The 144,179-nt window shown below is 40.3% G+C and overlaps 3 protein-coding genes and 1 long non-coding RNA gene across 4 annotated transcripts; 2 read left to right on the forward strand and 2 right to left on the reverse strand.

Annotated features, from left to right (window-relative positions):
* Window positions 1-4,182: 4,182 nt before the first annotated feature.
* Window positions 4,183-6,503, reverse strand: LOC108431092. Its single transcript, XR_001858123.2, has 3 exons — window positions 6,182-6,503; window positions 4,505-4,542; window positions 4,183-4,329 (listed from the first exon to the last, which is right to left on the reverse strand). It is a non-coding gene; the product is annotated as an uncharacterized LOC108431092 (long non-coding RNA).
* Window positions 6,504-27,020: 20,517 nt separating this feature from the next.
* On the forward strand, window positions 27,021-50,144 carry pcolce2b (procollagen C-endopeptidase enhancer 2b). The gene is made up of 9 exons (XM_017705291.2): window positions 27,021-27,221; window positions 27,499-27,607; window positions 30,015-30,270; window positions 31,711-31,835; window positions 33,845-33,981; window positions 36,148-36,311; window positions 39,896-39,979; window positions 45,874-46,041; window positions 47,889-50,144. Exons 1-9 carry the CDS (start codon window positions 27,148-27,150, stop codon window positions 48,017-48,019), a joined length of 1,248 nt encoding a protein of 415 aa, XP_017560780.1. The 5' UTR covers window positions 27,021-27,147; the 3' UTR covers window positions 48,020-50,144.
* A 1,353-nt stretch (window positions 50,145-51,497) lies between these two features.
* trpc1 (transient receptor potential cation channel, subfamily C, member 1) lies at window positions 51,498-102,391 on the reverse strand. Its single transcript, XM_017705267.2, has 13 exons — window positions 101,958-102,391; window positions 97,766-97,920; window positions 95,571-95,672; window positions 90,860-91,062; window positions 88,586-88,717; window positions 86,880-87,075; window positions 80,207-80,540; window positions 66,673-66,812; window positions 62,526-62,675; window positions 55,002-55,192; window positions 54,553-54,754; window positions 52,381-52,575; window positions 51,498-52,042 (listed from the first exon to the last, which is right to left on the reverse strand). The coding sequence occupies exons 1-13, from the start codon at window positions 102,121-102,123 to the stop codon at window positions 51,815-51,817; spliced, it is 2,394 nt and encodes a 797-aa protein (XP_017560756.1). The 5' UTR covers window positions 102,124-102,391; the 3' UTR covers window positions 51,498-51,814.
* A 4,897-nt stretch (window positions 102,392-107,288) lies between these two features.
* chst2b (carbohydrate (N-acetylglucosamine-6-O) sulfotransferase 2b) lies at window positions 107,289-109,742 on the forward strand. The gene is made up of 2 exons (XM_017705258.1): window positions 107,289-107,370; window positions 107,743-109,742. The coding sequence occupies exon 2, from the start codon at window positions 107,854-107,856 to the stop codon at window positions 109,246-109,248; it is 1,395 nt and encodes a 464-aa protein (XP_017560747.1). The 5' UTR covers window positions 107,289-107,370; window positions 107,743-107,853; the 3' UTR covers window positions 109,249-109,742.
* The last annotated feature ends 34,437 nt before the right edge of the window (window positions 109,743-144,179 follow it).

A 144,179-nucleotide genomic window follows, 5' to 3' on the forward strand; every position in this document is an offset into this window, starting at 1 on the left:
TTCATTTCATAGGCTACAACTGTAATCCTGCATTAAAGGGGATATTCTGCACCTCAGGGGTTTGAAAAGCTGAATTTTAAATGTGCTGGAGCACAGAGCAAATCTGTGACTGTCTAATTACTTACAGTTTGAACTGTGAAGCCTACATTTTTCTTTTTGCCACTAGCAAATAGTTTGTCCGTAATCATGACTGCAGAGCAAATGTGGGTAGGGATGTGCTGTCTGACCCTTTTTATGCTGTGAGAGCAGTTTGTTACTTCCTGGCAGTCTTTGAGCACAGGCCACTACAGTCTCTCTGTACTTTTATTAATGACATTTATTTCACAACAGCAGTGGGCAGCTCTGAGTTTCAAATCAATGTTATCTAACACTCAAACATCTTTAAAATGCTGTAAAATTATGCTAGGTATTCAGAAACAGAAGCCATCTGTGAGGAGCACTTGATGAAAAATCAGTAATGGATTGGTGTCACCCTGCTATCTAGATACTTGTGTTTATATTCACAGATTGCTCCATGCCAGAGATGAGCTTGTGAAAGTAACTGGATGTTGGAATTATGGAGTTCGGGTTCGTATAAAAATGTGCATCGTGGAATGTTGTGACAGGTTCTGCTTAGGCAAATAAACTAGATAAGAGATAAGAGGTACCATTTATGGGCCCAAAATGACTGTGCATATTGTCTGAATTGAAACACAGGAAGAGGCTCTTTTGAAACTATAGCTGCAATGGGAAGTGTGATTTCACAGAAATGAGAACATTCAAGCAAAAGTACAAAAACTCATAAAAGTGTAATAAACTAATCTTCTTGCCTCTCAATGTGGAGCGATACTGTTTTTAGTTTTCCACCGCTACACTGCGGTGAAAAAGTATTTGCCCCCTCCCAATTCCTTCTATTGTTGCATATTTGTCACACTTTAATGTTTCAGATTATCAAACTTCTGACTTCTTCTAATCTTTCATATTGATCAAGGATAACAAAGTTGTTGCACACTAGAAGGTCTCAAGAAGCAGCACTGCAACAAAAATGTAGCCAAAACTATCGTTCATCAGCTGTGGTAGAAAGCAGTCACATGCCCTTAATGAAGGATTAAGCCTGTGGACTGCTGAGGTAAGGAGTTCACAGGCTTTTTTGTGCTCTTATCATTTGTGGTTGTCCTCGTCAGATGTAACAGCATAAAGAAACAATGATATAAAGATGTATGACACTTAAAGTTTTAATAGTAGGACATGCGATTCATTTTGCACAGTATGTACTGCGTTGACCCTGATGGACATGATTTAGCTATGATTTAGACTCAAATACAACATAACTTGTATGACAATGCTGTTGTGCAAATGGAATAGACAATAGGTAGAAATTATTGGCAATTAGCAAGACACACTCAATAAAGGAGTGGTTCTGGAGGTGGGGACCACAGACCACTTCTCAGTACCGATGCTTTCTGGCTGATGTTTTGCTCACTTTTGAATGTGGGTGGTGCTTTCACACTTGTGGTAGCATGAGACAGAATCTACAACCTACACAAGTGGCTCAGGTAGTATAGCTCATCCAGGATGGCACATCAATGCAAGATGTGGCAAGAAGATTTGCTGTGTCTGTCAGCGTAGTGTCCAGAGGCTGGAGGCGCTACCAAGAGACAGGCCAGTACACCAGGAGACGTGGAGGAGGCCGTAGGGTGGCAACAACCCAGCAGCAGGACCGCTACCTCCGCCTTTGTGCAAGGAGGAACAGGAGGAGCACTCCTAGAGCCCTGCAAAATGACCTCCAGCAGGCCACAAATGTGCATGTGTCTGCACAAACGGTTAGAAACTGACTCCATGAGGATGGTATGAGGGCCCGACGTCCACAGATGGGGGTTGTGCTCACAGCCCAACACCATGCAGGATGCTTGGCATTTGCCAGAGAACTCCAGGATTGGCAAATTCGCCACTGGCGCCCTGTGCTCTTCACAGATGAAAGCAGGTTCCCACTGAGCACATGTGACAGAGTCTAGAGACGCCGTGGAGAGCGATCTGCTGCCTGCAACATCCTTCAGCATGACCGGTTTGGCAGTGGGTCAGTAATAGTGTGGGGTGGCATTTTCTTTTAAGAATTGAAATTCATAAATATACTATATTCAGAAACTACTTCCACATCCACTTAGTTTCCATTTATCAGTACCTTCTCCTATGACCGCTGTGATAGGCCCCAACACCACTTCCCCGCCCGCGACCCTGAGGGAGAAGCAGCTTAGAAAGTGTGTGTGTATATAAATGTTAAAACCTAGCTACTACAATGGTGAATCTATCATTGTTTTGCTCTTTCTATCCACTGCTATTTTCCTTTATGGTCCCATATTTAGAAAAATTCGATATACAAGTACAAATTATTAAATTATATACTATTAGAAAATGTTGTATTTAATGTTTTTCATGTTCACACTGATTTATTTAATGTTCTCAGGTTCACACAGAGCACATTTGACAGACGTGACCGAGTCTTGAGACGCCGTGGAGAGCGATCTGCTGCCTGCAATGTCCTTCAGCATGACCGCTTTGGCAGTGGGTCAGTAATGGTGTGGGGTGGCATTTCTTTGGAGTTATGCTCGCCAGAGGTAGCCTGACTGCCATTAGGTACCGAGATCAAATCCTCAGACCCCTTGTGAGACCATATGCTGGTGCGGTTGGCCCTGGGTTTCTCCTAATGCAGGACAATGCTAGACCTCATGTGGCTAGAGTGTGTCAGCAGTTTTTGCAAGATGAAGGCATTGAAGCTATGGACTGGCCTGCCTGTTCCCCAGACCTGAATCCGATTGAGCACATCTGAGACATCATGTCTCGCTCCATCCACCAACGCCACATTGCACCACAGACTGTCCAGGAGTTGGCGGATGCTTTAGTCCAGGTCTGGGAGGAGATCCCTCAGGAGACCATCCGCCACCTCATCAGGAGCATGCCCAGGCGTTGTAGGGCGTTGTATACAGGCACGTGGAGGCCACACACAATACTGAGCCTCATTTTGACTTGTTTTAAGGACATTACATCAAAGTTGGATCAGCCTGTCGTGTGTTTTTCCACTTTAATTTTGTGTGTGACTCCAAATCCAGGCCTCCATTGGTTAATAAATTTGATTTCCATTGATGATTTTTGTGTGATTTTGTTGTCAGCACATTCAACTTTGTACAGAACAAAGTATTCAATGAGGATATTTCATTCATTCAGATCTAGGATGTGTTATTTGAGTGTTCCCTTTATTTTTTTGAGCAGTGTATATACACACACTGGGCACTTTATTAGGTACACCTAGCTAGTAAAAGTTTGCTTGTTGGTTATTTAAGTTGCTGTTGCCTTTCTGTCATCCGGAACCAGTCTGCCCATTCTCCTCTGACCTCTCACATCAACAAGGCATTTTCGTCCACACAACTGCCGCTCACTGGATATTTTCTGTTTCGGACCGTTCTCTGTAAACCCTAGAGATGGTGATGCATGAAAATCCCAGTAGATCAGCAGTTTCTGATCAGGTGTTTTTTTTTGTTTCAGGCTTGCTGAAGGCTCTACTATTTCAGCTCACTGTATAAACTGTGCTTTTTGAGCACTCAGTATGTTCTAAATGTATCCACAGTGAAAGGGTTAACTCTGCTCTAACTCTGCTCTAAGCAGACTTTGCAGCAAGCATAGCTACTGTCCTTGGCAGTTTGCACAAACAACTTGCTCCTCTTATCGGAAAACATTCCGTCCAGAACCATTTGTTCTCTTTTGTAGGTAAGATTATCGTACACAGAGCAGAAGCCCCCCTCCCTTGGGCAGTTCCGGTGGTCCGTGAGTGTCAGCTTAGCATTTCATGACTGTTAGACAACTTATTTGGGTCCACCCTGTTTGCTTGTACGCAACAGGGCAGGACGTGTTTGTATAAAATAAGGAGTGCCCTTCTTTCTTTGTGCAGAAGACTTAATAAACTCTTTGATTGATTACGAGAGTGGTTCTGTCTTCCTGCACCGAGCGAGCTCGCTGAGACTGAGACTTTCCACAGGACAGGTGATCCACTCTCTGGTTCCTCTTCATAAACGGACCAAAAACGGCCGGTCCTTTCACACAGTAAATTGAACATTACTTTACACTCATTGTGAGCTCAGATTATGGTGACACACAGGCACATTTTGTGCTTGTACAGATCTTAATAAAGGCCAACATAGCAAAGTTCAATTCAATCCAGCCAGTCAGTATCTTGTTACATCTTTGTAATAATTAAATCAGTTGCATAACTTTTGCCAAAAGTGCGTTCACTGATCATCTTCTCTTTTTTCGGCAGCATATCCTGTACAGAGTGTCCTCAGTGAGTGTAGAAGAAGCCTAGAGGAGACATATGAATGCATCTTTGAAGGAATGGCAAGAGAGAGAAAAACTGCTCTGGAAAACATGAGGTTTATATTATTGAGGGTGAGACTAAAGTGATACATGGTAAACATGAGATTTGGCATGCAGAACAATAATTCAGGGCTCAATTCTCACACAACAGTGCCATTACCTTAAATAACATCTTCACCGCCTTGCTTACATGTGAATCTAAAGAAGAAAGGGAAGGGAGAAAAATCAGGACTGTGCTGACTATAGGCATCGCTGGGACTGGAAAAACTGTCACCATTCAAAAGTTCATGCTTGACTGGGCCAAAGGAATTGCAAATATCTGGACATAGACTGTATTTTTTTGTTTCCATTCCAGAAGCCAAACTTAATTAAATATGACATATACAGTCTGAATAAACTGATTTATTTTTATCCTGAACTTGAGAAAGTTACAGAATCATTTATCAAGAGGCTCCGACTTGTGTTTATTCTTGATGGTCTGGACGAAAGCCAACTTGCACTGAATTTTGCCTGCAAAAACGTGTCTGGTACAACACGAGAAACAAGAATCAATGAGCTACTGGTCAACCTGATCAAAAGAAAATTGCTACCGAATGCTAATGTAACTCTTACGTTGTGGCTTACCTGAACAAAGAGTAAAGATAACCAATGGACCAGTTAGGTTCGCCCATGAAACGAGAGACTTGAAAGAGTCGAGACCAGATATGAGGCAAGTGATGAACTCTATTGAAATTTATGTAAAACACAGATCTCTCAACTTTGACAGAATACAATAACTAAAAGTACAAGCACAAAAATAAAAAGAGTTCCCTTCCAGGTATCAAGGTACTGAGAATCAGAGCTAAGTATTTCTTTTTCTTTCTGTGAGTGTTTGTGTTGTTCAATATTATTAATCAATTCTATTAACCAGTAATATTTATTTCAGGTTGAGCTACTCACAGCCCTCAGGCGATTATTTATTATTATAACCTATTAACAGCTAATTTTGCTCTCCTTCTTTTCCTTCTAGGCTCTCATAGATTCTGGTTCCTCCAGTTAAGGTAAGTACTATTACTGGGTTATGGTTTAGTTTTGAGGTTTAGAGTTTAGTCCCTATTTAGAAAATAGTTATTAATATTCATTTCTTCTGTTAAAGTTTCTCTTTAGATTTAAAATCACCTTCTCAGTTATTTAACCCAAAATAACCTAAAAAAAAAAACTATAAAAATTCTACCACCAAGAACAAAACCAACAATTATCACTAACAGCAATAATCAAGATAACCAGCAGAAAATCAACAAAAAAACAAAGACACGTATCAAATTACAGAGAGTCAATAATCAACAGCTTCAAAATGAAACTGAATTCTCCTCCTCAACGCCTCTTTGGTCAAGATCGATTCACTTCAATATCAAGAGACAGCGGGCCGGCAGACGGAGGAAGAGCCCAGCGCGGAGTCCAGCAGGAGACCGAATACCGCAGCTCCAGGTTCGGGTGGCGGGCTCTCTGATCCGGGCTCGGCGCGCCATCTAACGCACTGACCACGCGCAGCCGAGCGACGGAAAAAAACGTTTCCTGGAAGGATTCAACCACACCAAAAAAACCCGATCTGTTTATAAAAACAGTGCTTTGTTATCTCTACAAAGTCGTGTTTCAATGAATAAATTCACATTATATTTTCATTTCTTTATACAAATGCGTGCAGATATTAGCTTAGCTTAAACCCTGCATTGTACTGCGCTCGATAGCATTACATTAGCTTTAGCGTTAGCACGGCCCGTGGTCGGGTGTAGTTGGGCTGCGACCACTATTTTGGCTATTTTCACCCAAAACAGGTATAAGCGTATTCCTCACTCACCAAATCCAACCCCATATATTTATATTTCGTCGTTGCAGGTGTAATTCACCACGAAGTGCTCCTTCGACGGCAACATTACTGGCAATGTCTAAACGGGGGCCGCTCAGATTCAACCACTTACGGTAAGTGACCGAACTGTAAACTTTACTGTATGGACTTTTACCAAGCCTTAAGCTTCATGCATCAACGGCAGTCGACCTGTAAAAGCATATTCTCAAGTTAAAAATGCTTCATCCCAGGGTTTCTCTCAGTTTCCCTTAACAATATAAATCGGAAAATCTCTCTCTGCTTCTCTGTCTGTCTGTCTCCTCCCACAGAACCGAACTCCGGGAAAAGCGGAGTTAACACCCACTTAACGCTGATTGGCTACATTAATAATCACCCGTTGTTCTGAGTAAATTGAATTATTTACTTTATTTTTTCCGAAATAATTACAAATAATTAACTTTCCACTTTAGTGACTGTTTCGTTGAGTTTATTTCTGTTTCATGTCACTTCAGAAATAAATTCAAATTGTTTTATTCTTCATTATTCCACTCGTCTCAGTGTCATTCTGTTAACCATATAAGACCTGGGTTACACCAATGTCTGGATAACCTCACGACCTGCAGCAGCCAGAATCAGTGACCAGGAAAAGGCAAACAATATTTTTTCCCATATCAAACAGTCAAAGACTGTGTACAGCATGTGATACAAACCAGTATTCTGTCAGATCTCAGCCACAGTTCTTCAGCAAATGTTTCACCAAAGCAAAAACGAAATGCTCTGACTGAAATGTATGTATTCCTACTGCTCAGACAGACACAAAAGAGCAAGAGGTATGAGAACAGCGCTGAGAGAGGTTCCACAAAATTGCTTGAAACCAATAGAACTTTCATTCTCAAGCTGGCTCAACTGTCTTTCACACAGCTGATGAGGGGAAATGCGATGTTCTATGAAGAGGATCTATGAGAATGCAGCATTCATGTAACTGAGGCCTCAGTTTCCTCTGGGGTTTGCACTGAGATATTTAAGGTTGAATCTGGATTGTATCAGAGGAAGGTTTACTGCTTTGTGCATTTGAGCTTTCAAGAGTTCCTGGCTGCTTTGTATGTGTTTTACTGCTATGTGAGAAAGAAGACTTGAGGACTGAAGTTTTTCTTACATGATAGTAATGGACATTGGGACAGTGAGTTCTCTGGAGGTCTTTCCGGTCTATTAATACTCTGGAGCAGTTGCTGGTGGGAGTAGTGGATAAAGCTTTAAGGAGTGAAAATGGGCACCTGGATCTTTTCCTCTGTTTCCCTTTGGGCATCTTGCAGGAGTCCAATCAGAGACCCCTACAAGACCTTCTGATCCATAAAGAAAGCAGCTCAGAGAGCATTGAGAAAACCATACAATACATCAAGAAATGGTTCAAAGGGTATAAATATGAAGAATATGCTGAAGAATACCGTAGACATTGTCTCTCAACTATGGACCAATCTATCAATCTTTTCCTCTGTCTTTCTGAACTGAATGACCAGTCTCTTGCTAGGGACATTCATGAATATCGAAAATCTGGGCCACACTCAGAAGAGAAGCTCTCTGCAGCACAATATTCAGCAATAGCCTACATGCTGCAGTTGTCTGATGAGTTGTATCTGGGTGAGTCTGACCTGAAGAAATACAACACATCAATAGAGGGTTATAGGAGGCTCAACCCAGCCTTGAGCAACTGCAGGAAGGCTATGTGAGCGTTATATCTGAATTCATTTAACAACTGTTATTATTTGAATGTTAATGACTGATTAGGACATTTCATTGATATTCATGACGTGACAATAGTACAGCCCTGACATGCAGGACATGAAGTAATATATAGCACACTATAGTAGACATTTCTATTGTTTTATTGTTTTCTTGATCTAAATACTGGGGAGTAGGCTCCAAGACCTTAGAATACTGGACAACAAGAAGGAGGAAATCCTCGCAATCATGTTGGAGTTAGTCCATGCTTAAGATCTGTGTTCTGATGTTCTTTACTGTTGCAGACTAGCTGGCTGCGATCTCACCATAAACCTTTGTGAATTGCTGACATCGGCTCTACAATTATCAAACTCTTGCCTGAAAGAGCTGGACCTTAGTAACAATGACCAGCATGGTTCAGGAGTTGGGCTTCTAATTGCTGGACTAAAGCGCTCACATTGCAACCTGGAGGTGCTCAGGTGAGCTTTTGTAAGTTTAATCTTGATATGGGCTCATGCAGTTTTGCATTGTGCTATAGTCTCATTTAGACATGCATTGTGACTTCCCATAAGACTTTACTGTCTAGTCAAGTGATTTATCCTCTGGAAACAGTCAGTACAATATAAGTGAAGTATTTTGAGACCTTGCAGATTTAAGTATGTACAACTTACAGAATAGTTTTGTGATGTTAGATGTTCTGCACACCACTCCCAGAGTGGACTAGAGCAGTAACAATCCTTTGTGGGCAAATGAGTCAAACACTTGTTTCCTATGCGCAGGGTGATAGTTTTGTCCAGCTTAAGATTGCAGTAAGAATTTGTAAGGCATATGGTGTGGTCAAAAAAACAACAACAACAAAATAAAAATACCACCACATCTGACCCAACACCTCTGACTTTTGAATTAATTCAATTTTAGGCTTTATAGTATTGCAATGTAATTATTTTAGATCTGAACTTTTTTTATCTGTTAGGCAAAACATAATTTCTTAAACTCTAGATATTTATATACATAAACAAGTAAACTTTATATAGACATGCAAATCATTTTAAATATTTTTTATTTGCATAATCTACCATGAAAATGAGTTTAATGTTAATTTTAATTTGATGTTCTCCTGTATATAGCTATTTCTCAGTTGCTTGCTTATTTTCTGTACTATATTTACCTCTTACTATATTTTCTACATACTTTGCAGGTTCCCTAATAGAACCTGCACCTCAGTAACAATGACCTGGAGGATTCAGGGGTGGACCTGCTCACATACACACTAAGGAGTTCACAGTGTAAACTGAAGATACTCAGGTTCATGCCGAAATGAAAAATTCCATGTATTTAAGACAAAGAGGAAGAGCAGCTTACACATTTACACATTACAGGGTCATAATGAGTTGAGATATGTACAGAATAGCCCTTTGAGTAAATTGTATTATCTGTCATATATACTATCCCTTTGTAGATTAGTGTTCTGCAATCTTGGGGAACAATTTTGTGAAAATCTGGGATCAGTTTTACAACAAGAAAACTCCTCCCTGAAAGACCTGGATCTCGGTAATAATGACCTTCAGGATTCAAAAGTGAAGCTGGTGGCTGCTGGACTGAAGAGTTCACATTGCAAACTGGAAATACTCAAGTAAGCATCTGGGAATTAATTCTGGAATAGGAATTCAAAATGGTGACCAGCACATCTCAAACAGGATGAGTTTTATAGTGAATTATACCCACAGTGATAAATTGGCCGAAAGTTTCTGAAAGGGTGAAGATCTCTACTGCCATGCAGACATTTGAATAACATTTTAATAAAAGTACTTAAGTAGAAAGGCAAGGATTCACCACTGCATATTAAAATACCACATAACATGACAAATAATTCCCTAGTCTGGTTTGCACTATATAAATGTATGCACTCTCACTTTCTGCTACTTTTCCCTTGCTTTCTGAGGGATATCTGGTCGTTGTAAGGGGGAGCGAGGAGGCGGACGTACATGCTGAGATAAGCGAGATTTATTAGGTGCAAATCCAGGGTCGTGGTCAAAACATTCCAGGTTCATGTAGCCGATACGGACAGATCAAGGGACAGACATGACAAAAACCAGAAAGAACACATCAAACAAAGACGAATACATTCATACAAAGATACAAAGACTGGCAAACACAAGGGGCAAACACAGGGCTTAAATACACGGAACAACGAGGGACAGGTGAAAACAATCAGGGGCGGAGTTACAAAACCAAAACACAAACACATGGACAGAAAACGCGTATCTGAAGTACATATAACTACATATCGCTGTCCAACAACTTTTTTGTCTTATATATATATATAAAAAAGTAAATAAAGAGACATATTTAAATGTTTTCTGTTTACATCAGTCACATGTCGGCTCTACTGTAGTGAACACGCTGAAGGCAAGGCGCCCTCTGGAGGAGCACTAAGGAACAGCTGAGACAAGCTACATTCAACGGCTAAAAACGACGAGTTAAAATAGTTTCTAATCACTCGCTCAGAACGTTTCTTTAATTGTAGAAAGTAGAAGGACGTACTTCACAAAATAAATAAGTAGATCGTACCCATATATTGTATAATATATTATATTAAATTTCCCCTTTTCTAAAGCAAATGGGTTTCGGGCAGCAGGAGGCGGGCTTTACTGCTGGAGCGTGATGATTGATGGGCGAGCGGAGCAGCTCGTTGGCTGTTCGCGCTCACTGACGTCACAGATATACATAAGGCGCAGATTTAAACTCCTATAGCTCGAGTTTAAAAGCTCTTAAAATATAACAGCAGAGTTAAAATGTTTAATGCTGTTCATTGTTCAGGAAATGTTTGTACTATTTTACATTTAAAATGTTTAAGCGTTTATAAACTATGATTTTGTTCAGATGCTCCATATCAACCCATTCATTTTGGACTCACTAGGGAGCGCCCTCTAGCGGTTGAGAAACCCGGAAAACGCTGCAGAGTGGGAATCCTCCTCTCTGTAAGTTCTTTGCTAGCGCTACATAAAAACTCATCAGTCAGAACTTTGAAACCACCTCCTTGTTTTTTTATCAGCTCCATTTACCATGAAAGCGCACATGTAGTTCTACAGTTAGACTGCAGTGTTACACTGCCGCCCAGCAGCTTTGGCTGTCTTATGTAAAATAAATATATGTTGAAATGTTCTCTTTTCACATCAAGCACATATCGGGTCTACTACAGCGAGCTCGCTGAAGGCAAGGCGCCCTCTGGCGGAGGACGAAAGAACAGCCGATACATTATACTTTCAGTACAGTTACTACCTGCCATTAAAACCACCTCCTTGTTTCTGCGCTCATTGTCCATTTTATCAGCTCCACTTACTGTATAGGAGCACTTTGTAGTTCTACAGTTACAGACTGTAGTCCATCAGTTTCTCTGATACTTTGTTAGCCCTCTTTTGCTCTGGTATTCAGTGGTCAGGACCCCCAGAGGACCACCAAAGAGCAGGTACTATTTGGGTGGTGGGTCATTCTCAGCACTTCAGTGACACTGACGTGGTGGTGGTGTGTTATTGTGTGTTGTACTGATATGAGTGGACCTGTGATTTGGATGGGTGAGTGAATACTTTTGGAACTATAGTGTTTCAGGATTACAACACGGTTTAAATAAAACAGAGTTCAGAGCTAATCCACTTCATTATTAACATGGATTTGTAAATCTTTGATTGCAGCCTTTATGTGTGATTAAAACATGAACAAGCCATTAAATCTAGAAGGTTTAGTGTATAGGTTAAACAGACTCCTCAGGTTTGGATAAACAGCGCCCCCTGCTGACACAGAGCCTCCAGGTCTCCAGGACTGAAGCTTTCTGAATTCGCTGATTGAGCTGTTTCTGATGTAGCCCTGCGCTAATTTTCCCTCAGAATACAAAAAGTAACTCATAGACAATGAAGGTCTCTCTCTCTCTCTCTCTCTGTCTCTCTCTCTCTGTCTCTCTCTCTCTCTCTCTCTCTGTCTCTCTCTCTCTGTCTCTGTCTCTCTCTCTCTCTCTGTCTCTCTCTCTCTCTCACTCGCTCTCTCTCACTCACGGTCTCTCTCTCACTCACTCACTCAGTATATATATATATTGTCATGGATACATGACGTCATAATTAGGGGTGTGACGTCACAAAGGCATCATAACTTCATTCATCGGTGTTCTGAACAGACGCGCTTCCAAACCGGAGCAGATACTTTGGAGAGGACTTTGACCTGAAAACGGTAAGTCTATCAGTGAGTATCTTCTATCAGGACAATGTCTTAAAGTAACACAATGATAATAACAATAACAACAGCAACAATAATAATAATAATGATGATGATGATAGTAATAATAATAATAATAACAATAATAAATAATAATAAAGGTGTGGATGGTGAGCACCCCCTCGGCTAATGTAATGTGATGGGCATGAAGGGGAGGGGTTGTGGGACAGCGATGTGAGCTGATGAGGATCAGGTGTGTAAGTAGAAAGGAGCGGGGGGTTTGAAAAGGGGGGGAGAGCATGATGGCGTTGGCTGGAGCTGGGTGGGGGGCTTTGTTGTGGTGGCGTTTCGTCAGAGTTTGAGGACTCGTGGTAGAATGGGGCAGCTGGAACGCGGTTGAAAGACTTTTGTGAACTTTGTGTGATGAACTAAGCGATTATTTTGGGTGACTATTTAACTAATAAAAAAACCGAGCGAGACGCTGCCCGGAGGAGGGCAAATATTGTCTGGACGACGACGGACTTCGGCATTCCACGGGGGGGTCTCGACGGCCACCCGGCGAGGGAAGTCTGGAATATTTTTATTAAATTTTGTAGGTGTGAATGTGTGTGTGTGTGTGTGTGTGTGTGTAGTGTATTGTCATTTAACTGCTCAGGGCTATCCCGTCAATCACAGTACAGGGTGTATCGAAGTGTTTTATCACAAGCGTGTGTGCGTGCAGTGTTAGTTTGCCGTGAGATATTTACATTTTGAAAAGAGTGGCACGTGTTGCAGTGAAATCTACATCCTGGACTGTTGAGGGACTAAATGTTAGCCCTTGTATGTTTTAACACATTTGATTGTTAATAAAGACTGTTATATGGAGACAATTTATACTTGCTGTGTGTGCAGGTGTGTTATCGGGCTCACCCGGACCAGACCGGGTATTTAAAGGTGGTGGCAGCGTATAATATTGGTCCAGTGGCTGAAAGCCCTCTAGTGGTTCCCAAAGGGAATTATAGGTATTCCTTTAGGGACACCACATAATAAAAGTGGGGGGTCATTACAGTAATATTAATGTACTGTATAGAAAAAGAACGCGGCTAACAACGATAGAAAGAATGTAGCTTCAGCTAGCTAGTTGCTAATTCATATTAGTTATAATTTGGGGAGCGGGAAAAATAGATTCTTAGATGCATCGCGATGCGGACGTAAACATTTTCTACATTTTAATTCATAACGTAATGTTGACTGAACGCAAAGGGTGGAACTTGGAAGTGGGTCCGCGCAGCGCCCGGACAGTCTGTGGCGGCACATAACAAAAACAGAAGTGGATGAGTGAGAAATCCGACCGGCTCCTCTGCATTAAAGCCAGGTTCGCTCAGGAGTCGCAGCACAAATGTTCAGAAGAGCCGTTTTGTCCTTTCAGCAAAAGGCAGACCACCCTGGGAGCCACAGCGCTGAATGCCCAGGATGTCTCAGTGTGTGCTGATGTCCCAGTATAGGCTAAAAATATGAACGAAAACGCGACTCACTCTGCTCTGCTTTAAGCTGTAGTTATAGCCACTTTCCTCCCCTTTCCATCGGGAAACTTTCCCTCACAAGTAGAGCAGCTTATTGTAAAATGTCCCTCATCGTTTTACGAGTTTAACGAGTCTGAAGTCGCTTCTCATTCTCCAGCTTCTTGTTCAAATGTTTCCGTTCCACCTTAAATTCAGACTGAGACGTTGAAAGTAAATGCGGCACCGTTTAAGGTGGAACGGGAAAATTCGATAGAGCAGCGACTTCATCTTCACAGCTGTAGTGTTTAACAGTATAGACAGACAGACATATAGACAGACAGATACATAGAAAAACATAGAGAGACAGATAGATAAGCACAGATACATAGATAGACCAATTGATAAGTAGATGCACAAATAGATAATAACAAATATGCACAGATATATAGACAAACATATAGACAGACAGACAGAGAGATACATAGATAAGCTAACTCTCCACTCTTTCTGCTGTTTCTCTCGTTCAGTCTGAGTGTAAAAGCCCATAATTTACAGTGTTCTTCACAGACTGTGTGTTGTTTGTCTAAAGGCCCTGAGAGGGAGCGCCAGGGATGGAGGAGATAATCAGAGAGCAGGAGATGGAGATCCTGAGATGCAGAGAGAGAATAAACCAGCTGAAAAGAGAGGTGCAGAGGATGAAGGAGAAAATAGCTGAGGAGGAAAGGAATCATCCGGACCCTCAGAGAGAAAGTCTGCTCCTCCTGAAAGAGAGAGAGATTTAGGCAAAGAGAGTGAATGAAAAACAAATGGACTTTGAAAAGCTGGAGAAGGAGAGAGCAGAAAAAGAAAGAATGGAGGAGGAGCGATCCATGAAAATCCAGATAGAGGAGCAGCTAAAGACAGAACGAGAGAAACAGCAGAAAGAGAGCAGCGAGAGAGAGCTGGAGATCAAGAGGATAAAGGAGGCGAGGCGCAGAGGTTTGGAAGGAAAATGGAGGAACCTGAAGGAGTCCTCAAACAACAAGGAGGAGCAGGCCAAGCTTGAAGAACAAGAGGAGCCTCAGAGATCTAGCTGTCTTGTTTCTCCAAACGGAGGACCGCTGGTCATCTCCGTAAAACCCTGCAACCCAGTCCTGGATGAGCCATGTGAACCCTCCCCAACTGACCCCCTCACTGACCCCCACACAGACGACACTGTGGGTGAAGATAGAAGCTCTGTGGTGGAGGAAGCCGTCTTCAAGCCTGAGGGTTTCACTGAGCCACAATCAGAAGAGGCTCTCAGGGAAGTAAATGAACAGGCTTCACCCACCCAGAATGACCACCCGAAAGATGGACCCACATCCTCTGAGACAGTGGACGAGGCTGACCAAGCTGAAATTGGGAAACAGGCCGAGAACAAGAAACGGAGGATGAGCATCTTTGGCTGGATCAACCAGAAGGTCAAAGAGAAACATGAGAAGTCCATCGAGAAGAGCTTCATGAGGGAGAGGAACTACGGATACCGGCTGCTCAGTAAGTTTCAGCAAGTTGTTCTCACCATAGAACCTCTTATGATTGGATGTAGCCATCCTAGAGAGTAGATTTCAACCAAATATCAGTGCTCATATTTAATATCAGTACAAGCCTTCTAAAGTTATTCCTGTCTTTTAGCTGCAACTTTGATTTGGATTTATTATTTGTGTGCATTTAAATAATAACAGTTACACAGGTAGTTTTGTAATTAATTGCAATTAGATTACATTTACACATCTATGACATTGAGTCTGCATTTCTGACATTTATCCGTTTGTTTTGGTGTCACAAAATGTCAGAAAACAGGAAAATGTGTGAAGAAATGTTTAATCTTTCAACAAAATAAGAATGAACATGCGACAGTAACGTTTCCTCAGCGTGAGTCAGATTAACGTATGAAAAAGTGGCCGCGTTTCAGTACTTTTTTAACATGCTCTCATCCGAAAAAGCATTCACTCTCAGCTGGGTTAGCTTCAGTGAGCTTATCGGCTAGCCATGCTAAATATATAGTTTATATAAGTTTATATACACATAATGTATATAAAATTTTCCTAAATTTCCTCACTGAATTTTTAAAGGAAATAATTCTTTGTTCTTCATGTTGCCTCAATCATTTCTTCAATACAAGTATAACCAATGTACTTCTGGTGTATTTACAAATATACACAATATGATGTTAAATGATCAGTAAAAAAGAATCTAAATTAGTTTTAATGTACATTCTGCTTCCAAATAGATTCCCTTATTAAAACGTACTCTGATTGAATGGATGAGGGCTGGTTAAAACTGGTATTGAAAAACGTGGCAAGTCTTTAAAAGAGAGAGTACAGGTTCTGTATTAATATCAGCTCTTTCTCTCCAAACAGAAACTTCTCACGGAATAATGACATTGGCCCAGTACGAGCAGGCCAAAAGAGAGAGCCTGCAAAAGAACGAGAACAGAAGGCTGGCACTGGAGACCAGAATGAGAGACTGGTCAAACAACAGGGTTGAGACCACACCTATAAAAGAGGAGAAGAAACAGGAATTGGAGGCCAAACGACAAGAGGAAAAGAAGAAAGAGGCTGAAAAGAAAGCAGAGAAGAAAGAGGCCGAAAAGAAAGCAGAGAAGAAAGAGGCCAAAAAGAAAGCAGAAAAGAAAGAGGCCAAAAAGAAAGCAGAAAAGAAAGAGGCCAAAAAGAAAGCAGAAAAGAAAGAAGCTGAAAAGAAAGCAGAGGAGAAAGAGGTTGAAAAGAAAGCAGAGGAAAAAAAGGAAAAGAAGAAATGGACGAAACCCATGACGTCACTATTCATGTCAAGAGGACACCGTGTGACGCACTTTGCCCAGTAGACGTTGAGATGACGTTTCTACACTGTCTGTTTCTACATTTCTGACACTGTCAATTCCTCTAGCAGTACCTCTGCTAATTTTTCATTTCCAGTAGTAAAACTACTGTCCTGTGCAGCTCCTGCAGTAGTAAAACTACTGTCCTGTGCAGCTCCTGCAGTAGTAAAACCACTGTCCTGTGCAGCTCCTCTAGTAGTAAAACCACTGTCCTGTGCAGCTCCTCCAGTAGTAAAACTACTGTCCTGTGCAGCTCCTCCAGCAGTAAAACCACTGTCCTGTGCAGCTCCTGCAGTAGTAAAACTACTGTCCTGTGCAGCTCCTGCAGCAGTAAAACCACTGTCCTGTGCAGCTCCTGCAGTAGTAAAACCACTGTCCTGTGCAGCTCCTCCAGCAGTAAAACTACTGTCCTGTGCAGCTCCTGCAGTAGTAAAACCACTGTCCTGTGCAGCTCCTGCAGTAGTAAAACCACTGTCCTGTGCAGCTCCTGCAGTAGTAAAACCACTGTCCTGTGCAGCTCCTCTAGTAGTAAAACCACTGTCCTGTGCAGCTCCTCCAGCAGTAAAACCACTGTCCTGTGCAGCTCCTGCAGTAGTAAAACCACTGTCCTGTGCAGCTCCTGCAGTAGTAAAACCACTGTCCTGTGCAGCTCCTGCAGTAGTAAAACCACTGTCCTGTGCAGCTCCTCCAGCAGTAAAACCACTGACCTCTACACTTCCTCCAGTGGTTACACCATCAACCTCCACAGCTACTCCACCAGTAACACCTCTGACCTCTACGCCTACTCAAGCTGTAACATCACTGACCTCTCGACCTCTTCTAGCAGTGATTCCGCTGATATCTACATCTCTTCATGGAATAACACACCTAAGAGGTATGCAGATATTAACTACACACACCAGTCCATTTTAAATTACATTAAGTTTGCCCACTCCTCTCAGGCATTCTCTTATTATACATACAGTAAACGATACCCTGCAACAGACCCAATTAAATGTACACATTCTCCCATCTCTTTTATAAACTAAGTAATTATTATCAATTTAACAATTCATGCTGGTTCTGAACATATCGCATTTGATGTGATTCCCATTATGCACTTCACTTATTTCTTATCTCACAGACATCTTTCAGATACCAGTCTCAACTGAGAGTCTTCATGACTGTTTATGTTTATTTATTAATTTATGTTTATTTATTTCAGGAAAAGGAGTGGCAGTCACACAGTCTGGAGTCTCGCAAAAGATCCTGAACAGTTCTGACAGAAGACGTCCAGGAAAAACAGCACACCGTATGTCAGAACACGAAGAAAATCAATAAAGTCTTTCTTCTAATAAACAAAACTCTGAAGGAAATTAATCAACATTGAAAAATCTACCAAAAGTAAAATACTGTGGTTTAAAAGTTTGTCTGCATTTTTTTACTGAATATGATGTAATATAATAACCTTAAATAAATTCAACCATTTAAGGAATAGTTCAGTCAACAGTAATGATGCTTCCTTAAGATATTTCACTGAGCTATGCCTGGGAATGAATGCGTTTTATGAAACTTTGAGTTAAGAGTCAGTCTCTAAAGTGTAATAATATTTCTCTTTCTCTCTTCAATATTTCACTTTTCTCAGCTCTAATAACTGTTAAAGGATTTTTTTTGCTAGTTAGAATAATATGAACAGCCATCAGTGAGGATTTTGACATTGTAATGTACGAGTAAATCAGATAGAGAATTAACATCCTTTAAAAGTATTACCTGATGAAGACACTGGAGAGGCTGGTGTTTACCTGATGAAGACACCGGAGAGACTGGACAACTCCACCTTATGGTGAACTCATCTATGGACCCGCTTCAGTTTGCCTACTAGCCTGGCATCGGGGTGGATGATGCCATCATCTACCTGCTACATGGAGCTCTTTCTCATCTGGAGAAGCTTGGGTGCACAGTGAGAATCATGTTTTTTGATTTCTCCAGTGCTTTCAACACCATAAAGCCTGGGTTCCTGGAAGACAAGCTGGAACAGGCAAGGATGGACCATCACCTAACGCACTGGATCCTGGACTACCTCCCCAACCATCCACAGAATGTGAGGACAAGGGACTGTGTGTCCGACATGGTCTGCTGGGGCGGCAGCATCTCCACTTCAGACAGGAAGAAATTGGACAAACTGATCAGGAGGGCCGGCTCGGTCCTGGGAACTCCTCTAGACCCAGTGGAGGCGGTGGGAGAAAGGAGGATGCTAAACAAGCTAGCATCCATGCTGGAGAACGACTCCCACCCCATGCTTGAGACTCTGGCAGCACTGGGCAGTTCCTTCAGTGACCGGCTCCTTCACCCCAAGTATGTGAAGGAGCGCTATCGCAGGTCCTTCCTTCCTGCTGCTGTGAGACTGTTCAACCGGCACTGCTCCCAGTAGACCACACACACACATACAGTACAGTATACACACACACAATTTACACACATACAATATACACACATTCATAAAGCAAATATTCATGAACATATTTATGTTCATAAGTGCAATACAAATCTTATGCAACTCTTTTATTCTGATTCTTATTTTGTTGTAAATAGTCTAGAGATTTAACTTAAATTTTTATTATTTATAATGTTTATACTGTTTCCTGTTTCTATTACTGAGTGCCTTACTTCTATTACTCTGCTGCTGCTGTAATACTGTGAATTCCCCTGCTGTGGGACTAATAAAGGATTATCTTATCTCATTCAGTTTTGTAGTTCCGAGAACAAGGAATTACAGGCTGCTAGCTGACAACAAAATGCATTTTGAGGTTATGGTATCTGCCAATGAGGGCTTTACTAAGTACTGACTTGGAAGGATGTCCACACTTTGGCACATCACAAATAATTTATTTTTTTATCTATTTCATTGAGTTCATCAAATATAAAGCAACTGTGCATTAATGTTAGCAGAAAAAGTTATTTTTAAAGTACATTTTGTGCATTTTCACTTCAAAAATAAAAAAAAAATAAAATGTGTCATTTGGCCCAGTTCATTTCATAGGCTACAACTGTAATCCTGCATTAAAGGGGATATTCTGCACCTCAGGGGTTTGAAAAGCTGAATTTTAAATGTGCTGGAGCACAGAGCAAATATGTGACTGTCTAATTACTTACAGTTTGAACTGTGAAGCCTACATTTTTCTTTTTGCCACTAGCAAATAGTTTGTCCGTAATCATGACTGCAGAGCAAATGTGGGTAGGGATGTGCTGTCTGACCCTTTTTATGCTGTGAGAGCAGTTTGTTACTTCCTGGCAGTCTTTGAGCACAGGCCACTACAGTCTCTCTGTACTTTTATTAATGACATTTATTTCACAACAGCAGTGGGCAGCTCTGAGTTTCAAATCAATGTTATCTAACACTCAAACATCTTTAAAATGCTGTAAATTTATGTTAGGTATTCAGAAACAGAAGCCATCTGTGAGGAGCACTTGATGAAAAATCACCAATGGATTGGTGTCACCCTGCTATCTAGATACTTGTGTTTATATTCACAGATTGCTCCATGCCAGAGAAGAGCTTGTGAAAGTAACTTGATGTTGGAATTATGGAGTTATATCAAACTAGAGTTTGATACAACATAACTTGACAGGTAAGCATGAATAACAGAACATACTGCTGTACATCAGTGGTGTGTGATCCTTTAAATCCCAAAACATAGAAATCTGTTCAGTAGTATTTGTAGCAAAGCAAAATGTGGTGGACGTCCATTGAGAGAAGAGGTGAGTAGAAGCTAGATACATTAAAAGAATCATTAATAGACAAGAAATGAGAACAAAACAAACTTAAATGTCTATGCAAATAAATGTTAAATGTGCTAAGACGTTCCACAGCAGTTTTTCAGTACTTAAAGGGGAATTACCCGTTTTTCAAAAAAATTGCATAATTAAATGGTTAACAAAATTATTAAGAGCAGTTTGATGTGAAACACTCCGTTCTAGAGAAACTTACAAAGTCAGAATTGATCACAGTGGTGGTGATAGGAACCAGACATCTAAAGAATGTATTTTCCTCAAAAGCATTAAAATCATAAATTATTGCATATAAATGGCCATAAAAATCCAATCATGAAGAAGAGATACATGCAGGATGTTCTAAGGCAATTATTTATTTACTTATTTATTTATTGACCTGTCCAGGGTGTATCCTGCCTTCCGTCCAATGACTGCTGGGATAGGCTCCAGCACCACCCGTGACCCTGAGGGAGAAGCAGCTTAGAAAATGTGTGTGTGTGTGTGTGCGTGTTCATTTATTTATTTTTCAGAATTACCAGCATTTCAACTTCAAGAACACGCATGTGTTTAAAGGTCATTTTGGATATAAAATTATATATATATATATATATATATATATATATATATATGCGTTGTAAACATTGCAACTCCTGGTTGCTATCACCACCACGGTAAAAAATCGGATGCAGTAAGTTTCCCACAATGCATCATTTCACACATCAAACCACTCTGAATGACTTTGTTTACATCTCAACGACTTAATTATGAGATTGATTGAAAAATCACTGGAATTTCTCTTCTAGAAGTTATCATGATACTTTTACCTGTGTATGGGTTTAGAATACGTTACCAAACTCCTTTATCGTTCTCTTTATGTATTTTTTGCGAGTTAAAGGAGCACCCCTATCAAAATGAAACATTTAGTGATATCTACATCTGTTGTAAACATGGTTCTTTGCCATGTTTATGCTATATGTATATATAGTATCTCACATTTCTGCAAATATTTTATCATTCCTGAGTAGATAAACATAAATGACATAAATTTCAGAAATTATTTATTTTTTAATCTGGAGTACAGTTACACCCCTGTAGCAGGTTTTAGTGGGGAAAACTTCATATTTTAATGCCTGTATCTTTTTTAATTGAAGAGGTGTTTTTTTTTTTGTTTCAGGCTTGCTGAAGGCTCTACTATTTCAGCTCACTGTATAAACTGTGCTTTTTGAGCACTCAGTTAGTATGTTCTAAATGTATCCACAGTAAATTGAACATTACTTTACACTCATTGTGAGCTCAGATTATGGTCACACACAGGCACATTTTGTGCTTGTACAGATCTTAATAAAGGCCAACATAGCAAAGTTCAATTCAGTCCAGCCAGTCAGTATCTTGTTATATCTTTGTAATAATTAAATAATTTGCGTAACTTTTGCCAAAAGTGCGTTCACTGATCATCTTCTCTTTTTTCGGCAGCAGATCCTGTACAGAGTGTCCTCAGTGAGTGTAGACGAAGCCTAGAGGAGACATATGAATGCATCTTTGAAGGAATGGCAAGAGAGAGAAAAACTGCTCTGGAAAACATGAGGTTTCTATTATTGAGGGTGAGACTAAAGTGATACATGGTAAACATGAGATTTGGCATGCAGAACAATAATTCAGGGCTCAATTCTCACACAACAGTGCCATTACCTTAAATAACATCTTCACCGCCTTGCTTACATGTGAATCTAAAGAAGAAAGGGAAGGGAGAAAAATCAGGACTGTGCTGACTATAGGCATCGCTGGGATTGGAAAAACTGTCACCGTTCAAAAGTTCATGCTTGACTGGGCCAAAGGAATTGCACATATCTGGACAATAGACTGTATTTTTTTTTGTTTCCATTCCAGAAGCCAAACTTAATTAAATATGACATATACAGTCTGAATAAACTGATTTATTTTTATCCTGAACTTGAGAAAGTTACGGAAACATTTATCAAGAGGCTCAGACTTGTGTTTATTCTTGATGGTCTGGACGAAAGCCAACTTGCACTGAATTTTGCCTGCAAAAACGTGTCTGATACAACACGAGAAACAAGAATCAATGAGCTACTGGTCAACCTGACCAGTCTCATTTAGTCTCATTTAGACATGCATTGTGACTTTACACAAAGATGAGTTTACTGTCTAGTCAACTGATATATCCTTTGAAAACAGTCAGTACAATATAAGTTAAGTATTTTGAGACCTTGCAGATTTAAGTATGTACAACTTACAGAATAGTTTAGTAATGTTAGATGTTATGCACACCACTCCCAGAGTGGACTAGAGCAGTAACAATCCTTTGTGGGCAAAGGAGTCAAACACTTGTTTCATATGCACAGGGTGATTTTATCCATTTTGCTATCATTTTGCTGTTATTCATTCCAGTACTGTTAGCTACCTTGCTATCAAGCCCAACAAGAGCTTAAGATTGTAATATAAATTTGTAAGACATATGATGTAGTCAAAAAAACAACAATAAAATAAAAATACCACCATATCTGACCCAACACCTCTGACTTTTGAATTAATTCATAATATTGCAATGTAATTATTTTAAATGTAAACTATATGCATCTTTTAAGCAAAACAGATATTTATATACATAGACAAGTAAATTTTATAAAGACATGTAAATCATTTTACTTATTGTGAACCAGGGGTCCACAAATAGTCATTTTATCCAAAAAAACGCCATTCAACCTACATGTGTCTTCTGAGATGCAATATTGAATGGTACAGTAATGGTATATGTATGTAGATCTGCCCCAGTCTAGTGTAAGTGCTTTTATTCTGAAATGGGAGCATCTAGCAACAACAGCAGCTCAGCCATTAAGTGGTAGACCACGCAAACTCACAGAGTACTGCTGCAGAGCGTAGTATGTAAAAATGGTTTAATCTCTGTTGTATTATTTACTACAACAGTTGCACTTGAAGCAATATTAGCTAAATAAATGTGTGAAATAGCTTTATGAATAGGTTTACACAGCCGAGCAGCTGCACACAAGCTGAAGTTGTCTATGCACAGTGCCAAGCACTGATTGAAGTGCAGTAAAGCTCTGTGCATAACGTGAGCTCCAAGAAGACATGGTTTAATGAGTTTGGTGTGGAGGAGCTCCAGTGGCCTGCATAGAGCCCTGATCTCAACCCCACTGAACACCTTTGGTATGAACCGAAATGTTGAATGTGAACCAGGCCTTCTTGTCCAATATCAGTGCCTGACCTCTCAAATGCTATTTTGATGGAATGGTCACAAATTCCCACAAACACATTCCAAAACTTTGTGAAAAGCCTTCCCAGAATGGTGGAGGCTGATGCAGCCGAAAAGGGTAGGGCAACTCCATATTATTCCCAATGGTTCTGGAATGGAATATCTAACAAGCTCATATAGGTGTCATGGTCAGGTGTCCACATACTTTTGGTATAGTGAAGTTATGGGCACTTAAATCAATGTCAACTGTGAGTGGTATGAAAAAAAGAATTCATTGGCACCAATCACTTCCAGTCAAATAACACTTTTCAACCACTAGATGGGAGTAAAAGCAGCCTTACCCATTCTTTAATCTATTTACATATGTCCAACAGTTTCTAGACCTCAGCCCATCCAGCATTTCATCTGAAATCAAGGGTGTTAATAGGACGTTTGTCCCCCTTTTGCTGCAGTAACAGCCTCTACTTTTCTGGGAAGGCTTTACACTAGATGTTGGAACGTATCTGTGAGGATCTGATTGCATTCAGCCACAAGAGCACTAATGAGGACAAGTACTGATGTTGGATGATCAGTTCTGGATCACAAACGTGACTCCAACTCATCTCATCTATAGTTGTATAATTTATATTATGAAATAGTTTGAATGAAATTAAAATGTACATGGTGTGATGGTACAGGGTAATGACAAGTTGCTTTAGAGATGTGAATGGATTAGTTTGTATGAGCTATTTTTAACAAAAAAGGTACACATTCAAAGGGCAAGTGTTCCTTCCAATGGATGAAAAATATTGTCGTTTGACAGAAAAAGACCATAAGGAAAATTAATGAAGACAATGGACAGTCACACTTCACTTAAGCACCCTCTGCTGGCCACATTTATGTATATATTTAAAGGAGAATTACCCTTAGAACACACTGCTTTTATTTCTTCTTTACAAATGGATTTTTTATTGCAATAAGTTTAAGACTAAAATCTTCTCTCAAACATATTGTAAAACAATGTCTCAGACATCAGGCACCACATTCACAAGCCTTTCATGTAATCTGTGAGTGAGCGTTTAGAGACATCGAACTCTTCTGATGTCTGGTTCCCATCACCACCACTATGCACAGTTCTGACTGTCATTTTCTCTAGAACTGAGCATTTCACTCCAAATCACTCTGAATGACTGTTTACATCTTAACCTCATTTATATAAAAATGTTGAAAGTGGAATGCCTTTAACTATAAATTCAAAAGCTTGAAACGAACGTCTTAAAAACGTTTAGATTTATTTGCATCATATAATCTGTATTCAGTCATGTGTGTCTGTAATGATTGTGGTAAAAGATTTTTGCATTTGGAGCGGATTAAAGGGCCCATATCCTGCAGTTTCTGCCCCTAAGATCCACTTATGACATTTGTGTGGCTCTAGATACTAAGAACCGTCAGTCAAACTGGCAGCAATTAATAAAAAGTAACTCATTTTAACATGTAACTTTCTCTTGATCGGTTAGTATAAACCTTTGAAGTCATTCTATAGTCGGTGCCATGGCTATATTAGGAACCCCAGGTTTACTCACAACAAAACTAAATCTCCCTACCTTTTTCCAAGTAAACGACCACTCACCTGTCAGGCCGGACACTGACGGATGACTGACTGTCAAGCTCTCCTGGTACCTGCTTTAGACCAGCTGCCCATGTCCCAGCTACCGCCACCTACCTTGGACTAGCTGCCCATCCTACAATGAAGTTTTCATGGACTCCTAACTATTACTACTACTAATACTACTGCTATTAATATTAGTAGTATAATCGTTTGTAGGTAGTCTGACCAGAGGAGGATGGGTCCCCTCTTGTGATCCTTGGTTCCTCCCAAGGTTTCTTCCGCAGCTGTGAGGGAGGTTCTCCTTGCCACTGTTGCCCCGGCTTGCTCACCTGAGGGTTTTTACATTCATGTTAAAACTTTGTCTTTACTGGAATTCTGTGAAGCTGCTTTGTGACAACATCTGTTGTAAAAAGCGCCACAAATAAATTTGACTTGACTGACTGATTTTCTCTGAGAAAAATAAATAGCCCCTTTAAAAATCACGTCTGTGATGTCATCGTGCAGTAAACAAGCTTGATATGTTTTGTCCTGTGTACACGTTTCCCGCAAGTATCACTGGATTCTCTGAATTATGAGGTCGTTTAGTAGTCAAAATATAAATAATGCTACATACACAAGCGCACACTTCTGTTTCTCACACTTCTGAGAAATGAAATTCAAGGTCACAGTCGGCTAAACTTGAACGCTTTTATAGAACAACACCAGCTGCTCAAACCATAGCCTACTACTGCCAACGCAACTCAAATATCAAATTTGACCATGGTTCCTGGTCTATGTGGGGTATTCTGAGAGTTCCAGTCTTATGATGTCAGTTCAGTTCACAGCAATGTTAGCCTGCATGTAGCAGGATAAAGAGTTTGACTTCTAAATGACTTTGTAATTCAGAGGATCCAGCAATTCAAAATTCAAAAGTGCAGTCCAGGCAGCAGAGGATGGAGCTAAACTGTTGTCGGTGAATATACGTACATACATTGGTTTGCATGACATCACAAAACCAATGAATTCAAGCAAATTTGTTTTTACAGTTGAGTTACAGCACATTGTTGCTTTCCAAAAACCCATATATCTTTTTTACGTAATCTGAAAACAGCGACAGTATTTTATATTGTGTAAAAAATGTGATGGATCAATAAAAATGCCCAAAAGTTACTTCAAAATATTTTACATTCTCTTGCATTAAATGTTATAGGTGTTTTTGCCCTCTCCTGTAAAGGTATGGTTTTTAGACTGGTGAGTGAACATGACTTTTTGAAGAATTAATGTTGTTTATGCATTACATCAAACTTACATCAAAATTCATCTGTAATTCATCTGTAATCTTTAAAAAAAGTGAGAAAAATGATTTGGTTTTCTGTGTTATGGGCCCTTTAAACAGATTGCTTTTGTAACTGTGGCTTGAAAGCCTTGTATCTCCATTTTTCTTATTTTTAATTTTTTGACATCACTTGAAAATTCCTGTTGTCTTTTACATTGTGTGTCAATTTTATGATGAATGGACTGAAAGAAACGGCCCAGAATGGCTTGGAAAAAACTCTGGTTCCATTGACTTACATGAAAAGTAAAGTATGTTTTTCCTTCTCATGTGAATTTATCGCTTTGGAGATACAAGGTTTTGTTCTGACACCAGCGAGATATATGTATGAGAAAAGAAGCTCTGTTCTGATTGGCTGACCAATGTATTGTATCTCAAGTATTGTATTGTATTGTATCTCAATCAAAGTCAGTCTGAGCTGGACCTCTTCATAACTGAGTTGAACAGGTGGATATGTACGTGTGACAGTTTTTATGGCATCACAAAAAACAGCATTTCTGAAATGCTTGTTCAAGTATGGACAGTATAGGCTGGTGAGAGCATGTTGGTTCCTTTAACTGTAATAATTCCACACCACACTCAGCTTTCCATGATATGTCCCCTTAAAACTCCTAACTTTTCCTGAACCAAAGTTTGCAGTCAGGGGGGAAAGGTGGGGGTTAGAGGGGGCGGAGCGAGGGGGGCGGGGTCTCCTCCTCCTCTCCCCCACTCTTTGATCTCAGGTTTGGGAGGAGAAAAAAGAGAGGGCAGCTCCTCTGCCTCCCTTCAACGCAGCACAAACGTGCCATTCATCCTCCTGAGCTCGTCCCTCCTTCTCCTCGCTTTCACCAACTTCAGGCCAGTTCAGCGCAAACATGCGGAGAATGTGCAGCGTGCTGCTGTGCGCCTGCGCCTTGCTGCTGCTGCTCACTGGCGATGCACAGGCGAGGTGAGTTCACAGTTTTCTGTCTTTCTTTCTAAGAAATGCCTTCGAGCTTCAGCTGCAGTGTCTGGAAACGATGCGGAGACGGACGCTGTCTTCTCACTCCGGCACCACTGCATCGCTTTGGTAGCCTATGCAGCTTTTGTTCGCTGCCCTGAAGGTGCAGTCCTATTGTTATTGTGTGCAATGACAGGGCTTGCACTGGTTTCTGTGCACGTGGCCTGCATTGCCCGAGCATTTAATTTCATTTTGCACCATTTTTACCACGTTTTATCCCCCCCAGACCGACCTTCGCATGTGGGGGGAATGTGACTGGAGATTCTGGAGTTATCGGCAGCCAAGGCTATCCGGGAGTGTACCCCCCAAACACCAAATGTGTGTGGAGGATTACGGTAAGTAGGCTCTTTATCATGTGCAACCACATGTCATATTGCAGTATATTGAGTATGTTGAATGCTTTTCGTGTTGCCATGATGAGAACTGCCATCCCGTGTTGCTGAGAGTCGATGCGCTGTGTTGAATGACACTCGATGCCAAAGATGAGCTTGAGTGGTCTGTGTGGTATTCGGCTGCTGAAGCCCCGAGGGTCGCTTCAGACTCTTCACACTCTGCTCTGCATCTTAGAACATGTTGGCACCGCTGCAGTGGGTGAAGATTAAAGACTGATAAGCAGTTTCCAGCTGTCCAGGCATATTAAAGGGCCCATACCCTGCATTTTTCCTGGATTTTATTTTATTTCTTTTCTCCGAACTTTCCCTGACAGGATTTGTGAAGGATTTATGTACCAAAAACATTCATAGTTCATTTTTGCACAGCTTTTTTCCAGCCATGCGCTTAAACAGGCTGTTTTTTAAAATGTGTCTTCAAGACTGACCTATCTAAAGGATCCCTGTTCTGATTGGCTGACTTGCATTGCACCATGTATTTGGTGGAATAGGCATATTTGTGTGTGTTGTTTTTTGTGACCTCACTTAAGTAATTTATTCAAAATTGCCTCTTTTTCCAGTTTAGTTTCCATGTATGGGTTGGCGAGTGAATGGTACCTCTTGAAATACTGACACTGTTTACATACTACATTAAACTATTTTATATTTTAAACTAGTTTAGGCCAGATCTTAACTTGGGAGTAGGGACATGTGCTCCCTCGTCAGACAACTAGAGCCTTCGTTCATTCACCTAACTGACTAAAAGCCTTTACAGATATACTGTAACTCAGAACATCTCTTAGTGAACATCCTGAACATAGTGATGTACAGTTGTTGATAACTGCTGAGCGATATTCATAAAATTCAATATAACAATATTTTCAAAATATACAATATGTATGCATGTTTGCATATGTTAAGTTAATGAACCAGACTTCCTGAGTGCTGAAAATCTATGCGGCTGAAGCTCCTCATAACTCAGTTGAACCGGTGGATATGTAAATGTGACGGTTTTTTATAACATCACAAAAACAACAGTTCAAAACAGCCTGTTTATTTGTGGACTATATGGGCTGGTGAGAGCAGGGTGGGTTTTGCAGCTTTAATTAAACTATTTGGGTTTTCTGTGATGTGGGCCCTTTAAACAGGCCAATTTTGTTTGCCTTTAAAACTGACAAACATGCAAGTGAGCTCTGTTCTGATTGGCTGACCAGCATTGTATCTCATAGTCAGTCTGAGGCGGACCTCTTCATAACTGAGTTGAACAGGTGGATATGTACGTGTGACAGTTTTCATGGCATCACAAAAACAGCATTTCAGAAATGCTTGTTCATGTATGGATGGTTGTTGATAAGTGCTGAGTGATACTATTAAGTTAATGAACCAGCCTTTCTGAGTGCTGAAAATCTTTGCAGAAAGAGTGACCTGACATGCACTATAATTTCCAAAGGTCACTCATTCAAATCAGTGAATTCAGGTGTTCCAATCACTTCCATGGCCACAGGTGTATAAAACCAAGCCCCTAGGCCTGCAGACTACTTCTACAGTCATTAGTGAAAGAATGGGTCGCTCTCAGGAGCTCGGTGAATTCCAGTGTGGTACCGTGATCGGACACCACCTGTGTAACAAGTCCAGTCGTGAAATTTCCTCACTACTAAATATTCCACAGTCAACTGTCAGTGGGATTATAACAAAGTGGAAGGGATTGGGAATGACAGCAACTCAGCCACGAAGTGGTCGGCCACGTAAAATGCCAGAGCGGGGTCAGCGGATGCTGAGGCACATAGTGAGGCACATAGTCACCAACTGTCTGCAGAGTCAATCGCTACTGACCTCCAAACTTCATGTGGTCTTCAGATGAGCTCAAGAACAGCATAGAGAGCTTCATGGAATGGGTTTCCATGGCCGAGCAGCTGCATCCAAGCCTTACATCACCTAGCGCAATGCAGAGTTCAAAATGCAGAGTTCAAGTTCAAATGTGTGTGAAGGCGGAATACTTTTGGAAATATAGTGTAGCTTAAATTGGACAGTTTTATTCTGTGGTGCTTCCCTTAAAATTTCAACAAAGGAAGGATCATTTCCATACAACAGAGACACTATACCATCACAAAAACACATTCCTTCAATACTTTGATATATAACCGATGCTGTCTGCAGAAAACCTTGTATCTCCATTTCATAGCTTTTTCAGTTTTTGACGTAGTTTGAAAATGCCTTTTGCCCTTTACATTGTGTAAGAATGGACCAAAAGAAATGGGCAAAAATGAAAAATGTCTTTTTAAAAGTAAAGTAGGTTTTTTTTCGAAGTGATCGTTTTGGAGATTATGAGGGTATGTATATGTGTACTGTATATAATGTGCTGTGACTCTTACAGGTCCCAGAGGGTAAAGTGGTGGTCCTCACCTTTCGTTTCCTTGATCTGGAAAGTGACAACCTGTGCCGTTACGACTATGTGGATGTTTACAGTGGCCATGTCAATAGTCAGCGCCTTGGACGTTTCTGTGGGACGTTTAGGCCGGGCGCCCTCGTCTCCACGGGAAACAAGATGCTTGTTCAGATGGTGTCTGATGCCAACACAGCTGGTAGCGGCTTTCTGGCGGTCTTTTCGGCTGCTCATCCTCATGAGCGAGGTGAGTCTGAACAGGCACTTTTGTGTTCAGCTGTATGTTGTAATTGGTATCTGCTGTTGTTATGTTGAGTATTAAGGTTGTAAACTTAAAAACAAACTTTGGATGTCTTTGACAATTGAATGTGTTTTGTATAAATACTTTAATACTGAGTTGAAAGTTGAATTGAATAATATAGTTATATATGTCCTGCACCCTGAGGTCATATGCCTGAATATTCTATACATGTACATTTCAAAATATGTACATCTGTGTGTTTACTCATGAATGGGGTTAGGGGCCAGAGACCATCTAACTTAGAGCTTATTTTAACCTGTAGGTGCCCCAGGAGCTGCAGCCTTAACGAGATAGGGCTGTAATGTTAATAAACCTTCACTGTTCATTAAGTCTATGAAAACAGACTGGGATTCCTGAAGTGCAGAGATGAGTGAAAGTTGGTTTTGCCTGTGCTTGTTAAACGTGACGGGGCTTTTTCTGGGGGCTCTTTCCCTGCTGTGGATTTCTCAGTATGACGTGGAATTTCTCAGAATTTCTCACAGACATTTTTCCCCCAGCATTTCAGAGGCAGGTCAGACCCTCAGAGTTCCCCTGGCTTATTAAAAGTGACAAGACAGCTACTAAGTCAGCTACGAGGCTGCTGGAATTTTAATGGTCAGGTTTTCCTTCTGTCTGCTCTCCCAGCGGACAGCTGGAGTGATGTTAGGCTACAGTCTCCTCTGTGTGGGTGTAGCTGAGTCAAAATAACACGTTATGGTGAAACCAGTTTAACTGTTTTCCAAGTATTCTCAAGTACTTTTAAATATGAATTATGCTGGAATTGTTAAAAAATCAGCAGAATTCCCATTAATATGTAGTCTAAACAAAAACAATTCAAGCCCCTTCAGAAGAGAAATGCATTTAAACTGAAGTAAGAGTTGCTGCCGGCTAACACTGTTTTCTTTGCTTTGTACCTGTCGCTCCTGAATATGGAAAATGTTTATTTTAAATGCTTTAAATGCTCTGAGCTTATCCAGAGAATGTCTCTGTGGTTCTATAAACGGTCATGACAGTATATTAAAGGACAGGCGAGGATCTGTAGATGAAGGCATCCCGCGAGCTTTGGCAGCTTTTGCAATGTGTGTGGGTGCTGGCTTCATCCTGCTCTGATGTTTAATAACATCTCCTGCATGTGGTCTTCTTTCAACAGCATATTGCTGGAGACCACCGCCTGGATGCACATGTCCTGAATTTTCTTCTAAGTCCTTATTTTCTTCTAAGGCACTGGAAGTGCTTATTTAAAGCCTGCAAATGACAGATGCACAATTATAAACATGGGCCCTTTTAAGTAGGGCATAGTGATCTCATGCTTAATCCTGTTGTACTAGTTTAGGTTATATGGTTTGTTCTTATAAAGCTGGTCTGGTCGGGGTTTGAATAAATGTATATTTGTAATTCTTTTTGAAGGGGATCAGTATTGCGGAGGGAGACTGATGAAGCCATCGGGAACTTTTAAAACCCCCAACTGGCCAGAGAAAGACTATCCGGCAGGAGTCACGTGTTCTTGGCACATCATCGCGCCGAAGAACCAGGTGATGCTGTTATTTATTTTACACTATGTTAAAACTTTGTTTATTCCATAGGTCAAGTCCTGGCATAAAACATAAAATGCAAAACATTATATCATCATTAAAACACATAATACTCCTTCATTATTCATTTAGATCATTGAGGCGCAGTGTATATAAATGCTTGTTCAATTTAAAGGAGTGGTTCAGTAAGAAATCATATTCAAACAGTTTTCCACCAACCCCCAGTGTTCACCAGCCAAAATGTGTTTGGCGTTCAAATTTTGCTGCTTTAGTTTAAAACCAGAGCTACGAGGCTAGTGTAGTTAACAAACACAATAATTCAGTTGACAGTGGGTGGAGCTAGGGCTGAAAAGTGAATAATTTTTATATCAAAATTGCAACTTGAAACACTGTTCAAACAACAAGAGCTACAATTTTAATTACAGCCCACATTATCAATCAGAAGAAACAAAACAAATGAGTGAAATGCCCACTATCCCCTGTGATTGCAGCAGCCATGCAATATTCACCCAAAACTTTTTTGTAAAAACATCATCACAAATGCGGCACGGTGGCGTGGTGGGTAGCGATGTCGCCTCACAGCAAGGAGGGCCTGGGTTCGATTCCCCGGCCGGGTGACCGGGGTCCTCTCTGTGTGGAGTTTGCATGTTCTCCCCGTGTCTGCGTGGGTTTCCTCCGGGTTCTCCGGTTTCCTCCCACAGTCCAAAGACATGCAGTCAGGCCAATTGGACATGCTAAAGTGCCCCTGGGTGTGAGTGACTGTCTGTGTCTGTGTGTCTGCCCTGCGATGGACTGGCGACCTGTCCAGGGTGTATCCTGCCTTCCGCTCGAAGACTGCTGGGATAGGCTCCAGCTCCCCCCCGAGACCCTGACGGAGAAGCGGCTTAGAAAATGGATGGAATGGATATCCCAACCAGCTCATACTACATGCAGGTCTTCAATAAGGTCACACAGGCTTGTTGATGTGGTTTAGAATGCAGTGCAACTTACTGTGAACTATAAACAATAAACAAAACTTCACCATGTAGCTGAATGCTGGGATGGCAGCCGTTGTTCTGCTGACAAGTCTGTCCAACCTTAATGAAGACCTGGTTGTGGTTTGACCAGGTTGGAAGAAGCTTTGGGGATGTGTTTATGGACAGGATTTGGATGACAACCAACTTCACCAATGGTGAAATCTTGAACTGTACCAGGAGCCCTTCGAGCTTCGAGTACAGCTCGGCTTGACCCGCCATCCTTCAAGGCATGTGGAAGACAAGCGTCGAGAATGTTCTCTGTACTGGCACCCAGGTGGGGGAATGAACTCCCCCTGGCTGTCCGAGTCTCTTGCTGTCTTCAAATGCAGACTGAAGACACGTCTCTACACAGCACTTAAATGAGCACTGAATTAAGTATTGTTTGTAATATATTGTGCTCCACTTGAATATCATATTTTGTTGTATTGCACTGTGTATTGTAGTTTATTGTATTGTATTGCATGGCGCTGCATGGCACAGAGTTCTGTACTCAACTCTTCCTTTTTTCTGGGTATCTACAGTGACTTTTTGTATCTAGCAGTATCTGAGATCAGGACTGTTTTCTCTCTAACCTACTGGTAACTAGCAAAGATACTATTCTGTACATAGACAAAGCACTTCTTGTAAGTCACTCTGGGTATGAGCCTCTGCTAAATGATGTAAATGTAACTGTAAATGTAAACTTCTAGGGTTTGTTAGCAATGTTAGCCTCGTAGCTCCAGTGCTAAATTAAAAAAAAAAAAAACGAAATTTGAACACTAAACATATCTTGACTGATTAATTACATCTGGGATAAGTGGACACTATTGTAACTTAGAATTTTGCTAACTCATTGCCTTAGCTTGAAACATGCCTGTTGTTGCTGTAAGAAAACTTAACATTTCCAAAATAGTAAATATATTTTGAGGTTTTTATGCCACAGCATCAGTATCCTGTGTAATGATCTCTTCGTTCACTGATGGTCATGGCACTCTTTGTTTTACATTTTTACAGATTATTGAGGTGAAATTTGAGAAGTTTGATGTTGAACGAGACAACTACTGCCGCTATGACTACGTAGCCATCTTTAACGGAGGAGAAATCAATGATGCCAAGAGAATTGGGAAATTTTGTGGAGACACACCACCAGCGTAAGAGAATAGCTCATAAATGCCTCAGCAGATCGAACATATACTTAAACTACATTGTGAAGGATCAGAATGATAGAGTAACATTCCTGACAGAAGATTTCCAGAAGAGAATATAATTGTATGACAATCAAAATGTAAAATTACTCATCATTCATCATTAGTGGATGAATCTCCAATGGTTTCTACACACAAATACAAGCCCTGGAGAAACTTGTGGTATCACCACACCTAGGGGATGTTCACCCAGCTGATATGACTCATTGGATTGTGACTCAAAACATTTTTTGTTTAATAGCTGAACACCCTGGCTTTGTGAAACATACCTCAAACAAATATAATTAAATGAGTTTTGTTAATCGCACATTTTTTCCAGATGGAGTAGGGGAAAGAGTTATGAAATCACTCGGTGTTGAGGGGAATAAAAATATGGAATTGCCTTTTAATTTGCATTTCTAAAACAAACACTGGCACAAGTAAAAATGCAAATCAGGCTACAGTTTAAAAGGAGCTTACAGAGCTTAATGAGCTGTTGGACAAATATATGGCTCCAACAAGAGAGTTGTCAAGTGCCAGTGATTGGATGAAAATGATTTTCAGTGATGAATCACAAATCTGTCAGCCAAGGAGATGGACCAAATCAAATTTCCCCACTCTGTTATGTTATGGGGCTGCATATTGGGTAAAGGACCAAGGGACATGGCAGTCATTACCTCGCCAGTCCATGCACAGGTGTGCACTAAAATTGTGGACACTTTTATCATCCTGGAGATTGAAAAGATGTTTGGCATGGTATATGTGGTAATGATGACAAGGCTCCGTCCTGCAAATCTGATCTGCCAACCACTATTTACAAATGTTGGAAGCAGTTAGATGTAGAATACTGTTTTTCATTAGTGAAGTCTGCACCTCAAAGAATTCAGGCTGTCACAAAAGCCCAAGGAGGAGCAGCAAAGAACTAATTGTATGTTGTATTTATTTATTTTATTTATTTATTATGATTCTATATTTCTTTCCTCAACATTGAGTGATTTATATATATTATTTTATTTTTCTTCTGCCTTATCTGGAAAAGCTGCACGACTTCCAGGCTAATGTTTAGTGCACTATTTGGATGTGGAAGCTATAGTTTAATCACCCATGCAGTGCACTATACTGGGAGTATAGAGCCATTTGAGGTTCAGCCATTGACTAAAGGAACAATTCAGTTTATTTATGCATTTATAGTTTGAAAACATGTAGTGTCATCAATAGTCTATGGTCTACAATTGTAGATCTTGTTAAACAATGTTTTTATGTTTTCTAAGAAATGAATAGAAAGGTATATATTGTGTTTATGGAATTTGACTTAAGTATGTGACTGTGACTTCTTTAAAGTAGGGCTGTCACAATTTCACATATAAAAATGTATTGATTTTAATTGATGTTCTTGTAGTGAATAGACAGTGATTTGAATGATAAACAGGGTATCTGTGGGATGTAATAGAGTGGTGTTCTGCAGACTGAAGATCCTCCACAAGTTGGCACTATTAGCACTTAAGTAGCTTTTGTGTGAATCACTGAAAGAGAGGAAACCCACACCAGCAGGATCTCTCGAATACACAGCTGGGCAGACACATAACCAACTGACAGGCCGCTCCAAAAAAATACAGCTAGTCTTTAATGAAGGATTCATTATAAAGGTGCATACACTGTAAAGAATATTGAATGTCCGTTACAAGCATTAGATTTTTGTGTCTGCATTTTAAGGCCTATTATTAAACCTTGTGTGGGAAGTAAGTGAACAATGCTGGCCTGGCCCTAACATTATGTTGAAATTCCCTTGGGATAGCTGTAATTGGCATTGTCACTTCAGCGTTTTAGTGCTTCTTTATACTGCTTTATAGTACTTATAAAGATTTCTGTAGTAATCTTTGCTAAATAATATGTTTGGCTGCGAAAGGTTCATGAAATGACAAACTTAAATTTTTTGTGTCATCCTGTTTTAAGGACTTCTGAAATCTTTTGTAAGGCTGTGCCTAGTATATTATTATTCATAAAAACATGAACAAAATTGTTGACATTACAAAGATAGACAGCCATACTTTAAACATGAAAATCGTAGTGTTTACATTATTTGAATTTAAATACTGAAATCTTTCTTTTTCTCCGATGTTATAAACTGACCAGGCCGGTGTTCTCCGAGGGCAATCAGCTTCTTATCCAGTTCCTCTCAGACTTGAGCCTAACAGCAGACGGCTTTATCGGGCACTACAAATTTAGGCCCAAGAAGTTTCCCACAACTACCATGCCCCCAGCTACCACCACTCAGCCTACCACCACCAGACCAATCCGTAAGTGGCGCCCTGTAATGCTTTTAAGAGGCAGCAGAGCTGGCTTATCATTAGTGTGTCTGTTCTGTGCAGCTAGAATGAAGAGCTGTTTTGTGGATGTGATGGAGTCGGGCAGAGAATACGTCTACATAGACCTCTGAAGTCGTTTGTTATTCTGCAGTCAGCATCTTACCCATGTTACGTACTCCAGGTTTAAGCAGACGTCTAGGAAAAAATGAATGCTGTTTTCAAGTTCACAAGTCACCAAAATTGCCAATGTGCAAAATACAACTAAAAACGATAGAATTAATTGCCTGGGATGGCCAGCGGTCCTTTATTGTCAAGAACTTTGAATTTTGTGGCACATTCTGTAGCACATATGCTGTAAATGCCCAAATACAATGAAGAAAGGGAAAAAAAAATTAGATTTTTGGTTTTGGTGTGTCTAGATTTAAAAAAATTTTTTTTTTTTTGGTTTCAAGCAGGAATTTTCATTTTGGGGCGTCAGTAGTACTACATAAAGGCTACAACCAAGCCAATGTCTTGCACTTGGAAATTACATCACTTGAAATTAAGTCTATGATTGAACTTTTTTATACCAACACGATCTACTCAAGGGCGGCACGGTGGCGTGGTGGGTAGCGCTGTCGCCTCACAGTGAGGAGGGCCTGGGTTCGATTCCCCGGCCGGGTGACCGGGGTCCTCTCTGTGTGGAGTTTGCATGTTCTCCCCGTGTCTGCGTGGGTTTCCTCCGGGTTCTCCGGTTTCCTCCCACAGTCCATAGACATGCAGTCAGGCCAATTGGACGTGCTAAATTGCCCCTAGGTGTGAGTGTGTGAGTGACTGTCTGTGTCTGTCTGTCTGCCCTGCGATGGACTGGCGACCCATCCAGGGTGTATCCTGCCTTCCGCCCGAAGACTGCTGGGATAGGCTCCAGCACCCCCCCGCGACCCTGACGGAGAAGCGGCTTAGAAAATGGATGGATGGATGGATGGACGATCTACTCAAACCGTGGCCTAAAACTTCCAAAACCTTGCAAGCACATAGCAATAGTTGTGTTTTGGCTTCTTAACAGCCGCGTTACTCAGAGGATCTGGCATTTGCCGGTGACATTGAGAGAAAAAAATGCATGTATGGCAAATGTATCGACTTTTGAATATTTTGTTTAACATGTAGCACAATTTTCCAAAACATCAGTCATTCTTCTCAGAGAAAACCCACTTAGACCCAGAGTTCCTTATGTGGGTATGACAGCTACTACAGAATGGCAAATGTATAGACATATGATCCAACATGAGCTGCGCTGTTTAGGAAGTAACATAGGCTGTCTGTAACCCTCACCTGACATTTCACTCATGGCAGGATGTCACTGTGTGTTTTTGTGTGCTGCAGATGTGCAATGTGTTTTGCTCATTTAATGTGATATAGTGGACTGACCATTTACTGTAGAGTGAGTGGTGAATTCTAGTAACATGCGAGTTCCCTTTAGAGTCAATCTGATGGAGAAACAGTGGGGTGCAGAGAAAGGCCTGGAAATCCACTGAGATGGCATGCTCTGATATGCAAATGTCCAAGAAAGCCTATTTACACTTAATGCGTCTCATATTGATTGGATCAATGCCAAGATCCTGTTTATACCTTGCATTAAGATGTGTTTCATGTCTGGATCATATCTGGAGATGCTTTTCCTGGATTCCTTCTACACTTTTCACTGGAATGTGTCCCCAGTTTGACCAGATGAGATCTTTCCCTGTGTAAAAGATTCATCAACACATAGCCAGTTCCATTTTACTTTTGCTTATGTTTCCCTTGTTGCCATACGGGTTGACAAGCTTGGCCTGGACATTTTCGTCAGCCCAGAGTGCAGGAAAGCTTTCAGTTTGGGAAACTCCAGTCTCACTGCAGCTGCAGTATGCTTTAGCCTAGGACAGTTGACAGTTTGGGTTTTTAGGTTTGCTGCTGTTTTGTTCGTCTTTATGTTCCTCTTAGCTGTCCAGTTTTATTAGATGTCTTCATTGGGATAAATGTCTTGTCATGAGTGCATGCAGGCTTCTTAAGGAAGTGTTGCATCAGTTGTTGGGTTTGTTAACTTGTGTTCTTCTTAATGAGGGCATAATGTGTACTTGTGTTTTTGTTTTTACCACTATAGTACATTGGAATATATAGGATGATGACAGCAATGGGCTATAACCTCATCTTCTGCCGTAGTGGGACAACATAGTGGAAAATGCATTGTTTGGCAACTTGTCTTTTTTTCAGCAAGGGCAGGTTAAACAACAACTAATAAGTCTAATCTTTACATTACATTTTAGCTTTTTTTGTACCCCTGACTATGCAGGTTGGTTGGAACATTCAAACGTTCAAAAAGCGTTAATAAAAATAAAAATTTAAATAATAAAAATTTTAAAAATTTTAATAATAAAAAAAATGGTATATATTAAAAAAATTATATATATATATAATACACAGTATATATAATGTGTTTGCAGCAGTGATATGCCCAACAACATCGTTCATATGCTGCCATTGTAGTGCTCCCCAGCCCTCATATAAACTGCTATGATTTCATAAAAATTCCGTAACCAGCCACGTAGCCAGATAACGGCCCTACTAAGATTGTGCCCAGGGGCTTAACACTTGAAGATCCTGGACTGTATATGGCCCAGAAGAGATGAGTGAATTAATTCCTTCTGAATAAATTAATCTGCATATCTGCATACACAATCAAATGTTTGATGCCAGAAAGTAGTTTGTGTTGCTTTTTACACCATAAGAGTCATAAAACCTATAACTGCCTAGAGCAAAATATCTGTGGTGCCTAGAGATTCCAGGAAAAATTCCTTGGGTTTGTGTGTAAAATGGGAGAAGCAGTGCAGAGATGCTGTCTGAGACACATTTATGTGGCCAGGTCTAGCTTGAATGTGGTTAAATCTTGTCTGGATATGAGGCAAGTGCGAAAGTGAGCTCCCATCTTTAATCTCGGCTTTTGTGGAATCAGGCCGCTCTGCACCTGTCTGAGCTGAGGGACAGTGTTTGGCTGCCTCCATCTATGATGTCATCTCCAATAAAGAGCCACTGATTAGCTTTATCTTCAGTGCTGTGTGTCTGTTTTTCATTCCCTTTTCCAGAGAATGGAATAACATTCAAACTGTGGTTTCATTTATCAGAATAGCAAGTCCAACCAGCCCTCAAGTTAGAAAAAAATTTAAATAAGAAATCATGCTTTTCAGTGTTTCCCTTCTGGCTCACGAGATGTTCAGTATATGCTTTTAACAATAGTTTGGAAAAGTCATTGTTTTAAGCAAAACCTGCTGTTCATACATAGTGAGACACTTTGATAAATATAAAGCTGAGTGCTGCAGCTATATGTACCAGTATTTTTCTTACTTAATAGAAAAGTAAGAACATTTTAAATTTCAGAAGAAGGCAAAGTGCCCCAAAACTTTTTCATGGGCAGCATAATCACTAGAAATGTGAAGTTTAGTATTCGTACGTGGTAGGCTGTGTAATTTATTCTGAATGACTGAGAAATGCAGAGGAGAACATTTCTGAAGGCTTGTTTTATAAAGCGGTGAAACTGATGTTATCTCTGCTTGCCTCTCCAGCTTTGAAGTATTCCGCAGCGCTGTGTCAACAGAAATGCAAGAGAAAAGGAACCCCTGAGAGCCATTACTGTTCCAGCAACTTTGGTAAGAGAACAGCACTGCAACTTTTGCTCTCTCTCTAATGCACGTGTGCAAGGACATGTGCATAAAGGCAGATACACCGCCCATCAAAAGTTTCAGAATGCCTAGCTTTTCAAATTGTTTTCATGAAATGAGCATGTTTGTGTCATTTTGTAAAAACCTAAGGGGATGATTGACCACTATTCTGTCCTATACGGTCCAAATATTGAGGTTCTGCAAACATTAAGCACACAAGAATAGTTCTACTTGTCTGCCACAGTGTGAGAAATTACTGAGGTTTCCATAAGTTTTGTTTATGAAGGCAACAACTTTCATAATGCAATGGGGCAGAATTTCGACTGGAAAGAATCTGAGGCTGTTTTACCCAAAAAGTGTTCTGATTTAATTTAGGCTGTTCTTAAACTGTTATCTTCCCGGTTTTTTCTATGGTGTCAGGTGTGTAATCCAATCTATGGCTATTCGCTCTACTCGCAGTGCAATTGTGGCTGGCCCAAATTTGAATAAAATTCATCCATAAAAGCTCTGAATCCTGTATTGTCAGGTGGAATGCTGATTCTCTCATGCATGAAAGACTTCTAACTAGTGAGAGCCGAGCTGCATGGAGCAGAGCTGAATGGAAGGATCAAACTCAGTTTATCCAAATTGAACTGCTGTTATGAAGCTAATTACCACTGGCACATCCGTTATGCCTTTTTAGCATTACTTTTTAATTCCCATCATTGTAAATACCAACATTTTGTGGCAAAATGCACACATTACCAGAGTAATCGGTGTATCAATACCGTCTGCCACAGTTGTTTTAATCTGAAATCCTGTTTGTTTACAAGAAATTCTGTGAGATCCCAGGTTGGTTGGCACTCTGGTTCGAAATCATAATCTGAAAATGTGTAATAGTGCTGTAGTCAGGATTGAGACCTGGGCCCAAGACTTTGTAATAGTCAAAATTAAAGAATATATAACCTAAAATATTGTTAATTACTAAATTATAGTCTGAGTTCAACTTTGTGTTGTAACTTTTGGAAGCAAGTGATTATGTTCATAAATTCACTGTCCCTTCCTCCCTAAACCTTATTCTAACCACCCATAGCCAACAAAAATGAACCGAACAACATTCCTTCATTTGTATTATTAAATGAAAACAGTAATAACAACATTCCGATCTGCCCTCAGGGAACGTTTGAATTTTGGAACCAATAAATATCAGCAAACAAATAACACCCAGTTAAGCCACCATGAAAAAAAGATCAGTTAGATCTTCGACAGGCAGCGAATCGATTGTATTTAAACATGTAGACAAAGGACTGTTTATTAAGTTTGAAGGTTTTATTGATGTTCAGTCATGATTTCCAGTTACCTGCCAAAATGATGTTAAGGTAAAGACAACACAGATACTGTTCATTTCTGCTCTCTAAACCGGTCTCGAGTACTGTAGCCCTAAAGGTTGTAGTATGGGGGAATTTAACTGAACAAAGGATGTCTAAGGACAAAAAACTTGATAAAATGTGTCATTATGTCTGGTTCCTATCACCACCACTGTGAACAGTTCTATCCAGTATGTTTATCTAGAATGAAGCATTTAACACCAAACCACTGTGAATAACTTTGTTTATGCATTAATGACTGATTTATACAGCTCAGTGAAACTGCCTTTAATCAGCAGCAAGACTAATATCCTTTTAATATATGCTGTTTAGTTATATGGTCATTTATCTGTGTTTTGTGCACTGGACATTATAGCAGTAGTCTGCATTTAATGAATCCGTGATGTTTACTGTAGTGGTGAGTGGTGGATCTTCGATGACCTGCTGAATTTGAGTTTCTAACAGAATAAAATACATTCTGCCTGGGTAAACTCGCTCGCTGCAGCAGACTCTCTCTGTATAAACACGGCTAAACGGCCAGCACCAGTCACTCTTAGCCTGTTGCTCGCTCTCAGCCAGCTGCTGCTGCTACTTTCCCTGCCAGCTCCCCTGTCTCTGCTGAAGCTTTGTAGTCCTGTAAACTGTCTCAAACATGTTTTGTTGTATTTCTGTGCGCCCTGAAAGCTAACGTTTTCCAGACGTCGTCCTTCAGAACTCTTATCTGGGGCAGTAGCCATGCTGGCTGATTTATTCTCAAATACTGCCTCTGAGTGAGGAGTGGCACAGTAACATCTGCTGCCTCGCCTACTATAATTTAAAGTTGAACCATTTTAACTTTTGACTGTTATTAAGAGTCATTTTAAAAAAATTTTTAATATAATTTTAAATCCACTGGATGCATTAACCTCTTAACCCCTAAGGGCCTGTGTATGGGCCCACGCTTCAGCTTCTCACTCTATTAGTTACATAACTTGTGTGTTTTATATTAGTTATTGGATGATTTATAGAAATTACTGAGTAATATTTGTTTATTTTTTATTTATATGTAATCTTTGTCATATTTTAAGAACAGTAACAGTATTCAGTGTTTACAGGGTTAAAATTTCTTTACATGTTAAATTTCTTTACATGTTAAATTGAAAGGTTGTGTAGATTTTTGACATTATTCTTTGGGAAAAACTGGAAAACTGAAGGAACAACTAAAAAGCCCCACTTTGTCAAACCTGGCCTATTTTATCCCTTTGTTATGATGTCAGCAATCAAACATTTCTGATATTTAAACCACCTTTGGGTCAAAAGATCAGTTATTATTCTAAATTGGTTTCACACCATCTAAAATTGTAAGGTAGTTTTCAAATTGTAAGAGTCACAGTTTTTATTAAAGCCTGTATAATAAGTAGGAATAACTAATCTAATAATGTGATCTTGTGAACTGCCTGTAGACGAGACCAGTCAAGGCAACCAAACACTTGCATGCTGTGTACATGACAACACAACATGCATGCCAAATCATCATCAGCAGGGTTTATTCTACGTTTCAAGAAGCCTTTCAAGCTCTCGCATTACCAACCCTTAAAGAGTGAAGAAGCATACTGTGTGGATGGTTTGCTTTCAGTATCCTAAACACCTCTTTGAGAGAATGGAAACCACCTTCCAGAGCCTAGATAATCAGGCTGGAGAACCAGAGACAGTAGTAAACTACAGATTTCAAAAATGAGAACTGATGGGTTTCGATGTTGCCCATTGCTTTTTTTTTTTTTTTAAGATTCTTAAATGACGATTTATAGAGTGGTTTGCATTTTTAAGATGTATACAGTATCTTATTTATTTATTTGTTTATTTATTTAGGTATTTTTATTTATTTATTTATTCCCTGTCTGTTATAAATGTATAGGTGGGCATTGTAAATATTCATGTAATTCAGTTTCACTTTCTGTAAAACTGCAAAATAACTGAAATAAATAAATAAAAATAAATAAAATTTATATAAATAAATCCACACTGATAAGTCTGGCACATTATGTTTAAGATCTGGCCAGAAAGAGTGGATATTCTGATCTATATGGACAAAAAGTCCCAATTAGATGTTTTCCTCAAATCATTCAGCCCTGTTTGCTTTTAACACTGGTTTGGAAAAGAAAATTGGCAGCGCATAATTTCAGTAAAATCTGCTCTTCGTTCCAAACAAGACTCTTTGAACCAAAGGCTGACTGATGAAGTTAAATCTACCCGGATTAGCACAAAGCTGCTTTATGATACTTAGTTATCTGACTATGATTAAATGGGAAGTCAAACATCAAAAATCAGACTCCAATACCTCTGGATGGCCAGTTATCGTTCTTGACTCACATCGCGAACCTGACTCGGTCATGCAGCTATCTCCTGTGCAACATCCGTAGGATCCGACCCTTCCTCACCCAAGAGGCCGCCCATGTGCTAGTGCAGTCTTGCCATCTCAAGACTCATCAAGCCTCTGCAAGCCATGTCACCCCACTGCTGCGCTCCCTTCACTGGCTTCCTATAGCTGCATGCACCAGATTTAAAACCCTAATGCTGGCCTACAAAGCCAAAAATGGACCAGTCCCTACCTACTTGATGGCAATGGTGAAATCTTGAACTGTACCACGAGCCCTTCGAGCTTCGAGTACAGCTCGGCTTGACCCGCCATCCTTCAAGGCGCGAAGAAGACAAGCATCGAGAATGTTCTCCGTACTGGCACTCAGGTTCTGGTATGAACTCCCACTGACTGTCCGTACAGCAGGATCTCTCGCTGTCTTCAGATGCAGACTGAAGTCACATCTCTTTACACAGCACTTAAATGAGCACTGAATTAAGTATTGATTGCAATATATTGTGCTGTACTTATATATTGTACTTTATTGTATTGCACAGAGTTCTGTGTTCAACTGTGCTCCTTTTCTCTGGGTATCTACAGTGACTTTTTGTTTCTAGCAGTATCTGAGCTCAGGACTGTCTTTCTCTCTAACCTGTTGGTAACTAGCAAAGATACTTTCTCTAGATAGACAAAGCACTTCTTGTAAGTCACTCTGGATAAGAGCCTCTGCTAAATGCTGTAAATGTTAATGTATTAAAAAAAGTCAAACTGGTTTTAAACCTGTAAGAATGAGTGCAAGCTTCTCGGGATGATGTGAGGGGTGGTGGGGACTGAGGTTCCCAGAATCCAGCTCACTAAAGCATGCGTTTTCATGCCACTTTCTGTGCTGTGCTATCTTGGGCCTGTCGGTTTGTTTCACAGCATCTGAAAAGAGGCGTTCAGAGTTTTTGCAGCGCTGCACAGTGGATTTGTGTGTGGGACACAGTTCTTTCAGTGCCAGGCCGCTGCAGTGGACCGTAGGCAAACTGTGTGCGTCAGTTAAGGTGTTGATTTAGTGCTGCACCGCGGCCTCAGACGCCACCCCCCCCACCAAAACAGCTCTGTAATGTTTGTGTCCAGGAGATGTTTACAAGGCCAGGCAGATATTTCATTATTTCATTATGATTTCTCCTTGAGTTTACTTGGTTTGCATTTGGAAAAGCGAGCTGGTCAGTAGAGGCCAGCGGTCGGCCTGGACAAACGGGAAGCACACTGGTGGAAAATTACAGTCATATCATGCCAAGTCAGTTACATCACACTGTTTAATAAGTCCACGTTTCACAGTTACACAAGGACAAAAACTCTAGCTCCTTTTTTTTTTGGCTGTTTGGATTTTAGTTGTCAAAAGTACCAATTTTATTACATAAAACAAGCACTATAAACTGCTGTTATTTATTACATTACACTTAAATAAAAAAAATTTCAAAACAGTCGATTGGCCCAGATGTGTTGGGTATCTGAGATTTTCTTTAGTTTTATGCTGGAGCTACGAGGCTAATGTAGCTAGCCAGTTTCCTCGACCCAGATTAAGCTTATGCCTCGACGGAAAAGAATGAGCCTCATCCACCAAAGTCTTCCTAAAGTGTTTTTTAAATTAGCTCTTGAGAAAGGTCATAAGAAAAAGATTCATGACGTGTTCTTAAACTGCAGAACTGTTCACGCCTTTGTGCTCTTGAGTGTGTGTAGATTCTCTACTTACCTAAGAACAAATCCCAAATAAGAAACACTGGTGCGGATCAGAATCATTATGAAAACGGTGTACGTGATTGAGACCCAAAGTTACTTTCGGGTTTCGTTCAACTTTGTGAATATATGGCATTCTGAATTATTATTGTAGTTCATTCTCAGTGCACTATAACATTCTGTTATTATTATCATCTGGTGCTCTGTTTATCATCAAAAACTTCTCAATTTTTCAACTTTCTACAAACATAGATAATAGAATCGTTTTATACATGTACCTTTGACAAAGTGTTACTATTTATTTATTTAATTTATTGTATTATTCAAATAGTTTATGCCAAATGTTGTAACATTAATTACATTTTTAAAATGTGTACCATCTTTCAGTACATTTATTTTAGGCTTGATTCTGAGTTTTTGTATTTTTGTTGTATTGTCAGTATCTCATTACGTTACGCTGATCCTTCTTTGTCTCTTAGTTATCACAGGAACAGTCATCACTGCTGTGATGCGTGGGGGAAGCATGTATGCTACCATTTCCATAATCAACGTCTACAAAGAGGGCAGTCTGGCAATTCAGCAGGCTGGCAAAACCATGAGCACCAAGATTGTAATCCTGTGCAAGAAATGCCCTTCGGTCAGGCGAGGTAAGTGGTGCAGTGCTATGATTGCAGCTTTAGTGCCCTCAGGGACTACGATGCTGTATATTATTATTATTAATTATTATTAAGAGAACATTATTAGTCCAACTGTAGGGAAATTTCACCTCCACAATCTAGCCCATCCATGCAGTGAAACACCACATGCACACTAGTGAACACGCACACTAGGGGGCAGTGAGCACACTTGCCCAGAACGGTGGGCAGCCCTATCTGCAACGCCCAGGGAGCTGGGGTTAGGTGTTTTTCTCAAGGGCACCTCAGTCACGTCCTGCCAACTCGGGATCAAACCGGCGACCTTCCAGTCACAAAGCTAGTTCCCTAAGCTCCAGCCCACGTATAGGGTGATAGTGTAGTTTGCTGGGTACAGTACAGGACAGGCTGAAAATCAGGTTAAAGCTGTTGTCTTACCTTTTTAGGTGCACTGCCCTTGCACAAAATTATAGCAGCACACAGACAGGTACACTATTTCATCAAAAGCATGTTTTATTATTCAAGAACATTTCACGGACATTGGCAGAAAGGATGTTTTAGGTGAGTTAACGAAGTCTGCATCTTCAATGAGTCTTTTCTCCTCAGTGGATGATGTTCCAACATGTTATTTGTCATACATTTCCATCGTTTTTGGACATAGCTCACATCAGCTAGCCTAGTTAGTGCTGAAGGCACACTGTTATGGCTTTCTATTCACGTCCTTAACAATGCTTGCTGGGAACATGCTCACATTCAGGCACACATTTCGGAGTAGCAAAGTATAATGAAACACACTCGCAAATACAAGCAAAACTGATGTGTTTTGCTGAATTGTTGGGACGGTGTGTATATATACAAAAATACAAAGATTCACTTAAAGAGGCCTCAAATATTCTGCTGTAACTCCTGTTAGGATGAAGCAATCCGAGCTAAAAAAAATATGCTACGTACATTGATGTATGTGTAATTGATTGCATTACATGGAATGCTGAAAGTGATCTCCGTTTTCCGCAAGACACATGAAGGGGTACGGGGGTATGTACCTGGGAGTTGTAAATGGAGGTTAAACATTGCGACGGCTGTCCGGCGCCTACCTGAATCGGGGGTATCTGGGCTTGTTCGAAGCTCCATATCCTGAGGAACTCATTGAACATTGTTTTGTTCAGATTGCTTAGTCCTAAAGAGAGTTTTTATAGAATATCCAGGGCCTCTTTCGAGTGAACATGTACCTGAATAGTAATTTCAGTATTCAAAAGAGTACTGTGCATGGGGGTATTGATCAATTGTGTAATAGCTTAATTGATTATAGAAATAATAGTACTTTGCAGCCCTAATTATAACTGATTTAGTCCTGTCTTTTATAACACATTTATAGAACTAATGAGCTCTGTGATTGGAGTTATTAATAATAGTTGTTGTCAGCCTTTTTTGTTGTTGTTGTTGTTGTTTCATTCAATACTTTCCGAGACACTCACTGGGTAATTCTGAAGAAACACTCCATGGATTTTAACACTGAAGTACTTCATTCAGAAAGTTCTGAACTGAAAAATATAGACTGCTACAGTTAGCAGGCTGCTCAACCCACAATAGCATATGGCTTAGAGTTTGCCTTCCAAAAGCATTCTCATGAGTTTGATGATGAGGCAAGGTAAGCCCTACAACTCACGGTCAAAGAATTACTGATGAAAATGGGTTCCAACATTTACATTGCCTTACTATGAAGAGTATTTAACCCCATATGTTTATATCACTGCGTATAACATATGGAATGGCAGTAAGATGAGGAACTGATGAATGACCCATCCTGAATGTCTCTGCCGATCCGCCACTGCATTCAGGCTCTTTCTGTGTGATGTCACTAGGCTTGAACTACATCTTCATGGGCCAGACAGATGAGGAGGGCCGTGGGATGATCGCCCCGCACCATTTTGTCATGGCCTTCAAGGCCAAGAACCAGAGAGCCTTCAATGTACTGAAGACCAAGAGGTGCTGAGCTCCGATTTCTTATGGGCCTCATCCTGAAACTCGCAAGCTTACACTTTGCTTCATGAAGTTGCAATCAAGAATTCTCCACCATTGCGAGTGGTTTCCTCCATAAGTTTTTAATCCGGACCAGTCAGCATCAGGGGGGTTAACGATGATGAGAAGGAATGGATGATGGGAGAAAAAATCAAGAATGTGTATGCTAGAAAAGGAAGAATAACAGTGGTGGGTAATCCAGTCATTTCTGACCACAGTCAATGTCCACATTCCCAAACTTTTGCAAACTACTTGAGGGGCACACTGGGCCAGATCTAAAATCCAGAGCACAAGGACCTCATGTTCTCCCACAAACACCTGTGTTGGCCTGGTGTGCCATATCTATGCATGTCTTTTGGGAGTATCTAGAACATACACCCCATTTACATTGTTCTACAGTGTTCTCCTCCATTCCTATTATTCTAGAACCCCCCCCTTCACAATGTTGGAGAATGTTCTTAACTTTTGACATTGTTCTAGAATGTCCTTCTACTTTCATGTTGTTCTAGAATGTTCATCTCATCACGTTCTAGAACAGTGGTCACCAACCCTGCTCCTGGAGATCTGCCTTCTCGCAGAGTTTAGGAGTTTAGTTCCTACCACACCACCTCTAACTTCTTCAAAAGTTTTGGCTGGATTGGGGGCAGCATGTTGGATGCAGGTCGGAACTAAACTGTGCTGGAAATTTAAACTCCAGAAGAAGGATTGGTGACCGCTGTTGTAAAACATCCCCCTCAATTAGAGATGTCATGGAATTTCCTTCTCAAATTAACACTGTTCTCCTCTATTCAAGGTACAGTCTTGTCCTTCATTGATGATGTTCTAGAACATTTTCCTCCATTCACGTTGCTCCAGAATGCTCTCCACTCATTGACATGGTTCTAGAATCTTCTCCCTCAATCACACTGATACATTTAGCTCTTATTTTGGAACCGTATAACCAACTGCTCTTGCAGCATTGCTGTTTGTAGGGGGAATGTTTGGTCAGTGTGCCACGGCCTTAAGCATAACAAAGTGAAAGTTCTGGAATTTCTGGATGGTGGCAAGAGGCTACACGTCTTCTCTCTCTTTCTCTTTCACCAAGACCACACCCTAAGCCCCCATCCATGGATGTGTGGTTTTAAAAAAACCCACCTTGCATGTTTCAGCTCTACCCATTGGGAAAAAAACTGATAAAGCACAATTGACCAAGATTGGCTCTATGTGGACGTCACGCTCCATCTCTCTCTTTTGAGAATGTTTTAGAAAAATGACCAGCAACAGAATGGTGTCTGGTAAGAGAATTGATGGATTATCCTGCTGGTTTATTCCATTATGAAGATTAGACAATCCAATCTTAAGGCTAAAACATCAGCATCCAACAACTTTGTGGGCCCAGAAACATAATGCAAGTTTCTATGTGACACAGAACAGTGTTTTTGAACTTTTCCTCAATTTTACTGCTTTCCCTCCTTTAACATACCCATGCCACCCATTAAGGGGCTGTTAATGACCTGATAAGTTGGATCAGGCATGTTGGGCACAGGGAAGACCCTAAAATGTCCAGAGCAGTGAGGCTTGAGGCCCAGGTTTGGGACACACTGTTGTAGAACATAGGACTTTTTTTCCTGGGACTGCAAAATCCTTGCATGCAAATGGTGTAGTCAAGATACTAGGTTACAAGAGATTAGGTAGATAATAGGTAATGGGTGGAAATTGCAAAGCATTGATAACATTCAAGATGTTGGTGTTGCTTTTTGAAAATTACACTGTTTACAGAAGAATCTTCATTTCATTTCTTCAAGATGGATGTACAAAATCTGAGGAGCATCTTATGTGGTGATTTTAAGTGCAATAATTCAGTGGCATCATTTTGAATTGGTTTGGTATCATGCTGGACTTTTCATCACTTTTCATTTTTAATGCAAGAAATGCACTCCCAAGGTTTTTTTTTTCTTTTCAAGAGTTAATATGAATGCTTACATTGAGTTGAGATGTTTATGAAATGATATATCCTGAAATTAGCATTTTAAAGTATTTTATATGAAACTGATTCTTGATGGTGAATGTTAATTTATAAATAATTGTTTTGTGAGAGATAAAATAAAATTCATGATCTATTTTGTTTTGATTATTTACTTTAAACTATCATCAATTTTCTATGTACTCATTGTGCATCGTTTATATCAGGAGCATTTCCGAAACAAATGATGAGGGAAATATAGTCAAAACAGAGTGCTAGATGATAATGTTAAATTGCAGAATGGGATGATAACGGCAAATATTCCTCTGTTCTGCCAACTCAGAAAACAGTTATGGCTTTTTTTACTAACATCTTGAACTGCTTGCAGTATTTTCCCTTTGATAGGTCTAGAATAGCAGTATCATTTTTCAAAGTAGTTATCAATTAATTAAGATGTGTTATATACATGATTGTCCAAAAGTCAGAAGCCACCCTTTATTTATTTAATTCATCAAAACAGAATGTTAAGTTATTCAATTTTCAGTGTGAGAACAAAGCAGAAACCCATATTTAACCAAACCCATATTTGACAAAAAATATGTCAGTATTTAATGTGTCCAAACTTTACCTTTATTATAACTTCCATTCTTTTCAGGAGATGTTCTTTCAGTTTTTCTGAGAAATCTGCAGGAATATTTTTCCACACCTCTAAAGTTCAGTCTTAGATGTTGGTTGCATGTCCTGCTTCTCACAATCCAAATAATCCCAATTTTAAAAATTGGACTCAACAGTCTATAAAACCTCGCTCTACATCTCGTTGTCTATTTTTGGTGTTCTAGAGCTAACTTTTTATCCATTTCCTTTCTTGGTAAAGGCTTCTTGACAGCTACACATCCTTTAAGACCCATAGCGTTGACACATCTGGGTAGTTGCTTTTGTAAATGTCGGTGTCTCTTTGAAAGGAAAGCTTTGTGAGCAGCTTTTTTGGAGGGTGGAAGAGGCAGTAGGTGCAGAAAAGTAAAGACTGGACACTTTTTTTTTGTTTTTTATTAATTATTTGTTAAATATGTTTCCTGCTTCACTGACATTAAAAATAAATACCTTTTACTTAATGTCCATTTTTCAAATTCTCAAATTCAGTTTTGATTACTATAAGAAACATTTTTTATGAAATATTTCATTTTTTTGTTTAACATTTCTAGATTTAGATATTTGCTGTTTATTAATCTAGCTAAATATAAAGTGAGTATCCTGAAATATCCAAAAAGGTCTGAAAGATAACTACTGCAACAAGTTCTACTATTCCCACATAAATTCAGATTCAGCCTTGGCAGAGCTTACACACCTTAAAAAAATGACTCTGGAGAAGGATCCAGAGGGTTTGACAGCAATCTGTTAGGTTGAAGTCACACTTCAGTCTGCTATCAACATCAGTGAGACTTCATGTTTCCCCCCATAAGCATAAGCTGGACCAGAACAGGAAAATCATCATGCTGCCTGGACGCCTCTGCATTTTTCCATCCAAAACTTTGGATGCAACAGTTATTTAATTTGAGTTGACATTTCAAGAGAAGGTAAGAATTTTTTTCATAAACCTTTAATACAGTCTTTTAGTCAAAAACAAGCAACGCTTTTAGAAAACAAGTGGGATGGAGGAATATTACATCGCAAGTTCTGAATCTGGCTTTGGTGTGTAGAATAAATATAATAAAATTCCAGTAGAGTCCCAGGACCTCACTGTCTCCCTGTGTCTTCCAAAGCAAGATAAGAAGAAGAAAAAGAAACGTTTCCAAGCATGCTAGGTCAGTTTCAGAGGCAGGGCATAGCTTAGCTTCTGGGGTAGAACATGGCATATTTGGAGGTGCGAAAGCCAAGGAGGTCCCTCATCTCATTGCGAAATTTGGACAGGTCCTGTCGTAGGTCGTTGAGGTTCTCCACCGTAGCCTGGTCCGTGCTTTGCAACTTCTGCCGTGTGGACGTCAGGTAGCGATGCACCAGGCAACACATGATCTTCTGGTAGTTCTCGTCTCTCTTCTGCTTTAGGTTCCGCCACTCCTGCAAAATCAACATCCCCCACGACCAGATGAGCAAAATCATACCATCAAAACTGCCTGGGCTTATCTAATCATGGATGTGATGAAGGTAAGAGAAGCTGGAAGGAAGCGTGGTTCTCTTTTCTTTCTTGAGTAGATTAAACTCTACCCAGCAGAAGCCTTGACCTCCTGAGGATGTTTGCTAGGTATTAGCTTTGAACACCTGACTAATCTTTTTCTTGTTAAACAATAACATCACAACAGACTACACGTCAAAACGCAATAGTAACAGATAATAAATGGGATTATGGTAATACGGCACAGCCAGAATCCTGTCCTGCTAGGCTGACTGTAACGCACCTTGAGGCTGTTCTGACGCTTGACCTTGCCCGTGGAGGTGTGGGAGCAAATCCATTTACTCAGGCTGGTCACCAGGTAGCAGAGCGTCTTTGGAGAGGGAAGAATGTTAAAGGGTGGAGGCAACGTGCACTTGTCATCAAAGTAGCTCAGCCAAAGCTTGGCCCGGGCAAACTTCCACTCCTTATCCTCATGGTTCTGGAAGCAGTCAGAAAACAGTATTAAAACCAGAATGCAAAGTTTCTCAACAAAACATAATCCAGCACGCCAAGACCATGAAAACTAAGTCCAAAAACCTTTTATCCAAAAGTGTAAACCTACACTGTAAATCAAGGGTTCCCAATCCTGGTCCTGAAGATCTGCCACCCTGTAGGGTTTAGTTTTACCCTAATCTAACACACGATTCAGGTGATGAAGGCTTTTGAATATATCTGAATACTATAGCCAGGTTAGGGTGGTAGATGTCCAGAGCCAGGATTGAGCATCCCTGCTGTAAATGATAACAGTATATTTGACTACAAAGTATAAAGATTATTTTACTGATATTTTACTCACTAATTCCATTTTTAGCTCATTTCAAGCATGTACATTATACAGTAGCATTGACAGACGAACAAACGCAGGGGTAGCCATGCTTCTGCTACAAGTGGCCTTTATTAAATGCACTGGCAGAAAGGGGCACATGTGGAGCACTGAACTAGGGCAGAGGTTACCTCTAGCAACACACTTCGACCCCCCCCCAGCTCCCTACACTAAATAACCTAGATAACATTTACACATAAACTAAGACAACAACATAACACCTAATAGTCCTCTTTTCTACAGTAGCAGAACTCTATAATACTTTACTTTGGAATTAGTAGTTTATGTAAGTTAAAATCAATTTTCAATTTGTATAATTTAAAATGAATTTCAGATAGAAAGCTGTTAACCTTACAGTACTTTAAAGAAGTCTATGAATGGTGGAATAAAAAAGAAGGATGTGAATAATTGCTCTTCCTGAAAATTGCAAGGCTTGTGGAAAGCTTTGATAGATTCAAAACCGTGAAATGAGAAAGATTTAAAAATTTAAAAAAAGAGGAAACAGCAAATTGAACAGCAAGTCGTCTTGGGCATGTCTGCTTAATAAAGTATACTTGCCAACTTTGAAACTTCCAAAACAGAGATTTTCCAAATCATGCATGTCAAAAGCTCGGTGTAAAGTGATTTTCCTCTGTTGAGCAAATGCTATTTTCTGGTTAGCTTAATTAAGTTATGTTAAGTGACCCTTTGTAGTCCCACAACGGGGAAATTTCACCTCCGCATCCATGTAGAGACACACCACATACACACAAGTAAGCACACACACACTAGGGGGCAGTGAGCATATTTGCCTATAGCAGTGGGCAGCCCTATCCGCAGCACCTGGGGAGCAGTGGGGGGTTAGGTGTCTTGATCAAGGACACCTCAGTCACGTACTGTCATCTATGGGGATTGAACCAGCAACCTTCCAGTCACAGGGCTGGTTCCCTAAGCTCCAGCCCACGACTGCCCCATTAAAAGCTAACGTAGCTGGGTTTACATGACTTCATTTGCACAGGACAGGTATTTGAGATTTGCTCCTTGTCCCTAAAATGCTCTCCCTCTGCAAGCTCCAAAAGTCTAATTCTCTCCTTACATTCAAATCTAATCTTAAAACTTCTATGTAGAACTATGAACACTCAAAGAACCTGTTGCATGATTAAAGACTTCTTTGCATCATGAAAAGATTCTTCAGATTGATGGAAAATGTGTCGTATGTGATTCTATATAGAACCTTTTTGAAAATGGTTCTATATAGCACCAAAAAAGGGTTCTTCTACTGTTACAATGTCAAGTTAAAACAGACGAAAAAGATTCTACATAGAACTACATACCTTTCATTCATCATCAATCAGAAGAACCCTTTCACAATGCAAAATCATGCAAAGGGTGTCTTTAGTAAAGAGCCCCTGAAGATCTTTTATGTCCTCACTAAATATTGTCTGTCTCAGTACTGCTGTGTTTGTTCTTGATGTTCTGTGTATTATTATTATTATTATTATCTTCATTATTATTATTATTATTATTATTATTATTATTATTATTATTATTATTAATAGCATATACTGTGAAGTGAATTACTCATTTTACTCATTTAAACCTCAGTTCACTCACCGCAATCTGTCTGAAGCTCTTATGCAGCATGGCCACCAGAAGCTTGGTGAGAACGATCACCACAACAATGTTATATGTACCAACGATGAGGGCTCCCACGAATGAACGCAGCTCCTCCGTGTAGCTGATTCTGGTCACAAAGAGTGCCACATGGGCCAGGGAGAAGATATACCAGAACAGGGCGTAACACGTCCCCATAAACCTAGACAAGAGAGAGAAAAAGGTCAAAGCTTCCAAAAAGATACGGTTTACATGTATTCAATGCAAGATATTTTGATGTATCCTTAGCTTATGTAATTATACTTCTAAATTCACTGGATTCCTAAGTAATTAACTATCCTTCAGTTTGAGAGAACCCAGCACTGCTATCTGAGTAAAAAGGGCATAAAAAGTTTTTAATGGAAAATGTGCCGAAAAGTTCAGAAAAGTGCGGAAATGCGATGAAGTACGTGTGGAAGGCGTCGTTGCTCTGCTGCTCGCAGAATATGCCTTCGCAGTCTTTACTGTCATCCTTGCTCTGGAACGTATCCTTCTTGTCTTTTCCGTAGAGTTGCGTCAGGCCAATGGTAAAGGAGAAGAGCACCAGCAGGAACAGGCCCAGAAACTTCCCAAACTCCTGCAGCATCTGACCCATAGAGATCTACAGCCACACAAATATAGAAGACATTACAAATGCTTTATTTGGTGCTAACTTTTAAATCAGCAGCAACTATATGTCATTTAAAAGCAATGCTTTCAATGATATAAAACCTGTTGCAAATAAGTATACGGTGTTACGATTATGTCTGTCCTATGCAACTTCATAGCTTTCAAATAAGTTGTAGGACACTAGAAAGCATCAAGCACAATTAATATCCAGAATTCATCATACTTAAAAAGTGGAAATTAAATCTCAAGGAAGATAACTTGACAAAAAATAACTGTAAATAGATAATTAGAATTATAGATAAATATATTTTCTATCATTGCATAACTTGTCTGTTCAAAGGATTCTTAAAATATTAAAACATCTAAAATATTTTGATATTTAAATCCACACTGTACAAGTTATTGTTGTTTAATTCAACGGGGAAAGCTTGTGAATGAACTTTAATTTGGCTTGACAAAGCCAACTAATAAAGCTTCAAAAGTTAAAGCAGTTACAGAAAACTGTTGACTATTTTTGATAATTGTGTTTATATAGTAATTACACATAGTTACTGTACTATTGCTATGTTGTTGCCATGCTATTCCAGTTCGTTGTTAGGGTGTTGCTTGGTGGTTGCAACAGTGTTGCTAGGCTGTTGCAATGGTATCTCCGGTAGCTGCATAAGTATTGCTAGGCATTACTATGCTATCTCAAATGGTTGCTTATTTGTTGCTAGGGCACTGCTAGATGCTGATGTGCTTCTAGGCCAGTGCAGTGATATAGGAAGTGGTTGCTAATGTGCTGCTAGGCCTTTGCTATGGTATCCCAGGTGGGTGCTAGTGTTGTTAGCATACTTTAATGAAAAAACATTTGTCTACAGATTCTATACTGACTATGGAGGTAGCAGTTATAAGCACTATATAATATATAATCAGTTTCAGGATGTTGAGCATTCCCCCATTGATTGCTACCATAAGCCAAATTGGTTAAAAAAGCTCAAACAACCTATTTGGGTGTACATCCTATGACCGTGCAAAATTTTGGGTTCTAGCTCCAAAGCTGTAGGAAGAATAATGTTGCAAATTTTTATTAAATAATAATAAAATAATACTCCTAATCATAGGAAGAAGAAAACTCAGAAATTATTCCAAACTTTTGAATGGTCATGCAAATAGTCCTGAATTATAAACATTATTATTAATATTTTTTTTGCCATTTGGGAGATACAAGGTTTTGACACAGTTTCTCAGTTCGGCTTCTGCTGTTTACTGTCCATTTTAAAGGGAAAACATTCTCATTGAGAAACCATGCAAGTTGTGAGCTACTGTTTACATAGACAACGCCACGTTTGAAAGTATCAGGCACTTGTCAGTCCAACATCTCAACACATCTCTAATCATTAACAGTTAACACTTACACTCTGATGAGGCTTAATTAAAGAGTTCTGTTTGTTTTTCCTCATTTCCCTCCTGAGGAGCTAATCAGAGCAGCTATCTTTGGACTGATGTTTACTGCTGTTGTGTATCCACTTATTTTGGGAGTATCCAACATGACTGGGTAGAGCAACTCATCATCGAAAAGCAAACATGTTTATGTATTTTTCTTGTGCTGCATGGTATCATTAACCAACCCTAAATGTCAGAAACAGCCCTCCCTTTACTGAACCAGTCTTTTCAGGTAAACATTGGTCAGTCCAGCAATAAGGCAAAGGCCAGGGACATGTTTCTACAGTCTCTCAGACACAACCAACAGAGTTAAACACTCATTTACAAAGAACCAGACACATACAGACGAAGAACTGCCTTCCTCCAGACGCTCTTAAAAATGATGATGCTAAAAAAAGCTTCTTTGGAGTGATATCATAGAACAGAGGTCTTCAAATCCAGACCTTGAATCCAGTTTCCAGTGATTACAATATCCAAGACCAGAAACTGCATTCAAGGTCTGGATTTGAAGACAAAGAAGCAATTTTAGAACAAGACAAGAACCATTTTAACAGGATTAAATGGGAACTCAATTTTTTTTTTCAAAACTAGGACTAAAACCAGGTTTTAGTGGCACAAATTAAATTTTTTGCCCTAATGTGACTCAGATCTGATGTTTTCAAATCCGACCTTTCATATGTGGTCCCAGATTGGATACATATCTGATTTGTGGCCATGTGACCACCAAATGTGATGCTCAGATCGGAATTCATGGGCTTTTTTCCCCACTGCACGTGCGCCATCATTACCATGACAGCAGTGCCGAAAAGAAGTTAAAGCCAGTAAACGGTGGAAAAGCAGCTCATCTCACCTTTTTGTCCTTCGTCTGGCTCTAATAATGAAGCTGAGAGCTGATCAGAGTTAATTATCTAGTGAAGCTCGTTCTGCTCGTTAGTTTGTGCTGATGCAGTCACGTGACATTATTGAGTAGGATGAGCTCGTGTGGGTCATTTCAGGACACCAGCTCGTTCACATTAATGACAAATATGAATCACTTACCTAAACCAGTGTGAACCGTCGTGTCAGAGATCGGATTTGAGCAAAAAATTGGATTTGAGCAACGAGGCTTGTAATATGAACGTAGCCTCAGAGTGGTTTAGTATATAGTTCATTGTAAAGACTCAGATTTCATTACAGTGATGGTGATGGGAATAAGGGGTCACAATGTCTACAACACAAGATGCATTTTTTACTATCCCAGACCACCAGTGAACCTACATGTATTCAGAGTTTTATATGTAATGCTGATACAAAGAAAATGTTTTCTTTGGGGGCTATTTTGCTTTTTGTGTAATAACATTCTGTGAGAACTGCACATCCAAGCCAAGAAGCATTTAGGCACCTTTATTTTGAAGACCTCTGTTGATCACTCTGCCACAGACACAGGTTCGCCAGTGTTTCTGGAGAACCGTGATAAGATGAATTCACGGATTCCTTGGTGTCCTGTGTAGAGGATTTAGGCTGTAATGGCTGCACTGTTTTTGAGTGAGTACGCCTTCATTCGTGTGATTCATATTCCTGTCACGCTGAACTCCCCAGTGAACAGTTTCCACAGCTAATCTTTCACAAGCCTGGTCTGCAGCAGTGTGATTTAGCAGCAGACAGCGGGATGTGGCGTACTGACCGCGGCGTATCGTCCACACAGCTGTGCTGGAATGCGAAGGGTCCCCCTCACTGAGACATATCGATGTAGACTTAGAAGTCTAGAGCTAGGACAATTACACTAACACTTTATCTACATTCTGTATGGACTGTTTGAGTCTGTAGAACTTCACGGGTTACAGATAATTAGTAGAATATTAGGAAGCTACAAATAACTGATTAATGTCCCACCTCCCAGCTGAAATGGAAGTTTTGATGAGTTTGACTGTCTCTATGTTCACATCTATTGGTCAGCACTCTGTGTAGTTGAATTTGTTTATGATGTAAGTGTCTTCAACTCAATCAGAAAGTGGTGGATTGTTACCCCAGTGCTTACAAAAGTTGTGGTTCAAATGCCATCTTACCCCTATGATTCCAGCTGCCCTGATTTACTTCAATGTTAGAATAAGCAGTGTCCAGACAAAGCTTTAAATCTGGTTTCTTTGACTTGCACAGTACTGTATATATTTAGAATTTGCACTATTATGGACGTTTATGGCAGTCAGTAAGTGGCGTGTCACTAAGAACTTGAAGTACACTCTTAAAAAATTTGCTATAGTTGGTTCTATACAGCACCCAAAAGGGTTCTTCTATTTACAGTGTCAAGCTTGTAACAGAAGAACCCTTTCAGAGGCTATAGAAACACCGGAGAATTTGCTGTAGATGGCTCTATATAGAACATATTTGAAAAGAGTTCTATATAGCACATAAAAAGGCTTCTTCTGTTGTTACGGTGTCAAGCTTGTAACAATAGAAGAACCATCTAAAGCATATTCATGCAAATTTTCCATCTATAAGAACCCTTTAATCGTGCAAGGGGTTCTTTGAATTCGCATGGTTCTGTATAGAACCATTTACTTTATTAAAGGACCCTTGAAGCACCATCCTTTTTAAGAGTGTACGCACAAACAGCTGAAGAACCGTCCACACATTAAAGGGTTAAGCAGTCGGAATAATGGCTGACTTCTGGCCCACCACACAAACAGAGTAGCAGGAAGATACTGTAGCTTCAACTCCCAGTGACCACACAGTTAGTCAGAAGTGATTAGCATTTTCCTGCTGAATAGCTTTACCCAGAATTTAACAGGAAACCACTGGGGGTTTCCTCAGACTTGGAAGAATGGTTACATTTCTCTGCAATGAACCTTTTCACACCAAACCACTCAGAACAACTGTATTTATATCTCAGTGATTCAATGATGCTGGAATTCCTCTTTGAATATGAAATAATAAATTAACAAATTCAAGTGTTCAAATCACTTCCATGGTCTCAGGTGTATAAAGCCGAGCCCCTAGGCCTGCAGACTGCTTCTACAGCCATTAGTGAAAGAATGGGTCGCTCTCAGGAGCTCAGTGAGTTCCAGCGTGGTGCCGTGATCGGACACCACCTGTGCAACAAGTCCAGTCGTGAAATTTCCTCACTACTAAATATTCCACAGTCAACTGTCAGTGGGATTATAACAAAGTGGAAGCGATTGGGAACGACAGCAACTCAACCACGAAGTGGTCGGCCACGTAAAATGACAGAGCGAGGTCAGCAGATGCTGAGGAGCACCAACTTTCTGCAGAGTCAATCACTACAGACCTCCAAACTTCATGTGACCTTCAGATCAGCTCAAGAACAGCGTAGAGAGCTTCATGGAATGGGTTTCCATGGCTGAGCAGCTGCATCCAAGCCTTACATAACCAAGCACAATGCAAAGTGTTGAATGCAGTGGTGTAAAGCGCTGTCACAGGACTGTAGAGCAGTGGAGACGTGTTCTCTGGAGTGTCCAATCACGCTTCTCCATCTGGCAATCCGATGGATGAGTCTGGGTGTGGCGGTTGACAGGAGACGGTACTTGTCTGACTGCATTGTGCCAAGTGTAAAGTTTGGTGGAGGGGGGATCATGATGTGGGGTTGTTACTCAGGAGTCGGGCTCGGCCCCTTAGTTCCAGTGAAAGGAACTCAATGCTTCAGCAGACCTAGAGACTTTGGACAATTACATGCTCCCAACTTTGTGGGAAAAGTTTGGGGCGGCCCCTTCCTGCTCCAACATGACTGCGCACCAGTGCACAAAGCAAGGTTAAAAAAGACATGGATGAGCGAATTTGGTGTGCAAGAACTTGACTGGCCTGCACAGAGTCCAGACGTCAACCCCATAGAACATCTTTGGGATGAATTAGAGCACAGACTGTGAGTTAGGCCTTCTCGTCCAACATCAGTGTCTGACTTCACAAATGCACTTCTGGAAGAATGGTCAAAACACTCCTAAACCTTGTGGAAAGCCTTCCCAGAAGAGTTGAGGCTGTTATAGCTGCAAAGGGTGGGCTAACATCATAATAAACCCTATGGATTAAGAATGGGGTCACTCAAGTTCATATGCGTGTGAAGGCAGACGAGCGAATACTTTTGGAAATATAGTGTATCTGCCTATTCAGTAGAGAGCACTTTAGCCCTGCCGACTTGCCCTGACTATATAAGGAATGTTACAGCCTGGACTGTTTTCTGAATGAACCACAATACAGACCAGCCAATCAGAATTTACATATCGACATAAAGGCACAGTAACAAAAACAGCATGTTTAATTTTAAAGAGAGGTCAGAAAATGGTCATGTAAAATTTGTTTTTGGTACATATACCACACAAATGTCACGTGCGGAAAATATAGAGGAAAAGTGTGTATGCATGTATATAGAATATGAGCCCTTTTAAAATCACTGCAAACAGTCCTGAGAAAAGGATGATCTCATCAATGCAGCTCCACTGGTACTTTATGTAATAGCTTCCCCTTGTTTTGATAGGCAGCGACAGAGAAAAGAGGGAGTGATAGAGAGGCTTTGAAGCCTGAGCCTACACAGTCAGTGTCAGATTTTTTGCTACAAATCAGCATCAAGCGGAACGCAGAACTCCAAGCAATGGCAGTATTTTGTGCGTGAACTTGAGAGACAAATGAAGAACAGACACCAGAAGAACTGCCACAGAAAAAGCACACAAGAGAACAATGGAAAGTGAGAAGAATAGCCAGAGTACTCCATCTGACGGATAGGAAAAACAGTTGTTTTCTCTGGAATCCATCTAGTTAACAGCTGGGCCTGTGGGCATTACATAACCAAAACAGTGGTCAAAGAAACAGCCATTTTCTCTGGCTCATTATCCTGTCTGTATTAAGAGAACCATCAACGGGACTATACTATTTAGCTATAAAGAAGCCTTGATTTACAAGCAATAATACTGGCTGGATCTGCTGAATCACCAAGCTGGCATCTGTCCTGCCTCTTCTGTAGCTGAAACACAAGCTAAATCATGTTCATAGTGTTCCTGAACCCTAATAACATTCCCCTGAAATGACTGCACACATCTTTTCCAATATAAGCTGCCACAGGACTCAATATTGCATCTCCGAGCCAAGTATTGTTGCTGGCTCGAGGTGAATATCTGATGGCTAAATAAGAGGCAGTGCTGCACAAGAGTCTGACAGTGAGAGGTTGTCTAGTCAGCTAATAAATCCTGTAGTTGGCACTGTGGAGAGCTGTTGACTAATGAGAGACTGCAGAAGCAGAGTCAAAATGGAGGGTCCAGAAATGCAGTATATGTATGTATATATGTGTGTGTGTGTGGGTGTGTGTGTGTGTGTGTATTGTTTAAAAAAGAGAAACATAGTGTCCAAGGACACAACCAGGAATACTTGGTCATCCCTGGGACTTGAACCGACAACCTTCCAGTTACTGGCTGCCTCTCCTACCACTACACTTCTGATGAAGTTTCTGTTTCTCGGAATTTAAGAAATGTGACTTTTGAGAACAGACAGTTGTATTTCACAGCTAACAGTTATAACTAGTGCACTACAAAAACAACAACAAAAAAAATATATAAAATGATATCAGCCAATAAAAAAAACTATTGGACTTTTGAGACCCTTAAAAACGGAAACACATTGTCTTTATTTTTTTTCAAGGATTCAGCCCTACATTTTTTGTGTTGCTTGGACTCATAGTGTCCATTGTATATAAATAGCAACACTGGTGGTGCCCTGTATATAAATAGATGTGCTGATGGTCCTCTATATATACACAAAGGCAGGTGGTTCCCTGTATATGAACAGAGGTGTTGGTGGTCCCTGTATATGAACAGAAGTATTGGTTGTGCTCTGTATGTAAATAGAGGGATTGGTGGTCCCTGTATCTAAACAGAGGTGTAAGTGGTGCCCTGTATATGAACTGAGGAGTTGGCATTTACCTGTAAAGGGCCAAGGATGGAGCTGGTGGTGTACATGAAGAAGAGGCGCAGGTAACTCAGCACATTGGCAAAGGCAAAAAGCCCCTCTGCTACCAGGATAGGGTGAGATGCATCCCAGTGCTTCCGCTCAATCCCTTGTACATTCTTAAACTGAAACAACACACACCCAACACATCAGTTTCTGTACACTGCCTGAAAAACATGCTTTTATTTTACACCTCATTGAATCTATTCTAATCTATGATGAGAGAAATCTGTCATTAGGCTGTAAAACACACCCAGGAGGAAAGTAACACAGCAGCACTAATTGGTGCAGTGGTGGGCTCAGTGCCTTGCCAGAGGGCCCAACCAGAAACACCCAGCCAGTTGTAGGATTTGATCCTATGACCTTGCAGTTGCTGACCAGCAGTAAATTAATATTGTTTTTGCTGGTTTGCAATACCTTAAAATAGTAAAAGTTCAAAACTCATTGTTAACTTTTAACAGACTTGGAGTTTAGGCTAAAACTATTTTTTTAAAATTACCCCTATGCCCATTCACTGTATTAATTATGTTCACTTTATTAAAACAAATGACTGAACATTTTGTCACCACCCAAACAATCATAACACTACAGTCGTGACAATTTCAGCTACTTTTTAGCACAACTCAAAAACATTAGCCAGTACATGACCCTGCACAGATGTACATGCATAAACATATTTTTCAATAACAAAAACAAAATGAATATAAAAATTGCAGAAAATATGTTTCAGTAGTGACCATTTTTAATGTTCCACATTGATCTTCAAACTTTGGTACACATTTGTTTAAAAAACAATAGGATCCAACTGCTCACCTTGTGGTCATGAGGGACAGGGATGCAGTCTCATTTCCTGCTCTAAAATGCAGGGCCGTAGCTACAATAAGGCTCTGCCTTCAGACTAAACCTCTCTGTGTTTCAGTAGTGACATGAAAACAGTGCATTTTTTTATACACATCGACGCATCTTTTTTCTCTACAGGATTTCTATTTTCTTATTGTCTGAGTACTTGGTAGTTTTAAAACTAAATATTTGTAATGATCTTTAAAGAACTTACTTCCAATATCTTTTATTAATAAGACAAATGGACGTGATGTGGTGAGTGAACTGGAAGACTCTCATTCACTGCTTTTGTTTGGAGCTCATGAGATGTTGCTGCCGCTCATTTGCGAGAAAATGCGCAGTTACGGTGAAATAAGATCCAGTGATGATGGATGTCCACGCCGTCCTGCCCGCTTTCTTGAGTGATTTTATAACTCCAGATTTGGTCTTGCACTGGGGGGTTTGATGTCATTGTGTCAGTACAATATTTTTCGAGATTTACAATATTTTTCGCTGAATCTCGGCTGCACAGTGTGCAGCATAGCACGAAAGCACCGGTTACGTGGATTCATTCGCATTTATAAGAAGCGCAATTGGATCTGTGATGCATGAAATCTGCAACTAGAGACGGTCTCTGTCTAAAAAGTTGCGAAAATGAACTCGCTTCTCTTCCGAATTTTCCTGTTCCATCTTAAATGGTGCCACAGTTACATTCGGCGCATCATCAAAATTTAAGGTGGAACCGGAAAATTCAAACGAGAAGCGACTTCAGCCTCGTAAATCAGTCGAACGTTGAGAGACATTTTACAAGAAACTGTTCTAGTTTTGAGGAATGTTTTCTGGCGGAGACGAGAGTAAAGCTGCTAAAGCTAAGCTAAAGCTTAAAGCAGAGCAAAGTAATCTGTGTTTTCGTTTACATTTTAATCTATACTAGGGCATCAGCACACACTGAGACATACTGGGCATTAAATATCTCCCACGGTGGTCTTATTTTTGATGAAAGGACAAAATGTCTCTTCTGAACATTTGTGTTGTGACTCCTGACCTAACCTGGCTTTGGTGCAGAGCCAGTCAGATTTCCCGCTCATCCAGCTGTGTTTTTGTTATGTGCCACCACAGAGTGTCCGGGAGCTTCACTTACCCACTTTCAAGTTCCGAGCTTTGCGTTCCGTCAAAATTACATGATAAACTAAATATTTAGAAAATAAAATTTTTGACATTTATGAATCAATTCAGAATTGTTAATGTCTGAATCGCGATGCAACTAAGAATCGAGTTTTACCCGCATCCCTATATATATATATATATATATATATATATATATATATATATATATATATATATGTGTGTGTGTGTATATGTATATATATGTATGTGTATATATATGTATATAATATATAGAATACAGATTGAACTAATTCAGTAGAATGGTCTTTATCGGGTTGGTTGATAATATCAGCTAGTACTGAAGTTCTTCAGATTTATCTGTATTGGCGACAATCCTGCTGACAAACCACCAATATTTAGTCAATATTTAGCTTTATATTGTAACAGAAATCTCTCATGTGAGGAAAACTGCTCACTTCTGAGAATTGCAAGTTCATTCATAGCTGATAACTGACAATTACATCAGTCAGGAAAGCATTTGTGAGTGAGTGATGGGGAGAGGGAGGACCACTCAGAGAAAGCAGGCCAGAAAAGTAGGCTGGAATTTCAGCCATGGACGACCGTGGCATTGATGAGATTCAAACTCACTATCCCAATGACAACAGGGCCAACACTTAGATGGCCGGGACACTTGGGAACACAAGTCATCAGATTTTTAGCAAATGGGTCACATCAGTTGGGCTGCAAAACTGAATGAACAACTGATAAAAAGATGATTCCACCACCCTTGCACTTTATCCCCTTGTTGTGATGTCACTCAGGCCTTTCACAGGTTTAAACCTTTGGAAATCACAGTGTGATATAGCAGTGCTACTGTACATGACAGATTTGCACTATAAAGGATTGTGAGAATGGCACAGAGGATTACAGGATGTGACCTATATTCACTCAACATGCTTCACACCATCCACTCTCGCAATAAAACCCAATCCATTATTTAAAAGTTCACCCACCCTGCTCACAGACTGTTCTCTCCTTACTGTGCTCTGGCAAGCAATATCACATTAGTAAGGCATGGACTGCCAGAATGAAAAATAGCTTATTCCCCTCTGCAGTGCTCAGAGTAACTATAATGACTAATACATTCGTACATACAACACCATTTGCCCAAATTTACTTATTTACTATTTAGATACGAGTTTATTTATTTAAACCACTGTGCCAAGACCAGATAGCAAAACAGACGTAGTAGAACTGGCTTTCTGAGAGTTTAAACAGTATTTTAATCAGGAATTAGAGTTAATTCAATCAGTGATTTGACTGTAGGTGTGCCCACCTTCCAGAAAACAGAACTAGAAACAGAACAGCATGATAGATCATACATGAAATAAGCTCTGGTGTTTGCAAATGACATAGTTGCTTCACTTCAGACACACACACACACACACACACACACACACACACACACACACACACACACACACACACACACACACATTTTCTAAGCCGTTTATCCCTCAGGGTTGCGGTGGGTTTGCTGGAGCCTATCCCAGCGGTCATTGGGCGGAAGGCAGGATACACCATGGACAGGTTGCTAGGCCATCGAAGGTCTTCACTTCACATTATCAAAAATTAAAAATATATATTTTCAAATACTGTATAAATGCCCTGGTGTGGTGCATAAAGCAAGCATTTCTCAGTTGTATAGTGTTACACTCATTAGTGTAATGCTTGTCTTCTTTGGTTGTTTAATTTAATTAGGAATATAAAAAGCATCAGTACATTATGTTGTATCAGCCTGGATGTGGTAAATTGATTTTGGGATTTTAAAATCAATTATAATAATAAAATTCTCCATAATATAATAATAAAGTTTCTGTCACCAACACTGTAAAGAAATCTGTAAAGAACTATTTCACACTAAACCACTCTGAATGACTTGACATCTTAACCACTGAACTATGCAGAAATTTTGAAAAATTGGTGGAATTCCCCTTCATTGGATTTGTGAGTTGTGGCAGTCTTCCCACTAAAAATTACATTGCAGGCTTCACTGTATGAGTTTGACCATCTGTGTATTAGTGCCTTCAGGCCATCACCCCAGAGTTGTAACTGTACATGAATCAATCGAGGTCACCGAGGTAACCCCCCCGTTAGCCATGTTAGTATTTTAAAGTTTACTCCATAAGGTCTGACCTTGCTGTGGGCCACCACTTTGAGTGCGAAGGTGGCCAGGTAGAGAGAATTCATAACAAAACTCAGCTGGTTCCTCGACTCCTCCAGGAAGTCCTCCAAACCCTCATACCAGAGACGCTTCACATCTGACCACACCATCCCTGCAGACATAGAGAAAAGACAGAGAGAGAGAATTCTCAATAAGCACTCACACTACTGGACTCTGGGATGCAAACAAAGAATTCCTGTCATTGTGGAATCTCTTCCAGACCCCATGTGTAGATGCTGGGTGAGTTACAGTGGTGGGGGAGAGGCTCACTCAGCCACGAGTCCTGCATGGCTGAGAGAATTTATGTCGGAAAGTTCTCAGATGCATCTCTCTCTGCTGTTAGGACCAATAAACCCAGCACTAAATCCGTGTAGAGTGGGTCAGTTAAAAAAACACGCCATCAAACTACCCCATCTAATTTTAGTTTAACAGTATAAGAATAATGTATTACAAAAAAATATTCTTTCATCCTTAAAGTGTTATTTGGGCTATTCACGCATAACAGTGAACTCTCAGTCACGCAACACTGAGAGAAAAGTGAAAAGAAGTCAGAAAAATAAAAAAGTGAGTCAAATAAAAACATAAAAAACAACAGGCAAACAAACTCAAATTTTAAAGAAAAAAAAGAAAAAAAAGAAAAGCTATACAGAAAGCAGTAATTTGCAGAAACTGTGAAGAGCCTTAAAGGGCCCTTATCCAGTTCAAGTGGCTACCTAATACTGACAAAAAGCAGATATATATACAGCTATATGCAAAACTTTGGGCGACCCTGGTCAAATGGCTTTTTTGTTGATTTTTTAAGTGAAAATAAGTTAACACTGTCTTCTACAGAGAACACACTTTTGCACATTTTAGTGTGAAATCACTATGTAATTGCTGAATTTAACATTCCAATATGTTAAACTATTGTTTAACATATTGAAATTGTGCATTAAAATGGCAGAAAAACACCATATGTAAGTTTGTTTTTTGAGTGTTATTTTCCCTATTTAAAAAAAAAAGCTGTAACTTGACCAAAGGTGCTCAAACTTACGACTGTAGATTGGCAGAGGGGAGTGAAAGCTGTACATATCCAGAACATATGAGTCAGAGAGATTGTATTCATCATAGAACAGATATCATCTGATTAAATCTGTGCCTTGCACATACTGAAGAATAGGGTAGCTGAGATGTCCCAGTCTTCAGCTTCCAACTCTACCTGGAAGTCAGCTTTCAACTGTTATTAAAAGAAAGATAATAGGTGGATGACATCGGGGGGAGGTGGGAGGGGGGGTATGGTAAGGAAAGTGTATTTAAAAGGTGTGAAAGAATAGCAAATACGACATCAATCCACAGGTCTGTTATTCATTTAATTCCTGCCTTAAACTAGTGACACAATGAGGAATCTACTAGAGATAAAAGCAACGAAGAGCTGTGACCACTCAGACAACAACAGAACAGAAAATTAGAAAGTGCAACTTGTCTTGCAAATCTTTTCAGGACTTTTATTCCAAATAAATAAGAAATAAACTGCAACAAACACATCATGTTTATTTACTACTCTATATAATTGAATCATACTTAACAACTGAAGTAGGTGCAAACTATTGTTTATTGTGCAAATCAGTTAAAAACAGAAATGAATAATCTATAGATAAACCTGAGGTTTTTTGGGTTGGAAAACAGTACTGAACATTGGTTCACATCCAAATTTCATGCATATCTGCATCCTGTACACTCACTCTTACATCTCTGTGTGTCAGACTCTGCTGGAGTTCAGTAAATATTACATTCACACTAACAGTAGCAACGGTTGAGCTGCAGATTTCAGGGCCAGATGGACACACTAGGCCAGACGTTGGCAACCCAAATGTTAAGAAGAGCAATTTTGTCCTTTCAACAAAAACCAAACCACCTTGGAAGCCACAACACTATATCCGTACATGTCCTACTGTAGGCTACTATAATATAAAAATATAAACAAAAATCCAGACTTACTTTTAAGACTAACCCTAACCCATTTAAGGTGGAATGTGAAACTTTGAACAAAAAGCTGGCAAATGAGAAGCTGACTTCAACTTCACAACTTTTCAGTGTTTGACAGCTTCTCGTTGCAGATTAAACGTATCAGAAACCCAGCTGCAGTGTAAACACAAATAAGTCTGTTCATCTTCAAAGTGTCAATGTTGGCCTCTCAAAGAAAGAGGTGACCTCCATGAAAGGTAATTTTGGCTTTTTGGTTCGAGTAATAACTAAATATTTAAATTTGTAGAGAGCTATCTGGAAGTCTGGTGCAGTTGAGGTAGACCCTTCTCTAGGATGTTTATATAAAATCAGACATTCCTATCAATAGTTTATAACCAGAAAAAAGACTCAAGATCTAAAGAGAGTGTTAGAAGTTAAAAGCAGTGCAGCATCTGTTCACAAAAAAAAAATCTTACTCCAGGCCCCCATATTGATTTGACATATGTATAACTGCATATAGCAAGAGCACAGGGTTCATTAGCTTTAGCAAAGAGCAGGAGACAAAGTGGGCAACACTGCTACTATGTGCAAAGCAGTACTGGAACATAGCTTTAGCTGGTTTCACTACTGTGCAGTAAAGCAAGAGAAAATACACCACAGGCCAAAATTAAGAAAGCAACTATTGAGTTTTACACTTTAAAAATATTTTACAATTAAGACAACTGGACAACCACCACCACAACACCATCTATTTGCTGATCTATCTTAATCAAAATAAGTGTAATCCAGAATATTTAATACGTGTTGCCGGGCAGTATTTTAAATATATTAAACAGTGTATTCTACAATAAAGGTTTCAGAGGAATCCGAAAGAAGGAATCAGGTGGATCTACTTAGAGTCACAATAAAACCCTGCAGGATAAACAACAGGAGCTAAACTCATTAAAAGTCAGTTAATGAGAGTACAACATCACTGCAGGCATTAGTTAAAGCCTTTTTACAATTATATTAATTAATATTACTGCTAATAATGTACAAAATCAATGTATAAAAAATCTAGCTACTTTCGCTTCCAAGCATTTGGCCTATACTGTATACAGCAGCATAAAACCCAAGATGCATATGTGTGGCACAATATAATATCAGAATGATATCTATATTGACAGATAATTGTTCAAGAAGTATAAGATGTCTAGACCTGACCAATAATTCAAACCATGAGGTGATAAGCAAGTTTGAAATATGGATAAATCTGGACAACATTACTAATGAACACTGAAATATTGTTTATTTAAAACCACAAGTATTTTACCGTAACATTCTGTATATCTAAAGTTTTCTCCATCAAAATTTTAAAACCATACACATTAACACTAAATGGTGTCTTTGACGTTAGAGCCCATGGTTGCTCATCTTTTGCTCATGTTTTTCATTCTAATGCCGTGAGATACGAGCTTCATCACAAACAACACTACTATAGGGCTCCACTCTGAGTTACTGACGAACTTTTTAGCAGAACAGGCTCAGCGTCTGCATCTTTGAGTCGCACTGGCCAAAAGAAAAATGGTAGCTTTGTCATTATTACGGTCTGATAAATCCATTTCTTCTTCCTATCCATCTCAGGCTATGTTTACACAGCAGGTAAAAGTGGCCCAAACATGTGACACAGATGTGTGTCTGTGCCAGTGGGAACAGTAAAAAAAACACTGAATCTGACATTTTCAATTCCGATTTGAGACACTTTCATATGTGGCACTGAAATCTGATACGTGTCTAATCAGCGGCAATGCGCCTCAGTCTCAACAGCCAGATCAGAATTCATGAGACGTTTACGTCAGTCCAACTCGACATTCATCATTATTTTGCGCTGCTGAGACTCATAAACATTTGACTTGAACTGATGACGGCCAGAGGAAACCGAGCCTGTAGCATCAAAGACCAGTGTAAAGAATCTGAGGACAAGAACCAAAGAAGTGGCCGTGGCCGAATAATATAACCTTTTTACGGTGAGCTCGAACTCACGGTGGACGATGAGCCCAGCTGTAAGCCACTGGAACTTCATAATCGCTCCTGTCACGCAAGTGAAGATGAAACTGAAGCTCCATTTAAAATGAAACCTGGAACGATGTGGATCATGGATCGGAGCGCAGATCAATCATGCATACAAAATGGATAAAGGAAAAATGATAAATTCTACCAATCGATTTCATGGCTGTAATGGATAATTACTGATAAATCGATTAGTGGTCTCCAACTTAGATATTATCTGGCAGCTCATACATCCATCAAGCACTATTAGAGAACTCCCTCTGGGTGGAGGACATTCTTGGTTCCCTTCTGAACAAACTCCAGTGCAATTTGCTTGAAATATGAATTCAAAACAGACAAAAGACCAACCAGACCAGACACAGAGTAAATGATTGTCTCTTCTCTGCAGAACTGCTTTGGTATGTGCAACAGACGATGTTGTATCATCTCTTTGCGAAAGTTGAAAGGGAAATTATGGAATGGATGCTTTCAGTTTTGGAGCGGAAACATGTTTGACGTTTGAAGCTATTATCAAATACTCAACATGCATGTTGTTTGACACACACGAAATATTATGCATTAATGCACCACATTTCTACATTTTACAAACAATAATCACCTGGAGGTGCTGCAGGAATTTCACCTCACTACAAAACATGAGGAAACAACAGCTTACTGCTTTAGAATATTACAAGACACACATTAAACCCACAAGCTCAGTTAGAGCACAACATGGTTCACAAAGTTTGCCAGCGTTATGATTCCATCTCATATACTGGTGCCAAATGTATGTGATAAAATCTGATCAGTCAGTTGAGATTTTTTTACCAATATGATTTTTTTTTTTTTACATCTTTTCGTTCAATTATCAACCGAATGAGTGTGAATGCTAAGCGAGCCAGACAGTATACAAACAGCATAAATAAACAAGTGCACTTTCATTTAGGCTTAAAAAAAATTATTTCATGCAGCAGCTCCTGCGTCTCTTTGTATCACATACCTGGAAGCTCTTTAAACTTTTTCTAAGATGAGTTGCGAAAAAGTGTAACCAAATAAATAAATAAATAAATAATCTTCAAACAGCTAAAATTAAAAGTGAAAAATTGTGAAGAAACATTTCTTTTTCAGCATGTGTATAAATATTCTCTTAACTAGACTAAGGGTTTTTGTTCTAACCTCTGTCTGATCGAAAAGGAACAGAAGCCCTGCAGTAACAGACACAAATGAGGCCTCAGAGTTGGAACTGACAACACAAACATTTAAGAAGTGCTAAAATGTCATCAAAAATTTCAGTGCAGCATACAAGTTCTTCCATATAGGGACTGAATACTTGGGCTTGGCTTGACTGCAAGGGGTGGTTAGTGCTGTCGCCTCACAGCAAAAAGGGCCTGGGTTTGATTCCCCAGCTGGGCAACAAGGGTCCTCTGCCTGGAGTTTGCATGTTCTCCCTGTGTCTGTGTGGGTTTCCTCCTGCAGTCAAACCAATTGGACATGCCCCTACACTGTTTGGAATAAAGGTACTTTGAAGGTACATTTTATGTTAATCAAGGTACAAACAATGTAAATGTACAATCAAACATACAACAGTGGCTTAAAGGTCCAACTGTGTACCTTATGTACGTTTCCCCCAGTGGAAAAGTACAGTTACACACCTTTTCATAACCTAATGTTTTAAAACAGAACAATAAAATAAAAAGCCTGGAGACGAGACGGGGTGTGTGGAGTCTTAGAAAATATAATTTCAGTGGATTATGGTGCAATTATGTTCCCTGACTGAGATGTACTGAGATGTTCCTTTGAGGTACCATCCCAGTGACAAGAGGGGAACTAGAGTCTCTGCCCCAGAGACAGTTTTATGCCTTTTTTTCTGAGATCGTAGGTGTGAGTGTGGGTGTAAATGTGTATGTCTGTCTGTCTGTCTGCCCTGCGATGGACTGGTGACCTGTCCAGGGTGTGTCCTGCCTTTCACCCAATGACTGCTGGGATAGGCTCCAACACCCCCTGTGACCCAGAAGAATAAGCGGCTTAGAAGTGTATGCATGCAGTACTGGTCCAGTTACTGTGAGCTTATGTATAAAATCGCACATATAACAACAAGAACTCTCAGGCAAATTCTAAATGTTACTTCCAACTGTGTACATGTAGTAGTTATGGGTTAAACTAGCAGGCCCCACTTCAACTAATACACCCCCAGTTTGCTGGTTGTAACTGAGTCTCGTGCAGGAAAGAGAGATTAGATAAAGCTCAAGTTAGCTTTTTATTTTCATTTCCTGTTCCATTAAATTATAAAGCATTTACATTCAGACATCTGTAGGAGCTCTATTGTGTATTATGTCTATTGTGTACACACTAGTGAATGCATACACACTTCTGGGACAGTTGTGGGCTGGAGGTTAGGGAACTGGCCCTGTGCCCAGAAGTCCCCAGCACCAACAGTCCATGACTGAGGTGTCCTTGAGCAAGACACCTAACCCCCAATTGCTCCCCGGGTGCCGTGGATAGGGCTGCCCACTGCTCCAGGCAAGTGTGCTCACTGCCCCCTAGTGTGTGTGTGTTCACTAGTGTGTATGTGGTGTTTCACTTCACGGATGGGTTAAAGGCAGAGGTGGAATTTCCCCGGTTGTGGGATTAAAAAAGTATCACTCACTAGCTTCTGCTTTATTTAAGGTGGAATGGTTACTCGAATAAGAAGCCAATATCACCCTCTTAAGATTGAAATTCAGCGTGACTGTGTAAATCTGGTACTGGCTGACATATCATGCAGTGCTCCATAGAGTTCATTACATTTTCTGCATAATGGATGTAGCAATTTTCATGCGAATCATGTGAAGATGGACAGCAGCTGCAAAAACTACAGAAAACCAATGTGGCAGTGAGAAGACCGAAATGAAAAAGATACTTAAGGAGGATGAGGACATATCCGAGCAGGTGGGCAGAGAAAAAATGCAAAATAACATTAGTTATAACACTGTCATGATTGTGTCATATTTAAGATAAAAGCTTTTCATTTTCATTTTCTCAGTAGCGGACCACCTCAGTTATAAAGACATGGATGAGCGAGTTTGGTGTAGAAGAACTTGTCTGGCCTTTGTGGAAAGCCATCCCAGAGGAGTTGAAGCTGTTATAGTTGCAAAGGATGGGCCGACATATTACATCCTATGGATTAAGAATGGGATGTCACTCAAGTTCATATGCGTTTTAAGGCATACGACCAAATACTTTTGACAATACAGTGCAAATCACTTGGCCCTTTCTGAAGCCAAGAAGGCCCTGGGGGGGTCCCCATGGATAGCTAGGAGAGGCAGGGAACAAGGAATGGGCTTCAGTTGGGCTTTAAATTGGGTGTAGAATGTTCTTGGGCTGTATTTGGGTTTAGACCAAAATTTCTGGCCTGTTTAAAGCTCTGCCTCTGACTAGTCTGTGGAGAATGCGTGTTTATTGTTGAAATGGGGAGTGAGCAGACATGTGGATGGAGCCGCCAGGGAAATGAAGCTGAAAGGCAGTCCACGCTGTTCTGTTTGGCTAAATGCAATTTAGTGCATGGTTGTGTTATTTTAGTAGTGTGTGGAGTCATTATACAAACATCCACGCACACACAGCCACACACTCATTTTCCATTTCCCACAAGACATTTGTTTCTGAGCACTGAGTGAATTAGAGGCAGTTAGAGCTCCTAGTCTGTTGACTAAAGGCCACACATCTGGATCTTCATGCTACATCTGAACATGGAACTTCTCCGAATCCACACCCGCATAGCATCCATGCCTAGCACCCACCAGGCGTGGATGATATGCGGGTGTGGGTTCGGAGCTTTTTTATTCTCTTTATGCTAGGTATGCTGACAGCACCCCCTCCAGGACTGCCAGATGTTCTCAAGTCAATGAGTGAGTTACGAAGCCTCATTAAAGTGTTGAACATATCAAAAGTGATCATTACAGCAGAGAAACACTCTGGAATTCAGATACACACCATGACATGATCTATTGTTTAAAATTCTACAAATCTGAACTATGAATACACAGGAAAATGCAGTGAATTTTCCTCAGGCAGATCGTCACACCCAGAGAGAAACCATCACCAAAGACAGCGCCCCTTTGGGGCTTGACCGATATGAACATTTTGTGGTTAAGACCGATACCGTTCACAATTAAAAGTATATTTTAATTTTATACTCAAGTAGTTAAACAGTGATTAATTGACTGATATGACTGTCTATACTCTCATCTTAAATTAAAACAGCAGAAACTCAGCTATAAATAATATAAATATTGTATCACTGACACACAGAATCTTTACACTTGTGGTTTCTGTTAATGACTTCTCATTTTTTTCACAAACTCAGCAGCTCTGTATCATATTTTTTGTGCTGTAATATGTTAATTTCATAATAAAATTATGTGATATCATCTTATCATAGCAAGATCTGAGCTGCAGAGATGCAACAAAAAGGTCAGTAATTATCGGTAATATTTTTGCTGACACCAATAAAAATGCAGGTCGTCTTTTAATATCAGCTGACCAATATATTGGTCAGCTGCTACTCTGTATATTTAACATTTAACCATTTTTTTCTCCTGTCACAAGAAAACCTTCAATCTGCATTGCTGACCATTTTAAAATGCCTTTGTTTTACTCCAGAAGAGAAAACGCACATGACAAAAATCAGGAACTTATCAAAACATGCTTTGCATGCATCTTGCTAATGGTTTCTATAGAGATACTGACCGCTGCTCTTCTGAGTCACAATATACCATAATGTCTGAAAATTAGAGGAAGTGATTCAAGATACGCAGCCCTCAACACTGAGACTGAACTTCTCTGATGACTCACTGGCTTTGATGTCCACCAACAACATGACAGAATATCTATTCATTTGTCAGCTAGATGCAACTGTTAACACACTGTATATGATATTTGAATACAATGCATATACTGTCAAAATATTGCAGATAGCAAACCACAAAAACAAAAACAAAACAAAATCTAAGATGGGTTTCCTAAAAATCATAGCTCCAACAGATGGAAGCCCCCCCCCCAGTATGTCTGGGAAGTTGAACTAATCTTTATACTTGAGTATTCATACAAGAATGGTTCATTGAAAAAAATAAAAAAATCAAACTTTCATACTTTCCTCTTTTGCCAAACACAGTTGATCAGCCAAGGTTTGTTTGTTGTCCAAAGTTTGCTTCTTCAGCTTTACATGGATGCTCTAAGGCTAATGTAGCTAAAAAGCATTGAACTCTTTTTCAGTGACACAGTCTTACAGCTCCAGCACAAAACCAAAGAAGCAAACTTTGGACAACAAGCATGTTTTAGCTGTTCAAGGGGAAAATGGGTAAATTAGATTTTTCAGTGAACTACTCCTTTAATAAAGACATATTTGTTTAACTAAAAGAAGAAATAGACTTGATATAAAGTCCTAAAAAAATTGTTCCATAATCCTTCCATAATTTAATTCTGCATTTTTAAGCAAACAGCGTTATTCACAGTTGCATAGGTCTATGTTCTGCTGCAGCTGGATCCAGGATGCCTCAGTCTTAAGTGATTAAGCACGATGCTGGATAAACTGCTGTAGGCATGTTCGGTGGCGTGTGACTTTTCTTTTTCAACAACGTACCTTCTCTCTGATGTCCTACACTGCAACACAATGAATACACCAGCAGTGAATACTGTTAACAGCGTATTTCATTCCCTGTGGACACCCCTAAGTCTTTGCTCCACTGTAAAGCGGAACAGTTCCTACAGTCACATTGTGTCGTTTCATGCTGGTGTGGACTTGCGTGACCAATTTTGTTTTCGTTCTCTATCTGTTGTGCTGCTAAATCAGTACTAAAAACTACGGAATAAAAGAGAGTGCAGAGACCGCAACTTCATCCTGTGTATACATAAGAATACATAAGCTGCTGTCATTAATGGGAGTGACATAAAAATGCAACCACTTATAGCAATAATTAAAAAAAAATTAAAATGAACATTTGTGACAAATACTTATAATAACATGATATTATATTAAGAAAAAAACATAAGACAATACACGTGCACACATGTAGTGTTCTGTATGTCCTTTTATGGCAGCTTATTACATTTCATAAAATTCACTTTTCAAACAAAGTTACAAAACTTCGCCTGTTTAAAACCACTGCCGCTCCCATAATCCCACTGCCATCTCATGAACCGAGAAAACAATGCATCAAATACCAGTAACAAACTCATGCAAAACAGATGGTGACTGATATAAATGCCGCCTTTACAAAATATTAGTAATTTGGACTGACTACAGACACTTAATTTCTGTTTTCTAAATATGTATTCATTGCAGCCCTGCCCTTAAATATAAAACCTCATCTCTAATTTTCATACCTTCCATCCATTAAGGATCCTGTATACACGTTGCAGATTTCTGTCTTTGGAAAGAAAAAAAAATCTTCTAAATCATCCCTGCCAATGTCTACTTCAATGCATCAAGTCAACCAAGGTAAGAAATAAACAGTATATATAAAAGTGTTTAATGCCTGCAATAGTAATATAATGGTTAGGTTTAAGTTTTAAAGTTGGCTGTATTACTGATGGTGCTTTATATAATTGCACAGTAGTCTTTATTCATTTTCTGCAATTTTTACAGTCTTAACAGGCATTTTGTCTTTGGTTTCTCCAAGATTTATTTTCTTTACTTGAGCTGTGGAGCTGCACATGCCAATAACAATAATATACTAAAACCACTGTACAACTCCAAAATTAAGTATGGGATTCAGAATGTAATAGCAGCCATGTTTAGATGTAGCCTAGTAGTCTATAAATAATGTGACTAATACCTCAATTGGAATACAATGCATTCATGTATACACCTCAACAGGAATAGACTAGTCCGATTGAGGCCATTCCGATTACAAAGTTCAATGTAGCAGGAGCAGAAACTGGTCTGCAGAGGAGACTAAGTTTACGCTTAGAACTTTAAAAGACAGCGGTGGGACGGGAGTCCAGCTTATGTGTCTCAGAACACGACGTCTTCCTCTTGCCCTTCTTTAATAAGGACATGTAAGGTACAATTTCTTGAGTCTGACATCAATTTAAAGTAATTGAAAACACAAGCGCATATGTGAACAGCATGTAAACAGAGATTTTCCATCAGACTGTTAAGTGGAGTGTGAATTTAAACACAGTCTTAATACATAATTGAAATATATTAAATCGGATTGGCAAAAATTTTTGCATGCAAACACAACCTGTGTAGTGGGACGAGAGATACTCTAGTTATCTAAAACAAAACAAAAAAACATGCACAGAGTGAAGTACGGTCTACAGAACATCTTTCTGATTATGTCAGGATTCCAGCCTTAAAGCCCTGCAACCTCTCTGTCATTTGACCAGACTCCAACTTCTTTACAAGGTTTATGGCCACGAAGGATAAGGAGGACATGGAAGCTGTACTGAAGGCAAGACCGTCATAAAAAGGAGTCTGTCTTTTAAACAAACTTGACAGACCAAGTCAACAAACATAAAGGTACTACTATAAGGACAGACTATGTAACATCTGTCTCTGATTCGCCAGAGGGTCATGACCCAGTTGCTCTATGGACATGCTGCATTTGTTGGGAAAAAACATAAACATCCCATTTTTTATAAAAATCCAATTTTCTATTAGCAACGCAGACATCAGGATATTCATAATTTCATGTGACATATGTTCTCTGATTGTGAAACGGTACGACAGTGTAGGGATGTGTAATTGATTCTTTTCCCTCAAGTTTGTGTGTAATATACCTAACATGCCATATTTCATCTCAAATTAAAGGTAAAATCATGCCGGAGCCATTGGAATTGGATCTTCAAAACTGTGACACACCAGTTGCATGACATGAACATAATGTGAATTTAATGTACAGTGTCATAAGGAAAACCTGATTTTAGGTGGTGAAGACTGGAGGAGGACTCCAGACCGCTCCAATGTGGAAGAAATACCAATCAGCCCAGAGGAACGAGTCTGATGAGGAGTGGCTTCCTCCCACATCTAAAATCCATAAAAGTTCCAGCACCTCAAGTTGTCTTTGAAGTTGCAAATCAGAATTCTTCCTTTGACTTCTGATCACCAATTCTGGAGTCTGAACTTTCGGCTCTGACCTTCCAGCTAATCCTGTTTTGACTCTTCAGGAGACAATGTATGCAAACTTTCGGACTGGTATCTCTTTGTAACATCAGTTCACTCTTTGTCCTTTTCTTTCTCTGTTATTGCCTTTTTCTTGGTTTCCCAGTGCTGTGCAGTTTTGTATATCTGCCATGTGCCTTTGTTGCCTTGTAATGTGCATTTTGTTGTCATGTTGGCTCCTCCCCTGTCCTGCCCTGCCTTCACCTGCTCTTTGTCTCCTAGTGCCACCCTTTCATTGGTCTGAGGTTTCTCGTTTTCTGTTAGTATTTATACCCCTGTGTTTGCTCAGTCCCTTTGTCTTGCATTGTCTATACACCTTGCTTGCGCCTGTGTCTTGGATTATAGGTTTTGTTACTCTGGTTGTAGCTTTTGTTTCTGGTTTAGTTCTGTTTGTCTCGTCATGGATTTATCTGTTCCACTAAGCTCTGTCACTGTGTTTGGACTCTGTTGAATCTCATTTAATTAAAAGCAACTCGCACTTGCATCCTGCCTCAACGCCTCCTACGTTACACTCTTACTGTCCTTCACGATCACCGGAGTCAGCAATCTTTTTGAAGCAAGCTTCCAGCCAAAGCTACGTCACTGAACCCAAGGTGCATAAATATAAGCTTCTCTCTGCTTCTCTCCCAATACTGGCATGGCAATCAGTCTTGAGATGTGTAAACCCTCCAGAATCTAATTTGGTGTAAGCTCTGGATAAATAAGTGTAACATTTTTGTTCGTCTTCTGTTTTCACTGAGGCAACTTAATAGTACTGCTTATTTGACTTTACCTATCCTAGGGTTTCAGCCATGTGGCTGCTGAATTTGGGACCAAATTTCTGGCTTTGCTGCATCACATGAACGCAATGAGAAGTGGTTAAAATGAATCACCTTACTTTGGAAGAGAAAATTGTTACCTCAACAAAGTCGATAAAATAGGCTGCGATCCATATAGTTTCCCCTGAACTCCATGTCCCATTAAACTGGCATATAAGCTCTATAAGTACTTTTTAGAACTATGAACACTCGAAGAACCCTTTGCATGATTAGAGGTTTTGTTGCATCATTAAATGTCTTCAGATTGATGGTGCTCTATATGGCCTATAAAGAACCTTTTTGAAAAGGGTTCTCTAGAGCACTAAAAAAGGTCCTTCTATTGCTAATATCAAGCCTGTAACACAGAACAGCTCTTTTTGGTGTTATACAGAACCCCTTTCATAAAGGTTCTACATAGAAACATCTACATCTACATTAACCTGAAGAATGCTTTAATGATGCAAAGTGTTCTTTAAGTGTTCATGGTTCTATATAGAACTATGTTTTTTACTAAAGAACTTTTGATGAACCATCATTTTTAAGAGTGTACTGTGGAAAATAGGCTCTAGCTTCTCCTTGCATGTCAGCACTCACCTACAATCCAGAGGATGAGCAGGTAGTCGATCAGCTCCAGCGCGCCCATGTCGTGCTTCTTGCCCTCGTTATAGACCAGTGAGTAGAGGTTGAGCAGCAGCAAGAAGGTGAAGTACGAGGCGCTGTGGATGATGAACTTGACAAAGGGCGTGTGGATGATCTGACCCACGCGAGAGCGTGGCCCCAGCAGGTAGCAGACGGAAAGCAGAGGCCATAGCAGAGCCACACTCAGAACCGTCACTATCTTCAGCCCCGTGTGCTTGCGGCGGTAACTCGCCATCTCTCCGAACCACACCGTGTTCAGGAACTGCTGGCAGTTGGACTGTGCCACAAACTGCCATGGGACGGGGCAACAGAGAGCATGCAAAACAGAGACAGTAAAAGAGACCTCTTATATCTAACAGCTTCCCAGTACAGTGCTGATAAACGTTTTACCATGACACTATGACATCTTCATGTTTTACCATGACACTATGACAAAAGCCTCATGAATACAGGCCACGGTATTTGTATATATGTGTGTGTGTGTGTGTGTGTGTGTCTATATATATATAAAATGGAGATACAAGGTTTTCTTCTGACAACAGCCATATATGTATGTATGGATGTATGTATATATATATATATATATATATATATATATATATATATATATATATATATATATACACACACACACACACACATATATATATACATATATACATACATACATACATACATATATGGATGCTGTCAGAAGAAAACCTCGTATCACCATTTTTACCCTTTTTCAGTTTTTTAAATAATTTGGAAGTACCAGTTGTCCTTTACATTATGTGGACCAAAAGAAACAGCCCTAAATGATGTGGAAAAAATTCTGGTTCCATTGACTTACATTGAAAGTAAAGTAGTTTTTTTCTTCTCCTGTAAAGTTACCATTTTGGAGATACAAGGTTTTCTATATATACACATAAACAGATTTGCTTTTTACGTGGCTTGTATGAGTGATTTAAGAGAACCTTCATTTCTTCTAGAGTGAGGTGAGCGTTCATAAATCTTCTCAAACAAAAATTTTTCTCCTAGGCCCAAAATCATTTCGGAGCTGTCCAGACTTGTCATATGAGTCAGGGACAATTAATCTGCTCTTCTCTGAAGATAGAGCATCTTGTTTTAAGCCAGTGGTTTGTCTATATTCCATTGCTTCATGATACATAAGGGTCATTCTCCATTTAGAGGGGAAACCATGTCACAAAGGTTGCAGGGCTTAATATGCAGGGCTTTAAGATGCTTAAAATAGTAGGCACAGCTCCAAAAGTCAGTATGTACATTTACACAGCTGGCCTAAGATTATTTTGTCTAATGAGTACTTAGATTTTTCTTTTTCTATCCTATTTCATAGTCACTCTGCATCTGTAAAACAACTCGTCACAAAACCAATTTTCAACATTTGGGAAATCACTTTAATGTAAAACGATATATTAAGAGGTTTAACTTAGGAATTCCTCTCCATGGATCACCACCTTATCGTGGTGGAGAGGTTTGTGTGATTGAATGATCCTAGGAGCTATGTTGTCTGGAGCAAAAGCTCCTGGTAGGGTCTCCCATGGCAAACTGGTCCTAGGTGACAGGCCAGACAAAGTGTGATCCATAATCACCCCTATGAAAACAAGAAAGCAGGACTTGTGTACCCTGCCCGGGTTAGGGTTACCGGGGCCCCACCCTGGAGCCAGGCCTGGGGGAGGGGCTCGCCAGCGAGCGTCTGGTGGCCGGGCATTCACTCATGGTGGGGCCGGGCCCAGCCCGAAGGAGCTACATGAGTCCCCCCTCCCATCGACCCACCACCGATGGGAGGGGCAGTAGTAGGGGTGCGGTGCATTGTGGATCGGGCAGTGTCCGAAGGCGTGGGCCTTGGCGTTCTGATCCTCGGTTGCTGAAACTGGCTTTTGGAACTTGGAACGTTACCTCACTGGCGGGGAAGGAGCCTGAGTTGCTGTGCGAGGTTGAGAGATACCGGCTAGATATAGTCGGGCTCACCTCAACACACAGCTTGGGCTCTGGGTGCAATCTCCTTGAGAGGGGCTGGACTTTTTTCTTTTCTGGTGTTGCCCATGGTGAGAGGCGGCGGGCAGGTGTGGGCTTTCTCTTAGCCCCTCGACTTGGCGCCTGTATGTTGGGGTTTTCCCCGGTGGACGAGAGGGTAGCTTCCCTACGCCTTCAGGTTGGGGAACGGGTCCTGACTGTTGTCTGTGTTTATGCACCGAACAGCAGTTCAGAATACCCAGCCTTCATAGAGTCCTTGGGAGGGGTGCTTGAAAGTGCTCCTCCTGGAGACTCGATTGTCCTACTGGGGGACTTCAACGCTCATGTGGGCAACGACAGTAAGACCTGGAGTGGTGTGATTGGGAGGAATGGCCTCTCTGATCTGAACCCGAGTGGTGTTCAGTTTTTGGACTTCTGTGCAAACCACAGTTTGTCCATAACGAACACCATGTTTGAACACAAGGATGTCCATAAGTGCACATGGCACCAGGACACCCTAGGCCGCAGTTCAATGATTGACTTTGTAGTCATGTCAGCGGACTTGCGGCCATGTGTATTGGACAATCGGGTAAAGAGAGGAGCTGAGCTGTCAACTGATCACCACCTGGTGGTGAGTTGGATCAGGTGGTGGGGGAAGATGCCGGTCAGACCAGGCAAACCCAAACGTATAGTGAGGGTTTGCTGGGAACGTCTGGCAGAAGAACCTGTCAGATTGATCTTCAACTCACACCTCTGTCAGAACTTTGACCAGATATCGGGGGAGGTGGGGGACATTGACTCAGAATGGGCCATGTTCCGCTCCTCCATTGTTGAAGCGGCTGACTGTAGCTGTGGTCGCAACGTAGTTGGTGCCTGGCGGTAATCCTCGAACCCGGTGGTGGACACCCCAGGTGAGAGATGTCGTCAAGCTGAAGAAGGAGTCCTACCGGACATGGTTGGCCTGTAGAACACCAGAGGCAGCTGGCAGGTATCGAGAGGCCAAGCGATCTGCGGCTTCAGTCGTTGCCAAGGCAAAAACCCGGGTGTGGGAAGAGTTCGGTGAGGCCTTGGAAAGTGACTTTAAGTCGGCTCCGAAAAGATTCTGGCAAACCGTCAGGCGACTCAGAAGGGGAAAGCAATGTGCCACTAGCACTGTATATAATGGAGATGGTGTGCTGCTGACTTCGACTGGAGACGTCATTGGGTGGTGGAAGGAATACTTTGAGGACCTTCTCAATCCCACCAACACGTTCTCCAGTGAGGAGGCAGAGTCTGGGGACACGGGAATAGGCTTGTCCATTACTGAGGCCGAAGTCGGTAAGGTAGTTAAAAAGCTCCTTGGCGGCAAGGCTCCAGGGGTGGATGAGATCCGTCCTGAGTTCCTCAAGGCTCTGGATGTTGTGGGGCTGTCTTGGCTGACACGCCTTTTCAACATTGCGTGGACATCAGGGGTGGTGCCACTGGATTGGCAGACTGGGGTGGTGGTGCCTCTTTTTAAAAAGGGGGACCAGAGGGTGTGTTCCAACTACAGGGGAATCACACTCCTCAGCCTCCCTGGTAAGGTCTATGCAGGGGTACTGGAGAAGAGAGTCCGGCTTATAGTCGAACCTCGGATTCAGGAGGAGCAGTGCGGGTTCCGCCCTGGTCGTGGAACACTGGACCAACTCTTTACCCTCTCCAGGATTCTGAGGGTTCATGGGAGTTTGCCCAACCAGTCCACATGTGCTTTGTGGATTTGGAGAAGGCATTCGACTGTGTTCCCCGGGGTATTCTGTGGGAGGTGCTTCGGGAGTACGGGGTACATGGCTCTTTGCTACGAGCCATTCAGGCCCTGTACAAACAAAGCAGGAGTTTGGTTCGCATGGCCGGCAGTAAGTCAGACTTGTTCCCAGTGAGAGTTGGAGTTAGGGCTGCCCTTTGTCACCGATTCTATTCATAATTTTTATGGATAGAATTTCTAGGCGCAGTCAGGGGATGGAGGGTGTCCGGTTTGGTGACCTCAGGGTCACATCGCTGCTGTTTGCAGATGATGTGGTCCTATTGGGGACATCAGGCCGTGAACTTCAGCTTTCACTGGATCGGTTTGCAGCCGAGTGTGAAGCGGCCAGGATGAGGATCAGTACCTCCAAATCTGAGGCCATGGTTCTCACGCGGGAAAGGGTGGAGAGCCCTCTCTGTGTCGGGGATGAGCTCTTGCCTCAAGTGAAGGAGTTCAAGTATCTTGGGGTCTTGTTCACGAGTGATGGTACAAGGGAGCGGGAGATTGACAGGCGGATTGGTGCTGGGTCAGCAGTGATGCGGGCTCTTTACTGGTCTGTTGTGGTAAAGAAAGAGCTGAGCCATAAGGCAAGGCTCTCGATTTACTGGTCGATCTACGTTCCCACCCTCACCTATGGTCATGAGCTTTGGGTAATGACCGAAAGAACGAGATCGCGAATACAAGCGGCTGAAATGAGTTTCCTCCGCAGGGTGGCTGGATTCTCCCTTAGAGATAGGGTGAGAAGTTCGGTCATCCGGGAGGGACTCAAAGTAGAGCAGCTGCTTCTCCACATCGAGAGGAGCCAGTTGAGGTGGTTCGGGCATCTTGTTAGGATGCCTCCTGGACGCCTCCCTTGGGAGGTGTCACAGGCAAGTCCACTGGGGAGGAGACCCCGGGGAAGACCCAGGACACGCTGGCGTGACTATATCGCCCAGCTGGCCTGGGAGCGCCTCGGAATCCCTCCCAGGGAGCTAGTGGAAGTGGCTGGGGAAAGGGAGGTCTGGGCCTCATTGCTCAGGATGCTGCCCCCGCGAGCCGAACCCCGGAGAAGCGGAAGATGATGGATGGATAGATGGAACTTAGGAATTTGTATAATACAGATGCATTCATTACACTACATGTTACACTACATTTAAAAGAATATGTATTGTATTTAAAAAAAATCATTTGATTTCGATCATGGGTGTTATCAGGACTCTTATTACATTTTAACACAGTATTTTCCGCTCTTTTAAACTGCTTCTTTGGGTCAAGGCTCATCAGAGAGAAGGCAACTCAAAACATGAGAAGGCGAGTCACATTTCATTAATTCATTAAGTCACTATATTTCATTAATGTATTAATACTTTTCTTTATCAGACAACTCATATCTTCCATGTGTCACTGGTCGTATGTGTTTTAATGGCTGGGTAATTAAAATTGTCGAAATAATGGCATATATATAGTTTTTATTACTTGATTTTAAATAGTTACACAGGGTCACCTGTTCGGCCAATGAGTCAATCCCCAATTTTAACCAGAATGTCACTGGAGTCACCATCACTGGTGTTACACCATATTCATACAACACCAGCAACTAAATTATGTTTGGAATTAAGCTCGCATTTTTGCACATATGATAATAGGAGATGTTAATGGACATATTAATATCACAGTCTTGGGATGAAAGAATTACATTTTTAAAAAATATATCCACTTGAATTCCCACTCCAAATGGAGAATGACCCATAGTCACACTGAAATTCTGTTTGATGGCATTTTTTACTTTTCTTTTACAAACAGAACTTTCAACGGTTTTTCAAATGTCATTAGTGTTAAACTGACTACTGAGGTCACTGTAACATACTATAATATAAGCAATCTTTTTAAACTGCAAACTTAAAGATGTGGTACTTTTTTTGGTTTCTTAAATTAAATTATTAATATTATTGTAAACTATGTCTAACTCATTATTCAGCGGAGTGTGCACACATTTATTTATGAATTGGCATCAAATAATGAACGTTTGCTGAATCTGAGCCACTCATGGGAGCTACTTCACAATAAAAGAAAGTAAAAGTTAAAACTAAATTTTAACATGGTATTTGTTGTTTTAGTGCAGTATTACACAGTACCGCATTATATTCCTTCAGCCTCGTCCAATTGAAGTAAATCACTTCAAATCATCTGAGAATCTCTGTAGTGTCCACCAATCCTCACTGCTATCCTAGCCACAGATCTATACGCTATTAAATACAACCACGCTAGCATTACTACAACCTTCAAACTAAATAATAACGAAACAGTAATTCTATCTTTATTCAGCATAAAATGATGCCAGACTTATTTTTACCCTTTCAGCTTGAGAAAAGAAGCTAAACTGAGGTAAGATATCAAGATAGCCAGGTAGCTACCTTGCTAGCTTTAACTTTTAGCTTATTGCTGTTCTCCTCATCAACAACTCATTTCTGTCATCTGATTTACCCATTCTATCAGTTTAACAATGCCTGAAACAATAACTAATATAAACTGTAATAACTACTATGAATTTTGCCTCCGCAATAAGATATTCAGCTTCCCAACAGTAGCGTTAGCTACTTCTGCATTCAACAGCAAGAAAGCAAGCGAGAATGAATGAATGAATGAATGAACGAATGACTTAAAGCTAATTTGGCTTATGGCTGCAAAAAATGGATTAAAAAGGATCTTGATTACTCAATGCAACTATGAAAAATCAGTGATTCTGAAGACCACAGTAGGGCTCTGTGAAAATCCCTGTTCTAAGCCAAAAGTCATGATTCGCATTAAATCAGGAACCACGCAGCCCTGATGTGGCTGACTAAAGCCAACAGTAGGTATGACCATGCTGTTTCAGTTCCATTCACCGTTAGCTATGTTAGCATTTTAGCCACAATATCCTTTGCAGCTCCTGACCTCCTTCTGATTGTATCTGATGGCCAGTTTGAGCCGGTTGAGGTTCATACGCTCCTCCAGCAGCCCTCTCTTGTCCACGTGATCTTCGCTGGACGTGTGGTTCAGGATGACTTCCAGCTCACGAGAGTTCCGGGCCTGGGCCAGCAGGTCCTTGGCGAACATCTTGCACTGCTTGGCCAACTCTTCATAATCGTTCCTGTTTCCCAAAGAGAGAGCGTAAAATGCCAGTGGACACACTGTTGTCCACCTGTCTGACAGATCAGAAAGTGAATAAAGAATGGTCATGCCAAAGAGCAGCAACTGATGAAACATTTTACAGCTTTCAGGCTAAAAAGCTCAAACATCCGTTAAAAATGTCAACTTCCTGCACCAAAAAACTACTTTTAATAATATTGTTTCACTGGAGCCTGAATACGTATCACAGAGCTCTTCACAACATATCCATAAGCATCAAAATAAAAATATATATTACTTACACTGAACAGACAAAAACAGACAATTTATTATTAAAGGAATAGTGAATCTAATGTATATGGACCATTCTACAGTCCCACAGTAAAAATGCTAATTAAAACAATTAAGTATTCAGACCATAGACATGTACATGGATTATGTTACGATCAATTTAAACCCAATTTAAACCCCACTGATTAAGTGAGTAATATTTTAAATATATACAAAATCAACACTTAAAGAGTGCATTCTGTTGGGAGGTGACTCCCAACCCCTAAATTTCAACTGAAAATGTGGGAAAATAACATCATATTTATTTAAAAAAACATAATTTAATATACGTCTTTTCACTTTTTGATTACTATTTAAATGTTGATAGATTTAAATTTATCACAAGTTTAATTTTTTAACATGAATCACTTTATTCAGAAAATGCTGTCAAACGTTTTCATGTCACTACCGAAACACAGTTTTAGTCTGTGGACGGAGCCTCATTTTAGACACCCTCCTGCATTTTAGAGCAGGAAGTGGGGCAGCATCCCTGTCCCTCATGGGCACACGGTAAGCAACTGGACCCCATTATCCCATCACATAAGTAAATGTGTCCCAAAGTCTGAAAATCAGTGTAGCCTTAAGATCTGTCACTGCTAAAAAACACTTCATTTCCTTCAGGATCAATGAAGTATCTATCTATCTATCTATCTATCTATCTATCTATCTATCTATCTATCTATCTATCTATCTATCTATCTATCTATCTATCTATCTATCTATCTATCTATCTATCTATCTATCTATCTATCTATCTATCTATCTATCTATCTATCTATCTATCTATCTATCTATACCATTTATTACTGGTATAACTGTTCAAAGCTGTGTTTGCCAGTCCTGTTCCGGCTACTGTTTTCCAGCTCTATGCAAAATGAACTAAAACTGTCAACACTCAAACCATCACTACTGAAACACTTGGTAAACTTTCTGTAATGTTATGATTTGTTCACGGCAGTAACAGAATGGAATGTTCAGGCATTTATTTGAATTAAAATAAACATTTATTAAGGTATAAAGGTGTCATTTCAGTCCAAGTCAGTAAAAAGTGACTTTGATCAAATTTGGTAGAATGATTCATAAACCTTTTCCTCTGATATTCTCTAACATCCAATCCAGCATTTCCTGCTGATGATCTCTCTCTCTCTCTCTCTCTCTCTCTCTCTCTCTCTCTCTCTCTCACTCTTTATTTTTCTCAGTACCTAAATTCCACCTCCACCAGACTGAGCTCCTTGAGGTCAGCGCTGAGCTCAAACGCTCGGAGGATGGGGTCCTCCTCCGTCAGCATGATAAGTGATGGGCTGGCCAGGCAGCGGTAGATATCCAGCCGAAACCTGCAGGAGAGAAAGATTATCAGTCAGGCAGAACTGTAGCATGAATAAGCAACTTTTTGCAAAATAAAGGTTCCACAAAGATTTTTGTGGAGCCATCACCACTTTTGGTTTCCTGAAGAACCTTTTAAAGGATTGCTGTTTAGACAATCCACTCTTGTAAACGACAAAGTGAATATGAAGAACTGTAAAGCCTGGTGAAGAACCTCCACATAACATAAATATATAGCTATATTAGGGATACGCAATAATATTGGAATCACATCTGCATCCGCAGATTACTGCTTTAAAAAATGACTGACTTTGGACATCCAATGTCATTAAACAGCCCATCTTCTAGGTTCTTCTTGTCTTTCATTTCTGTCTTTGAGGTCCACTTATATTGTGTGGTTTTATGTGCCAAAAACAGTCATAATTAATTTTCACCCGACCTGTCCAACATCTCTTAGAAGTAAACAGGCCGTTTTTGTCACTGTGCCTTTATGGCTGATATATATAAAAGATCTCTGTTCTGACTGGCTGCCCTGTTTAGTGCCTCTTTTACAAAGCAGTATGTGATGAAACACCCCTTATAACCCCAGCATACGTGGGCATAGCTAAACTGATGTGGACTGAGTAGGTGGAAATCTGTAAATACTTGGTGGTGGGTATGTCAAGTCAAGCCAATGTTTATTTATACAGCTCTTTTTACAACAGGTGTTGTCACAAAGCAGCTCTAGAGAAAAATGAGCGTCGCCAATGGCAACAGTGGCAAGGGAAAAATCCCTAAGAGCAAGAGGAAGAAACCTACAGAGTAACCAAGACTCAAAAGGGAAACCCATCCTCCTCTGGTCAACACCGGATGGCAAACAGCATAGCAAACAGCATTAACTATGTAGCCAGCCACATGCAAAGGCTCATGTCATGTGCGCACCCTTCAACAAAGGCTATGTTCACATTACCAGGCTGAAGTGGCACAAATCTGATTTTTTGGCCTAATGTGACCTGTGTATCTGGTGTTTTCAGGGCAATGTGAACACAAATCTGATCTTTTCAAATCCGACCTGAGTCACTTTCATATGTGGTCCTAGATCGGACATATATCCGATTTGTGGCCGTGCGACCTTAATGTGATGCTCCGATCGGTATTCATGTGATTTGTTTCCGCCGCACATGCGCCATCATTCAGCGTTACCATGGCAGCAGTGCCGAACAGAAGTTAAAGCCTGTAAACAGTGAAAAAGCAGCTCATCTCACCTTTTTCTCCTTTGTCTGGCTCTAGTAATGAAGCTGAGAGCTGATCAGAGTTAATGATCTTCACAGCGAAGCTCGTTCTGCTTGTTAGCTTGAGCTGACGATGCATGTGATTCATTCATGTGAATTCATGTGATTCATTTATGTGAATTCATGCGATTCATTCATGTGATTCATTACTGAGTAGGATGAGCTCATGTGGGTCATTTCAGGACGCTGGTGCATTCACATTAATGACAGATCTGAATCTTTTTCCTAAACAACTGTGAACCATCTAGAGATCGGATTTGAGCAAAAAATCGGATTTGAACAATGAGGCTTGTAATGTGAACATAGTAAATGGGACTATTTTTGTTGTTTATTGTTGTTATCTGTTAATTTAATATAAAAATGAATTGTGACTGACTTTGGTACACAAGATGACAGAAATGTTCTAAATGGATCTTAAAAGTAAGAAGAAAAGAAAAAAGTAAGATATAAGGCCTCTCCAGGCTGGTGTAGTGATTCCTGCTATTTTTCAAACTACAAATACATGAAAAGGCTCAAGAATAACATAAAGCATACCAAGATGTTTCTACCTGGAACTGTATCTGTGTATTTTACAAACAAATCCATCTTATATCTTCTACAAAGACTACAATAAGATACAGAAACTCTGTTTTCCAAACTATATCCAGAGTCTCAGTGAAATATTACTTTCCACTGGGTGCCTAGAAGATAAATCATACTACAACAAGTGCCAGATTTCTCAAGTTATTGGAACTGTAATATCTAAAACAGCCCTGCCGCTCTGGATATGCCATAAACATTGAAAAAGAAACAATCCTAATACGGCAGGAGCATAAAACATGTCAGAATAAGATGGGCTGTGTCCGTTTGCCCTTTCGTTGAGGAACAGAAGACGCTCCATGCCTGGAGTGACGCAGGCTGTCTTTCTTGTTCTTGGCATTGCAGAGGGTGCATTCACAGCCCACAGCATGTGGCCGGGGCAGGGAGATGTCCTGCTTCAGCAGCATGGTCAAAATCTCGTAGTTGTTCCTGTGAGCGGCTAGAATGACAGGAGCCACGTCCATGGTCGTGGAATATTCCGGATTTTGGATGCGCTGCATCAGTTTCTGAAACCCAGAAAAAAGAGGAGAAAAAAGCCCAAAAGCATTGTCATTAGGAAGATGTCTAATTATGCCTAATGCTTTTGAGCACATCCCACTACGACGTGAATGTCAATCCGCTGAACTGCGAGAGCACTCTGAGCCTGATGATATTCAGATTTTATCAAACCACCCGTATTTATAAATGGAACGAAAAGCTACTTGCAGTGGTTGAGCAATCACATCAAAAAGGCATAAGATCGAAAGAGCACCGCAGGTCAGGATGTTCTAGGATTTGCCGTTTGCCGTCTGTTAGAGCTGCTACAGGTATCCGAACCCACAAATATTCTACACATCGCCCAATATCACTTTTTTCCCCGGCCCTGATATCTTTTCCGAGCATCCGCTGGCACTGATTCAATATTTTATTTTTGCAAAAACAAAGTTCAAGTCAGTTAAAAGTTCGAAGCATGTTTTGAACATTACAGCCCACGATTACACTTGATTTGCCACACTGGCTTCACGATTTGATAGTCTTGTGATATTTTGACCAAGATTTCAATTAGGCCTGTCCCAATTATTAAATAGTTGACTAATCACAATAATTGAAAACTATTTTAAATATTTGAGATGAACACAATTATTTATTTATTAATTATACTTTATTTTATTTTTTAAATTTTATACTAAATTTTATTATTTATTTGGTTTATCCGTCTGAATTTTACGTGACCAAATTGTAAGGCAAATTATTCAGTAACTGCATGAAATAAATTAATTTTTAAAACTAATTTATTAATTAATTAATTTTTAAAAGCTCCTCTCAAATGAACAGAAAATGTGTTTTATGATCTAAACATATCGCTATATGCTTACAATTTACTGCTGAAAACCAAAAATCTCAGACGCTCTTAGTATTATTTCATAAAAATAATTTTTACAGATCAGATCACTGAAGAGATGCCATCTGTTTATAGTTTATAGTTTAGGGAAAAATGCCTCGACTTCCAGCAGAAAAAAAAAAAAGTTCAGCTTCTTTTATTATAAGGGTTTAAAATGACATCACAAGTCACAAGTCAGCAGCCTCTTCTGTCTTTCCTCATCGATAAAAGACCAAAGCCATTAGAGGTGAATTAATAGCACTGGATGACCAGCCATTTCCTTAGTGAAAAACAGGCATTTCAGAATTCTTATAAAACTTGCCGTCCTGAAGGCAGATTGCATGTTTGTTGTATTCTTCACTCATTGTGAAGAACTTCCACACTGACGACACGTTGTGTGCGTGCGGCTGAGCTGCTGTCACGCAACATGAACCATCGTGTGGATATACGAGACTGACCAAGCTGAAAACTGTCCGATTATGGATATCCGCTGATCAACAGGTGCATCTTTAGTCCTGAGTAATCTTTGTTTCTTTGTTATTTATGTGCCTAATTCTAACATTTTAGCATGCATTTCTGCTGAAAACAGCTGGTCTTCCAGCGCTATGAATTTCAGTTTTTTTTTTTTCTAGCAATTTCTAGCAATGAATTTCTTTACCTGTATTTTTTCACTCTCACTAAGAACATGTCACTTTGCTTAAATCTACTCATGACTCTGTGTAACTGCAGACATTTGCGTGAGTCTGCATGCAGTATTGCTTTGACGGTACAATCTTTATTGGCTGTTTTTCCTCCTGACGCTCGCAAAACATTCGCTGACTATGCATCCTGGTCTGGGGCAGTAATAACCCTCCACTGAGACTAAGCTGGGATTAGGTTATCTGGTCTTGCATGGCGGGTTGTCTTGAAACTTGTGCCACCTCTTTTCACTGAATGCAGATTAAAAATGAAACTGTTCTTGTGTGTCAGCATAAAGAGAAGAAGAAGAGGAGCTTCTTCCCACAAGCCATCACTCTCTTGAACAAATAAATGTCACACCTAAACCTATTCCAGCTTCTAAACTGCACTTCTAAATATACTGGTATACAGTATCACACTCAACATCCCAACTACCATATCAGATCAGTGTTCATCCTAGCATCTTACTTATTACCCCACTTATTTGACCGTTACCTCACTGACCTCTTTCTTTGTGACTGTAGGATTCAGAACCAACTATGTTTTGCACATAGAGATATTAGACCTCTGCATTTAACCCATCCATACAGTGAAACACCCACATGCATGCACACTGGTGAACACACACACTAGGGAGCAGTGAGCACACTTGCCTGGAGCGGCGGGCAGCCCTATCCACAGAGCCCGGGAAGCCCACGACTGCCCGACATTGTGTGTGTGTATATGAATGAGTGATGGTAGGAATGAATGTTTTAATTTTATTTATTTTAGATGTAGATGTAAATGCTGACTAGAGGTAAATGTTGGTCTGATACTGTGCACTGTGAGCTCATGTAAACAAAACCAAATTCCCTGTATGTGTAAGCATGCCTGGCCAATAAAGCTTGATTCTGGTTCTGAAACTCATCAGCGAGAACTACAGCCTGAGAGAGAGAGAGCTGTTACTTTGCACTCATTTAAATACCCTGCAAGGCAGTCAGGCAGACAATTTTTAAAATCCTCAGCAACATACAGTTAGTTCCCTAAATAATTCCTGGTCTTCCACTTTGCTAATCCATTTATCAAATGGAACACCTCCCTTGCAAATTCGACATAAGACTGAACAAGTGTTTTTTTAAAACCTCTGAATTTCTGATGCTAAGCCTCAGGTACAAGTTCATAAGCACATAGGAGAGCTGATTTTACCACGTCATAATTCATGCTGTCAGTTAGAGATTAAGATTCCCTTATTAGTTCCACAACGGGGAAATTTCACCTCCGCATTTAACCCATCTGTGAAGTGAAACACCACATACACTCTAGTGAGCACACACACACTAGGGGGCAGTGAGCACACTTGCCCAGAGCGGTGGGCAGCCCAATCCGCAGCACCCGGGGAGCAGTTGGGGGTTAGGGGTCTTACTCAAGGACACCTCAGTCATGTGCTGTCGGCTCTGGGGATTGAACCTGAACTTTCTCCATATCCAGCTCCATTTGTCAGACAATTTGAGCTCCATCTCTGTCCACCTCTGCTTTGCCCCCTCGAGCTCCCACCTCGGTAAAGACTCTCTCATACGGGCTTCGTCCCATAGCTCTTGATGACCCTGCAGAGAGAGGGTCAAACCGCAGTAAAATTGCTGGGTGATTAGGAGAAACCATTGTGGCCGTCCCATCCACCACTGGAACAGGGGTCAATGAGCATTGAGTGGTGGAAGTATCAGCTGCCAGATGCAAAACACGTAGATCTACAAGCCTCTTAATAATAAATTGTTTAAATTCTCTCTTCACTAACTGACTTAATTACAGCAAATCGTCATTTTTACAACTATCCAACTTCTCTAAAGAGGGAGCAACTAAAAACAAAGCTAAATCGAACTGCTGAATCAGGGACACTTTGCCCCAACCAAGAGACCACCGATAGCAATAAACCAGACCGCAGTACCAAATCACATGCTCAATGTATGCTAGTTATGCTGTACATAAAAAGCAGTAACCAAGTGAACATCCCAGCTGATTTCCACTACACACATTCACACCAAACTACAAAGCAAACGCAGGGATAAAAGATCCTGGACGAGCCCCCACGTTACGACCCCGCAGGCAATCTAGGCAACAACAGGGTCAGTAACACACACATACGCATAAACACACACACATGTTCTACGCCACTTATCTTTCTGGGTAGTGGGGGGAACTGGAGCTTATGCCAGTGGTCATCAGACAGAAGGCGGGGTCAGTGACACTGAAATGCGAAGTGTGGGGAACAAGCCAGGAAAGCATGAGACTTGAATCGGTTTCTGGATTTTAACATTTAATGCCCTCTACAGTGAAAGTACAATACTGTACATTCAGGGGCACATTAAAACCACCAACAATATGAATATATACAATATTTCCAATATACAAGAAAGATTTGGATCTGGCACTAAAGGAAAGAACCAAAGAATCGAAACAAAAAAAAGAAACGCATCCTAGCTCTTAAAATAGGTCCTTACCTAATAGCAAAACAAAACAGCTATGTACACTACTCTAACCTATAGCAGAAATACATAAGGTTTGGTGCCTGTCCCACATCTAATGTGTCTATACATTTAGGTACTACACATTGTAGAATGTATAGGCACATCCATCTAGCCTGTCCACGACCCACAATAGCACCGCAGCACAAAAGGAATAGAGAGAGGGAGAGAGAGAGACATAAACAGTGAGGCAGTAACAATAGTGTGACTGTACAACAGGGCGCATGAAGGTACAACGCAACTGTGGGCTACACTAAGGTAGCGCTCACACAAAATCAACACTGGTGACAAAGAACACCAAGCTTTCGCGTCTACATCTATGAACAAGAAGGTCACAGTAGCACTCTACGCAGCTATGAGTGAGCATCGGGAACTCAGGCCTCCTCCTCCACAAGCTCTGCCGGCTCGCTTTTGCAACCTATTGCAAATGTGATGATTATGACACCTGATAGAAATAAGCATTATTACAGCGACTGACCGCAATAGAGGGTTTGGAGGATCTTCTAGGCCGATGGTTGAGGAGAATGTCGACAGCTCCCACCACCTCTGAGTCAATAGCCACCAATAGTGCATCTGTTGACTGTATACAAACACATACACGATTTTTATACACATAATCAACACAACCACAGCAGATGACATACAATGCAGATCATAAGCAATTGGACAGTGATCCATATATCATGCACCAAATATTGATGTAAATGCCCTCAAAGTAATGCTTATAATTATTACATAATTATTACATATTTACCTCTACATATTTATCTCATTATTTCAGCTGACCACTAAGCAGTTGATAGCTTTCACAGCCATATGTTTACATCACAACAAACAGATTTTTGGTATGTTTTATCAGTCGGGTTAAGGCAAATCTACCTGAATTAAAGAAAACAGAAATGCACTTAAGACATATTATGGTTCTTACAAAAATAAAAAGTTCCTACTTTCTACTGGTGCTGTAACACTTTTAGTTAATGAATAAATTTAGTTTTTTAATAACACCTTTAGAGGGCGGTGGTGAGCAATGTTTGTTTATTTGATGTGTGTTAAATCTTTAGAGGGTGGTGGTGAGTGATGTGTGTTAATATCTTTAGAGGGTGGTGGTGAGTGATGTGTGTTAACATCTTTAGAGGGTGGTGGTGAGTGATGTGTGTTAACATCTTTAGAGGGTGGTGGTAAGTGATGTGTGTTAATATCTTTAGAGGGTGGTGGTGAGTGATGTGTGTTAACATCTTTAGAGGGTGGTGGTGAGTGATGTGTGTTAATATCTTTAGAGGGTGGTGGTGAGTGATGTGTGTTAACATCTTTAGAGGGTGGTGGTGAGTGATGTGTGTTAACATCTTTAGAGGGTGGTGGTGAGTGATGTATGTTAATATCTTTAGAGGGTGGTGGTAAGTGATGTGTGTTAATATCTTTAGAGGGTGGTGGTGAGTGATGTGTGTTAATATCTTTAGAGGGTGGTGGTGAGTGATGTGTGTTAACATCTTTAGAGGGTGGTGGTGAGTGATGTGTGTTAACATCTTTAGAGGGTGGTGGTGAGTGATGTATGTTAATATCTTTAGAGGGTGGTGGTAAGTGATGTGTGTTAACATCTTTAGAGGGTGGTGGTGAGTGATGTGTGTTAATATCTTTAGAGGGTGGTGGTGAGTGATGTGTGTTAACATCTTTAGAGGGTGGTGGTGAGTGATGTGTGTTAACATCTTTAGAGGGTGGTGGTGAGTGATGTGTGTTAACATCTTTAGAGGGTGGTGGTGAGTGATGTGTGTTAACATCTTTAGAGGGTGGTGGTGAGTGATGTGTGTTAACATCTTTAGAGGGTGGTGGTGAGTGATGTGTGTTAATATCTTTAGAGGGTGGTGGTAAGTGATGTGTGTTAACATCTTTAGAGGGTGGTGGTAAGTGATGTATGTTAATATCTTTAGAGGGTGGTGGTAAGTGATGTGTGTTAACATCTTTAGAGGGTGGTGGTGAGTGATGTGTGTTAATATCTTTAGAGGGTGGTGGTGAGTGATGTGTGTTAATATCTTTAGAGGGTGGTGGTGAGTGATGTGTGTTAACATCTTTAGAGGGTGGTGGTGAGTGATGTATGTTAATATCTTTAGAGGGTGGTGGTGAGTGATGTGTGTTAACATCTTTAGAGGGTGGTGGTGAGTGATGTGTGTTAACATCTTTAGAGGGTGGTGGTGAGTGATGTGTGTTAACATCTTTAGAGGGTGGTGGTGAGTGATGTGTGTTAACATCTTTAGAGGGTGGTGGTGAGTGATGTGTGTTAACATCTTTAGAGGGTGGTGGTGAGTGATGTATGTTAATATCTTTAGAGGGTGGTGGTGAGTGATGTGTGTTAATATCTTTAGAGGGTGGTGGTGAGTGATGTGTGTTAACATCTTTAGAGGGTGGTGGTGAGTGATGTGTGTTAACATCTTTAGAGGGTGGTGGTGAGTGATGTGTGTTAATATCTTTAGAGGGTGGTGGTGAGTGATGTGGTGATGAGGTCAATTAGGATGTAAGACAGCCAATCAGCCCCTTTTGGCTTGCATTATAACACAGTGAATTACTCCGCTACTTCATTTCAACTCCATTATGGAGAAACACAGAGCTAAAACAACAAGAACTGTATCCCTGTCCAGTTACTTAAGAATGTTGTATGTGTGCACAAGTTAATGGCCATACCTGGCAGCCGTGGTCCAAAAGCAGCTGTAGAATGTCCAGGTTTTCATTCTCGATGGCGATGGTGACCGCATCTCTGCCTAGCACGTCCACACAGTTGATGTTAAGCTCACCGTGCCGCTTTTCCTCCAGGAGTTTCTTCACCATGTAGTAATCACCTTAATCAGACACCATAGCACTTCAGTCTCCTGCTTTAGTTGCTTTCTTTATACACTTTCAAAGATTCAGATAAACAAACCAATAACAATTGCTCATACCTTATGGGCAACTTTCTTAAAGGGGAATTTTACTGACTTTTCACACTTCATCATAATTCATTCAGTAAAATGTAAACAAAATCACTTAGACTGGTTTGATGTGACATGGTTTATTGTACAGAAACTTACTAAGGGCCAGATTAAAAGAGGCACTAATTATTGACCATCTGTGGATGCTTTTTGTGGGTGCGGCTAATTTAGCATTTTTTTATTTTATTTTTTTTTTGTCAAAGTTAAAAATCAATAAATGTTTTTGATAAACTCTCTCTTTTGTCTCAATTCTCAGTATTGTGTGCTTTGACAGGGAAACTCCTGAATGCATATGCAATTAGGAAAAAAAGCACAAGTGAGCAGCTTTGCCCCATTAGTTTTAGTGCAACAGGCACTTTTTAACACCGAAACATGGCTGGTGATGGCACCATACGTTAGTAATTCTTTACCATGGTGGTGAGATGAACCAGGGCTCGCAATGTCTACAACACAAATATAGCCAATTTATTTATCATCCAAAATGACCAGTGAAGCTACACATCTTCTGAGTTCTTATATGTAATGTTGATGATGGTAAAATATTGATAAATCTGAAAAAAAAACAAGCTTTACTTGGTGACTATGTTACCTCCCAATGCCCTGCATACACCTCTCCACCAATGTGTCAATGAATATGTCTTTAAAAATATGTTTTAGGCCAAAACATTATAGCATAACTTTCAAAAGCAATGTCTCAGTCATCAGACATATCCATATCCATTTCATGTAATAACAGTTCATAGTGTAGTGGGTAACACCTTTGCCTTCTACACCGTAGACTGGGGTTCAATGCCCCACCTGGGTAAACATGCTACAATATACCAATAAGAGTCCTTGGGCAAGACTGCTTTTGCCAACCTGTGTAAAATGGTCAAATTGTAAGTCACTCTGGATAAGAGCGTCTGCCAAATGCTGTTTGTGGGAGGGAGTTTTTAGAGGTGGACGTCTGGTTCCTATCACCACCACTGTGAACAACTCTGACTCTGTAAGTTTCTTTAAAGCAGTGCATTTCACACCAAACCACTCCGAATGACTTTGTTCACATTTTAATCTTTTAATTATGGAGGCATTTTACAATTTTAGTGGAATTCCACTTAAAATTTAATGTAATGATTTTATTCTATGTAATTCTGGACTAGTCCACTCAACATTAAATGTTCACAATCTAAAGGGCAGCTGATGGTTTTAAATAAAGTAAAGGAAAAAAAAAGAACAAAAACAACAAGTGAAGGTCAGAAACAACATTTTCATATGACAGCGATGCATAGCTGCGGTAATGATAGGCCGGAAACCCCTTTACAACAAAAACATAGCCATCAAAGGACAGATTTTCCTCCCTGAGCCACACTTAGGTTTACTTTATATGGTAATCTGAGACATCTGAGTCTCGCCTGCACACTGTAACGTAAGATAAATAGAAGTAAGGCATGGCTGTTTTATTCATATGGAGAGTACAGTTTTGGCCTCTGACCTTCTGAAATGGAGCTTTAGACAACATATCGCAGGATCTGTTCCGTTTAGTTAGCGGATCTTATCCGATGGTGCAGCCGATGAATTCTTTTGAAATATAAATGCCTCAGAGATGTTCTATAATTCATCACAATGATAAAACATTCACAGTGCACTTGAAACCATTCAAAACCAAAGAGAAGGAAGCATTTGCTTGAAGGCACTTTAACTGAAGCTGTTTACTCAAAACCAAAATACAAAGCAACCACCACAACAGCGAAATAACAGCAAATTCATGCAGGATGACGCTGCTCAGCAAAGTTTTAGGATTTTACCAGAAAATGACTTTTTGTAGCCATTTCTTCTCTTTTTCACTTAAAATACTGAATTTATTCTGCTTTTATACCCGAGCAGGTGATGATTCAGGGGGTATTTCACAAAGCAGGACTTGTCAATAACGTAAACCCAAATATGAGGTCTGTCCAATAAGAATGTCTCTCAGGTCATTTGCTGTTGGTCAGGCTTGACTTTGGGCTTAAGTTATCTGGCTAAACTAAGAAAATCCTGCTTTTTGAAATACCCCCTGCCAGTAAAATCCTAATGCGTGGCCACAACTTAGTAGAAGGGACCATGATTTACTTATCTTGTTCCCACGCCTTACTTCATTGTGGCCATGACTTAATTATCTTGTTCCCGCGCCTTACTAAGTCATGGCAATGACTTAATTATCTTGTTCCCACGCTTTACTATGTCATGGCCATTACTTAATTATCTTGTTCCCATGACTTACTTAGCCGTGGCCACTCATTATTTATACAAGGTGTCACCAGTGAGGTTCCGTAGTTTTGTTTTTTTTTGAGAATTTTCTGTGTGTTAAATTTTGAATAAAGAACAAAACATGCCAAATCCCCCTCCGTCCTGCCCACCGTCCTCAGTTAATACACTGAAACAACAAAGTCTACATAGAAACAAAAAATAAACACTACAAAATAAATGTATCTTTATATACACAGCTATGTACACATAACCACACACACCTATATCCACACAAACATATACACACTCATACCTGTCTACACACACACACACACACACACACACACACACACACACACACCTTCACAAAAATACCCATAAAAATGAACAGTTATTACTGGGATAAAGAGCGAAGATACGCACAGATGTCTGTTATCCTGTCCCAGCATGCATTACAGTAAAATAATCTATATCTTTTTATATTTCAATTTATACTTTACTCGAGCACTGAGCAGTCTGCTGATGTTACAGGTCGTCAGTTTTGTTTAAAATGTTCTAAATATATAGATAACCAAACAAAACGTAACGAGAAATATAGCACTTAAGACTGTTAAACTGAAAGATAATGACAATCCTGTATCAGATAAAACGCGGTTCAGTCACAGGTTAATGACATTTCATTCCAAACTGACCACATAATGACCACATAAATGAACCGTCAAGAAAAGCGTGATCACACTAAACACCTGTTTTTAAAGATGAATGATCACGACGCCCCACAACCACAAACAAATCCCTTTAAAGCGTTTGTGTTCAAGGTTTCTGCACAGTTCAACCATTTGGATGTAAACATGTCATTCAGCGTGGTCTGGCATTAAATGCTCTTTTCTAGAGAAACGTCAGTTGCTCACACTGGAGTCAAACCGTTTAACGCCTCTAAAGGCTTCACCCCACAGAGCTGCTGTATGATATTCTCATGAACACGCTGCCTGAGGTCTGAGATATCGTGTAAGAACGTTTGAAGAGAGGATTTTGGCTTAAAATGTGTTTTTTCATCCCTTTAATGGTGGATAGATTAATGCAGGATGTTCTAAGATCTACCACCATTTTACTATCAACAACATTACTCATAAGTTGAACTGCTGAGATGGTTCTTCAGACTGACGGAGAACATGCTGTATATGGTTTTACACAGAACCTTTTTGAATACGGTTCCATATAGCACCAAAAAACGGTTCTTTAATGCTTACAAGCTTGGAATCGCAACAATACAATAGCCCTTTGTGGTGCTATAAAGAACCATTCTATACAGAACCGTATACAACACATTCTCAATCACTCTGAAGAACCATTTCACCATGCAAGGAACCATTTAAGCACGAAACGGGTCTGTACGGAACTCACTGTTCCAAAGAACCACTGCCTTTGGCAAAGAACCATCCTTTTTAAGAGTGATAGATGATGATGGTTAAAATGGCTGTATTTGCTGTGAAGACATGGTCTGTACGTTTGTCTGCAGGGAACCATTTCACACCAAACCCACTCTGACTCTGTTTACATCTCAAAGATTGAGCTATGCAGCAGTTTTGGACCAAACATCAGTGCATTTACCCTTTAAGCTGACTCACTGCCTCGTTACCTCACCAAAACAGATCTTATAGTATGTTAGCCCATCCAATGTCAGGCCTGGACCTGTAGCTCACCCTTCTCGCAGGCCAGCAGAAAGAGCTTCTCGTCGAGCGTGGTGTCCTCCTTCACCTCCCTCACGTCTTTGAGCGCCAGATAAGTGTCCGGAGAGGAGGTGCCAGGGGCCTGGTAGCCGGCAGCCATGACCACGGAGAGGGAGCAGGGCAAGACGCTGATGTGCATCCCAGCTGGAGCCCACTGAGACGGGGAGGGAGAGAGGCAGGCAGCCCGCCCGTCCCTCCGCGAGGCTCGGCTACGTGCTGGGGAGGCGCCGGAGCAGCAGGTGCAGCGCGGGAACCAAACGCATCGCCGACGAGAAGAGAAAGCGGAGAAAAACACTCACTGAGCTCGCGCTACGAAAACAGCGAGAGGGATGATGATGATGATGGTGGTGGTGGTGATGATGGTGATGGGGATAATGGTGATGCTGCGCATGCGCGCTCCCCGTCCGCTGTTTACAGGGAGAGCAGAGGCGTTACATAAGATCAGACTGAGTGGGAACATCATCAGGAAATACACAGAGGAGGTGGAGGAGGAGGAGGAGGAAGACCGGAGGGGGGATGGGGGGGTGGGGGGTGCTGGAGACCATGGACTCAAAGAACCCTTTGCATGGTTACAGGGTGAAGGAGGCCTTCACATTGTTGGAGGTGTTGTAGATGGTTCTATATGGTTCCTCTTTGAAAAAGGGTTCTCTATAGCGCCAAAAAGGGCTCATACATTGTTACCACGTCAAACGACTTACACCAGAGGAAGCCCTTTATTAAGTGTGGATCATGGCTTTATACAGACGCATAAGTCACAGAATACATTGGGAATTATAGATTAACCATGTAGTGATGGATTCGGGTGAGAGCACATGGCACATGTTAAAGCATCAGAATTAGAGATTTGGTGTTGGACGTGCAGGGATATTTGCATCAAGTCAAACAAGAGATTTTATATGATTCATTATTTAATATTATAAATTGTGCCACTGGTTTTCGTTGCCGACTCTTAACAGATGCATTGGACACAGTGAGGACCACATGTCTGAGACCACTAGTGTGAAAAAGCTTCTGTTTTGCATTCTTTTGTAATTTAACATAAAATGTTTCATTACAAAATATACTCTCAGCATAACAATCTGAGTGAAGGTGGAACCTGTTAAATATTTACATGAATTTCAAAATTTCTATGTATTTCTCTCCGTATTTTGTTTGGGGAACAGAACAGAACATGTTAGAATGAAATGTTTATTGCAAGGATTGAATGAAAACAATCACAGATTATCAAAGCAGTCTCAGAATTTGGACCCCACTGTGTATGGTCAAATAATAGCACACACACACACACACACACACACACCACACACACATACATATATATATATATATATGTGTGTGTGTGGGTGTGTGTGTGTCTGTGTGTGTGTGTGTGTGTGTGTGTGTGTGTGTGTGTGTGTGTGTGTGTGTGCTATTATTTGACCATTTAGGAATTTAGGACAAATGGATAAAACCCTGGCAGAAAAAGAGATAAGATATAAATCTAAAATCATATATATATATATATATATATATATATATATATATATATATATATATATATATATATATATATATACCTATAGTGATAAAATAAGTCATAATACAATAAAATATCCTTTACTGAATATATTGTAATATCATCAGCACATGTAGACACTGACCAACTGCATGTGTCATTATAAAGAAAGCAAAATTGTCCCGTTTCACTGGATTTAGTGCAGCACAGTATGTGAAATACTGAAATAAAATCATTGTATTCACTGTTTTACATTTTCAAATGTAGCACTGCTGGTCATTTTTCTATGTTCCAACTGATCAGATGTCAGAAAATTTTTAATATCCATCCATCCATCCATTTTTTAAGCCGCTTCTCTGTCAGGGTCACGGGATTTTAAATATCATGACATAACATTGCGTATCATGAAAATGTCTTGAATATTGTAATATTATATTTTCCCCAAAAGTCCACCTCTAAGTACACCATATTTTGTTACTGACAAAGTTAACTTCATCCATCCCTATACACCCTGGACAGGTCGCCAGTCCATCGCAGGGAAGACAGACAGACACTCATACACTCACACCTAGGGGCAATTTAGCACGTCCAATCGACCTGACTGCATGTCTTTGGACTGTGGGAGGAAACCGACGCAGGCACGGGGAGAACATGCAAACTCCACACAGAGAGGACCCCGGTCACCTGGTCAGGGAATTGAACCCAGGCCCTCTTTGCTGTGAGGCAACAGCGCTACCCACCATGCCACCGTGCTGCCCCCCAAAGTTAACTTATTACATGTATTGCTATTGTAATCATATTACATTGCAATTATTGTGCTTTGAACCAATTCAGTAGATTAATCCATATAAGCTGCAGTTATGAAGTCATAACAGTGCCTTAGATGTATGTTGTCACTAAGCACAGAAACACTGGAGGAGCAGATGAACACATGACCACCTCCTTGTTTCTACGCTCATTGTCCATTTCATCAGCTCCACTTACTGTACAGGTGCACTTTGTAGTTCTACAGTTACAGACTGTAGTCCATCTGTTTCTCTGATACTTTGTTAGCCCCCTTTTACCCTGTTCTTCAGTGGTCAGGACCCCCATGGACCTTCACAGAGCAGTTACTATTTGGGTGGTGGATCATTCTCAACACTGCATTTACACTGACATGGTGGTGGTGTGTTAGTGTGTGTTGCACTGGTACGAGTGGATCAGACACAGCAATGCTGCTGGAGTATTTAAACCCTGAGTCCACTCACTGTTCACTCTATTAGACACTCCTACCTTGTCCGTCCACCTTGTAGATGTAAAGTCAGAGACAACAGCTCATCTGCTGCTGCACAGTTTGTGTTGGTCATCCACTAGACCTTCATCAGTGGTCACAGAACGCTGTTGGCTGGATATTTTAGTTGGTGGATGATTCTCAGTCCAGCAGCGACTATGAGGTTTTTAAAAACTCCAGCAGCACTGCTGTGTGATCTACTCGTACCAGCACAACACACCACCACCACGTCAGTGTTACAGCAGTGCTGAAAATGACCCAACACCAAATAGTACCTGCTCTGTGAGGGTCCATTGGGGTCCTGACCTGTACGGACCGGCCAATTTTAGTCCGTTTGTGGAAGAGGAACCAGAGCTCTGAGCAGAGTTAGAGCAGAGTTAACCCTTTCATGACCACTGAAGAACAGGGTAAAAGGGGACTAACAAAGTATCAGAGAAACAGATGGACTACAGTCTGTAACTGTAGAACTACAAAGTGCAGCTATACAGTAAGTGGAGCTGATAAAATGGACAATGAGTGTAGAAACAAGGAGGTGGTCATAATGTTATGCCTGATCGGTGTATGTTTTCGATATATTATTGGGTATGTGATTTTGTAATCCATATATGCCTCCCTCAAATGCAACTGTCCGTGACAAAGTGAATGTTAATAAACAAGAGATAAACATCCCCTGTCCTCAGAGCCTCAGCCACTCTATGAGCTTGCTTCTGCCCTCTACTGCTGTGGAGATGTACTGCAGTTATTTGCTGTTGTGGAGGTCTTTTTGTCAAGTAGTGTTTTCAGTCCTTGACCTGAATCATTTTTGTTATTATTCCTGCTCATTTTGAATTAACCCTGAACTCAGAAAGTAATTATCAGTCTATTTTCACTGAGTGAAGAATGTTATATCAGGGAAATAATGACATACTGGGATTCCCGGGACAGAAACTGAGCACTGCTGGGTTAAAACCCCAAAAATCCATCAAGTCACTTGAGTGCCGGCCTTAACTGGACCTTAATAATAGTGGTTCACAGTAATACACTGTGCTCTACCTGCCATCTTCTGTTATATGTGCCAAATGCTAAGTACTTTCTTCTCACCAGTAGATGGCAGCCCATAACCGCAAGTCATGGTTCACCTTCAGGCACAGTCCAATCTTTACCAGGTTAATCCGGCTGTCTCTGTAAAACGAAATTACTTCTTAAACATTCTCACATGCATGATTGTACAATGTCTTTAGTAGTTGTTCTTGCTTTTTCAAATAAGGGATTTCATATTATAAATTGTGTTATTTGTTTTCATTGCTGAGTCTTAACAGACGAGAATGCATTATCAGTAGCATTGTACACAGTGGGGACCAAAAGTCTGAGAACAATAGTGAAAACGCTTCTGTTTTGCCGTCCTTTGTAATTTAATACAAAATATTTCATAATTTAAAAAAATCAGCATAACAATCTTTGTGAAAAGTAGAGTCTTGCAAATAAATGTTAAAATTTGTATGCATTTGTCCTCATTTTATTTGTCATAACTTTTCTTTGTTTTATTCTGTTTTTGGTCTGTTGTTTATTTCCAGATATAAATGAAACAAACACAGATTTTTAATGCAATCTCAGACTTTTGGACCCCACTGTACAAAGGCAAATAATAGGACTCATATCTATCTGTCTATGACACACACACACACACACACACACACACACACACACACACACACACACACACACACATATATATATATATATATATGTGTGTGTGTGTGTGTGTGTGTGTGTGTGTGTGTGTGTGTATATATATATATTCACATAGAGAGAGAGAGAGAGAGAGGTACGATAAAATGAATGTGTATATATAATTTTTAAGAGTGCTAGTCCTGGAAATAAACATTATATTAATATGTATTATATAATAATAACATTTTAGTTCAAATAAATAAAGCAAAGTTATGACAAATAAAATGGAGTGAAATCCATAACTGTAGGCTACTTTTGAACGTGGTCATATTCAGGAGAAGTGGATAAAAGCCTGGTAGGAACAATGTTCCATTTCTCAGTGATTCTTCGTTCACTTATAAACACTAACAACACAACTGCTAACTTCACCAACAAACACAGTTGTTTTATGAAACAATTTAAACGTACATCGCATTAATTTTGAGCAGATCAGAAGTAAATCTGCACATATTTCCTTATTAAATGTGACATTTGTGGGTAGATGTGGCACCACGTTGCCTTTGTTTTGCTTTGTTTCCTTCTTTGTGTGTGTGTTTTTTTTTTTTTTTATGAAACGTGAACTGGCACTGCTGTAAGCTTTACCGCTCGCCAACGCACAATCTTGCTATGTGTTGTTGTTGTTGCAATTCAATATTAAAAAAAATAATAAAATAAATAAAAATAAAAAAGTCCACTCGCATCACTGACGAAACAGCACGTTGATAGATACACCAGCCAGCCAATAGCGTCCCAAACTGTGAACGCGAACACTGGCGCGGACCAATAGGATGCGAGCGAGGGCGGGCCTTGGCCGTGAAGGCTAGAGACTGAATCAGTTCCGCCCAGTAGTTTGAAAACACAACGGCGCATCAGGACGGCAGGACGCGGCCGTGTGGAGCTCGGCGACAGGGAGCTGAGGAGCCGAGGAGCCGGTGAACCTTCTTTCTGTCACTTTAGGCTTTAAAACTGCCTTCTGTCGCGAAGTGTGCCGTTATTTTTGCTCATTATTTCCTCTGTGGTGGCGGTGGGCTGGCGTTCAGCATCGCGAGGAGCTGCATGGCGCTCAGAGACGTTGAGTTTTAGTGTCTGATAAACTAATAAAGGGTCTTTTTCGACCCACGTATGGCTGTCCTCGCTGAACGATGGCTCTTCTAGCGGTTTTCGGCGCTTTGGGGCGGTATGGCGCAGTGCAGTAAGGGCACATTGGCGCTGCTCTGTGTTTTTGGGTTGCCGCTGTGATGAGGCTTGCATGACTGTTACCTAACCGAGAGGAGTGCTTTACGTCCGATTCTGTTCACGCACAGATGTAGGCCACTCTGCACCAGGACGTAACTCCACAAGCTGCTGCTCGTCTGCACTGGTGTTTTGGGGTGGACGGAGTGGTCCAAGGCCGCTCTCCCTTGCTGCTGCTACCCATGAGAGGCAAACAGTACCAGCAACTCAAACCGGTTGCACCTCGGGAGACGGACGGCGACTATGGGAGGAAACTCAAGTCGTACCAGAACCACACGAAGATAATCGCCCAGCCAGGGATCGTGATGAAAGTGCTGAGGAGAAAGAGGATTATTTTGTTCATAGCTTACTTTCTGCTGCTGGTTTTGACCATGTTGAACTTGGCCAACTACAGGTGGAGCAAGGAGCCCCAGCAGTGCAGCCACCAGACGCGGAGCACTGCCTACCAAGGCCGCTCGGACATTCGCTTTCTCTACAGACCCTCCTTGGCCAAGAAGAGGCAGCTTGTCTACGTCCTCACCACGTGGAGGTCGGGGTCGTCCTTTTTTGGTGAGCTTTTCAACCAGAACCCGGAGGTGTTCTTCCTGTACGAGCCCATGTGGCACATCTGGCAGAAGCTGTACCCCGGCGACGCAGTTTCTCTACAGGGGGCGGCCCGGGACATGCTGAGCTCCCTGTATCGTTGTGACCTCTCGGTGTTTCAGCTGTATAACAGCCCCGGGGGCAAAAACTTCACCTCCCTCGGACTGTTCGGAGCCACCCTTAACAAGGTGATCTGCTCGTACCCCCTCTGCTCCGCCTACAGGAAGGAGGTGGTGGGCATGGTGGACGATAAGGTGTGCAAGAAGTGCCCACCGCAGAGTCTACGGATGCTGGAGGAAGAGTGCATGAAATACAACACCATTGTCATCAAAGGGGTGCGCATATTGGACGTCAACATTTTGGCCCCTCTGATGGAGGACCCCTCGCTCGACCTGAAGGTCATCCACCTGGTGAGGGACCCGAGGGCCGTGGCGAATTCCAGGATCAAATCCAGGCACGGCTTGATCCGGGAGAACCTGCAGGTGGTCAGGAGCCGCGACCCCAAACTCAGGCGGATACCGTTCGTAGACCCCGGGCATAAAATGAGCAAAAAGGATGGGGCGGACTACCACTCGATTGGAGCTATGGAGGTGATTTGTGACAGGACCCACAGGAGCTTGCGGACGGCGCTGAACCCGCCCGCTTGGCTGAAAGGAAAGTATCTGGCTGTCCGTTATGAGGACCTGGTGGAGAACCCCGTCAAAGTCCTACGCCACGTTTACCGCTTCGTTAATCTCAGTGCCAACCACGACATTGAGTCCTTCGCCCTCAACATGACCAACGGCACAAACTCCTCCTCAAAGCCGTTCATTGTGTCGTCCAGGAACGCCACCCAGGCGGCCAGCGCTTGGAGGACGCTCCTGAGCATCCAGCAGATCAAACAAGTGGAGGACTACTGCCACCAGTCCATGGCCGTGCTGGGCTACGAGCGTGTACGAACGGCCACTGAGGCGAAAGACTTGAGCAAATCCTTACTGACTGCCTCCAAACTGTGACACCAACCTCTCACCAAAGACTTGCTAATTTGAATGGTTTCAGTGTAGCTCGATAGCTGTGGAATCCAAGCTTTATTTTGTTTCAGTGTTTTATGGAGGGATTTGACATGCCTCATAGGAATGTACTTTATTTTGTGGTAATTTAATGCTACCACAGCTTTTATAACTGGATTATGGATGTTGTTTGATGAGCCGTCTAAAAAAAAAAAACAAAAAAACATGACTTGAATATGAGATGAGTCTTGATATTGTATAAATCACGTGTCTTGCATTGACAACACTTCAGAATGGATATTTTTAGGGTTATTTTGAATGCTTCAGACCCATCCGTTAGTTTGAGTTTGTTTGCTCACTTTCAAAGTGCAAATTGTGAATGGAAAATATTGACAACAAACCGTAAAACGAATCAACATGCTCATTCTAAAAGCAGGTGATGCTGTTTAGTTAGTGCAGGATCCTCTCAGAGACAATCATTAAAGTGCTCTGTAATGCTTTCCCTGTTTCTGCTGCTCCTTTGACTTGCCTGATAATTTGTTAGTCAGTCTTCAACACTGGGTGCTTTGACCTCCTCCTTGTTCTCTCTAGTTCAGACGTCTCGCTGGCTTGTACTACTTGATGATTTCTCTGGGGGAGTTGTGTTTTTTTGCAGGATAGAACCTTTGCCATTTTCTCACATTTATAAATCACTAATAGAGTGCTTGTATGTCTGTTAGATTATTGTGATTAATAAGCCTCTTCTGTGGTTCGAACTTTTACACGTCATTATCAGCAGAAATAGTTCTAGACAGCACCAAAACAGTAGTAGCATTCTTGATGGTAGTGGTGGGCTAAAATATATCATACTATAACAAACAAAAGACCACGATATTTCAGTTTTCTGAGGTTTGGTAAGTTGGAATAGACTAAATTAGCTAGTGGTGCCAAATTTAAACAGTACTATTCAATCTTTCAAATACAGCACTGCACTTAATCCAATTAAATCAGACTAATTGTGCTCTCTGTAATGAACCATTCTGTTGGTTGATGTTCTTGAAGTACTGACCGTATGCAAAATATGCTCAGGCAAGCATATTGTAACATAATGGGACATCATTTATCACAATAACGATGAATCATATTTCATCATATTTCCCACCCCTACTTTTTGGGGCCCATATAGAACATTAGATGAAGTGTAGATGAATCGTTCAGCCGTGCAAAGAACTACTTATGATATTCAGATGGTTCTTTGAGTTGTTATAGTTGTATACATTACCATTCTTGTTACTACTCTTTTAAAGCAGTGGTTCTTAAGTCGATCCTCAAGGACTCCCTGGCGGTCCACAGTTTTGCTCTTTGTCTGTGTGTTGAGAGTTGGGATTTGGGCAAAAATGTGCACTGTCTGGGGGTCTTTGAGGGTCAGTTTGAGAACTGCTGCAGTAAAGGTCCCTGTTTATTGAATAGGCACTGAAAAGCAGATTTGCAGGTAGTCCCTCCCTCCTTCTTTCTCTTTTTCTCTTGCATTGCATTTTTGCTGGAGACCTCGTGTGATTGTAAGTGGTGGACTGGACTTAAACGCACCCTTCCTCTCCTCTCAGTTGGCCAGTTGTGTGGAACATGTGGCGAATGTGAGTGTGTGCTGTCAGATATCAGAAATAAATAGCTTGGCTTGTTTTAGAGCACAGAAGAATTTGTTGTCTGCCCTGCCGCAACAGTAAGCTTGTGCGTCCAGTGCAGATGACATGGTCTTGTGAGGCTGGAATGCAGCGGCAGCAGCACTGATAGCTTTTGGAATTTGAAAGTAGTAAAAGAACCAATTCAGTGGTCCATTTCTTGAAAAATGCTGGATTTTAGACCAGACAGTGACATGCACAAACCCAAAGTAGCCCTGCATGACCTTCAAGAGGCTTGTGTGTAAAAATATTGATATGTCTGCTCTTCCAGTGGCATTATATAAAAGAAACAACCAAAGCAATTGAAATAAAGTGAATTACAGAAAGATGTGACTTTGGCCGACCAGGACAGAATGAATGTACTTTCATTCAGATTTAGTTGCATGTCGTTCCCCCTGGAATTATGAGGTTCTGTCTGGGCTCTGAGCAGTTTTGAGATATTGGGCTTCAAAGGTTTTGCATTCAAAATATCAAAATCCTACCTAATTTGTAAATGTTTTTTTTTTTTTTTTTTTAGAACTGACCAAAAGCAGATAGGACCTTCAAATGCTAAGAAAAGCTGACCTGCTTGGAATTTTTTGGCAAAACATGAAAAGAAGCAACGGTTTTCAAGGAACACAAACCATTTACTCATAATTTGTTTTAGAACATAAAATGATTGGTCTAATAGAGTGTGTACATATATCAGAACATATTTAATGCTTTCTGTGACAATTTATTTTTTGTTATTTAATTTTTTATTAAATTACTTTTTTGTTGTATGAGATCTTTTTTATTTTTTTTATCTAAAGCACTGGTTGATATTGTATAAAAGTCAGTATTACATATTTTGTCCAGTGCAGAGGTCAGTTTTAGGTAGGAATCCTTAGTTATAGCTTCCTTTAGACCAGACAGCAACCACCTTTATAATAATAAACTCCCAGCATGTGTAGCAAGTCAGTCTAAAGGTAGTGTGAGTTTTTGTTTCGTATCAGAAATGTGACTTTAAAGCACCAAAGTGTCTTATTTTGGGAGAAAGAAGAAAAACAAAAGATGGAAAGTAATGTTTGTGTTGTAATTAAGACGCCCATCAATTCAAATGGGTACTGTTTAATGACCATTAAGGCTTGAGTCAAGAGTCAAGAGGCTTTTTTGTCATTCTATCCATGTACAAGTACACAGTGGAGTGAAATATTTATAAAATTAATATTTTAATATTTATAAAATGTAAGACACTAAAACTTTTTAAAGAACTATAAGAAGCCGGGCAGAGTTTCGGTGAAATGTTTTCATGTCTCAAAAGTTTTAGAAACTTTCTCACGGTCACTGAGCAGAACGGAGAACAAGCAGAACTTGATTGGTCCTCTTGTGTGTATTCAGAACTGGTTGGCTCACAGATAGAACCTTATAGAACCACATTAGAGTTTGACTTTGCACACAGAACCTCTTTGTTTTCTAAATGAAGAGTCCAAGTGCACACAACTTAAACACCTCACATATGTAGAAGTTGTCACAGACTAATAATATGTAAATAACTCAATTTCGACAAAAATGTCAGAAGAACCTCATGATTCCAGCGGATGAAACGTATTGAAGAATATAAACCCTGTCTATGTCACTGCTTAGATACCCTTAGGAGGGTCATGTGTGCAATGGAAGGTGGCAACTGGTGCAAAAAGTACATAATATCACTTGCTATAAAATAGGAAAGGAAAGCCTTCTGTATTTATTTAGCATAATTCTGCAAACACATTACTAGTTAAACAACATGCCTTTTCCAGAGGGTCAGAAATGGCTCTAAATTGGGTCGTCAATACTGTAAAATCATCAAATGTGTACCATATGTTGTTTTCCACCAGATATCATATGAAAACATGCACTCGCTGTGAGATGAAGTTGTCTTTGGCTGGCCTTATGCAGCAGTGCACAGCTGTCAGTACTGTCCTTTTGGAGGGGGAGGGGGCCAATTTCACATAGCTAATTATAAGGGTAATGTCAGAGGAAAGCACAGAGTAACCCAATGCCATTTCGAAGTGTAGCTGTAGTTTTTTTCTGTAACCTCAAACCCATAATATCAAACTAACCTTTCGTATTGCAGTGGAAATTTAATAGAAACTATTTATCACTATTGAAAGTGCAGATTCTGAACTTTCAGGCCGTGCTTCATTTGTATTTGTAAGCAGGAGAGTAAATATTTATTATGATTTGAATGTGTTGGAAGTTGTGTGCAGGAAAGAGAAACCACCCTTATATACCCACGTCGTCAAATGCCGGCTTACAGTTAATAATTTTCAGTGACTATTATGAAACTGGTAACACTTTGTTTGGAGGCTGAAGGGAATTCATAACACATGCATTAGCATTGATTTAACATTCATTAAGTGACTGACATTGTTCTATTTACAGTAAGGAAGCATCATCCTGAAGTCCCCGTCATTCTCAACATGAACATTTGGTAACACCTTATTTTGAGTGGTACTTTTAGATGAAACAAACACTCAACAGACTCTCCGTAACATAGGAAGAACACATGGGTGCTGTCAGAGCAAAATCCAAAATCTGTGTCTCCGAACTGGGAACTTTACAGGACAAAGTAAAAACATGCTTTACTTTTAATGGACGTCAATGGAACCAGACTTTTTTCCAAGTCATTTTCAACCATTTCCTTTGATCCATTCATCATAAAATTTGCACACAATATAAAGGACAGTATTTTCATAATTTTCAAATTATGTCAAAAACTGAAAAACGACAAAAATGGAAATACAAGGTTTCTTTCCGACAACAGCAATCTGAGGGCTAGGTTTAGGTTTTGGGTTGAGGTTAAAGTCAGGGTTAGGATTAGGGCCAGGGTGAGGGTTAGGATTAGGTTTTGGGTTGAGGTTTAGGTTAAGGTTAGGGTTAGGATTAGGGCCAGGGTGAGGATTAGGATTAGGGTTTGGGTTGAGGTAAAAGTGAGGGTTAGGATTAGGGCCAGGGTGAGGATTAGGATTAGGGTTTGGGTTGAGGTTAAAGTGAGGGTTCGGATTAGGGCCAGGGTGAGGGTTAGGATTAGGGTTTGGGTTGAGGTAAAAGTGAGGGTTAGGATTAGGGCCAGGGTGAAGGTTAGGATTAGGGTTTGGGTTGAGGTAAAAGTGAGGGTTAGGATTAGGGCCAGGGTGAGGGTTAGGATTAGGGTTTGGGTTGAGGTAAAAGTGAGGGTTAGGATTAGGGCCAGGGTGAGGGTTAGGATTAGGGTTTGGGTTGAGGTAAAAGTGAGGGTTAGGATTAGGGCCAGGGTGAGGGTTAGGATTAGGGTTTGGGTTGAGGTAAAAGTGAGGTTTAGGATTAGGGCCAGGGTGAGGGTTAGGATTAGGATTAGGGTTTGGGTTGAGGTAAAAGTGAGGGTTAGGATTAGGGCCAGGGTGAGGGTTAGGATTAGGGTTTGGGTTGAGGTTAAAGTGAGGGTTAGGATTAGGGCCAGGGTGAGGGTTAGGATTAGGGTTTGGGTTGAGGTTAAAGTGAGGGTTAGGATTAGGGCCAGGGTGAGGGTTAGGATTAGGGTTTGGGTTGATGTTAAAGTGAGGGTTAGGATTAGGGCCAGGGTGAGGGTTAGGATTAGGATTAGGGTTTGGGTTGAGGTAAAAGTGAGGGTTAGGATTAGGGCCAGGGTGAGGGTTAGGATTAGGGTTTGGGTTGAGGTAAAAGTGAGGGTTAGGATTAGGGCCAGGGTGAGGGTTAGGATTAGGGTTTGGGTTGAGGTTAAAGTGAGGGTTAGGATTAGGGCCAGGGTGAGGGTTAGGATTAGGGTTTGGGTTGAGGTTAAAGTGAGGGTTAGGATTAGGGCCAGGGTGAGGGTTAGGATTAGGGTTTGGGTTGAGGTTAAAGTGAGGGTTAGGATTAGGGCCAGGGTGAGGGTTAGGATTAGGGTTTGGGTTGAGGTTAAAGTGAGGGTTAGGATTAGGGCCAGGGTGAGGGTTAGGATTAGGGTTTGGGTTGAGGTTAAAGTGAGGGTTAGGATTAGGGCCAGGGTGAGGGTTAGGATTAGGGTTTGGGTTGAGGTAAAAGTGAGGGTTAGGATTAGGGCCAGGGTGAGGGTTAGGATTAGGGTTTGGGTTGAGGTAAAAGTGAGGTTTAGGATTAGGGCCAGGGTGAGGGTTAGGATTAGGATTAGGGTTTGGGTTGAGGTAAAAGTGAGGGTTAGGATTAGGGCCAGGGTGAGGGTTAGGATTAGGGTTTGGGTTGAGGTTAAAGTGAGGGTTAGGATTAGGGCCAGGGTGAGGGTTAGGATTAGGGTTTGGGTTGAGGTTAAAGTGAGGGTTAGGATTAGGGCCAGGGTGAGGGTTAGGATTAGGGTTTGGGTTGATGTTAAAGTGAGGGTTAGGATTAGGGCCAGGGTGAGGGTTAGGATTAGGATTAGGGTTTGGGTTGAGGTAAAAGTGAGGGTTAGGATTAGGGCCAGGGTGAGGGTTAGGATTAGGGTTTGGGTTGAGGTTAAAGTGAGGGTTAGGATTAGGGCCAGGGTGAGGGTTAGGATTAGGGTTTGGGTTGAGGTTAAAGTGAGGGTTAGGATTAGGGCCAGGGTGAGGGTTAGGATTAGGGTTTGGGTTGAGGTTAAAGTGAGGGTTAGGATTAGGGCCAGGGTGAGGGTTAGGATTAGGGTTTGGGTTGAGGTTAAAGTGAGGGTTAGGATTAGGGCCAGGGTGAGGGTTAGGATTAGGGTTTGGGTTGAGGTTAAAGTGAGGGTTAGGATTAGGGCCAGGGTGAGGGTTAGGATTAGGGTTTGGGTTGAGGTTAAAGTGAGGGTTAGGATTAGGGCCAGGGTGAGGGTCAGGTGTTGAGTAAAGTTGATATGGTTAGGTTTTGTGTAAAGGAAGTAACACATTAACAACACATAATGTAAGTAATGTATCACCAGAACAACCACAAGATATTTGCTTCACTGTATTCAGATGCTCCACTACTGCTACTTCACTGACTTGTTGTTGATGTGTTATTGGTAAGAGTTAATAATCATCTATGAAAGACCTCTCCAATATGTACTTTGAGTTATTATAGACGTCATGTTACATTATTATGATGAGCAAGTTCTATTAAGGAGACCTGTCTGCCTGCAGACGTGACTTAGTTGTTCATATCTGCAGCCACAAAGGTCTCTTTAATAGAACTTGTGCTTTTTACTATGACTCGAGAGGAAATGTGCATATATGCGTATATGGGGTTCTTGACTTGGCCTCTACATAAGCTCTGTTACTTGGCAATGATGCTTCGTAACAGTGTTATAGATGGAACAAATGTCTGTCACCTTCCTTTAAGGCCTCTTGTGTCAATACAGTCCTTCACTCATAAATTACTGGCATGAGATGTCCATAAATACTCAAAAAATTGCTTTTTAAATACATTATTCAATGCTCATGCTATGCTTTGAAGTTCTTATGAAGGTAGCTTTTGAATAAAGTGTACTAACAGGTAAGCTACACTGATCAGGCATAACATTATGACCGCCTCCTTGTTTCTGTGCTCATTGTCCATTTTATCAGTTCCACTTACTGTATAGCTGCACTCTGTAGTTCTACAGTTACAGACTGTAGTCCATCTGTTTCTCTGATACTCTGTTACCCTGTTCTTCAGTGGTCAGGACCCCCATGGACCCTCACAGAGCAGGTACTATTTGGGTGGTGGATCATTCTCAACACTGCAGTAACACTGATGTGGTGGTGGTTGTGTTGTAGTGTGTGTTGTTCTGGTCTGAGTGGATCAGACACAGCAGTGCTGCTGGAGTTTTTGAACACCTCAGTGTCACTGCTGGACTGATAAAATGGGCAAACAAGGAGGTGGTCATATAATGTTCTACCTGATTGGTGTATGTAGTTATGAGAGATGGAGCGGGATAATACCACTGGACGGTAAAGACCGGGAGCAGTGCTGCGTGTTGGGTGAGTGTACTAGAATAATAAAAACATGCTGATGATCCATAAAAGGACGTTGGGTCGGCATGATACCTGGTGATACTAGTCTTTAAGCATTACTGTTTTTTTAGTTTTCCCATGTTGCTTTGGTATTTGGAGGCCATTCGCATCATATCTCCTCCCCAGTCATCAACTAATGAACATCATGCTGAAAGTTCCAGCTATTTTCACTGGAGTGAATTCAGCTTGAGGAGCTTCTGTTCAGTGCTGCTCTGGCTTCCATTGGTAATAACAGTCTGAAATATAATATTGATCAGCTTGTTGTGAGTGAATGCAGTCGGTCACCCAGGGGAGGAATGGATGGGAATGATGAAAAGATTTCAGAAAAATATTAAAGATCTAGCCGCGGCGTATCATGATCAATGTGCCTCGCGGTTGAGGTATAAACCACCTGCAAGCTATTGTGAATTGAGCCACAATCTGTTTGGGTTTTGCTGTTTTCCAGTTCAAATGCAGAGACAAAGACATGATTGAAGAAAAATAAATCTTCAGGTCAATTATTCATGTAAATTAAGTGGCAAACAATGAATTGGTGTAAAAGTGGCAGTATTTAAATAAAAATTTTACCATGTAAAATAAAACTTACATAAAATTAAACTTTGTAAAAATCTTCTACTTTATTTTTATAAAGTATGTGTGCAATGTTCTGAAACAAACTGAGGTACTGTTCACCATAAGCCAAGTTACGAGTTAATAGAGAAAAAATATATATATTTTTAAGATACTATATAAAAGTTTTTTTGAGCCTGTCCAATATTTTGAGCTGCAGTAAGAAATGAACCATAGCTAAAAATGGTATAGCTCCTCAGGTTACAGCATCGTTTAACCTCTTATTCTCCAGGATATATTTTGGTTAGTCCGTCTGAATTTAAAGGACCAAATCATAAGGCAAATTATTCAATAACGGCAAGAAATAAATTTTGTTTTGTTTAAAACAGTTTTATTTTATTTTATTTGTTTATTTATTTTTAAAGCTCCCCTCAAATTAACAGAACATGTGTTCATGATCTACACATATCACTATATGCTTACAGTTTCCTGCTGAAAGCCAAAAATCTCAGATGCTCTTTGCGTTATTTTATGAAAGTAAGTTTTGCAGAGCAGATCACTGAAGAGACGCCGTCTGTTTATAGTTTTAACTAGTTAATTTGTGGAAAAATGCCTCGACTTTCAGTAGAAATCAAAAATCTGAGTTCAGCTTCTTTTATTATAAGGGTTTAAAATGACATCACCATCTGTTTGACTGGAAAGAAGACAGTTACAGCTTCACACGACGCCCAGCTTCTGAATGTAGCTTATGAAATATGAAGGTTATGAAGAATATGACGAAGTGCGTTTTGGAACCACCGGTGGTTCAAAGGAGTTGAAGAGCTTAACTTGTTTACCATTTTGACATGCATATTCACTAGATGAGCTCTGTGTGAACAGCTTTCTAGGATGAGTGGATGACATTTTCCTCACATTAAAACTATGTTTACAAAGTTAGATAGACTTTAAGCTAATTAACCTGTTGTACATAGTCAGCTAGCTAATACATGTAATGCTGTAATGACCGAATGAACTGCTGGATGTTCAGTAGCTTAGGTCACAGTCTGCTAAATACATAGGAAAATGGATATGGGTACAGTTTACAGTGCCTAATGTTGTTACTGTTGGTAATGATGAGCTTTAGTGATATTTGTAAGACAAATGTTGTCTCATTCTGATAAATCACTTACAGTAAAAACTAATAAATCACTTACAGTGTGAACTGTGCGTCCTCAGGGAGGAGTGTAGTTTGTCTGAACACTGGCATGGAGGGAAAGCAACCATTTACTGACCATTCTGCTGCTTCAGCGTCCATACCAGCATGTTTTTCAGTGGCTGAATGTAACGCTGTGCTTCCGTGGAAGATCTGACTTGCATGTGTTGTATGTGAAAATACTCCCGACTCACTCTAGGTTAGACATCACTGTGTCAATGAAAAATCAACAATGCAGATATTTATGAAAATTATATAACAATATTACATGGGGCAGTCATGGGCTGGAGGTTTGGGAACCAGCCTTGTGACCGGAAGGTCGCTGGTTGGATCCCCAGAACTGATAGCACATGAATGACGTGTCCTTGAGCAAGACACCTAACCCCCAACTGCTCCCCAGGTGCTGCGGATTGGGCTACCCACCGCTCTGGGCAAGTGTGCTAACTGTCCCCTAGCGTGTGTGTGTGCTCACTAATGTATGAGGAGTTTCACTTCACGGATGGGTTAAATGTGGAGGTGAAATTTCCCATTTGTGGGACTAATAAGGGTCACTTAATCTTAATTAATCTAATTATAATTAGTACTGTGCAGAAGTCTTAGGCCAGCAAAGAAAATGTTGAAATCATAAAAACACTAGATAACATTAGAATAAATGCATATAAGCATGAAAGGACCCCAATCTTATATAATTCTTATACTGCACATGCTCCTCTGAAGTCAACTTACATTTTTGTGTGATTTATATACCAAAAACACACATAATGAATTTATACATGACGATTTTCCACCTTCTCTTTATCCCAGATGGGCTGTTGGTGTCTTTAAGACTGATGTATGTAAATATGCTCTGTTCTGATTGGCTGCACTACGTCACACCTCATTTTAAAAACAGTCTAGGCTGAAACACTCCTTACGATGTCAGAGTGAGTGGGCGGGACTTAATTGTTTTAGGCTGAACAGACGGAGATATAAAAGTGTGTTGTCTTTTGTGACATCACAGAAAAACAAATTTCTTTTTTTGCAGTGTTATTTTTAAATATAGTCTATATGGCCTGGAGAGGGAATATTATATTTGAAACGTTGACAGTGTTTACATACTACACTTTTTATGCAAATTAGTTTTTGCACAATACATTCCCGTTAATGCAGTAATAAAAGTAACAATCTTATGCTGTGAGCCTATAAAAATACTATTTATTTTATTAATGCATATTTGTGTTTGCCCTAAAGTTAGTATTTTCTAAAAGTTAGTCTTTTCTAACAAGTCCCTGATGGTGAGTACCAAGATAAATAGTTGTGAATATCGTTTGTCAGGTGGTCGAAGACTTCTGCACTGTCCTGTGTGTGCTGTTCCTTTGGGCGGCCGTAGGAAGACATTAACTGTCCACCTGGAGTGTGTTTTCACTTAGTCAGCAAACAGCTGCAGGAACCCAGCAGGAAGAGCCCCAGTAAAACACAAGCAGTTTCGCGTCTAACAGAAAAACAGCACACGTCTCCAAACAACAGGTAGAGATCGAGCATGCTGCAGGAGTCCAGAGGATGCTCAAGGCCAGAGGCGTCAAACTCGGCACATTTGATTTGGAGCACTGCCGATTTGAGCACTTACTTTACTTTAACACTCCCAGTTCAACTCAGCAGCTCTTACTGATTTAATCACGTGTTGAAAAGGCTATTTTAAAGCTTGTTCGGTTACTTTTCACATGACTATTTCATGGTTTCTCTTCATCCATTTGATCTAAATGGGCTGTTTTGTTCTTGTGCCTTTGAGATTGATCTATGTAAACGATGTGTGAGTGGGCAAGGTTAAATTGTTGTACGCTGATACGTAAATGTGATATGTAAATATCTTGTTTTTCATGACATCACAGCAAAAATACATTCAAAGCAGGCTGTTTTAGCAGCTTAAGGTCCATATGTGGACAGTACAGACTGGGCAGTAACACGTTTATATAATGTTTATCAAACTCTTTTATGGAATTATAATATGTAAAAAAATCTGTTTTGTTTTTAGTTTTGCACAGTTGTAAAAAAAAAAAACTATGCCTAAATCATCATTTACTTCACACCATGTCAAGTTGTTATTGCTTCTTTGCACGTTTGGACCACTCGTGCAACTGAGCTGGTGTACAGAGGAGCTCGAGGGCGAGGAAGCCGGACACCCCTGTCCCTCAGAAAGAGAGGACAGTCATGGCGCGGGAGGAGACGGGGTGGTGGGGTATGCAGTTTTCGCTACAGGAAACTGAAGAGAGAGGAGAGAATTTATGGGACGTAGAACGTAGAGTAGGAGGACTTTTGGGCATGGTCCTTCTCCTATTTTAACTGCAGTATGCATTATGTGTTCCCAGAACAGTTATAATTAATTTTTACATGACAATTTTCCATCCTTTTATATCCCTTATAATAAGACATCATTAAGGCAAGGCAAAGTTATTTATATGGCCCTCTATTATACGCTGCTGTCATTCAAAGTTCTTTACAAATGAGAAGATACAGTCAGAAAATAGTTAGACATGAATAGAGAAGTATAATCAAAAACATAATTAAAACATTATAAACAGGAGTAAGACAAATTTAAAAGAAAAAAATCATTAAAGTAATGATTCAATTAGAAACTAAATCAGAATAATGACATTAAAAGTTAGCTTAGGATAAAAAAAAGTGTTGTTACAGAGGAAAAAAGGGTCTAGAAATGCTGACCATGTTTAAAGACTGAAAGCTGATCAAATAGGAATGTTTTGAGTCTGGATTTAAAGTGTCCAGTGTCTAACTCTTCTAACACGCTCAGTCAATTGGTTCCATTTAAGAGCAGCGTAGTAGCTAAACGCTGCTGCTCCATGTTTAATCTTCACCTTCGGCAGGACTGTCTAGTTCCTAATGATCGGAGAGTTCGGCTTGGCTCATGTCGCTGCAACATAAATATGTTGGTCCTTCACTATTAATAGACCAACAGCATCTTCAAGTTTCTTCTGTAACAGACTGGTAGCCAGTGTAAGGTATGGGGGGTGATGTATTCCTTTCTTTTACTCTGGCAGCTGCATTTTCAGTCAGCTGAAGCAGTTTGATTGCCCTTTTTGGGAGTCCAGTTAGGAGACCATTACAGTGATCAATCCTGCTAGATATAAAGGCATGTATAAGTTTCTTTTAAGACTTATAGATGTAAATGGGCTCTGTTTTGATTGGCTGCCCTGTCGGGTGGCTTATTCAAAACAATCTGCAACACTCCTAATAACTTCAGTGAGAATGGACGGGGCTAAACTGTAGGTGGATATGTGTAAATGCATTTGGTCTTGTGACACCACAAAAAACAATAAATAAAAAATTTGATGGTTTAGTGGGCCTTAGTTTCCATATGATTTGAATCTTTAATGGTGTTTATATATATATATATATATATATAATGTCTTTATTTAAAAAAAGTCAAATTCAGTTTTCAGTGCTTTGAATAAGAAATAAACATGTACAGTTGCAATACATACATACTTGTTGTTTGTTTTGTCACAAAAACACAGTTATACATATCCACCTATTCAGCAAACAGCAGTTAAGCCACAGCTATAAAATAAGTGTTTTGGTCCAGACTGCTTTTTGAATGAGGCCTGATGCAGGGCAGCCAATCAGAACTGAGCTCATTTACATGCAAATATTTAGATTACAGTATTTCAAAGACTGTCAGACACCTTATAAGCAAGTCTATTAGAGATCACTGAGCGGCTCCACACAGTTTGAGGCAAGTGTGGGCTTTTGGTGTTTGATAATCAGTGAAAACACTGAACTCAGAGCTCTGGGTCTCCAGAGCTGGAGTGCGACACGCCTGCTCGAGGCACTGAGGAGAGGTAAAGACCCCTGGTTCTAGTCCCTGTGCTGTAATCACTGCGAGCCTGAGGGAGTTGCTACTGCTTTGATGTTTTTCAAGCCAGTTCTAGCTGTAGCAAAGAAGCTTAACCAATGAGCTTTAAGGGTTATGAGAAAAACAAGTCATAAAGAGGGGCTCAGTCGTTGTGAGTTCATTCTGTACTATTTGGGGGAAAGGGTCCATGTTCTAATCCCACCAGTCTGTTCCTTACTCCAGTTCCTTAAAAGCAGATGCAAGAAAATATCAAACGTTTTAAATACATCATCATGTTTTCTTTGCTGGTTTTGCAATAACCTCACATATTAATCAGAAATCTGTTTAGATATTTCTTTGCAAAAGTGCGAAACTGAAGAAACAGCAAAAGTCCCACCTTGTGAATAATGCAAAGGCTGCATATCTGATCCCCTTGTTGTGATGTTATCACTCGTCAGCACTCGAGCCTCTCAGCTGTTTAAATCACCTTTGCATCAAAAGAGTTTCAATGTGAGCCTTTAACAGTAATTTCGAAAAGTTGCACTTCATACCACAGAAGACACTTTGATGAGTGTGAAGCTGAATATCAATAATAAAAACACCCAAATAACCAGCACATACAATTTTATGAAAACCTTGCACGTATTTATTTCTTGCTGGACTGAAAAGTAACAGTGTGTTTGCTTTTTTTATTGTCAGTAATCTGATCAACAAGTTTACATGCACTTGAGTAATCAGATAATGGGGAAACTCCAGGTCTGTATGAGTCAGACAGTAATCAGATTTCTGCTTTGTAAAAAGCCACTAAACTCACAGAAGAAGATGCGACATAAAACTCAAACTTAATACTTTTTTTTAAACATTGCTCCACTTTACCTAAAAATATGAACATGCATCATCTAGTAGATGATAAATATTTAAATCCTTCATTTCATCAAGCAAAGAGTGCTTTGCTGCGTGTGGTGGACGCAATGTTAAATGCTGCTTGTTTATTTCCGGCACTGCCATCTGTTTTCACACAAGCGCAGAATAAACCCTACTCTGATCTTAGAAATGGGAGAGTGCTGTTTACATGAAAATTTTAAAAATCAGATAACTGCAGAAATTCGATTATGATCAAACTGTTGAGACTATTCTCATTGCCATTCTCTTTTTTGGCAGCAGTATGTCAGAATATTGACTTAGTATTTTGACATTTTTATTTTGATATATTTTGATAAGTTATTGTTTATTATTATTATTATTATTATTATTATTATTATTTAGAATATTTAACTTATAGCACCTTATATCACAAATTACAGAGATACAGTAAGGGAGTATACATAAAACAGTGAACAGCACACACAGTATGTATATACACACACACACACACACACACACACACACACACACACACACACTATCTAAGCTGCTAATACTCCTGGGTCAAGGGGGCTGCTGGAGCCTATCCCAGTGCTCACTGGATGGAAGGCCCGAAACACCATGAACAGGCTGCCAGCCCACAGGGCAGACACACAGTACAATTTAAAAAATGCTAAATAAAATTAAAAGGTAAAAAAAGACATTTAGAGAACATTATATTGGAAACAAAATGGTAAAAATACAGTTATATAATAGGGTTCTAAATAAATACAGAAGGAACAACATATAACAACTAGTAAAACGCTGATCTATATTTTTATTTATATTGACCTAATATCTCAGAATAATGATTTATTCTCCCAAAATATTGACATAATACCTCAACATATTGACTGTTTGCCTGAGCTTTTGAGATACTGTCGATATAATGAGCTGTAAAACTTCAAGAAAGCCATTATTTCAATGTAATAAATTACTGTTATGAAATACCATCCATCCATCCATCCATCCATCCATCCATCCATCCATCCATCCATCCATCCATTTTCTAAGCCGCTTCTCCGTCAGGGTCGCGGGGGGGTGCTGGAGCCTATCCCAGCAGTCTTCGGGCAGAAGGCAGGATACACCCTGGACAGGTCGCCAGTCCATCGCAGGGCTTATGAAATACTAATAAAAAGTTATTATGAGGCACTAGGTCAAAAGTTTGACACACGGTTGTCAAAATCAAAAGAAGATAATGTTTGAAATGATAATTTCCTCCTGGACTCGGTAAAAACTCCTGCTGTTGTCTCTTTTCTCTGTCAGTCATGTGGGAAACATGGAAGTTTATTTATTAGTTTATTTATTATTGGGTTTGTATTCAGTTTATATAGACCCTAAGCTATGTTTCACTTTGCTTTGGTTTATTTACTTATTTAGCCGTTTGTTCTGTCTGTGATCAGCTCTGACGCTGCTTCACTTCAAACTGAATTCCTGAAACTTTTGAAATCAAAACAACACAAAGCAAAACTAATCACATCTAAATACAGGAGGAAATACTGGAAATACGTAGTACATATGCTACAGAAAACAGCGAAGCAAAACATGACCGCCGTTTCTGCTGATTCTTACGGAGCCCCGCTGGTGACATCCTGTATAAATAAAAATAATGCATGGCCACGACTTAGTAAGGCGTGGGAACGAGATCCTAATGTGCGGCCATGACTTAGTAAGGGATGGGCACGAGATTGCGGCTTGCTAAGTCATGGCCACGCATTAGGATCTCGTTCCCACACTTTACTAAGTCGTGGCCATGACTTAACTCATTCCCATGCCTTACTAAGTTGTGGCCACACATTATTTTTATTTATTTATTTATGTCACCAGCAGGGCTCCATAGATTCTCGTGGTGCAGCGCTTTTTATTTTTCCTTTGTTTTTTTTTTAAACAAAAAGTCCTATTGAGATCAAAGAACCTCTCTTGCTTGCAAGAGAGACCCTTTTAGACCTTCTTTCCCACAACAGTGCAGCTCTCTTTACAGAGCATTTCTGATCGTTAAGTCCTGTGTATGTTTAATAATATTAATATTAGTCAAGTACACTTGTCAGGTCCACTCACAGTGAGGAATGTGTATATTCTGATGCAAATGTGTATTTTTATTTGATTTATTTATGCATTTTCAGAACTGATCATTACAATTATCATAATTATTATTTCTGAATTTAACATACTGGGGAAAAAAACAAAATGTGGCCTGTGCAAAAGTTATGTCACATAATTTGGAAGATCATCGTTTAATACCCTGATGTTGGGAGACCTTTGGCTATTGTCGGGAGGAGCAAATCAGCCTGATTATCCCGTAAAGTGGGCCAGGCATTAGAAAGTGAACCACGGTTGCCCAAAGTTTTGCATACAACTGCATCAACAGTTTTTGCCGGGGGTTGTTCAAACTTTTGCAGATGACTGTACATGAGTCTTAAAGGCACAGTAACAAAAACAGCCTGTTTAATTAGATAAAGATGTTTAAGTGGATAAAGATGAGTCAGGAAAAAAATTAGTAGACCACAAGGAGAACAAATAAAGCACAAGAATAATGAACAATATGGACCCTTTAAAATTTCAGCCACTCAAAGCACCTTCTGCTGTCACTGCTCACAGCAATTATTTTTATATTAAATATCAATCAAGTAGAATTATCCAAGCTCTTTGCATGAATGCAGTGAGGAATGTGCTGCTGTTTTACAAAATAAGTATATTTGTTTAGTCTAGAACCATAAAGCATCTACCAGTGAATGTAAGGCAGCAGGAAAAAAAGAAAAATGTCAGATAAGAATCGTGACAGGATCGCTTTCACCAAAGGAAGCAGGTGGGCTGCATTTACAAAAACAACCGTGCTCTGAAAAAGCTTCAATAGAACTGATGGTGGTCTCTCTGAAAGAAGCGAGGTGGGAGCTTACATTCAGTGAACATTCAAACAATGCACATGTGGGGTCTACATGCCAAGAAGTAGAACAGCCACACACATACATGAATGCGCATTTTCATACAGCAGCCTTCATCACCCTCCTCTGCTCATCCTTCACTGATGCTGTGTGCGGTTGCCATAACAACGGTTCCAGGAGGTGCTGCCATTATTTGTATATGAGGCAGACACTACCAGAGCAGGTGGTGGAGAGAGAGAGAGCAGAGAAAGCTAGCGAGAGAGGATAAAGACAAAGATAGAGAGAGGAGACGAATCCTTTCTACTCTATGCCTTCACACTTTTCAGTTCTCTTGGATTTAACAAACACATTAGGAGGCCCTTCTTCACTCTCAGCATCTGGCAGTTCATCTGACAGCATCAAATCCATCATTTTAACTGCTGGTTAATAGAAATATTGAAATATATTGGACACACTTTCTATTACAACCACTTAAAGGAAGGTCCCCTGAATTTTCATCAATGTTTATAAAATGTGCCATAGCTTTTGCACAGGCCAGTTTGTTTTATTTTTTTCCCAATACGTTAAATTCAGCACATACACAGTAGTTGTGCATTGAAATGTGCAGGCGTGTGTTCCCTGTAGAGGATGTGTTAAACTTGCACTGTATGGACAAAAGTATTGGGACACATCTCAATCATTGAATTCAGGTGTTTCAGTCAGTCCCATGACCACAGGTGTATCAAATCAAACGCCTAGCCATGCAGTCTGCCTTTACAAACATTTGTGAAGGATTGAGTCATTATAAAGAGCTCCCTGAATTTGAGTGTGGTGCTGTAATAGGATGCCACCATTGCAACGAATCAGTTTGCAAAATTTCTTCCATCCTAGATACTCCTCGATCAACTGTCGGCAGTGTTACTGAAAAGTGGAAGTGGAATCACAGTAACTCGACCAGGAAGTGTCAGACCACGTAAAGATACAGAGCCTCCTCTGGAATTACATTAACACAAAAACTGTGCACCAGGAGTTTCATGGCAGGGTTTCCATAGCTGAGTAGTTGCGTGCAAGCCTTACATGACCAAGCACAATGCCAAGCGTCACATAGAGTGGTGTACAGGACGCTGCCGCTGAACTCTGGAGCAGTGAAAACATGTTCTGTAGAGTGATGAATCACACTTCTCTATCTGTCAGTCTGATGGACGAGTCTGGGTTTGGTCCATGCCAGGAGAACGTTACCTGCCTGACTGCATTGTGCCATCTGTAAAGTTTGGTGGAGGAGGGATAATGCTACGATGCTATGTGGTTGTTTTTCAGGTTGATCTAGAACCCTTAGTTCCAGTAAATGGAAAATAATGCTTCAGCAGACCAAGACTTTTGGGCAATTGTACACTTTCAACTTTGTGGGAACGGTTTGGGGTAGAACCTTTCCAATTCCAGCCTGACTGATCCCCAGTGCACAAAGCAGCTTCATGAAGTCATGACTGGGTGAGTTTGGTGTAGAAGAACTGGCCCTCACAGAGCCCTGACCTCAACCCCATCAAACACCTTTGGGATGAACTAGAATGTAGATTGTAAGCCAGGTCCACTCATCCGACATCAGTGTCTGATCGCACAAATGCACTTCTGGATGAATTGACAGAGTCATAGTCCAAAATCTTGTAGAACGCTTCTCAGAAGAGTGGAAGATGTTATAGCTGCAGAGGGAGACTAACTCCATATTAATGCCTATAGATTTAAAATGGGATGCCATAAAAGCTTCCGTAGGTGTCATGTGTAGGTGTCCCAACACTTTTGTCCATATGGTGTATTTTTCGCTTAGAAAATCAACAGACTTTTGCACACAACTGAATGCAAATGAGCTTTGTTCTGATTGGCTGTCCTGTTCTGTGCCTCATTGAAAAAGGAGTCTAGAATCAAAGCACCTATCACAACACCAGCGTGAATGGGCGAGGCTAAACTGCTATAGGCTGAATGGGAGGATCCTAGACATAAAGCATATTGCTGTTAAAATATTTATGAACCATTTGTATCTTACCTCTGATTGGATGACATTGTAGTAGAAAATGTTGCAGCAACTTGGACAAAAAAATTTTAATTTGTGTTTGGCTTTGGAAGTGGGCATCTTCTAATCTGTTAGAGTCTTGCTTTTACACGTCTTCCAGATACATCTTTTGAATATCTGGAGTTTAACGTTGAAAATACATTCACAAGAAATGCTGGATTGTTGCTAAAAGCTGAAGGCATAACTGAGACAATGGTGGAAAAGGTAGGCCTGGAGTACTTCAGTCCAGACATGAGATGTTTTTGTCTCAGACTCCGTAGTATTTGGGTTTGGGCTTTCTCGGGCTCAGCCATCGATCTTGCTGAATTTATTTTTGACCACTATTTAAAAAAAATACATTTTTCCATTAACTGTAAATAAAGTGCACTGAGTCAAACCATAGCGGAAACACAGCGTCTTTAATTGATCTCAAACTACTGTGTTTGTAAATATAATTTGTGTTTGTAATTATAAGAGGAGGTCTTTTATTATGCTTTGAATTTGATCAATTTTGTCCACACAGTTTTCTTTTGCAGGAATGAAATCCTTCCTTGATGTTTTTCTAGTAATTTGTCGTGGAAGGAGATGATCATTTAAGGCCTGACCCCATTTCCCCAACACCATCATAAGGGTTAGCTCTACTGCTTTATTAGCTCAGGTGAAGGGTGTTAGATGAGCCCTCGGAGGGGCGAGAGATCAAGCGAACACCAGTATCGAATTCAGCAGCAGAGTGATGCACTTCCCTTTTCAAACCTGAAAATAATGACAAACAAAGCCGTTTACAAACAAGAGCAGTACTTTGAGAGCTCCAGCTCTCGTCTTGAGTCGTGGTCTTGGGCTTGTCTTGGACTTGACAAAGGTGGTCTTGACTACAGCCCTAGTGGATACTAAGTGACACTAAGATACATGGTTGCTAAGCAGTGATGGGAGGAGAAAATAAAGTAGATGTTCGCATGAAGAGATGAGTGGATTTTAATCGGCCAAGGCTGTAATTAAGTAAGCTTTCTTTGTCATAATTGCTCACAGGGGTTATCTAGTGGCCTGTAATGCCAGTGGGATGATCTGGGCCGGCCTGAAATGCTCTGTGATTGCTTACATCTCTAGCCTTCATGTTTTAGCACTGTATTTTAAGAGAAAAGGATCCAAAAAGAGAAGAGCTGTGCATAACAAATTTGTTGGATGGGAACTTAATACTTGAGGTGCTACTTTTTATTAAAGTTCCTTTGTTTTCGTTTCAGTTATTAGTTCATGAAAGTAGCAACACTTCTGCTTGAGTACTGGCTTCATCTGCGGCACCCTCCTCTGCAGAGAATCAGATACTGCTGTATGTGCCGACTGGACAGGAAATGAGATCTCCCAAAAGAGCTTTGGATTTGCATGTGTTCAGCTACAGCGCTGCCTGCTCTCCAAAATAACTCCCAAGTTCATGGCGGCGAAAAATCAAATGAGCCCAGATGATAATGCTTATTCAGTGTATGACTCGTGCACCAGAGTCAAATGATCTTTCCCAGTGCTGTTACACACGCACACACACACACGCACGCACGCACACTCAGCTGTGGGAAAGGTCGTTTTCATCCTGATAATGCAAACATAACTCAAAACAGTCCCTATTATCCGCTATCAGGCTATGCCAGATTGTTTTACGGAATGATTTTGGCACCCACCGTCTTCGACACAATGGCTTTGGGATCTGTAGCATAAATCCCACCAAGGCTTCAAGATAAATACCCACCCCCGTGCAAACCTATGGGGATTATTGATGCTGCGTCCCAACTGCACACTTAATACTAATACTAACCAGTGTTTGAGTATGTAGTATAGACACAAGTGTCAAAGTTTATACTCAAAAATCCCCAATGCATACTTAGAACCAGTATAGTAACGATGGACACCATTGACCCACAATCCAACTGGAAAGGGAAAGGGAGGAGCTTCTTGCATCTGGCAAATTCTGAACAAAATGGTGACCCGTGACGCGAGAGCAGCTGCAGTGGTAGCGGGACCAGAAATGGTGTATAAATGTGAGTTAATCCCAAATTTGTAAAATATTCTGTAAAAAACAAATGTGTTTTACTTATTAATGTTTTCATTTGTTAGCATTAAAGAAATCTGTTTGTGAACGTACGTTCATTTGGTAACTAGCCTTCAGAGTCTAGATTGCTGTGATGTGCGTTGTCATAGCAACGGTTCATCACTTTACTAAGAATGGTGTAGTATGTTAATATTTTGTATACTAACCTGTCGAGCTCATACTATTAAGATTAGTACACAGTATATACTGTATAGTATTAGTGTGTAGTACACAATTGGGATGCAGCCTAAGAAATTACCTCAGTACCATCAAGAGCATAGGCTGACACTTACAGCGGCTGACTCAAACCAGTCTTACACATGGACGAAAGCACGTCACACAGTAGTTGTAGCTGTCTTGAGGCCTGAATTTGGTAACTGAAATAATAGAATATAAATAAATAATATACATTTCATTTGACTCAAATTTGACACTCTATATATGGGGCACTATCATTATTGTAGAGGAGTAATAAGGTTAAATGAAGACTAACCGGGATTCAAATTGGACATTGAATTTATATTATTTGAATGGCAACATCAAAATACTCCATGCAAACCAGCAGGGTTCGTCAAGTGTGATCATTAAGCGGCTTTGACAGTGGAGTACAGTTTGAGAGTTCAGTAGTAACCTTCCATTCATGCAGCGTTACTTCAATGCACATTTCAAAAAACACCATTCATTTTTCCACTTACCTAAGAGAGGACTCATGGTTCAGCTTTAACAACTCGGCATGCTTTGAGGCAGGTGTGAGATGATTCAGGAAAGCAGTTTGCACAATGCTCACTGGTGGTTATTAGCTTTAATTACTTGTAGACTTTTAACAGGATGGAAATGGCCTGTTTTTACTGGGGAATCCTTCCTGAAACATCTGCTTCTGCTGCATTCACACATTAAACTAACCTTTGAATTTATTTTGTTAAACCAACCATTAAGTGCTTTAATTGAAAGATCTTTTTCATAGAGGCTCAACGTTACTACCTTTTTGGTTAAAGGGTATAGCTGAATAAATAAAAACACTCAAATTATGCATGTTGCCAGCAACAGTCTTTTTGACTGATAAGTTAAAAGACAATAAAACAATTGTTCACAAAAAAGAAAGTAGAAAGTGAACCACAGCTTTTCTTCCCAATTGCTGTACCAAGTTCCTTTGCTGCTTTCCCTTACAAAAATGGCATGGAAAATGTTGTTTTTGCATACTTTACATGAAAAAATGTGTTATCACATGAAAAAATGTGTTATATGGGGAGAACAAATTGCACACTTCACAATTATTATTATTATTATTATTATGCAACCCTTATTAGTCCCACAAAATGGGGAAATTTCACCTCCACAATCTAACCCAACCATGTAGGGAAACACTACATACACACTAGTGAACACACACATTAGGGGGCAGTGAGCACACTTGCCCAGAGCAGTGGGCAGCCTTATCCGCAGCGCCCAGTTAGCAGTTGGAGGTTGGGTACCTTGTTCAAGGGCACTTTAGTTACATACTGTCAGCTCAGGGGATGGAATGGTTCCCTAACCTCCAGCCCATGACTGCCGCCAGAAACAGAGGATGTCCCCGACTGGGAATCAAACTTGAGCTGCCGAATCCTAGCCACTGGACCAGCAGGAACAGCAGTGAAAGTGAGATATATATGACTTTTCTGTTAAGTGATACTTTTTTAATCGCACAAACGGGGAAATTCCACCTCTGCATTTAACCCATCTGTGAAGTGAAACACCACATACACACTAGTGAATACACATACACTAGGGGGGGCAGTGAGCACACTTGCCCGGAGCGGTGGGCAGCCCTATCCACGGCGCCGGGGGAACAATTGGGGGTTAGATGTCTTGCTCAAGGACACCTCAGTCATGGACTGTCGGTGCTGGGGATCGAACCAGCAACCTTCCGGATAGAGGGCCAGTTTCTTAACCTCCAGCCCATGACTGCCCCAAAAGGTAAGGGTGCACTTTAAACTTCACTGAGACTGAAACACCACTGCACAAATTTATGAGGGATTACTGAGAAATTACAGGAATATCACTGCTGACTCATACCTCTTAATTTTTGGGGGTGATATTTTCTCTCTCTCTCTCTCTCTCTCTCTCTCTCTCTCTCTCTCTCTCTCTCTCTCTCTGTTGAAACTGAAAGCTGTGGACTCTGCTGTTGTGCCTATTGACCTGCTCTCCTTCCACAGCAGGATAGTGTCCAGCAGCATTTACAGCCTTGAATTGTGTTAGGTGAGGCACAGTGGACATAACTCAAGCTCCGAGCACAGAGCCGCTTTTGTTGTTCCTTCTTTTTCTCATTTCTTTCTTATTAAGTTACAGAGACTTATTACACTTCACTCTTGCTGTATTTTTATTGTTTCTCCTTCACTTTTTCAATCTCTCAAACACATTCACATGCTCCCAGCCCTCTGTGATTCTCTCTCTCTCTCTCTCTCTCTCTCTCTCTCTTTCTGTCTTTCTCTTTCTCTTTGCTTTCCTGCTGAGCTTTACTCAGTAACCTGAAGAGGAAATGCTCATGTGTAACACTGATAATGCCTCATTGTCATTGTCATGCGCGTCTTCCTGTTTCACCGGCAGAGTTACGGAGGGGTCCTGTTCACACAAAGACCCTCTTCCAAGCCCATCTATCCCTAATAATGAAAACGAGTTCAAGTCCCAGCCTCTGGAGACCAATGCCTCAGATCAGATAACCTCTACTTACGGAAATCGTGTATGCCTTATCAATGGGAATGACCCAACATTCTCAATGACAGGCCAAAACTAGAGGAACTTTACCCTCAACAGTGCACACGGCTTTTCCAGAATCTCCTCCCAGGTGAGCAGGAACTAACCGGTTCTTTCCATTAGAGTGATGCTGGAAGTCTCCCAGCAGTCGCTCCATTTACACAGACTACCACTTATAAATTGGGAATCACTATAAAATAATAGCTTAAATAATTTAGTGTTTTGGGAACAGTGAGAAGGTACTAAATGATAAATATCATCACATGAACTTCATTTATAGAGCACTTTTCATACTGTGGGCAGCTCAAACTGCTTTATAGACAGGTAACAAAGTTTATAATTAAAGAAATTACAGTTCAGTTTAACTGTTCAATAACAGCAAAATATAGAAGAAATTATTAAATGAAACTTGAGTATTAATTTAAAATCATATTAATAAATGATGATCAAATTAATAAAGATAAGATTTATAATCTACCATTTGGGAACTGAGGAGACAAACTGCTGTAGTTTTGAAATGTTCGTGAAATGTTTTCCCATTCTTGTTTGATATAGGATTTCTGCTGCTCGACAGTTCAGGGTCTCCATTGTCGTATTTCTTCATGAAGTGCCTTATGTTGTTAGTAGGTGACAGGTCTGGATGGCAGGCAAGAAAGTTTAGTGCCTGGAATCTTTTACTGTAGAGACATGTTGTTGTAATATGTGCAGAATGTGGTTTGACACTGTCAAACTGCTGAAATAAGCAAGACCTTCCCTGAAAAAGACGTCACCTGGATGGCAACATATGTTACCAAATACCTGAATATATCATTCAGTATTAATGGTGCCTTCACAGATGTGCCAATTACCCATGCCATGTGCACTAATGCATCTCTATACCATCACGGATGCTGACATTTGAACATTTGAAGGATGCAGTGATGAAGTGTGTTTACAGACAGTGGTTTTCAGAAGTGTTCCTGAGCCCATGCAGTGATTTCCACTGCAAAATTGCTGCACTACTTGCCCACACATTCTTTCACTCAAATATGGCCAGTGGCATTGTCAAGCTTGGCCAATGGCGTCATCAAACAGATTCAATGGAAACATCAAACAGGGATAATGGCATCATCAAACAAGACCAATAGCATCATCAAACAAGGCCAATGGCATCATCAAACAGCCAAAAGGCTTAACGGCCAATGGCAACTTCAAACAAAGTCAATGGGATCGTCAAACATGGCCAGTGGCATCATCAAACAAGGCCAATGGCATGGTTAAGCATGGCTAATTGCATTATCAAATCGGGCCAACAGCATCATCAAACAAGGTCAATAGAATTATGAAAAGGGGTGAATGGCATCTCCAGACAAACAGTTTGAGCCCGCTGCATACAATTTATCAATATATAGTCACATTGATTCTTCGTATACTTGCCGTTTGCTAAATTGGATTTAGGGAGCTTCAATAAAAGAGTAGGGTTAAGAGTCTTTAGAGGTTAGATTGGCTAAGGGAGATAAGATGAGGCAAGGTACTCATGCGTGAAACTTTCAGGGAGCATCAAACAGGACCAATGGCATCATCAAAAGGGGACATTTCTTTGCTAGCAGTGAGCAGATACACGGCTAAATGAAAGCCGGGTTGTGGCACTCAGAAATGGAACACATAGCCACCATCTGTAGGTTATGTAGTCCTTTGATGTTCACATCGTTCAGAAATAAAAAAGCAGGTGAATAGAAAATGCTGCTGTGTGAAGCTGGCCTGCTAGTGCAGCAATCTGTGGTCAGAATCATCTAAAACCTTTTGAGGCAGAAGGATAGACACTACATTTCCCAAGGCCTTCACAGCATGTCTTCTGTGTGTGTTTACATGAACTGTGTAAATGCCAGGGTCATTCTCGAGGGGCGACCGAGTTCCTCGTTCTACCATGCTCAGGATGTACTCACAGACAAACATACTTCCAGCTTCTGAGAAAATGCCAGCGGTTCAACCTTTGGCAAATGAAGATAGCTGAGGCAATTAGGAGTGGTATTTGAGAGCGGGTGATTATTTATACACTACTGGCTTGGACTTGGACTCTCGTTGGCTGCACGCTTGAACGCTGGTCCTGTGCGAGGGCGAGCTGAGGTCTATTGAAACCGATGAACTCTGGGCTTGCTGGAGACAGTCCAGTGAGGCGCTTCATTTGGAAATGAGTCATCTTTCTGTCACACTCGCTCTGTGCCCCGTGTCTCTGACCACTTAACACGTTCACCCTCTTTTCTCTGTTCATATTTCATGTGTTGTGTTCCTGCCTCAACATTAGGTGGATAATCTGGGCTAATGAAACTATTTGGCAAAAAATCCAATTCCCTTACTGCAAATGCACAGTACTGCCAAAATCAGAGCCCACCCAGTATCAATTTAACTGCCAGTCGAGTAGTTATAATACACCTGCATAAGGATGGAGAAAGCCAAAAGAAGAGAGAAAAAATTATTTTGGATGATGCTTTTGGCACCAATGGGCTTTATTCCTCTTAAGGGGGTGTGTAACCTCTTTTCTATTCCTGGCACCTCCTATTTTTGATATCTGAGGCTAGGCTCTGCGCTATGTGTGTATGGAGTTCCCTGGAACAATCATTATACAATCATTAACAGTCTCATATTGTATGACCTGTTTATTCAGTTTAGGAATTCTCCTTCAGGTGCAGTAGAGGTCTGGAACAGAGACCTGCATGCATTCAAATATGCCCCCAAATTGGGATGTAATTTGGTGCAACATTTTTATTTTTACATTTATATCTTCTAAGAATTTTTATCATCCGTTAGTCCGCTTTAAATTAGTGCCACTCCCTGCAGTGCCTTTTTGATGAAACCTTTGATTTGTCCATAATTGTAAAAGATGTTACTGTGACAATTCATTCTGAATGATCCTTTTGATGAGACAAACACTCAACATACTCTCAGTAACATGTCAGAAACATATGAGGGTTAGGATTAGGTTCTGGGTTGAGGTTAAAATCAAGGTTAGAATTAGGGCCAGGGTGAGGATTAGGATTAGGGTTTGGGTTGAGGTCATGGTCAGGATTAGGATTAGGGCCAGGATAAGGATTAGGATTAGGGTTTGGGTTGAGGTTAAAGTCAGGGTTAGGATTAGGGCCAGGGTGAGGGTCAGGTGTTGGGTAAGGTTAATAAGGTTAGGTTTTGCATAACGGAAGTAACACATTAATAACACATCAAGATATTTACTTCACTGTATTTAGACGCTTCACTACTGCTACTTCATTGATATGTTGTTGATGTGTTACTGATAATCCGTTAAGAGTTTATTAATTATATACAAAGGAACACTCCAAATAAAGTTTTATTGATTAACACTCTATTTAAACTTGAAGAGTCTGTTTGTGAGACATTTCAGTCCCTTGCTCTCATAACTACATAACCTATATATTAGTTTCATAGTAGTACTCAATATTTTATAGTAGTTACTGAATATTTTACAGTAGATACTGAATAATTCATAGAAGTTACTGAATATTATATCATAGATACTATTTTATAGTAGCTACCAAATAATGTATAGCAGTTACTGAATATTTTATAATAGATACTGAATCATTTACAGCAATTACTTAATAATAATTTACATAAAACATTTTAGCAGTTACTGTATAATTCATAGTAGATACTGATTAATTTATAACAATAACTATAATTCATAGTAGGTACTAAATAATTAATAGCAGTTACTGCATAATTTATAGTACTTACTGAAAAATCATAGTTGCTGCTGACTAATTATAGCAGCTACTGAATCATATATAGCAGTTACTGTATAATTTGTAATAGTTACTGAATAATGAGTCTTAATAATTATAAGCTTGAAACTAAAGGGGTAAACTTTTTCTTAAAAGGATTTGAACTATAAAGTTTCACAGTACTTGCAATATTAGAATAATTAAACAAGTAGTTTTGTAATTAGTTTTGTAATTACATGATTACATTTGACTCGTGTAACAATATCACAATGATAACTCTCAATTTCCAAAAGTTGCACATAGTATGAAGAATTCAAACTCCTGTTTTTCCATTTCAAAATGCCAGCTTGGCCTCACTGTTTAAATGGGCAGAAGTTGAAGAGTATAAACTGGCAGTACTAAACTTTTAGCATCTAAAAGTTTTGAATGTAAATATCCCTGTAAGGCAGCTTCCTAAACGAGTTAAAAGAGCTACACAACTCTGAATAAAGTGCTGATGCAAACGTCTTAATTCAGTGCTCAGGCAGAAACACCTGGAAGCAGAAAAGCTCATCCACTTTAGCTTCAGTGGATCTGTGCCTGAGGGCAAGCTTTATTCACTCTCGAGGAAAACGAACAAAGGAGAGAGGGATTGTGTTACGGCGAGAGAGAGGGGGAGGAAAGGGGGAATAGATAGCTCTGTCATTAACGTCAAAAACAAAGGAAACGGCAAGTAATCAAAGGACGCAGGAGTGCTTTCTGAGAGAGCTGCTTCACATTGCTTTGTGGGTGTGAGAAGACGTGTGCGCTCGTACGTGTTAGGCCTTATATCTCTACGAGGGACTAAATAACCCCACAATGAGAGGAAACGATTCAAAATTCTCACACTGTGAAGGCACTTTGAAGGTCCCTGAGGGGAACGGCAGCTTTACATGACTGACGCTTTTATTCTGGAAGACTTTCTTTTGGTTACTGAGGTTATAGTTATAAGGGCTTAGCTACAGCAATGTATATTTTAGAGTCTGCTATGAAGAAGATGATAGTTGGTTGGCCTGTAGTGTATATGTGGTCTGGACAAACTGTCAAATCATAGGCTGTGAAATGCATTTCTACTTGCTTTTTAGTATTATGCTATATAGTGGGTGAAACATTTAGTTTACTAAACAGCAGTAAAGCTGTAGATACAGTACTGTGCAAAAGTCATCTAATCACATCGTTTAAAACCATTTATCCCAGCAATAATGATGTATCTTGCCAGTTAAAATGCTATATAACATTAGAATAAACACAGATAAACAGAGTAAAAACCACCAATTAAAAAAAAAGTAATGCATATCTTGTAAGATAGTTAGAGGAACTCTGCTGATTGTTCACAGTTTAAACAATAAATGCTCTCAAAAGCTGGAGTTAAAGTAGCCTATAACTGCTAATTTACCCTTTAACCCTAAAGACTGGTGTGCAGACTCCTTGTCACCCCAGCAACACAGAAAAAAAACTTGAATTTTCATGTTCCACCTTAAAAGGTACAGCAGTTACATTCTGGCGCCATTTAAGGTGGAATGGGAGAATACAAACAAGAAGCTGGTGAATGAGAAGTGACTTCAGCCTTGTAAAAATTTGAATGTTGAGAGACATTTTACAAGAAACTGTTCTACTTTTGCAGAAAAGTTTCCTGCTGGAGATGTGAGAAAAGCAGCTATAGCTGAGCTTAAGCTTAAAGGAGAGCAAAATAAGTCTGTGTTTTAGTTTATATTGCATTTCTTTGCCTGTATTCGCACATACTGAAACATATTTGCAACCAAAACGGTGAAATGGACATAAAATGTGTCTCCCAAGGTGGTTGCAACACCTGATATACAGTAGATTAATTAAATGCCATCAGTAGAACATAAGTGTTTACATTTATACGTTTTTTAAATTTAATACTGGCCTTCCTCAAGGAGAGGTTTGGAAATGGTTAAGCAATCACATCAACAGACAAATTCACTACTTTCTGTATTAATATTATTTGTAAATAAAGCAAGTAATGCTTACGGCTTGATTAAATGATTATGTTCAAGTATAGTTTTCTCAGGGACCCAAGACCTTTACAATGCTGTACATCAGAAACTAATAATTTTTATTTGTTGTTGTTTTCTGCAGAGGAAGCATCTGATCTTATTTAATATGATGCATTTTCTTTTGAAAAGTTTGTTTTTTTCTGATCTCTATAATTAACCTAACATTATTTTTTGTTAGTATGGTGCACTCTATATAATGTGAGCATCAAACTAGGTAAGGTTTTCATTAACTTTTCCACAACTTGTCAGCTTTACATAAACAAGGACAGTGAAATCTTGTCAGATATGTGTGTAACATGGTTTACAAATGGCTAGGCTACAGCTTTTATTTTTTTACACTTTGTTTTGCAACAAAAGTTTTTAGTAACATTTTTTTTCAAGACATAAGGTTTAAAATATTGGTACCCTCATTATTAATATTTGGTGATGGTTTCCCTGTTGAGAATAACAGCATTGAGCTGCTTTCTGCAATCCTTAACAAGGCTGGAGAACACTTCTTGAAGGATCTTCAACCACTCCTCCATGCAGAACACTTCCAGTTCCTTAATTTTCTTGGGTTTCTGTTTGTGCACTGCCCTCTTCAATACATATCACAGTTGTTCAACTGGGTTCAGTTCTGGAGAGTGAGAGGCCAATTGCAAAACTCAGAATTTTCCATTTCTGAGTGGATTTTAGTGTGTGTGTTTAGGATTATTATCTTGCTGAAAGGTCCACCAATGTCCAAGGCAGATAGATTTTGGGCTAAAATATCCTGTTATTTAATGAACTTTTTTGTGCCATTGGTTTTCATAAGAGCCCCTGCACCACTAGCATTGAAACAGCTGCAAAACACCAAAGGTCTGCCACCATATTTGACAGGCTTTTCATTGTATGCAATTTCACCAAGCCTGATAATAGTGTGCGATTCCAATTATATGGAATTCAGCTGCTGCATTTAGTGGTTTGCTCTTAAGAAAGGCTTTTTTGTGGACCTCAGATGGCTTATGATCATTGAGGTGGCGTCTGACAGTGGATTGTGAAATTTGAAAACCCCAAGATTCATCTGAACTCCACTTTGGGTCCCTCTTTGCCTCACGTACCGCCCTTCTCAGGGTACAGGGAGTCATATGTCCTCTTCCTTACATATTTTTCAATGTTCTGTTTCACACGTTTCAAACTTTTATTGTCATCCTGAGTGTGCATACTGGTAATTTCAACTGATTGCTACTATTTATAACCGTTTTCTGTTCTGTGCAGGTCCACAACCTTCAAATGGCAGCTCTTTGGTTATTACCTGTGTTGATGGATGCAAAGGCATTTTACATGTGTGTAACCTCATATTTAAGCCCCAGGGAAAACATTATCTTCTTTTTTCCTATCTCCACAACATGGAGCTCACAATAAAAACAAACCACTTACCATGTGGAAAAGAAAACATAAAGCATTATTTTTGGCATTGTTCACACAGTGGCTCCATTTGCACAGACAGCAGTCAGTCCTGCAGACCCTCTTCCCACACAGTTTCAGCTTTTCTTCACCTTAAAACACCTGATCCAGCTCATCAGCTGAGGATTCATAATGTGCGGAGTGTGGTGGTGACAATTCTGTCTAACCAGTTTGCTCCCTTGTCCTGCTTGTATAGTAAAAAATAAATTTGGGCACTAGTTAGGTCCTTGCAGGAGGGAACAACAGCACACTTATGACTCAGTTACATGTGACATGGATGCAAAAACCATGTGCAACGACAAAGTACAGACAAGATTGTCTGGGAAGCTCATCCACTGTACTGTGTTTAGCCACACTTGAAGACCACCCCAATGCACAAGTAACAGTCTTTATTTCATTACATGTTGATGATTTTGTCCATACCTTACAATTAATGCTGCATAAAGTCACTTAATTTATACTTTACAGTTAATTTCATGGTTAAAGGGCTACACTGGCCAAAATAAAAAGCTAACTATCCTTACATCTGTTGTAAACATGCCTCCTACAGCAGTTCCACTGTAGTCTCTAGAGAGATGATTCAGTTCAACCCTTTAAAATCCCAGGCTTTTTACATACTGAGGATTATATTCAGTAACTACAGGGACTCTAATTGCAAACTGGCTGAGCTAAGACTAGGAAAACTCCCTTCTGATAAACCTTTATAAAAAACTGCTGGGGTGCATATGTTTGGGACGGAGTGTGTTGAATCTTCTCATTAACTGGTGAATGCAGATGGAAACAGAAATCTAGTCACAGAAGATTTGAGTGGAATTTTGTGGAACACACCCTTGACTGTAGGCCTCTGAGGCAGCATCACTGCTCTGCTCATGTTACTGATGTTGTTACAGAACCAGAGCTTAAGCCTGTGCAGACTGTGGAAACTATAGAAGCAAAGGCAGTGGGAGGCCCAGAAACTCCTCACTCAGTATGCACACTGGGAGAATGTTTCAGCTATCTTCTCTCTTATCTTAATAACTTCAATCAGAGTAGCACACATTCTCACACACATTCACTCACACACACTCTCTCTCTCTCTCTCTCTCTCTCTCTCTCTCTCTCTCTCTCTCTCACACGTTCACACCTTCTCACACACATATACACAGACACACACACACACACATACACAGACACACACATACACACATATATACACACACCTATACACATATACACACACATACACATGCACCTATACACATACTCACACACATACATATACATACACATACATACACACCTACACACACGCACCTATAAACGTTCACACACACTCACACACACACACACACACACACACAGACACACACACACACACACACACACAAAGAGGGTTCTCTGTCTATTGATCCTAAATGCAACATAAATGTTTTTGCATTAAGCACCCTTTACGATTTTAAGGGGGAACTCCACCAATTTAGCAAAATTACTTAATCATTCAGTGGTTTAGATGTAAAGAAAATCATTCAGAGTGGTTTGGTGTGAAATGCACCTTTTTAGAAAAAATTAGTACCTGTTTTTGTACATGATTTTGTTTACATCTTAACTACTGAATGTTTAAGTATATTGTGTATACTTTGCAAAATTGGTGGAGTCTCCCCTTAACGTAGGAATTATATGAAATTTTATGTTGTTTAAATGAAATGGCGCAGTGAAAAGGTTTGCATGTTTAGTTTTTAAAAGTCTTTTCAAGAAAGTTGCCTTTATACTTTGATTGGAAAGCAGCTCAAAACATATCATACACTTAAGAAGTAAAGACATCTTAGCCACGAAGAACGATTCAGCAAACTAGATATCAACAGTGATCTGCATTAAACTGTCACCTAGTAACACTCGTATGTAACATGATCCGTTCAGAAAAGACTGAATCATTATTGAAATGAAATGTTCACTTCTGTCACTTTTTCTGCTTGCAGTCACAATAAAGTGTTACATTTTGCTATTTTGACATGTAAAAATGATATTTTAAAAGTCTGATTTAAATCGACAGTGAAATTTGCACACACTTTCCATCCTAATGGAAAAGAAGTCAGCTGTTCATTCAAACTTTTCCATCCCACCTTAAATGGTGCTGCAGTTACGTTTGTTTAAGGTGGAACATAAAAGCGAATAAGAAGCTAACTTCTGCATCATCATTGTAACAAGGTGCATTGTGAGGACCGGCCCCCATTCGGGCCTTATTCTTGCTCATATGCAGACGTACTAAAGCTGGCGCTTCTTTTTAAGCCTACTGAACAGATATCTACTAATCTGAGCTGAATGTGCAGTGGCCTTGGCCATTTTGCACAACAAAAACTGTGCTTAGTTAGTTCCACAGGTTGTCATTTATTCAGCCTTATTAACATTACACAGTAATAATTGCTTTGGCTCTGTTTGGACAGTTGGGAACAAACAGCCTCACATAGTAATTTGCCTGTTGTTGGGACAGAATGAAATATTACCTGAAATAATATGGTGTGGCGCAGAATCTGTGAGACAATTAAGTATTGAAAAATGCGGAGGCATTTCTGTCTCTGCAGAACAGCAGCAAACACAACAAATGATTGATGCAAGTGAGACACAGGCAGGGCTAACCAAGGCCAAACTGCGAAGTTCGCCGAAACGCCAGAAAACTAAGGTCATACTAATGCAGCGCAGTGAATACCAGACAGTTCAAATCATCAGGAGGAATAGTATTGACTATCATAGGGTGATAAAAGGGATGTGCATTCTGACTAATGTTGATAATACGAGTTAATAAATGGATACTCAGGTAATTTCAGGGAGGAAGAAGGGAAAAAAGGCTTTGGCTGATATTAATGTATCATAGTTCTTACTCATCATACACAAACAGGGTAAAGCAATGCACTGGTGCTAGCAGGATAAAATATAGCACAAAGGAAAATGCACTGTTGTTTAACCCTTGTGTGGTGTTGATGTGTTTGTTACTCAGTGGTCTCATGAACCCACCACATTACTGTTTTTTTAATCAATCTAACCATAACAATTTATGTAAAAGTACCAGATGTTTAAAATATCACAAGTATCCAGCATAGGGTTCTCCTTTAGCAGCTGTAGCCAGTCAGCAGCCTGACATACATACACGCACACACACACACACACACACACACACACACACACACACACACACACACACACACACACACTAACAGCAGGCCATGTAGGTGGAGAACAGAGTGAAAGAAACAGCACTTTTACCCACAGTTTGACCCCAACACCACAGGTGGAATATAAATGTGTGGGGGTGAACAGAGTGAAGACACTAAAAATAGGTTATTTTATATTTTCTTCACAGAAAATGAGCAAAGGCAAAGAATCTGGGGTTGAAATAATAATAAATAGCATATTTTTTTTCTTTTGGTAAACATTGAAAATGGGTCCCACAGACTTCAACATCACAAAAGGACTAAACTAGGCAGGCTTTCCTCTCGGATAATCAGGGTTTGATTTGAGGGTATATGCAGGGAGGTGCCATCTGCCCAGTCAAAAGAATGACAAAAACCACCTCTTTGTAAAATAGCCATCCCTTCCCCTTTAGATTATTATTGACATTTTCTTTCCATGCATATGTAAGATTCACCCACTACAGGAGTACTTCATCTGAAATAAACAAGTTATGCTCAGGGCAGAGCACCCTCAACAACAAAAGAGGTGGTTATGCAGAATTGCGCATTTTCACTTTTCATTATTAATGCTGTAGAGTGTTTGGTGCAGGCACCGAGGGAATGCTAAAATACAGCGGCAAGGATAAAAATAAAAACAGGTATTATCACCAGCGTTAACAGTGAGAGGGGTTTGAAGTTAATAAAACCATATAGTTCCTGAATTACAGACTGAACTCCATCTGTTTGTGGTCAGGACCCCCACAGAGCAGGTATTATTTGGGTGCTGGGTCATTTTCAGCACTGCAGTGAAACCGATGTGGTTTTGTTATGATAGTGTGTGTTGTGCTGG

Source organism: Pygocentrus nattereri, chromosome 3, assembly GCF_015220715.1.
Source record: "Pygocentrus nattereri isolate fPygNat1 chromosome 3, fPygNat1.pri, whole genome shotgun sequence".
NCBI lineage: Eukaryota > Metazoa > Chordata > Actinopteri > Characiformes > Serrasalmidae > Pygocentrus > Pygocentrus nattereri.

Excerpts from the sequence above, each read along its gene's own strand:
- chst2b (XM_017705258.1), top strand. The coding sequence starts at position 107,854 with ATGAGAGGCAAACAGTACCAGCAACTCAAACCGGTTGCACCTCGGGAG.
- trpc1 (XM_017705267.2), bottom strand. The coding sequence starts at position 102,123 with ATGCACATCAGCGTCTTGCCCTGCTCCCTCTCCGTGGTCATGGCTGCC. Across the intron at positions 80,541-86,879 it reads TCAGATACAATCAGAAGGAG|TTTGTGGCACAGTCCAACTG; the intron begins GTCAGGAGCTGC and ends GTCCCATGGCAG. Across the intron at positions 52,576-54,552 it reads AGAGCTTCAGACAGATTGCG|AACCATGAGGATAAGGAGTG; the intron begins GTGAGTGAACTG and ends GACTGCTTCCAG.
- pcolce2b (XM_017705291.2), top strand. The coding sequence starts at position 27,148 with ATGCGGAGAATGTGCAGCGTGCTGCTGTGCGCCTGCGCCTTGCTGCTG. Across the intron at positions 33,982-36,147 it reads TGTGGAGACACACCACCAGC|GCCGGTGTTCTCCGAGGGCA; the intron begins GTAAGAGAATAG and ends TAAACTGACCAG. Across the intron at positions 46,042-47,888 it reads ATGCCCTTCGGTCAGGCGAG|GCTTGAACTACATCTTCATG; the intron begins GTAAGTGGTGCA and ends TGATGTCACTAG.